At 40.4% G+C, this 144,179-nt stretch overlaps 4 protein-coding genes across 8 annotated transcripts in view; 2 read left to right on the top strand and 2 right to left on the bottom strand.

Annotated features, from left to right (window-relative positions):
* The window catches only part of frem3 (Fras1 related extracellular matrix 3), a 36,297-nt gene extending 18,405 nt beyond the window's left edge, over positions 1 to 17,892 (bottom strand). The window contains exons 1-6 of the mRNA XM_086033551.1: positions 12,897 to 17,892; positions 10,992 to 11,081; positions 3,769 to 3,915; positions 3,255 to 3,485; positions 2,397 to 2,522; positions 829 to 1,080 (exon numbers count right to left, since the gene is read on the bottom strand). Coding sequence (XP_085889677.1) covers positions 829 to 1,080; positions 2,397 to 2,522; positions 3,255 to 3,485; positions 3,769 to 3,915; positions 10,992 to 11,081; positions 12,897 to 17,892 — 5,842 coding nt within the window. The remainder of the gene's footprint in view (positions 1 to 828; positions 1,081 to 2,396; positions 2,523 to 3,254; positions 3,486 to 3,768; positions 3,916 to 10,991; positions 11,082 to 12,896) is intronic.
* A 5,194-nt stretch (positions 17,893 to 23,086) lies between these two features.
* Positions 23,087 to 39,139, bottom strand: LOC147146042 (uncharacterized). The gene is made up of 10 exons (XM_086034724.1): positions 38,952 to 39,139; positions 38,199 to 38,375; positions 36,963 to 37,052; positions 35,808 to 35,855; positions 35,628 to 35,707; positions 34,572 to 34,668; positions 33,174 to 33,263; positions 29,195 to 29,368; positions 27,559 to 27,658; positions 23,087 to 23,479 (listed from the first exon to the last, which is right to left on the bottom strand). The coding sequence occupies exons 1-9, from the start codon at positions 38,992 to 38,994 to the stop codon at positions 27,606 to 27,608; spliced, it is 852 nt and encodes a 283-aa protein (XP_085890850.1). The 5' UTR covers positions 38,995 to 39,139; the 3' UTR covers positions 23,087 to 23,479; positions 27,559 to 27,605.
* A 50,025-nt stretch (positions 39,140 to 89,164) lies between these two features.
* Positions 89,165 to 137,188, top strand: hhip (hedgehog interacting protein). 5 transcript variants are annotated; one of them, XR_015087259.1, is made up of 14 exons: positions 89,165 to 89,907; positions 96,824 to 97,016; positions 102,870 to 103,014; positions 104,303 to 104,504; positions 112,703 to 112,854; positions 114,806 to 114,979; positions 115,049 to 115,192; positions 115,278 to 115,396; positions 117,771 to 117,894; positions 119,729 to 119,874; positions 121,394 to 121,475; positions 131,902 to 132,050; positions 134,402 to 134,670; positions 134,744 to 137,188. XR_015087259.1 is itself a non-coding variant. In XM_086034319.1 (13 exons), exons 1-13 carry the CDS (start codon positions 89,587 to 89,589, stop codon positions 134,596 to 134,598), a joined length of 2,148 nt encoding a protein of 715 aa, XP_085890445.1. In that variant the 5' UTR covers positions 89,165 to 89,586; the 3' UTR covers positions 134,599 to 137,188. The 5 variants fall into 5 exon arrangements, 4 of the variants coding, with proteins under 4 accessions (XP_085890445.1, XP_085890447.1, XP_085890448.1 ...); XM_086034319.1 differs by having other exon boundaries at positions 134,402 to 137,188; XM_086034321.1 differs by lacking the exon at positions 89,165 to 89,907 and adding an exon at positions 90,086 to 90,178 and having other exon boundaries at positions 134,402 to 137,188.
* A 6,294-nt stretch (positions 137,189 to 143,482) lies between these two features.
* The window catches only part of LOC147146040 (nephronectin-like), a 1,576-nt gene continuing 879 nt past the window's right edge, over positions 143,483 to 144,179 (top strand). Inside the window, exon 1 of the mRNA XM_086032812.1 lies at positions 143,483 to 143,598. Within this exon, the coding sequence (XP_085888938.1) occupies positions 143,574 to 143,598 (25 nt within the window). The 5' untranslated portion in view covers positions 143,483 to 143,573. The remainder of the gene's footprint in view (positions 143,599 to 144,179) is intronic.

The raw sequence follows: 144,179 nt of genomic DNA, 5'->3' as shown, positions 1-144,179 counted from the left end.
ACAGATGGGAAACTTTAAAAAAAAAAAAAAAGACGGACTAAGCACCGACGAAAGTGGATTTTCATCCATCAGGGTAATCATCACTAACCTGGTCAAGTCTGAACTACCTCACAGTCCAATCTTTGACCGACGCCCGTTTTGCTGACAAGAGACGGAAATGCGACACGCCTGTCTCGCGTGTGTTATGAAGGCATGCAGTAGACTGCATTGACTGTATACGTACATCAGGTGGCGGTATGCTCCAAAGAGAGAATCATGAGTTAGTCAGGCTGAGAGCAACAACTAATTAATAAGCTACGAGGTAATAAAGTAGCTTTGAATACACAGGGAGTTTTACAGAGAAGTTCTTCGTGAGATAAATTTTACATTTTTCATTTTTGGAAATAGCAGGGTTAGGAGGTTGATAAACCGTATTTTGAAGCCCCGCATTCCATTTCAGGAGATAGCAATAGTGCACTCCATTTACCATTTTAATGAAATCGGTATATTTAACCAAGATGGATGGATTGATGGAAGGATTTTTCATCTGTTGGACCTTTTTTTCCCCCGCATTGACGATTGACAGACTGGCGGACCTTTGACGTTTACTGACGGAAACCCGGTTAAAAACATGACGGACTGAACGATAGACGATTACAGTTTGGTTCGGCTTGAAAAAATGACGGATTGACGGATGACGGACGGGTACCCAGGCTGCTGACGGCTGACGCACGACGAATGACGGACCGGCAAACATTAGTAAAATGCCCACCGCTGGTCACCATACCGAACAGAGGCGAACTGTACCGCTTGGCGGAATATGCAAAAATGCCCTATTTGAAAGCTCACCGTCGTTGCTGTCGGCCAAGATGATGACCTTGGCGGTGAGGAAGGAGGCGCCCACCCGGCCCCCCATGGGCATGCTGAGGGTGACGTTGAAGCTCTCCTCGTCCTCATACAGCGAGTCATCGATGATGATGATGCGGCAGAGCTTCTCTCGCTCGTCCTTGTCGAAACGTAGCACACTAGTGTGGTCATCGGTACGTGTGATGTAGTCAGAGTAGGACAGCACGGAGCTGGGGATGGTTCCCGTGGCGGTACCTGGTGGGGAAAATGAATGATCAAATATTACAAACGTATTGTGCATGAGGACACAGACTTGCATGCATACACACTCATATGATCACACAAACGTAAAGCACAACTCTATCCATCAACGCTTTTGTTGGTTTCCCACCAAACCCTCTTTCTTTCTCTATTATGGTGCACCTGCAGATGGGATGTGGTGGCGCCCTGATGGCTTGCGAAGCCTATCCTCTGCAGGAGGGCTGTATTGTTGTAAAAAGTTGTAATTTTAAATCATAACATTACAAAAATTAAATAATGGAATTCCAAGAAAAAAACTCATAATTCAAGTTTATGAATTGGGTGGGGAAAGCCGTAATATTATAAGACTAAAGTCGCATTACAAAAAGTACAGACAAAATTTTAAGAATTAAGTGGCAATATTAATAAGAATGAAATGACCAAATAATGGGAACAATGTCATAGAATTCTATGATTCAAGTTGTAATTTCATGGAAAACAAGTCAGCATTTTGAGTGAATGAAGTCATAATGTTCGAAATTTAAAGTTGTAGAATTTCATAATAGAATTTAAATGGTAATTTTGAGGAATAAAAGTTATCATTAACAGAGAATTAGCATAGCATAAACAGAATCGAGTCGTAATACTATTGGAAAATAGTCAGTGTCATATAATTTAAGTCATATTTTTCCAACCAAAAATGTTGTTACATTCAGAGAATCAAGTCATAACATGAGAATTCAGTCAAAATCAAAAACATAGTTGTAATGAAAATATGAAAATTAGACCATTATGTTAGAATCAAGTCATTTAACTGCGATAAAATGTCGTACATAAGTCATATTTTCTCAAAAAGATGTTCCAAATAAGTCGTAATACTACGAGAAATTGTTGTAGTATTACTAGAAAAAAATAATGACAAAATGTCATAAAATGACATGATAGTAGAAGACATACAATGCGAGAAAGCGCTATAGAATTTAGATCGTAATTTTGTGGGGAAAAGTCGTAACATATTTGAGTTGAGTCACAACACTAGTCTCATCATTTACATTGTAATTTTATGAAAAAAGTTATTCCTCTCATGGAATCAAGTCGTAATACTACAAGGAAAAAGTCGTACAGTTACTAGAATCAAGTTATTGCATAATGAGAAAAATGTCCTAGAATTACCCGATGTGCCATTTCATGAGAATAAAGTCATAATGTTCGAAGAATTATGTCAATACATAAACTATAATTGAGTCATAATATTACAAAAATACAGTAATTGCAAAAAAAATAAATAAATATAAGTTGTACGATTGCAATTCGAATTTTACAAGAATTACCTTGTTGAGTGGAGCAGACGACCATGAGTTCCTGACTGGGGTCTCCGGACCGTCGGACCGGCACCAGCAGCTCTCCGATGTCCTCCTCGATTCTGAACTCAGCTTGAGGGATGAACACGGTCGACTCTGTTTTTATAGAAGAACAATATATAACCAATCTCATCTCTCTCAAAGGACACGTACAGTGCTTACCCCACTGTATCGAAATAAAGTGTTGCATATCTATTTTTATCCTACCATGTTCAATCATTGTTGATAATTATTGTGAGAAATCTTGAACATCTGTGTCTTCACATTCTGTATATATCCTTAAACACATAAGTCAAGGTAATTTTTTGCCAGTTGGATATTTCACAAGTGCGTATGAAACTGGTAGCCCTTTGCATTAATCAGTCCCCAAGAAGTAACTCTCACTTCCAAAAAGTTGTTTAAGTTACAGTTGTTTAAAGATTTGTAATTATCATAACATCTACACTGATTTATGTTAGATCCTCGATGGCCTTCCGCATTAAATGTTAGCATTAATCTAGCAGACTTGGATGAAATTATATGGTTTTGTTGAACATTTAAGTGTTTAAATATACAATGTTTGAGTCTATTTTGCTACATGGGTTGTGTCAGTTTAACATTAAACTTCAACTGTGACAAACTTGAAGCAAGCATGCTTCGCACCATATTTAGAGAACAGTGCAAGTCGTCTTTTCGTTTCTTCAGTGATGTTATATGAAGTCTCTTGTTTCTTAACAGCAAGAGTAAATTAAGGACTACTTCCAAAATACTCTACATCACGGATTTTCGCACGTGAGTCTGGACGTATCCCCACTGATAAACAGATTCAATGTATTTCTGCTATATTACCGTCTCCCGGGTCCACAATCTCCACGGTGGCGACGTCTGGGAACTCCAGCACAGCCATGACAGGGTCTGAAAGCTGGATCTGGAAGGTTTCCGATGTTTCGAACTCTTGGTCGGTGAAGATCTTCACCTTCCAGGACGCCGTGGTCTGGCCTGGGTTGAACTGGACCTGCTTCTGAGATTTCCCCCTGAAGTCTTTGTCTTTCTCGGCCGTGCCGTCCTTGGTGGCAATGCCTATAGGGGAAGGGATTTGGGTGTTCAGAGTGAGTCAATAATAATTTGTTTACTCAATTCATACTAATCAAACTTCAACGGTTTATCACACTTTTTCTTGTAATGTTTCATCGTTATTACGGTGATTGTATGGCTTTATTTCACCCTACATTTAAATGTTATCGTCAAAATGTTGTCTGAAATGTCTAAAATGATGCATTTGTTTGTGAAATTCTAACAATATTTTCTCATACCATTTCAACTTGACTCATTATGGCAGTGGGTCAGGATTAGTGAAACTCACTGACAAACGAAGTCTCTCCCAGGTATCCTCGACGTTTGAGCGTCACCTCCAGGAACTTGGCATCCTCGTCCACCAGGTAGTATTCCCTCTCCAGGGAGATCCAGGCCCAGTTGAGGCGGAACGGTTGAGGCTTCAATTTGTTTCCGCCTGTAGAAAGAAAAGCATGGGAAAGCGTCTATTAGCCGTTATGCGAGGCTACTTTGGCGTCAAATTATAAAAGTGCATTTTGTGACGGTAACATGATCGCTAATCCATTTCCTTATATGGTAAGAAACGTTTCTTGTTTCAATCTTAAAGGCTATATTTTTCTCAATATTTACACTTGAGTCTTGTAATTCTGACTTGTTTTTTGGTTTGCAATGGTTGTCTTTCGTGTTAGTGCATGTTTTTCATTTACCCCTTCCTACTCCCACACCTATGTTAGACCCCTCCTCCTTGCCATCTTGAGGAGGTTGTAACTTAATGGGCCACGGACATTGTGAGGGTTGGTGGGGGTTGTTTTGTTTTATTTTTTGTATGCTGTGGTTTAGTGTGTTTTGTGCGTTTTTTTTTTTTTTTGCAGTTTAGTGTAGATGGTGTCCAGCTTGACTGCTTTTGGCGGCCATTCTGTTGGGCACCAGTTTTTTATTTTAGTTTGTTATTTTTGGGGGCAAATCACGGACGGAGTGGATTCTCTGGTGGGGGCTGCACGCCTCGACCCCGGTAAGCCCCTGAAGACTAGGTTTTGTTTTTGTTCTGTTGATTGTTTTGTTTGGTGTGTGGGACATGTTTTTTGTACAAACCATTATTTTTTTCTTTTGGTTTATATCTTAGATGGGGGGGGGGTTTACGGCCCACGTTGAGTTGGCCGTTTAAGTTGTGTGTGTGTGTGTGGGTGTTCTCCCCAGCTCTTCCCTGATTGGTGGCCTTTGTCACCAGTTCAGCCATCCAATCAGAGCAGGGGAGGGTAACCAATTGTGTCAATTACTTTCAGGTGTGTTCACTAGCAAGTAATTAAGAGGGACTTGGTTGCTGGTGGACTGGGCTGGCTGCGAGTGACGTGGCCATTTCTTGTATATTTTGTCTGTTTTGGGCTGGCTACTGGTGATGTGGCAATTCCTTGTTTTTTTTGTTGTTGTTTTTTTTTCAATGGTTGTCTTTTGTGTTAGTGCATGTTTTTCATTTATCCCTTCCAACTCTCACACCTATGTTGGACCCCTCCTCGCCATCTTGAGGAGGGGTTCGTAACAATAATATACAAATTTATTATTGTAATCTTACAGCACAAGTTTTGTATTATTCTTTTATTTATTCAGCTTGATCTGTGTCACATTTTGATTTTTAAAAAAATTTTACAACTTAATTATTGTACATTTAAAGCTTTCTTCTCATAATAGTTTGACCAAATCCTGGCAATTTCATGATTTTCTTTCTGACTTTCTTCTAGTTTAAGCTACAGCTGCAAGGCTTAGCTTTTTAAGAGAAACCACCTGAAAATATGTCATGAAACAGGGCGGTAATCCCTTACAACCACTGACCGAGAGAGGCTTGGAGATGTTTAAGATTATCCGCCCTTGGTGAGATAACTAGCCGGGTGACCCGCTACTTTTGATGTGCAATGGGTCATGGTCAGCGGCGTCTTTGGCTCAGCGAGGTTAGGTGGGGGTCGACTCGCTTTAGTTGCACATGGCTGCTCACGCTGAAAACGGACCTGTTGAACCAGCGAAAGACTGAGGTCCAACACTGAGGCTCCCTCATGAGCTTCACGGCAAGACGGAACACTTTGTAGTGTTTATGCAAAATAAAAAATAAAAATGAAAAAAATAAATCCAACAACATTGTCAAAAACTGATTTTGGAAGCTTTTTTTCAGACTATTAATCAATTTTTTAAAAGAACTGTTACAAGAAAACACAGGAAGGTGTTTAAAATTTGAAAAAATGTGTAGTTTTCAAGAAAAAAAGCCTTAATATTTACACTGAAGGAACGTATACATTTTGCAAGAAAAAATGTGTCATTTTAGAATATAACTTTATTAATAGAAAAAATACTTAATTTAACCAGAAAAGGGATGTAATTTTACAAGAAAAAAGGCTTACATTAACAAAAAGACGTCATTTTTACAATAATAAAGCCTAAGACTTTTCCATTAAAAATAGCAATGAACCTGGCCTTGTGCCACGTGGAGACGATGAACAAAGAGCAAGTTATCTCAAGCGTGTACCCGCATGGGCACTGAAGAAGGCCGCAGCCGTTCTGCTATGTGAACTGAGATGAACGAAGACACCGGAGGGGCGAAGCAGGGGCGTTTGGAAGGGGGACCACTTCCTCAAAAGCCACTTTTCTCGGCTGTCATTTAAACATCACCCTATGGGGCACTTTTGATTTAGCCCCACCAACTTTGCCTAGCAACAGGTGGCCGTCACTCAGTAAAATCACCAAAACTCTGGTCCGGTTCCAGCTCAACTACAATGTGGAGTGACAGCTGTACCCAAAAAGCCCCCGTGCATTGTGGGTGGGCTGTGTTTTTTTGTCCTTTTTTTTTTTTAGGGGGAGCGACCCTGGAGGAGGTCCCCCCTTTTTCCCGTGACTTGTTTTGTGGTATTTTGCTGATGATGCTGCACCATCAGAAGGTGAATGTGAACGTGAATGTGAAGTGTGAAGCACTTTGTGTTCCTTAATAGGTGGAAAAGCGCTATACAAGTGAAGGAACATTGAAATGATAAGGATTTTTGTGTGTTTCCATCTCTCCTCATTGAAAGCCAACATAGTTGCATTGACATGATTTTGAGGTTATTATGTTATGGTCAGAGTTCTACTCAGGGTTCTTTAATTTCAAGTGTCTCACATTTCCGTATACGTGACGGTTTTCCCCGCAGCCGCATTCTTAGAGCCCTCCCTCCCACCACTATATACAGTATTGCCACCACAGTGAAGCCTGCGGGGGGCATTGAGGTCAGTGCGGAGCTCTGACATTCTCAGCAGCGATGAAAGGACAGACAACGTCCAAGTAAACTGTCGCCATGTTGTGTTTCCTCCATTAATCACATACTATGCTTTAATAGCTTGAACTGTTTAACAATAGTGTACATTATACATACATATATGGCCATGTGTAATCAACGTGGAAGTGTCTGTCCTGTAGTCCCTGTAATGCTGTTTTTGGACTGCTTTCTGTCAAATGTTTCACCCTTTTCCTGTTCCTGCTATTCGTAGCAACAGGCAACAGCAGGGATAGTAACAGGAATCGAGGTTCTCTAATATGCTAACTCACTGGGTTGCAAGAGCAAAATGAATGCAGCTACATTTGTCTCATATAGTCTTACAGCGCAGCTTTTGGAGTCATTTCTTTATGGACGTCTTCCTGTTCCTGTTGCTGCTCATGTCATGAGCCTGTAGTGGTTGTAGCTTCCCGTCGCAATTTTTTAATTGGTGTCTGAGGAAGTCATGATTGGGCAAGTGTACAATGTTTTTGTTTGTAATGTTTGTTTTCATGAAAGCGCCCTACGAAGTCTGCCTAGCAACAAGCGATTGAACGCTTGGATGGAACAAGAACAGCAACCGTCACGTCTACTAGACCAGAGGTTGTATATGATAAATGAATGGCGATAAAATGGCGTCTCAGTCCATGTTGTGCTGCTTTTGGAAAAATGTCCTTATCTTGACACCGTCAGCCCTTGGTAAGTGTGATTTCATCGACTTCTTTTTTCAATGGCTTATAAAATGCTCATAATTGTGCCCTACAAACTCTGCATAGCAACAAGTGACACTTTCAGCCTAGGAAATTTTTTTTTTTGCTGACTCTCGTATACAGTTCCTATAAATTTAAATACAGTAACAGAGGATGATTATCAAAGAAATGCGACTTATGCGATTCAAGCGGGAGCGTCTCAGTGACAAGTTGGCCGGGCCATGCGCCACATGAGAGTGGATAAGAATAACCCGCAGGGCATTCATCACGACGCCGCACCCCCAATAAATCAGGCCCGCAGAAAGGAAGGATGAAAGTTGAGTGTGGGGAGAGGGAAGAAAAGGTGAAGAAATTATGATGAATTAGAAGAAGAAGAATGATGGCCCTGAGGTGGTCTTAGGAGAGATTAGCTTTTGGGGAAGGGGGCAATTTAATGGGAATGGGAGCAATAAGGTGTGTGGTGGGGGTCTTTGAAAGGGGATCCCCATGGATAGCACTCAATTTCCAGGCCTTGCTCTGTCTGTGGCCCTGGAGTCTGGGTCCTCATAGGAAGTGCATTCCTATACTGGTTTTGGTGATCACATGACAAGGACCCCTCTGAACCCCCCTGAACTCTGCAGAACCAGACGAGACCGAGATCATAACAGTAGCAAGAACTACACAAGGAAATTACATCCAATGTCCAAAGAGCTGCATCGATTGGCCTACATTTGTTTAAAAAAAACAAAACGTGAAAAGAAACATTAGCATTTATTGGAGATACCTTATGTCATGTTATGTTTTGCACGTTCTAGAACATACTTTTGGAGCATTTGAGATACTTAAAGTCGAAAAAAAGTAATAATAATAATAATAATTATTATTATTATTAGTATTATTATTATTATGAAACAAAATGAAGACATAAATGAAATTTGAAAAATATATGACAAATTAATAGTGGTCAATACCGTACTAAAATCACACATGCATAAAGTGATACATGCCATTAAATTAATACTGAAATAAATTTCAATCATCCAAGACAGTAATAAAAAAAAATGAATAAAAAGATGCCTGTTACTGTTAAATTTAATCTAAATACAAATATACCAAAAATTAAATGTATTAAGATTAAAAAATGTTGGGATCATATCTTATGATTATAGACTGGGTCATAAAACTGTGGCTGGCTTTGTTGCTCAAGTGAACGCACATCCAATTGTGCATATAATTCAGGGATCAAAATTAATACTAAAATGTAAAAAAGATGCCTGATAATGTCACATTTACATCCAAATAAAAATGAAACAACAGCTAAATGAATTAAAATTAAAAATAAATCATCTGGCAATCATATGATATGTGTCATAAATCTGTGGCTGGGTTTGTTGCTCAAGTGAACAAGCACAGATCCAATTAGGCATGTAGGTCAGGGACCTGAATTAAGATTACATGTAAAACAAACAAAAAAGGATATCTGATAATGTTACATTTACATCTAACTAAAAATAAAACAAAAGCCCAATGAATTAAAATCAAACAAATTGTGTCTCTCTTATGATTATGGTGCAGGTCATAAATCTGTGACTGGCTTTGTTGCTCTAGTGAACAAGCACAGATCCAATTGTACATGTAGGTCAGGGACCTGAAGACATGACACACTTCCCAACTTGAAGGGTTAAAGTGAAAAGGGCATGGAAGTGTCTCAACCTGTCAGAAAGTAAGGAAAACGTCTGGCCTGTGGCGCCTTCCTCGCCTCATGTCGGATGGAGGGAGCTACAGTATGTATTTGCAACTATTTACAGCTTTCGTGGTATACTTGGCTGGAAGGGATTGCACACAGCACCTCCGCCCTAATGAAAATGCCACACTTAATAGTCAGAAGGTATCTGATGGACATGATTTATGAGAGAGTGTGTATATCAATCAGTGTATGAGTGTGTGCGTTTGTGTGGCCTGCAGGCACAGCTGATCAGCAGCGGATACAACAAATGAACGCTTGTGAGGTTAAATTTATGTTCGATACTGATTATAATCATGAGTTTTGTAAAAACAAAACAAAACAAAAATGCTTATCCAATAGTGGCACTGATGAGATGTTTTTGTTGTTTATTTTAAAAATTCCCCACCAGTGATAACTGCGGGATTATCATTATTATTAATAATGATATTAATCATTATTTATATATATATATATATATATATATATATATATATATATATATATATATATATATATATATATAAAACTAGATTTACAATATATAACTCAAAAAAGGAAAAGAAAGGATGCTCAAGATTTATAATAAAAGTGGTAAAAATGATTAAATTATAAAAACTTGTGAGGGGCGTGCACAAGTTCCAAATATTAATTGTAAAAGTAATACAATTCTTAAAACTCTCTAATTCTAACTCTAAAAAACAAAAACAAAAACTTTGAACATAAAACAACCCCCCAATAATGAATTAAAAAAAAGAATTACGGCGATGGTGTGGGTGCACAAGATTAAATATGTCATTGTGGGTGGGTATGCAGGCTGTACACCTACTTTACGTTCTGTAGTCTTAAAGTTATTGTTACACCTAATAAACTTTACCATGAAAATTCTGACTTGCGCAATTTTCTCAAGTCTTGCACGATGTTGCTTTGAACTCATTGTTTGAGACTTTGGAGCTTGTTGGTGAGACAAGCTGACCATTGACGTGTCCGTTCATGTCCCAAATGCCTTCAACCTCTCCACTCTCTGCCTTTTTATCTTGTATCTTCCTGACGTATGTGTTTATTTGTGTCAAGGTGCCCAATTATCCAGGTCTTCTTTCTACACTGTTTTGGTGTATGTTTTGTGTCCCTCAAATGTGCGATGCCACACTTGGTTCATCTTACTCTCTCTTTCCTTCTTTGGCTGCATGGAAGAAACTAACCAACCAATCCACGGCTTCCTCCGCAAAAACAACAAAATTGTTGCAATGTGTATTTTGCTGAAAATAAAAGAGCACTTGTATTTTAAAGAAACATACAGTAATAACAAAATGAAAGTAATTTAAAAAGAATTAAATACAAAGAAGAAATAACGCAATTTCAAGAATCAAAGGAATGGCCAATGTGCAGTCTTGGCAACGTGTGGGCAGTATAACAAACAGTTTATTGGTATATCTCATTTCCTCTTAACTAATCAGTACTGCACTTATATATGTTGTTCTTCACAAAGGATAAAGAATGTGTGTTCTACAGAGGGGATGCGCCAACTTTTTTGTGATGCCAAGGCGGATGTGTGGCTTTAAAAGTAAGATCAGAATCCTCTCTAAGCCATCAGACCCTTCAACTGTCCGTCGCATTTTCTGAGACGCGGCACCTTTTTGGCTCAAGTGGCCCCTTGACCCAACCCCCAACCCGACGTCCTTTAAACCCCAGTGAGCCTGAAAGTAAGACGGCGGTTCTATATCGGGTGTCAGTCACGGCCAACTGCCTTAAGTCTTTGTGATGCAAACACTTTAGTGAGACTGACATTTTTACGTAAAAAAAAAAAGGGGGGAAAAGGCCATTTAGAGGTAATGATTGAAATGTTTCTTACCGTTGTCCTCAATGGTGAAGTAGAAGATGTCGCTGGTGGCGTTGATTCCGTCCAACAGGACGTAGCTGATCTTCATGTCGTTGATATCGGCTGTTGGCGGCACGCGGAGGTTAGCGTGTAAAGAGAAATACAAAATGTAGGAGAAGAAGAGTATGTAGGCCACATTCACAGGTTTTAAGTTACAGACCCCCGAGCGGCAATTAATATTATGATGACGTGCGCCTCAGAGCAAAAATCCTTCCCAGCTTATTTGACCAAATACCGGTACATCTAATTTGGAGTTGGTTCGTTGAGTGTAATGTACAGTACAGTATGCGCTTTTGTATATAGCAAAGACTATTTGGTCATCATTGAAGCTAAACTAAGTGTTTTCGTGTTTTTTAAGATGATTTTGAGTCTTCAATGAACCTAATCTGTTTTCGGAAACTACAATCACGAGGCTTCAAAGAACCTACCTCTCATAGGTTTTTCAGAAACACTAAAGGTGATTTTAATGAAGTTAACTTTTTTGTAAACATTAAAGGCAATTCAAAGTCTTCAAACTTAACCTACATATTTGCAAACATCAGACAATTTTGAGTCTTCAACGAACCTAATGTACGTTTTTTTCATAAACTTTGAACGTGATTGAGTCCTTAACTAACTTCTAAGGAGCCCGACGTACATTTTGAACTACTAAAGATTTGTATTCTTCAATGGACCTAAATACAGTACATCAAAGACAAAGTTAAGTCTTCAGTTATCTTAATTTATATATTTTTAATGAGCGATAAAGATCATTTTGTCTCCAATGAACCTAACACACATTTTTTTTCGTAAACTTGTTTTTGTAAATATTGAAAACAAATGTGGCAAATGTACATTTTCATTGAACCCAAATTTCTGGAAAAAACTCAAATGGACTGTAACCTTTACAGGTGAACTTAATTTGACCCCGTCTAAATTTACAGCATTTTTGTAGGTGTTTGATCTGTGAATATTTTTCCTGGTTCAATTAGAATTGGTATTTATTCAAGCAGTCCTCTTCATCATGCTCTTCACGTTTTGATATCATAAGACCAAGAGACACCTCACAATTCAGGACAGGAAGTTCCCAGAGAGAAGTGGCCACTGAGTTTAGCGTGTCACAGAGTGTCATCAGCAGGTTGCAACAAAGATAAAGCGATAAAGGGAGACTTGAAAAGTCCATACCTGTCAACTTGTACGTTTTCCCCGTATTTTATACGTTTTTTGATCATTTCAAATTGTGTATGCCGAATAACAATTTTTGTACGGGGAAAAAAAACCCTAAAAACTCGTTTTTTGTTATACCGATCTCGTCTTGCCCATTTCGGCTCTAATCCGGACCATCCGTTAGCGATTCCGACTGCAAACTTCGGCCGACTTTCACAAGCAAAGTCCCCCCCGCCCCGTTGAGCGATAAACACTGTGTAAGATTCCATACAAAAATATCCGTTCCGTTTCCCCCGCCTCTCCCGCTGAGCGATAAATACTTTGTAAGATCATATATACTGTAGATACTGTGTAAGATTATATACAGAAATGTACGGGCAAATTACAACTTTTGTAAAATTCAGCACAGTCCGGGGTTGACAGGTATGAAAGTCACAGCAAGGAATAGAAGTGGACATCTTTGGAAATAAATGAAAAAGCAGAAATAAACAACTTGTGAATTTGTTAGAGAACAGCAAGTTGTGCAAAATGTACTAAAACCATGAACAGTTGGTGTATTCAAAAATTTAGAGAAGCTTAAATAAAGTTCACCTGTCAGGATTTTTATGGTTCATCCTGATATTTCACAGAAATGGCAAATATCCCTTACATTTTGTGAGTGGTGTATGTAGAATACTATTAGCGACTAACAATAAGTCTACCAAGTGGATGGACGGTGGGTTATGCTCATACCTTGCGTGAAGGTCTTGATGCTGTCATTCCCCTTGGCGGAGTTCATGATGAAGCCATGCTGTGGTGCCTCGGAGACGGTGTACTTCAGAACATCCTGCTGACTGTCACGGTCCTCTGATCGCAGCGCCTTACTGGTGATCAGGAAGCCCACGTGGCCCGAGGGCAGTAGCCTGAGTGAGCCTGCCGCCTTGTTGACCACGATCTGCGGCACGCCGTTGTCCACCGTGTTGATGTGAATGGTCATCATCTGCGGCTTGCGCGTCTCGTAAATGGTGTCGGGGAAGACGTAGAAGTCGGTGTGGGTGCCGTCGGTGACCGTGAAGGAGAAACTGTCCTCGCTGGTCTCGGTGCCGTCGTGCTTGTAGCTGACCAAGTTCTCGTTCAAGTCCTGCTTGGTGAATGCTGTGATGGGCCGGGAGTTATTGAAAAGCAGTTGCCCATGCACTGGCACTTGTGTCACGACGAAGCGCAGCAGCTGGTCCGGCGTGTCGCGATCCTCCACCGTCAGCTCGAACGGCGTGATTAGTTTGGCTTCACCCTCCTCCACAACTAGCTTGCTAATGGTCAAGACGGGCTTCTTGTTGTCCACGTCAGTGATGGACACCCGGAAGGTCCGAAAGACGGGGTTGTAGCCGTCCGTCACCTCAAACTCAAAGCTGTCCATCTTCATCTCGTCGTCGGATGTGTGGATGTAGTAGATCTTGTTACCGGCGAGCTGCATTTGGGTGAAGGTGGAAATGGGCACACCGGGGTAGTCAGTGCATTCCAGGTGACCTCTGCTTGGTGCCCGCGTAATGCTAAAGCTGAGAAACTCATCGGGGCTGTTGATATCGCTGGTGCTGAGGAGGTCGGTGGTCAGCGTGACTTTGCCGCCTTCCTTGAGGGTCACGCCTTTGTTGATGACTTCTGGAAAAACCATGTCAATGCTTCCGATGTTGATGTAGAAGTAGCGATCAATGAGGGCATTGATGCCGTCTGTGACATCAAACTTGAGTAGGTCTCTGATACCTTCCTGGCCAGTGTGCACGTACTGGATGAGCTGCTTGTCAACCTCATCCTGCGTAAAGTTCATGCCGAAGGTGATGTTACCGAGGACGTTGCCAAACTTGCTGATGCGCTGAAGGTAGCCTTGGCCCGGACCGTAACGCACGATGTACACCAGCGCGCTGTCGTCGGAGTCCAGATCGGTAGCCTTCAGAATCCGGTTACTGATGACTTTGGTCTCGCCGATCTCAACCTCAAGTCCGTCATTAATCGCCATCCTGGGTGTCTCATCATCGACTGGAATGACCATGATGAGCACTTTCTTCTCCACCGTGTGTTTCCCATCCGAGAGCCGTATCACAAAGCTGTCCTCTTTGGTCTCAGAGTCATCGTGCTCGTAGACGATATTTGAGGCCTCCTTTATCTGTTCCAAGTCAAATCTGTCCACTGGGATACTGCCAGTGCTCAGCTGTTGGACTATGGTGCCGTGTTTGGGGTTTTTGACGATCTCAAAGTGCAAGTCATCATCGGGGATGTCGGCGTCGGCTGCATTTAGGATGGGCGTGTCAATGACCAGACTCATGCCCTCCATCACTATAAACTCACGAATGAAGATTTCTGGCTTCTCGTCATTGGCTGGAATGATGATGACCGGGAAGAAGTGTCGTTCAGAAAGGTTGATGCCATCCGAGCAGCGGAAGGTGAAGCGATCCTCCACGGGTTCGACGCCTTTATGGATGCTTTGAACATAGTAGATATGCCCAGCGGCAATGTCTTTAATGCTAAAGGCAGTGATGGCCGTCCCCGCCCGGGATTTCTCGGAGCCGGGAGCTGGAGAGATATTCTCCACATAGCCAGATGAGGGCTGGACGATGATGGTGCACAGGATGTCTTCGCTGTTTGTGTCGATGTCCTCCGCTTGGATTTGGTCCAGAGTGACTACGTTCTTTTCACCTTCCAGCACGACAAACTGCCCCCCGACGCTAACAATCGGCGGAATGCTGTCAACAGGCAGGATGGTGACATGCACTGTTACTCCTTGGACCTTGTTGCCACCGACCACCCACTGGTCAGACAAGTCGGACAGCGTGAGGTTAAACGAGTCGTGTAGTTTCACCGGTCCGATTTCCCCGGAGGTGTGCACGTACACCACCGCTCCATTGATGAGGTCGGCTTGCGTGAACCTTTCAGCGGGGGCGCCATTGACCAGGATTTCACCCAGTCTGGGGGGCTCCTCTACAATGAACATCAACATGAGGTCATCCGTGTCTTCGTCACGGCCCTGAATCACGTTGCTGGTGATTTCCGTGGCGCCGTTCTCCAGCACGTCGATGGACGCGGCCACCACGCCGGTGGGAAGCATGATGGTAGGGGTCTCATCGTCAACTGGGTCCACGGTGATTTTGACGTTGATGGGCACCTCATGGAAACCGTCACTTACTTCCAGCTTGATGACGTCATTGAGCGATTCCTCGCCGTTGTGGATGTAAGATATGCGGGCGTTTGCAATGTCTTGGAGCACAAACGTTTCGCCGTTTGACATGTCAATGCCCAAATACTGCAGCCGCCCATGTTTGGGAACCTGGCTCACTGTGAAAATTATATTTTCATCATCTGTGTCAGTGTCCGTCGCATGCAACTCTTTCCTGGTGATGACGTACGAGCCTCTTTCCATGATACTGAACCCTGGGTTTGTAATAAGCGGGGGTTTGTTGTCAACCGGCTGCAAAAAAATGGTAAACAGTCCATCTGCTGTGTTTCCAGAAGTGTCCTCCACGATGAATGTAAACTGAGCCACTTTAGGAGTGATGCCAAGCTCCTGGTCAGGGGGTTTGTACGCCACCTTGTGGTGGTTGACCTGAGCCTGTGTGAACTCTGTGATTAGAACATCTGGGTTGTCTGTCAATACAATGTCACCCAGCGGCACCGGGTTGTTCTCATCCGTGTCAGTCGGAGGCTTAGTGATGGTGTATTTTAGGTCTCGGTCGTCCGAGTCTAGATCACTGTAGCATAAAAATAACTTCTTGAAGTACGTCAGTTCATACTCCTTGACCGTCATATGAAGGGTGGTGCCGGGGCAAAGCTCTGGGGCCAGGTCATCGATGGGGTGGATTTTGACAGTGAACAACTGGTCGCTGGATTGATTGGGCGGGTCATTATCGTCCTGGACCCGGAACACATACTGGTCGATGACAGTGGTGGTGCTGTGACTTCCAACATGGCGGTAGAATAGTTTCCCATCCATAATGTCCTGCTGGAACCATTCAGTCACCACCTGCTCAAACATCTCATCCGTCGCGCTGAACTTCCACAAGGAGGGATCGGAGGGAGGCTCCACTTGCCGGAGCAGAAACTCTCCCACAACAGAGTAAGGCGCCTCCAGGATGAACTTAATGGTGGAATCTTCCGAGTCAATATCTGTGGCGCTCAGGATGAATGGGGAAATCTGCATGACTTCGTTCTTGAACAGCACCAGCCCAGTGTTTGCATTGATGATGGGCGGCTCATCGTCAGTTGGGACAATTGTGATGGGAAACAAAAATTCAACTTGATGCCGGCCATCCGTCATGCGGAAAATGATGTTGTCGCTGTAGGTGTCACTCCCATCATGCTGGTACACTACAATTCCGGTGTCCAAATCGGCCGGCGTGAAGAATTTACTGCGACCCCCAAGCACAGTCAGCTCCCCATGCTTCAGGCCATCAATTACGGTGATCCTCACATCTTCCAGGTTATCTTCGTCACTGATCTCTAAATTCTGTGAGCTGGAAAGCGCTCTTGATTGACCCTCAAACAAGAGCTGCCCCGTGTTTTTGGTGGCCACAGGGGCCATGGTGTTCATGGGTTTCACCACAATCATAAATGCAAAGGTGTCAGACACGGCGCCATCCGTGTCAACGATTTCAAACTCGAGCTGGAAGATTCTCTCCACTTCGGAGTCGTCCGAAGGCGGCTTGTAAGCTATTTTGAGATCTTTTATGTCCCGTTGGTAGAAGGAGGTGATGGGCATGTTCTGGTCGTCTGTGCTAATGATGTAGCCCTGCTCAGGGCCCAGAGGCGACGTGACATTAAAGATCAAATCATCTGGGTCTGACTCCACGTCCTCAGCGGCCAGCATATCACCAGTGATGGCGGTCATCACAAACTGATCCACCTCCATCATCATCATGGACACAAAGCTGGGTTTTGGTCCCGTGTTTTCTGCGCCCTCCCTGATCCGAACCATCATTTGGAAATGCTCTTGCATTATCGTGTTACCATCGTTGTCCTGCAGCTCTACCACCATGGGAATGTAGTCTCTGTTTGGCGAATTGGTCTTAGCTGTGTGCTGGTAACGAATGCCCAGCTTCACAAATTCATCGCAGTCAACCATTTGCCCATTATTGGGCTTATTAATAAGAGCACCGTACCTGGGGAGACCTCCGGCGCCGACCAATGTGGCGATCTTGCACTGTGTGACACCATCTTCATAGGAAAACTCCAGTGCCTTCTTGTCGATAGGGCCGCTGTCGCCGTTGAGCTTGTCCACGTTGATGGGCATATTCCTGGTGAGGATCTCCAGCTGCTGGAAAACAACCTCCACCTCCAGCATGAACGGGATCACCACCGTGTCCGTCTGGGAGTCATAGCGTAGCTGTAGCTTCACCCGGTCCGTGCTGGGGCTCCGTGACCCAAAATGGGTGTATTTCACTTCGTCGGGCGCAAAGGAACAAGGGAACTTCTTGGGGGTCAGTGTACCCGGTCTTTGAGCCAGCGGGTCATTGTCCAAAACTGTTATGTGGCAGCGATCCCCGGGCTGGACATCTGTCACCAAGTCATTCACTGGATCCAAAAAGACGGATTTCCCCAACGGAACCCTGATCCCGTTGTTGGCGATGATGATGTCGTCTTCGTTAGGTCCGGCTCTGTACTGGTAGAGGTGCGGTTGGTTAAAAGGCTCAGCCGAGGTGAGACACACGCCGAGCACAAATAGGAGGCACCTCCAGTGTGAACTTTGCAGACTAGCTGCCATGTCCACTGCTTTGCTGCCTTAAATGTCACTTAGTGGAGGGAAAAAAATAATCAGCTCACAATTTGAAACATGAAAACCATAAAAAAAAAAAATTCTGGATCTCTCTCGTCTGCTGCCGCGTCCTCACACAGACGCACAAGTGTGGTGGGTGCTGCAAGGGCTGCACAGGTAATAATGAAACTGTAGACAGGGACCCTCGTTGGACCCTCCCCCCTGTCAGCGCAGGGGAAGGGAGAGGAGGGGGATTGGGGGTGAGCCTCCGGCCCCCACAGCTAAATTAAGAAAAACCATTGGAGGAGGTTGTGAAAGTGCTCCTCCAACCAAGAGAGGCAACCTTCTGTCCTACAAAAAAAAAAAACTTGAGAGGTGGGGGAGGTGTGACCTCCATTGCAGGAGGCAATTTAGTGGAATGGATTGCTATGCGTGCTAGCTAATTGTTTGTCTGCTGCCAACAATAGCTAAAAGTTGCCTACATGCACACGGGTGATTTTATGCACCTCGATTGAAGGGGTCTTGGGACAGCCTGGGGGGTATGCACCTGGGTGTGGTTCAAAAACGAACACTACGCACTAGTGAAAAACAGGTGTGATATATCACAATTTCTGTCAAACATACTTTCGTCGATATCACAACAGAAATACAGTAGCAAGTAAACAAAACTTGTTCACAGCTAATAAAGTCATTTTAAATCACGCGACTGTATTGAAAATGTGACATAATGATTGAGAAATACTATTACAGTCTAGCATGGAAATCCAATTTAACATCCAGAGGCGTGTGCACCAGTTTGGGAAGCGATTGCAACGTTTGGGTTACAAACACATCATCAAACAGCAATTAGACCAAAAATCAGATGTGCTACATGTCTATGAAACGTAATCCTGCCAACATCCCTCATACACACTTTCGAAAATGTGTTTGGCAATAAAACCCGTATATACTGTAGACTATAAAGTCCTAGTGTTTAATCATGCAAATATGATAAAAAACGACTACATGATATGAATAAACTAAAACACTCACATGCCTAACTGAATGCCTAGTTCCTTTGAAATTGGTTAATACCACCCGCAAATAGAGTTTTGCTAACCCTTGGTAGAAGGGTATAGTGGGGTCATGCCATTGGGACGTTCTGGCACCAGAGTGTCTGCTGGTTGGGCCTTACAAAGGGGGTAATAATCGGGCATCAGCTGGAACAGGTGGGCCGGCACCCTGAGAAAACCAAACAACTGGTCCTAATGTTACAAAAACTTGTTAAATTCTCATAGTAAGTTGTCAGCAAGTAAAACATACAATTTAGCCTTAGCTTCTGCATCCCTATTGAGTTTATAGGTGTGAACTCAATATGGTGCACAAGGTCATGTTCAGATAAAAATACCGGGCCACCTTGTACGGATAATCTTTTGGTGTTGTGATGAGCATGACTGTTTCACACTGTTATTTTACTTTCAGAAGTGTTTATTATGGGGCACATAAAATTTTACAGTGAAAATTGAGCTAAATGTTATGAACGTGTAATAAACCTGTAAAAACTGCATAATAACTGTGTAATAAGCACACTATCGTGGGCAATGGCATGGGAAACTCGGCCTAAAACACGGGCCAAATAGCCGAAATGCCATACGCATTCTGTAGCACGCTTTTCTAAAATAAATCTTTCGGCCTCCTCACTTGACCGGACGGAAATAAAAGCTTGGTAGGGTGGGGGTGTAACTATAGAAACAAACACACCAAGAGTTTTATTTATACTCACTCACTCCTGGATTTCGCTCACATTCCCATCATGGCGGAAGTTTATTTGGCACCATTCTAAAGATCGTGGTATCTTGTAGCGTATTTTGAAACATTCTGACCAACTTTAATGGTTTAAATTTTAGTAAAAAATTGGGAGATTTAAAAAAAAAAGTTTTTTTGCTTATTACATCTTTTTAAAATTATATTTTGAATTAATAATTCAAATTGGGTTTTTAAATTTCTCTATAATTTGTAAAATTATATTTAAATAGTTAACTGAGTTTTTCATGATTTTGGTTTAATTTTTTTTTTTTTTATATTGTTCTGAAAATATCTCAAGTGTTATGCCACTTTTTTTAAATAATTGCAGCTATATATTTAATACTTCAATCCATTTAAAAATTCTATAGAAAAAACATTAGAATAATTTTTTTATTTATTTTGTGTCATTTCCAGCCACTTAAAAAAAACGAAAGCATTTTCCAATTGTATTTTTTTAATTTATAAAAATATAGGGTGCTTTTGCCTCTTTTTGTTTTTTAAGTACATTATTTTATATTACTAATTTTAAATAATCATTTAAAAAAAACATCCCAAGACTTCTGCCGCTTTTTTGTGACATGCCCAGTTAATCAACATAAAAATTCACTTTAATTAAAAAAAAAAAATAATACATTGGACACTAGTGGGCCTGGATAGAACATATTCTTAATGTTTGGGCTGACTTCACCTTTTATTATATAACTATGTTACATAAAATGATAAGACAAAAATTGTACAGTCAATATCATAAAAGAAAAAAGAGGGGAAAATCAAACTATGTTTTGTTCCATATATTTGCTGATTATGCAAAAGTTACCCCCTAAAACACGGGTGTCCAAACGGTCCAAACTCAAATGGTCAGGATCGTTATCATGCTTCTTCAGAGCTTGCTGATGAGCTCATCATTTGAATCAGGTGTGGTGCAACTGGGAGAGATGGAAAACGGGCAAGACAGCAGCCCTTGAGGACCGGAGCTGGACATTCCTGCCCTAGATTGTGCTTTATTTTTGGGTGAATTTTTCACAAAAAAAGTCTTTATTGAGTCAAAATACATTTTCGCTGACTAATTACAACGACGCTTCTGGCGTGATTATCGGAAAAAGAGTTAACAGCAGCAACGCCAGTTATAAACTTAGCATTAAAGTGACCGTTACTTGGTTACTTTGGGGTTATTTGAAAATAATCAACGCTGTTATTTTAGTGACATTCTTTGTTTTTAGCGTTAGCAAACATGATCATATTTTAGTTAGCATTATGCTCAAAGCTAGCTTGCTGCATAATTAATTTACAAACACACTAAGGTTGCTGAGGTATCAATAGCTTGTTTTAATTTGCCCAGTGGCAAATTGGTGCAGTGTCCTTAAATGAATGAGCTGCATTCCACAGGGTGAGCTCACTGACAGAGGCTTAAATTGATGTTTTCACTTTATGAGCGCAACATTTCGGCCATCAATCTCTACATTCTGAGCGCGACCACTTGACTTATCTCCCACGAGCATCGCGGACAAGACGCATTGGTCCAGCTGTACAGCTGTGTGTCCCAGTGGTAAAAGGTGTGTGGTGAATACGTCGTTAGCGGCGGGAATAAATCACAGCCGTCCTACCCAGGTCATTCGGTCAGTGGACTTGTTAGCGATTGCACCCCCGTCAACATCTTGACAGAATTGGCAATTCTAAACCTGTATTTAGCCAATTACATCATCATGCTTAACAATAAATAAAAAAAAAACACAACAAAATGATTGAAAATATTCTGAAGATCAACGATAATATGACAATACAGAGATGAATTCAAAAACCTGAAGAAAACCTCTAGAAACGCAACTCTGTTAACATTCCAACAGTGTTGGCACACCGCTTCTCCCCCCACATAGTCAAACCTAATCCCGTACATCACCAATTAAGTCTTTAATAATGCAAACATAGCATGTCAAATAAATTGAATTCCCAAGGGTGCACGCACAAACTTGGGATATTACAGTGATATTTGGTCCATAAAAATATCATGCAAATAAAGCAAATAGCGGATACACGAAAATCGAACACAGTCGATCACAGTGGCGATGAAACACACACCAGGCGCACCCCTTTTTCCCCCGTATTCACAGATCCAAACCCATATGTACCCAATTAAGTCTCCACTTGACGCATGACGATTGTACCATGTCACCATTACACTTTTTTTTTTAATCTCACTCACCTCTGAAAAGTGCTGCTGAGTGACTCAAGGCTTAAGCCCACCCTTGCTAAAACTGCACCTGCCCCACAAACGTCATCATACCAAACCGCCATAACACTTCCGCACCCCCAAGGTTGCATGCATCCCATTTCCCCTGCACACAGTTATTTTACCAGTCTGCCATTACACTTTTCATCTCACGCACCACCTCCGCCCCCCACATATTACTATTATACCAGATGGCCTTTATTTCCGTGCACCCTCAGGATTTCACGCACTCCCCTCTCTTCCCAAATTATCATTATAACAGTCCATTATATTTTTGACCTAACATACTTCTTCTCCTATGCACTCTTATATAAGGTGATCGTTACCCCAAGCGGGCTATTGGTCACACTTAGGGTGTGCGCACCCCCGAACACACCCTACAAAAATGATAAAAAATTGTAATAATGAGCTGTTGCTTGTAAATGAACAAGACCTTTCTTTATGAACTCCTGAAAAGATAGCTTCAACTGTGCGGTCGCATGCTAAATATCCGTCCTGTAAATATACATGGCATATAAATAGCGATGGCTACTGAGACCGGAGATGCTTGGTTGGGGAGGAGGAAGAGGTTTGGGTTCCGCTTCGATGCGGGCCGACCATGACTGCGGTCGGCTGCTTCCGTCACGAGCGCACCTCCGAATTTTCACCTGCTCAACAGCCGATTCAAGCATCCCGCGGGCGGATTGATATAGATCCTGGCCCATGGAAACAGGCTGCTTTTAACCATTGGATTGCAACCAAACGCTAGGAAATGTAACGCTGTGAAGGGGAAAGATGATACATAATCCTGGAGGAAGGTGTGCTGAGCACCCTCTGGGATTTTTTGCCAGCGGATTCAATTCATGACACAACAACACATTCAAATTGAAATGTTGACCTTTTTCCAGCAACAACAAAGAAAACTGCTCGCTACTAATAGCGGAACTTATACATTGGTTAAACAAATGTTAGCCACATAGCTAACATGCTAACCCAAAGAAAACATCATACTGCAAATGTTATGACACAACACATTAATATGCTGACTTCTTTACTCACCAAACAAAAAATCTTGAGGTACATGCTTTCCATTGGACAGCAGTTTTCCAAAATCATATATCTCCATATCATGAGATTTTTTTTTTTGTTAAGTATTTTTATAGTTTATAGTTAACATTTATAGTTGTGTTTTGGACAGAAGACACACAAAAAAAGGGAGTAACATATTTTTTATTGGACAGTGACAAAACACTACAGCATTATGACAAGACGCATATGAGCATATACAAATATATATAGCCTCCCTCTCATTGCAACATCTGACAAAAATGATCTCCAAAATAGTATTATACAAATACAAAAAAAACACAACATAATGTAAATCTGATTTTCAATCTTTTTTCTTTTTTTACATGTTAGAATGTCACGTGTAAGTATCCTTACGCTCTTTCACTTATAACACATGAATGGAATAGCGTAAAGCACAAGATTGATGTTAAGAGAGTCGTTTATAAAACGTTTTCAAATATTTAACCCTTTAATCTACCTAAGATGAATTATTATCACAAATAAATTGCTTCATTCTGCCGTTGTTAGTCTCTTAACCTGGAAAAAGAAAGAAAGAGATCATGAGTCACATGATCACAGCCATCACCTGCTTTTTGCCCACTCTGAACTTCTGCTTCGGCCAAGTTTATGTGGCCTCTGCTGTGAACTTTGATCCCCACTCAGAAACAGCTGTTTGAGCAAGAGGCTAGCTGACATAATCCTACCACGCTGCCGTTGATGTGATTTACGCGTTTTAGCGAGAATAGTCCGCAAATTGCAACATTCCCTCAGGGGCGTCGGTTCATGATTTGTCCTGTTGTTTCAATGTTTCATTGTTTCAAAAAAATGTGTGTCCATAAACATTTGCAAACATTTCAATGGACACATTATATTAAGGTTTAGTCCAAAGATGTATTTTCGTCAGTGCTGTGACAATGTCAATGATGAAAGCTCTGTTGGAGCTCACATTTATTAGTTTGCTATTAGGGCTGTAACGAAAACCAATCCGAAAATTATTTTTTTCACACAAAATCAAATCTGTCATATAGAGATGCACACCCCTAGCTGCTATAAGGCCAAAAATACACTAATAAATTACCGTAGTCCAACTCTAAACTCACTTGGCTAGTCTTTGATAAGTCTCTCATTTACAGTGCTGACAAGTTAATTCATATTGTAAAATTATTTTCTACTTTTAACAACAACAACAACAAAAAACCGAATTGTATTATACCCTCTCAAATTGAGCCGTACCATATTGAATCAAATCGTAATCCTACTGAATTGGACTGAATCAAATCATTCCACTTATAATTGTACCGTCATTGAATCGTACTGCACCCCATGTATCAAGATACATATCAAATTGTTTTTTATTGAAGAGCTTGACACCCCTACTTGCTTTTCAGCCAAAATCCACTAATAAATTAGATGGAGGAAGTTGAGCCACAGGCTCAACTTGCCCCTGCCCATACTTCTCAATTTATCCCATGCATGGCGACCATAAATAATTTATTAATCGTTGTATTAAGTTCATTTTGTCTTCCTTGTTATCTATATTTTTGTCTTTTGTCAAAGACGCATCACAACCACACCAGTGACACTCTGATGAAGGCGGAAGTACACGCCGAAACAGGTAATAAACAACCTAAAATCTCGATTGTCTGTTATATATGAACCAACCAAAATATAATTTATTAATCACCACAGCTAATATGGTGCACTTTTATGCTAGCTTTAGCACCCCCTTGTGTAGCTCATAGATATCCTGACTTACAGTTTGTATAAAACGAATTTAAAACTTACTTTAGTTTTTGCACAATCATCATGAACATTATGATAGAGCACATTTACTTCCATGAGTGAAAAACGTTTTTTTTTACTTCTGTCCTGTCGATCTTACTTTCACAGGTTCCACAACATTCAGGCACATACTGAATTTTTGTTTTATATAGTTTCTTAGGAACAAGGGATGTCTTAACTTGCCCCTATGCTCAATTTACCCCAGTCTCCCCGACAGTACCTTTCCTTACTGATGCACCGTGGATGTCGCCATCTTGTGTAGCTTATGTTGCTTAACGTGAGGTACTAAGGCCACATGCAAACACATTACTAGACAGTAATAATTAGGACTGTCCCATCCAGCTGGCAAGCCCACCACCATCATATCTGCAGGGACTTGCTGACTGGGAAACGAGGAATGTGAGCTGATTGACTCCATCAGTGTGGCCAAATTATTCTCCCTGTGTAACCTGTCATTAGCTTGTCGTGACCCTCCATCTTGGCAACACACTTCAACCTGACCGTCACCGGGAGAGAACTGGTGGGACCAGATTTTTTTTTTCCCTTATAGAACAAGGGTGTCAACAGCACAACAGTGCACATTACACAATGTGCCATATGATCCTGCTGACCTTGTTCGCCGCTTTCAAAACAAACAATTAGTCTCCATTATGTTCAGAATATTGTCGCTGTGAAAAACACTTATCTGCAATTTTGGAAACTTTTTTATTTTTCAATTTAATGCGATGTCTGAAACGCGGAAACATGATTCATGTAAAAATAAGAAAATGAAAAAAAATTGATATGTGTTTTTCACATGACAGCGACAATATGTCTAATAAACAGGGCTGGGCATTCCGTCTATGTGACGGAGCGGTCCGTCTTTCCGCCTAAGACGGACGACCGTTTTGATGATGTTTGACGAATGACAGAAAAAAAATTTAAATAGAAGGACTAGGCATAGCCCATGTATTTAATCCGTCTTTCATCTGTATTCCGGCCAACAACATCCTGGACTAGTGGACTGAATGCCAGTCAGTTTCTTGAAATAAGAGACAGACAACCATTCAATCTCACATTCACACCATCAGTGAGTGGGAAATGGACCCACGCTTCCTGCTTCAAAGTCAGACAAATGTGCCACCATCACTGACTTAGAAATCAGACCTTGTGTAGCTAATTTTACTAAAGTGACTTTCAAACACAGCATTAGACTTCCGCCTCCATCCATCTACACCAAAATTTCTTCAAAAAGTTTCTTTTCACAAATTTACAATTTTAGCGAATGCAAAGTGAACAGTCTTGGGATTTGTCAAAGGAGAAATGACAAAACTAATTCCAAAATATGACTGAAGTCATCGTTACGAGCCCGTGAGAGAACATGTTGAATCATTTGTGGAATAAAGTCACATCTTCACTTAATTCCACCGGGTTTTGGGAGCCGGAAACACAAAAAAAGAGGTAGCGTTTTAAGGCCGTTCGTCAGTGGGGTGCTGTCGAGTAATGCTTGTTCGCTGACAAGTCATAAACTACAGCCACATAATTAGGGAAGCAGGGAAGCGCAGCATGTTATTTTCCCGCTTTCATGTTTGACAGCTCGTCAAAGTCGAGGGAAAACTATTGCTGGACTTCCACGGACAAAATAGTCTCTTAAGTGTATAGGAGTTACTTATAGAGGGTGATTCCTATTGTTGGGTCGCAGACAGGTCAAGGATCTTACTGCTCACTTTACGGCAAACAAATGTTATTGTAGCCTATAAAACAGTAACAGACTAGCAACGCAAGTGCAGGATACGTAGTTGAGGCTAGGTAATAACGCAGCACAGCTGGCGAAGGATGGTCGGGAAGTGCCCTCCCCTCGTGAGTGAACAGCTGTTCATTGTCTACCCTTTCCGAGCACAAACCATTAAATTGTAGGAAGAAAAAAAACATTAAACAAAAGTGGGCAAACGTTAAAAATGAAGGTAGCTATCTAATCACATCACACCTGTTATTTTGTTTTCTTATGCTGCAAAAGCAGTTTATATGCACAGTCATTTTATTTTTCAACAGTCGTGTTCAAAGTTAGTGATATTTGCTCTAGGGAAAGCTATGTATATGCCTTTCGCATTAGCTAATTTAGCCACACAGTTGGTCATGTGGCAATGGTGTGTTAGTACACTTTAGCATTACCTATTGGAGTAGTTAGGCTAAGGTGTGTTAAGTACTTAGGCCTACATTAGGTATAGTACAGTAAGTACTTCTGTAAGCAAATAATGGTTGCTACAGTAAAAACATAAGTAGTAAGGTCAAAAGGCATGTTAGCAAGTCGCATTAGCAATCCTAGCTACACAGATCGTGAAGATTAACAGTAGTGTTAACAAGACACAGCGGTGCTTAAGTCAACTACAAAATTTAACGGTGAAGTTATGTCTATGCGAGTAATTTTAGCTGCATTAGCATTACCAGTAGAATTATGGTATGTCAGCAAATAAGTAGTCATATTAGCTATCCAGAAAATGGTGCGGTAGGGTAGAATTAGGATCAAGGTTAAAATGTTGGGGTTAACGTAGAGTTCAGGTAGCCGAAATCTAATTGAGTTAAACATACAGTTACAATTTATCGCACCACCTGTTGTTTTGACAGCATGTAAATGCATTTTTAAAGCTAGCCTCACTTTGAGTATAGCTACTCAAATAAAGGTATTGCTGAAAGATTGATAGGTGTAGTCTATATTTGCATCTAGTAATACGTCACTTGTAGGCATAGAGGGACACACTCTGTCCAACGGTTTTAAGTAGATTCTGGATTTATGCAGACCCATCTCCTGTTACTACTAGCTGAGCTGGTCAGATGTAAGCCATGGCGTGACTTACCGTGTTTTATGAAGATCAGCACAAAGACCAAGTGGGGGCATCATTTCTCATACCTGGCTGTTGAGGGAAATCTCCCAAAAGAGGGTAGCCAATTTGAAATCTGTTTCAATGACAAACAAATGTGAGATTAACCAGTGTAACAACTCGGGTGGCAATGTACATCCTACATCCTACATGTAGGCAACAACGTGGGATTTACATACTACATCCCAATGTAGGATATATATTGTACATCCTACAGACAATTCAATTAGCGAACTAGCTAGCTAGCTCACTAACTAACAAACTGGCCAACCGACCAATGAAGGAAGAAACAAATGAACTAACAAGCATACTGATGAACGTTTCTTTGCTCCCTAAATGTCTTCCTCATCAAACTCACCAACTAACTTTAAAATGCCGTATGTCTGAACTATTACGATATACAATGTAATTCTGATACAATGTGAGGTAAAGCTAACCAGACAAACGACTGGCATGGTTCGCATAACTTCATTTTAAGACTGCTTTTCGTTCTGGACAATTGTGAAGTTTGGGTCAGAATGGACAAGGTTGCAAAAGACATACAGAAAAATAAAATATTAAAAACGATTCATGAATTTGAAAAAAGTACTCAATTTAGGAATGAAAAATTGCGAGAAAATATTGGAATTTTACAACCTTATTCCTATAAACATACATTTATTCTCGTAATTTATTTAAAATTGTTTCGGTAGGAGATTTAATTTGGATGTGATCTAAATATTCTCAAAAGATGATGACTTTTTTGTCCCCAAAAACCTAACTTCATTGTCATGAATTACATTTTGCTTCTCTTACTATTCTGGCATTTCTCGATTACAACTTTTTCTTATAACATTACAACAACTTGTGGCAAAAAAGTTTGTGTGAAAAATAAAACACCTCAAAATACCTTTATTCACATTATTTTATTTTTTGTATGATTCTGAGTTGTTTTTTTTTTTGTAGTTCTTTTTTTGAGTCTTTCAAGATATATAAAAAAAAAACCAATCTCGTAATTCAACGTTTTTTTTGTGTGTGTGGCTCAAATAGTCCTTCAGAAAATTGATTCAGATTTTGAAAATGACTTCCCTACATTTCTCAGAAACTGACTTCATTGTCATAATGTTTTAACATAATTCTCCACATTGTTTGGAGCGTAATATTATGTAATACTACAATACGCAATACAGTGTTCCGTCTGTATAACGACAATTCGGAATTGATTACCCCCCATCATGGTTTAAAATTGCCAATACCACAAGATGGTGACTTTGACAGACTTTCCTAGCACCAAGATAGGGCAATAAAGCAATACTCTTCCACAAGGCAATAGCAAATAATTGAGTGAATATGTGGGGGGAAACACAGTACATAATTTCAAAATAACGCTTATTGTATTTCATGAACCGTATCAAAATGGTTTCAAGTTTACTCAACAACATTGTACGATGTGGAACATATTGCAACACTGTTGTTTTTTTTTTGTCTAAAAAGAGTGTTGAAACATGATACGTTGCTTAAGAGGAACTAAGGTGATTAAATACTGTAGCATTACAACGTTATGTTGCCGCACTGTACTTTTACCACCTCAGGTCAAATGATTTGACAGCTGCGTTTGTATCGGACATGCGACCTTTCCTCTGCGTCACGTCAGAGTTGTTGCTGTTATTCTCATTCTTCGGAGTCTCATCAACGGTCCCATCGGAGATTTGTTGGTCTGATTCGTCGGGTTTCACCGGCTCTGCATTTTGGGCTTTGTTCTGTGAATCGTCTGCTGGTGGAGATGCAGACTCATCTTCATCTTCAGCTGTAAAGGGACAATAAACACACAGTAAACGCTCTCTTAATGCTTCCTGTGCACTTGGAGAATAGAGCATTGTCCAGGACAGCAAATCAAAGTTCTGCATTTTGACACAGAGATTTCTATCCAATAGTCTTGTATAAGAGTACCTCAAAGCGATACTTGGGTAACAGTACAAATATCTTAACAGACCCCTTCCCCTACAGAAGTCTGTATGCGGCCAACGAGAAGTCTAATTAGTGAACAGCTCAGACTGCAGCTGCATGCTGCAGCTGTTGGATGCTGTGGGAAATTAAGGCGGACATGTAATTTTGAGAACGGGAGGTTGGGGAGGTATTGGCGGTGGGTTACAGTATGTGGAGGGAAAGCAGAGACGAAGACCAATGTCATTACAAGGTATCACAGCATTACAAAAAACTGATCAGAATGAACTGATAAGAATGGAGTTTTGAAAATTTTTGAGACAAAGTTAATGTTTGTCAAATGTATGTCAAAATATGGGATTCACGGTTATGCTATAATATGACAAAATATATTGTCAAAATTTAGTTTATTTGTCAATGTTTCATTTTGTAAAAAAGTTAAGTTTTGTCAAACCTTTGCTTAATTTTGTTAAAGTTTTGTCAATTGTGTTTCGTCAAAATGTTTGGGTTTTTAATCAATTTTCATTTGTCGAAGTTTTGTTTGTCATTTTTATTCGTAAGGTTTGTTTCATTGTTGTTTTGTCAGTTTGAATTTGTCAAAATGTATCAAAAAGTCTGTTTCATTTAGTCAAATTTTCTTTGTGCCCATGTTTTATTTCAAGATTTGTTTTTAATAAAAGGTTTTATTTTGTCAAAAATGTTCTTAAGTTTGTTAGGTGTTAAAGTTTTGTTTTATCAAACATCTGTAGTTTTAATCAAATTTTCATATGTTCAACTTTTGTTTGTCAAAGAAGAATTTTGTAAAATATTTGTTTTGTCAAAGTTTTGTTTGGCCCAAGTTTTGAATATTTGACAGTGTTTGGTTTATCCAGTTTTGTTGATCATAACTTTGTTTCATCAAAGGTTTGGTCAAATGTTTTTTTAATTTTTTTTTATCAATTTTGTTTTGTGAAGGTTTTGATTCAATAACGTTTGGAATTTGTCAAGATGTATTTAGTCTGTTTCATTTTGTAGAATTTTCTTTGTGTCCAAGTTTTGTTTTGAGATTTGGTGTTTTTAATAAAAGGTTTTGTTGACAAAGCAGAATCTTGTAAATGTTTTGTTTTGTCGATATATTTTGTCAGATGTTTTTTTCATCAGTTTTCTTTTGCCAAAGTTTTATTTCATTAGCATTTTTTCAATTTGAATGTGTTAAAGTTTTGTTTGTCAAAGTTTCGTTTTTGTTTCATCACTTTCATTTTGTCAAAGCTTTGTTCCATCAAAGTGTCGTTTTTGAAATCACGATGAAGACAAAGAAATTGATTAAAGTGAAGCATTACAGTTTGAGAGACCATCTAATTTGTAAATTGGATTACTGTATTAAAGGTCTGGTTCCCCAACTTAACGTCTGAATCCAAATTTTATTGCACTCCAATCAATTTTTTTGTTCACTCACAATGCTCACTTGGTCCCGTTCATGCTTTAATGACTTGTTTCCCGTAAGAGGAGGACAGTTCCTTCTCCTTCCAAAGTGGCCATCAACACTGTCCACTGAGATAAAAAGTTGCCTTAAGGCCGTGAGGCAAGCTCAAACACGATCCCCGGTGAATGTTAACTCACCCTAGGAAGAAGGAAGAAAGAAAGAAAGAATGAAAGAAAGAAAGAAACTTAATAGATAGATAGATAGATAGATAGAAAGATAGATATTAGTATTAATATATTATATTGTATAATATTTGGAAATCAGATATTAGTATTAATATATTATACTGTATAATATTTGGAAATCAAATATAGTGTGTAAGATAGCATATAAGGACAAAGCCTTTCCTGTGTTATGACTGTGACTGTGTTATGAAGTGGTAACTGCAAGATGATAGAAATGTAAGAAAAAAAAGAAAGAAAGTAAGCAGCAGTTGTTCACACAGTAGCCCCCTTTTGTCAAATGGGTCCCTCATGTGGTAAACGGCATTACGGCATAGCACGGCCACAGTTAGACCTCACCAGAACAAAGTTATAATATTAAGAGAATCAAGTGGGGATCATGAAAAAAAAAAGGAAGTTTTATGAAAACACTATTGTCGAGAACGGAATTAAACTGTACCATGTCACATCCAGGTGTCGCACACCTGACACGTGGCCAAGTAAGGAACCATGCAGACGCAATGACACGTGCCCCATATTGTTTTTATTTCACCACCAGAACGGTGCGCGTGTGTGTGTGTGTCAGTTGTTTTTGTTTGATATTTTTTCTTTGTTTCACGGTCTGTCTGCTTGTACGGCGCCTGCGTGTGACATGAAGATTACGTTCTCGACGCCAATTGGCTGTCGCCGACGAGAGATGGACTGGGACCACGGGGGTCGTTTAAATATGCAGATGGGAACTCAGTGGCGGTTAGGCGATGCCCAGCTCTGTTAATAAACTTGCGTTTCTGGGGTAAAAAGTCCAAATATTAGGGAAGAGGGAATAAAGTTGCAATATTATGTGGAAAAAGTAATCATTATGAAAATAAAGTGACGTTTTTTATGTGAAAAGAAAATCGTAGTTTTATTCAAATAAAATGTTAAAATTTAAAAAATCTGTGTTAGTCTTGTGATTGTTATCGGAATAAAGTCGTACTTAAGGGGAAAAAGTTGAAATATTAGGAGAATAAAGCTAAAACATTCTGAGAATAAAATTTGTTATAAAAAGAAAGTCAGTATTTTATGAAAATTAAAAAAAAATATTTTGACATTATTCTTGTTATGAATATAATAGTTAAGTCGAATTTATGAGAATTACATTAAGATGTTAGAAGAAAAAGTGGAAATTTTGCGTAAAAAGGTGTTAATTTTATGAATCTTTTAGAATAAATATTATCCATCTTCATTTATATAATAATTATTTTAGTAGTCATAATTATTATAATGAAATCTAAATATTTTGACTTTATTCTTGTCGTAAATGTATAAAGTTATATTTTGGGGAATAAAGTTGAAATATCAGGAGAATAAAAACAATGAGAATTTTCAAAATATTTCAACCTTATTTAGGTAAAAAATATTGAAATGTTTTTTTTTAATTATGGGAATGAAGTGGAAATATCACAAGAATAAATTTGAAACAGTGCATGAAAAAAATTATTTAAAAAATAGATTTTGATTTTCTTCTTGTAATTGGACTCACCCCCAAATTCTTAGAATGAAAAATAGTCAACATTAATCCTTGAAATTAAGCTGTAACTATAACACTTAAAATAATAGTCTTTTGTTTTTTATTTTTACAATTTTACTCTAAATACTCTAAATATGTCTTTATTTTTTTTATCTATAAAACTACACCAAAAATGCATATTACATGTTTACACGCTTTATCATTGGTTTCACTTTTTGCGGCTCTTTTATAGCAAAACCTCAAAATCTATAGAATTGTTTAACTGTTGTTGTTGTTTTTTTTTTTTTTTTTACACTTACAAAACAAACATTTTCTGTAATTAAATGTCTTATACGGGTGACACAATGCTTTGATGGTTTCAACAACTTTAGAATCTTCCCCATGAGTTAAAAATGAAAACAAATCCGTGAACAGAATTTTCAAGTTGATATGTAACAATGTGGGGAAAACTGTTGTACAGTAAAGTGCACTTCCCTTTTTTATTGAGGTCAATCTTAAGAAAGAGGAAGTTAATTCATCACACAGTCACGCTCACCTTTTGGCTCGCCTTCCTCGTGTTTTGGTGCTTCTCTTTCGTTTTCCTCTTTTGACCTCCTCCTTTCTCCACTTTCAAATGTTTGCAAACCTGGAAGGTCAATGTATACATACAGTTTTTATATATATATATATATATATATATATATATATATATATATATATATATATATATATATATATATATATATAAAAGGGGTGTAACGGTACGCTAAATCACAAATCATAAATTTTTTTTCTTAAAGGGACGGTGGGGCCACGTTTTCACTAACAAGTTCATTTTATATATTTTTTGATCAGGAAAATGAAAAAAGTTGTCATTTTCTATTTTCTCAATACATTTGGGAGAAATTAGGAAATAAGTGACTCTATGAATCACGGCCCTTGTTAATAAGCAGAATGGCCGCGGCCCCTACCGTTCTAACCTTGTTTGGCCTGAGTCACGCGAGGGACCGATTCCAAACTCTCCTATTGGAAATCATTGTACTTTCATTGCTTATAACGTCCAAAAACGGTGATCAATTGGCACCAAAATGTATGTGGACATCTCTACTAATGCCCACTTCAACATATCAAAAGGATTAACCTCTGCGTGGCTGATTTATATGGAACCAGTGCACACTGCTTCTTTGCTTAAAAAAACAAAACAAAACACTGCTTCTTTGCTGATCACGGTTTGGACGGGCGAGGCATTAAACACCAGTCAGGATATTTACAGAGACTGAAGTGGAAATGAGATGTGCACAATTATTTGGATGAGGAGTGCCCCAGATTTTCGGTTTAGAACGTGCCGTCCAATTTGGAAGGTAACCGAAATGGCACGTTCCAATGCAGCCACACTCTTGGCTGTGCAGTCAGTCTCGCTGGAATTTTTCGTTCGCTGTTCGATGAGGGCTTTTGTCATTCTCACGCTGCTTCACTCGGGCAGAAGGGGGCTGCAAGCAAAAAGCAGAGACACCGCGCGCGACTGCTTGGGAGGCGACATGAAGACACAGGCTCATCTTCACTCTTTAGTGCCGCCGCCCTCCTCTCCCGCGTGCAACAGTCAATAGCGCCCGTGCGTAAGCTCGCGCTAATATGTGGGCCGAACCAAACGCAGGTGGACCGAACGGAACATGCCATACCGAAACGTATTAATACACCCCCATGTATCAGTACACCCCTATATATATATATATATATATAAATATATATATATATATATATATATATATATATATATATATATATATATATATATATATATATATATATATATATGTGAACACACGCATACACCCTTTCGAATACCAAGTTTTGTGATATAAAAGAAAACGATATCAAGATAAATCATTTCAAAGGTGTGTTCAGGGGTGTGTTGACTTTCTATCCACAGTATGTAGTCAGTGTGTAGACTCACCATTGTGTGGCGCACTGTCATTGGCTAACATGGGCTCCGCGGGGCTCAAAGGAACGCCGGCTTCATCTGTTCTCGAGGAGAAGTCGACAGTATAGCGCTGAAAGACAAAACAAAGTATTGTAACATGACGTAAAATTTGATTAAAAATTTGATTTGATCTCAAAGACGAAGTCAACACAAAAATGTTCTTTACAAGAATATGTTCTATGCGGCCCCACTTGTCAAAAAATAGCAATTTGATTAATATTGCATTTGTGGAATATGAGTTAAGCAGTAAAATCCGCCTGTTTTTGTCCATCAGGGGGCGGCCATTTTGCAGCTAGCCGCCAACAGAAAATGACACCACAGTTGATCAGGGCTCAGATAACGACCAATCATGGCTCTGCCTCAGAAAACAGGTGAGCCGTGATTGGTCATTAGCAACTGTGATGTCATTTTCAGTCAACAGAAGTGGTAATATGGCCAACTTTTTTTTGAGAAAGAGTACAGTTATACTTGTAATATTAGGATATTTTTTCCTATTAATAAATCTTTACAATAAAACTTTTCTTTCTCCAAAAATATGACTTTGTTCTCACGAGATAGAGAGAGATAGAGATAGAGAACTTTTTTTTTTTTCTTTGAAAAAAAGGCTTCATTTTTGTAATATTACCTTTAAAAAAATCATTTGAAAAAAACTAAACTTTTCTTCACTTATTTTTTGGGGTATGATTTATCTTGGTCGCACTTTTTTTAGCGCTGGGTGTCGGGCCAAAACCTTGTACCTCCAAATTAGTCACTTTTCAGGAGACCCCAAAAATGGCAAGTTTGCTCAACCATTTGCATTGCATCGTGAAAGAGATCAAGCCATTTTTAACACTTTAGATTTGTCAGTAATGCGTAAAAATAACACTCACGCGTGTGAACTGACCAATAGTATAGATTTTTGAAAAAAATATGAATTCCACCAAAATGTGACTTATGATGTTTTGCCCGACACCAACGATATCATAAAAACCTGGCATTTAAACACGGGTGTTTCGACTTTTTATAACGACTGTCGCCTCATGTACTAACCCGTCCTCGCCTCTTGGAGATGTAGCAAGCGATCCCAAATCCGATGGCTACCACGATAATCAAAATGAGTATGAGGATGCCTTGGAGAGACAGATTTGGTTTTAAAATAGTAACATTTATGACAACACTCATAATTGACATAACATTTCATTCAAAAATACACTGGAGAAGATCACTCACCAGTGGTGTCGTAGCCTTTGGAAATGTAAGGCTTTGCTGTGGTTGTACCTGTTTGAAAAGGATACATGGCTGAATATAATGATTATCCAGGTGTGTGTGTGTGTGTGTGTGTGTGTGTATCTACATATATATATAAAGTATATATAAATATATATCAAAGTTAAATCATTTACTATGGAGATTGATTTAAATTTTACTAAAAAAAATGAACTCAGTTAACTCAGTTTTATGTACTTCCTGTAGCAGCTGACCTCTGCTCACTGTGCAGCCAAACTTCGAGGAGAGTCACTGTTGCAAGGACGGACTTTTACGTAGTTTAACTTTAAAAAGTTGCTCAACGACTCATTGGAAAAATCCAAAATAATTTACACACTTCGCAAATCCAAATTCAAATACCACATTAGTTGTACGTCGGTGGTGTATCGTTCAACTGTTGTATTTTACAGGAAACGAATCGTCTTCCAAGATCAAAGAAAGCTATTAGAACAGTCTTTGAATCAAAATATCCTTTTATTTTTTTTTTCCATATTAATTCCAAGATTTTTCTCAGATAAATATTTTTTCCAAGCCTTGAAAAAAATGTATTTGAAAAATACAATTACTCGCGATCAATTATGGAAAATGTTGCGATTAATTACTTAAAAAATCAAAAAATTGCAATCGCTTGACAGCACTAAAAAATAAATATATATATATATATATATATATATATATATATATATATATATATATATATATATATATAGAGAGAGAGAGAGAGAGAGAGAGAGAGAGAGAGAAAGAGAGAAAGAGAGAGAGAGAAAGAGAGAGAGAGAGAGAGAGAGAGAGACTTTGTAAGATTTTGCTTTTGCCAAAATTTTTTTAGATGGCCTAAATTAAGTTTAGTTGCAATTTCAACATATGGCTGGCGCTGAAGTATATTATTCACTCAGCTATTATAGGTGGGTTAGAATCAGGGTCAGCGTCTTCAAGTGAATGCAATTTATCATCTTACATTAAATATTGATACATATGACCGCTGTTTCAACTTAGACCACTATTACACTAGACTTTTAGTGCCAGCCATCAAATTTGGAATCACTTTCCAGCAAAAACGACAAAATGGAATTTAGTTTTTTAGTCCTGAGTGGCTCATCTACAAGGAAAGTGACTTACGCTGCTTTTCCGCCATTTCTGTGGAATAGATGAAGGACGTGGGCATGGGTGCAGGCGTGGTCTCTGTGGATGTGCCTTCAGTTTGGTTACCTGGGTCAAGAAAATCCCATTAGCTGCATCAATACTGTCCAGTCCGAAGTAGAAAGTTTGTACAATTCGGAGTGAAGAACACATTTTTTTAAACAAAAGTAAGCATCTAAAGTCCAACAAAAACATTCAGTTTGAACGGCCTTCATGCTTGATACCTCAGTCTATTGTAATGCTATCGCTTACAATACACTCAAAACACTTAGCTCTTAACACTTATCAAAACAGCATTAACTATCTTTATTGATGCCAAACAACCAGCGAAAATGTGCTTTATCATGTTGTTGTCATAATTTTTGTTTTCAATCTACTACACATTTTCGGTTAAAAAATATAGGTAAGTCTCTAAAAAAAGTTTGAATTAGTATCGTACACAATGTTAGGAGTGGGAAAAAAATATTGCAATTCACCTCGTTTTTATCTCACATAATACATATCAATACGCTGGCATCGAACACCGATATTGTCACTGCCAGCTTGAAACCGCGAAAATTAAAGTACCATGTGGAATTTCGCGCAAAGTTAAAAAGAAAATGCACAATATAGCAATATATCACAGCATTACTTCTTACATTATAATATTGATACGCTAGTATCAAATGTGATACTGTCCCCAAACAACCAGCATAAACGTATTTTATTCCATGATTTCAATTTGATGCAAATTTACTGTGAAAATATTGTATTCACGTTATATAAAAAAAGAATCGCTATTGGAATGTGTCGAATCATCTCTTCAGCTCTTACAATACAGCCTTGCTCCGCTAACATAAAATATTGTAATCGATTTTTACTTTAAAAGTATATCAATAAATAATATGACAAAAATACTTTTTTTTTTAATTGAAACTTTGTATTTGACTCCAAATAACCAACAAAAAAAGGTTTCATGTTTTCTTCTTATTCTTTAAAAATGTTTGTGGGACTATTGTTTTACAGTATTTTACAGTAATTAACAGTCATTTGTAATTTTTTAAATGTGGACGATTATGGTCCAAAAACACATGACTTAATAAACATAATATTACAATGTTTCTTAAAGAATATCAGAATGTGACTTTATTATTGTATTGACATTGTATACACATTATCAAAGTGATAGCTGACCCATCCCGAAGACAAAGTGATTACTTTCAAAGTTTAGCATACCGCTCTGGTCCATCCAAGGCGTGACACTGCCCTTAGTATAGCTCATGGTGTTACTCATGATGGTGTTGTTGCTGTTATTGGTAGTTTCAGTGCCAGCCATCGTGAAGTTTAGCCATTCGGATTCCGTCGTCAAACTGGGAGGCGGTTGAGACGTCGCGAGAGAGACCAAAGTCACACCTGCGAGAAGATATTAAGGGTTAGGGTTTGGGTGGGTAAATAAATAAATAAATAAATACTACTACTACTAAAATGAAAATTATACTAAAAATGTCCATTTACACTTATAAAAAAATATAAATTGCATTTACATCACCACATGTCAATCGATGATTGAAAACGTCACTATAAAACAAACTATGATAATTAATTTTTTTACTTAAAATATATCTTTAAAATTTTAAGGAGGAATAAAAAAGCATTTCCAAGAGTAACTTAAAGGATTTAGGCTATGGGTGATGATTTAATTTAGAAAAATATCAAAGAAATGTACCTTTAACAACAACAACAAAAAGAATTCAAGAAATAAGCATCAAAATATCAATAAGTTACATTCCATATACATTAATAACTAATTAATATAAACTTCGGGTTCTCTTAACAGTCTAATAGACTATTGTTTATTAAGCTCGCTCTGTTCTATTCAAACAAATGAAATTAATTAAAATGGGGAAAAGTATTTCCATCACTAGACATTATTATTAACTAAGTCCAGTCAAATAGTCCTAACCTAGCATGATTAAGTCGGTTTCTTACCCAGCGTAACCAAGGACGGTGCAAACGCTAGCATGGTGCCCATGAAAACAATGGAAGAATTAAAAAAAAAAAAAAATCGATCAAGTGTATCGTTTCGCCTCGAGCTGCAAGTGTGGAGCAGCCGGAAGTCAAAAAGAGGATGAAGGCCGCAGGTCGCGGCAGGATGCACCCTGTCTTGCTTCAAAGTTCTGCAAGCCACAGGAAGCCTTCAGTTATTACACGACTCGGCATTTATTTCCTCACTTTCTAATTGTGCGTGAGGAACATTTTCTTTCAGTGTGACTCGTTAAAATGTTAAAATGTCAATGCAGGACTCATGTTGCATAATTTTAGTTTTATTACATGGAGAGATTCAAAGAATAATTAATAGACATAATTTTAGCTTCTGTTAACCTATTCTCATTTTTTTAAATTGTACTTTTCCATCTGTCAGTGCTGTTTTTTACTCACTAGGTGTCGCTGTAGTTTAGGGGAAGGAAAACAGTCAAGTTTGATCAACAGGGTCTTAAAAAAGGGTGCTTATCTTTTATGAGCAAGTTTTGATTGCCATTGTATTCAAATTGATATTTCTGAATTTTTTTGTTAATTTATTATTCATTGTTAAAAAAATAACCATTATTTACCAGGCCTTTTCTTTAAAAAACACATAATTAAAAAAATAATATTTATCAGTATGTTTAAAAATAATGATATTCACTTCGTTTTTTTGTTAATTTGCGTAATCTATTTAATCTTTATCTAATGAAATAAATTCAAGTTATTTTAGAAATTTCATAAGATATTTTACAATTTAAAATATAATAAATTATATATCAAATATTTTTTTTTAATTTGATTACAATCTCTTAATTTACTCTTGATTATTTATCTAGATCAAGTTCTTTCTACACACATACATTTTCAACATTTCTCAAGTTTTTAAAATTTTATTTTATTGTTATTCTAAACCAAAATATTGTCAGTAGATTTTTTTGGGGGGGGGGGGGTAAATTACAATAACACTTAAAAATATCATTTGGACTTATTTTAATGTAGTTTTCATCTTACTATTTGGATTATAATAACACTTTCATAAACACATTTACCTTTAAAGAATCAGGTAGTGTTTAAAAATCATTAAAACAGTTTTCTCATTATAGATGTTAGTCATATTTATATATTTTTAAATGTACAATATTCGTTTAAATACATTAAATTATTACCATTAAGGTTAGTTGCAATTTTAATTTCATATAAAAATTATTCAACCTTTATTAGTGAAATGTTCAAATTCAGTTGAGAGCAACTAGCAATGATTGACCAACAATTTTACAAAATAATTATATTCATATATATATATATGTATATATATGTGTGTGTGTGTGTGTGTGTGCGTGCGTGCGTGGATACTGTATGTGAAATCTGGTGTCCATGTTTACATTCAAGTTACCAAATAATCCGCTCCTTGGAGAAAGACCCTCATCCATGGCCAGCCTCAGGCACCAGCAGCTCGCAGGCTGAGCTGGAGCCCAATGGATGAGCTAATCGTGGAGAGAAGAGAGGGAGGAGGAGGAGGAGAGCGTTTCTATGTGTGTGAGCGAGCTAGCCGGACCACCCACCCAGCGGATTCAGAGGCACAGGATTCACAGCCCATTCTGTTGACCCGACTCCGGGCGAGACCCTCCCCAATTGTTTCTGAGCAGGAGGAGGAGGAACGCTAAACAGTGGACCGCGTTTCTCCTCGTCGGGCGCACAAAAGGCGTCTGAATTGTGTCAGTAGTGGAGAGCACTTGTGGAGTGGCCCTCCTGCCCTTCTGCCGGACTGCCGGACTGACTGCCTGAAGCAGATGTGGAGCGAAGACCCGGTTTCAGCTGTACCAACAACCTGTTTTCTCCTTTGAAACTAAACTGTCAAGTTTTGCATAACAAAACATGTTGGTCAAATTCAAAACTGGACAACTTTAAGATAGTTTGGACTGATATCATGTGATCAGTATCTCTGAATGGAGATACAGATACAGACACTTCACCAAACGTAGCTCAGAGATGCATCGCAAGAACCACCAACTGGGAAGTGTATGATTAGCGCCCAACCGATTAACCCTAAACCTAACACTAACCCTAACCCTCAACCTTTTTAAAATTGACAAAAATCAGCAGATTTTTTTTTTGCCCAATACATTAAAGACAAAGTCAACCCCCCAAAATTCTTTGCAATAATATGTTCTATTCGCCTTTAGTAGTGTAAACATGCCATTCTGAATATGAGTTAAGCAGCAAAATCCACCTGTTTTTAGCCATCTCAGGGGGCGGCCATTTTGTTACTTCTGTCGACTGAAAATGACATCACAACTGCTTACAACGACCAATCACGGCTGACCTGTTTTCTGAATCTGAGCCGTGATTGGTCGTTACCTGAGCCCCGAGCAACTGTGACGTCATTTTCACTTGACAGCCACTGACAAAATTGAATAGCTGCCCCCTGAGATGGACAAAAAGAGGTGGATTTTACTTAACTCCATCCATCCATTATCCATACCGCCTATCCTCACAAGGGTCGCTGGGAATGCTGGAGCCTATCCCAGCAGTCTTCGGGCAGTAGGCGGGGGACACCCGGAATCGGTTGCCAGCCAATCGCAGGGCACACAGAGACAAGCAAACATCCACACTCACGCTCACACCTAGGGGCAATTTTAGAGTGTCCAATCAACTTACCATGCATGTTTATTTTGGAATGTGGGAGGAAACCGGAGTACCCGGAGACAACCCACACAGGCACGGGGAGAACATGCAAACCCCACACATAATACAACGATAATGAAGTTCAAACATTTGCCGCCTCACAAAAAAATAATCGTTTTTGCCATTTTTGTTTTCTGTTGTAAAGTCAAACAGTTACTAAAAGGCTAAATGTTGTTGAATATCAAATATTAAGGCTGTAACTCAGCTCTTTATTGTTGTAAGGGACCAAAAGAAATGATTGTATTCCTTTGATATTTCAGTTTCCTAGATTTTAATCAGCCAAATATCGGAATTGGTATCGGATCGGATATGATCATTCTCATGCTGTTTTACCCTTTGATCATTTTGAAATACTCCAGGAGTTTTCACAGAAAAAATGGCGCATGTCTCTGCGGGAACCTGCGCAAATGTGGTGGGAATGCAGACAGCTCCTGTGCCGTGTCAAGCTCCCTATTGAACACTGTTATCACTGTCCCATACAAAGAAAGAGGATTCCCACCATTCCTACCTTGAGTGGTAAATCTGAAATCCATTTGTATAGACACTTTTCAAAGTTGACACAGAGCAGAGCACCATTTGTAGCACCTTTACAAAAAAATGCCATTTTTGAATATTTTGGGTGTATTGTGGATCACTTTCGGAAAAGTCATTAAATTTCAGCATGAAAGAATACCATTTGGTATGTTTTTTGGGTGCTGTCAAATGTCTAAATAGGTCAAGTTTAAATTTGACTGGAACATTATGTAATGCTTATGATTTATTATTATTATTATTATTGATTTATTTATTCATTTATTTTTAACAAACTGCGCATTCGGCAATGACATCACATAGCCTAAGCTAAGACGGATGCTTTCCTCCCTGCAAGCCACTATGGCGAGTACATCCATCAAACCACACACACACACACCCACACGCACACACACCGTATGCAGTGATATCACTGAGACATTTCATTTTAATTGAAGGCGAAACAAAGAACTTTGACATACTCCCTGGTCACTCATTCCCTTTAATCAATTTCCTCCCTTTTGGCCTTATATCATCTCTAATGACTTTTCCTCACCCGCCCCCTTGTGAGGTCCACTCACACACACACGCAAGCACACGCACTCCCCCATTCCCACACACACACACGCGTACACACACACATGCACTCAAATGTGTATTGCTTACCCCCTACTATATGTGAAGGCGATACCTTGGGCATCAATACTCTCAGGCCCCCTTGGGTTCCCTCCATTCCTGGACAATGGTGAAGGCCCACTGGCTCCAGAACCCCACCAGGCCATCCCTGACCTCTTGCCCACATACCCAACTGACAACCCCCCCCCCCCCCCCCGCCCTCCGCCTGCCAACACATCCACACCCACGCATACATGCAGTTTTACATTCATCACATACCTTGGTATTCTCCAATACTCACTTGTTTTTGTATTGGAACAATAAAGTGGAAAACAACAAGTGGCAAGTAGGAGGAGACATTAAATAAAGGAGATGCGGAATGCAGGAAATAGAGGATTATAGGGTTTCAAACCAGGGTTAGGGTTTCAAGTTGGGGTTGGGGTTTCAAAGTACGGTTATGGTTTCAAATTGGGGTTTCAAATTAGATTTAGGTTTTCAAATGAGGGTTAGGGTTTCAAACCAGGGGTAGGTCTTAAAATTACGATTTCAAAATAGGAGTAGAGCTTCAATTTAGCGTTTCAAACTAAGGTTAGGTTTTTAAATTAAGGTTAGGGTTTTAAATTAAGGTTTCAAACTATGGGTAGGAGGTCAAATTAAGGTTTTAAATGAGGGTTAGGTTTCCAAAGTAGGCTATTAAACTGATGGTAGGGCTTCAGATAAGGGTTTCAAACTAGGGTTAGTGTTTCAAATTAGGGTTTCAAACTCAGAGTAGGGATTCAAACTAGGGTTTCAAATTAGGATTAGCATTTCAAATCAGGGTTTCAACCAAGGGACAGGGCTTCAAATCAGGGTTTTGGTTCTAAATTACATGATCAAACTATGGGTGGGGTTTCAAAATCGAGTTTTAAATTACAATTAGCGTTATAAATTACAATTTCAAACCTGAAGTAAGGTTTCAGATTAGAGTTAGTGTGTCAAATTACTGTACGGTTTCAAACTAGGGTTTTCAACTACGTTTATGGTTCAATGTATGGTTTCAAATTAGTGTTTTGCAGTGGGGTTTCAAACTAGGTTTAGGTTTTCAAATTAGAATTTCAAACATGGTGTAGGATTTCAAATCAGGGTTTCAAACTAGGGTTAAGGTTTCAAATTAGGGATTCAAATGTGTGTTTCACAGTGGGATTTTGAATTGGGATTTCAAACTAGGACTAGGGTTTCAAGATAGGGTTTCAAACATGGAGTAGTGTTTCAAATTAGTGCTTCAGAGTATCAAAGTAGGGTTTCAAGTTTACGTTTATACTTTCAAAGTAGGGTCACAATTTACAGTTAGCTTGTGTGACCTCAAGTTTCAAAGTAGGGTTTCCAGGTTGGGTTTCAAAATAGGCTGAGGTCTTCAAATTAGGGATTTAAACGAGGGTTAGGGTTTCAAAATAGGGTTTCAAGGCAACGGTTATGCTTTCAAAGTCGAGTCAGAATTGATAACATTGGCAGAGTTAAAGTTATGCCGTCAGAATGTGTGACCTCAGGTTTCAAAGTAGGGTTTCGATTTTGGGTTTTAAAGTAATAGTCTTGGCGCACACATGGCGTTGGCGTGAGCCTGTGAGGAAAAAAGGTCATGGCTTTTTGGGGGCCACTTGAAACAGCAACTCGGCTTGTAATGGGGCCGTTTGAACTGTGGAACACTCGCGACGGCAGCGGGTCAAGAGTCACGTCAGTCGCCGGCGCCTCTCTTTTGCCCGCTTGTCACTCAAGTTTGCCCCCAGCGCACGTTTTCAGCAACAGCCGTCTGCTACTGGCCCACAGTACCAAATATTCTGCCAGCGTCACCGTTGGTTGATCTTTTTTTCATGCTAGTATTACTTTTTTCTTGTACTACTTTAACTTATTGCAGTATTTTTTATTTTTCCTTGCAAATCACAATCAATTAACATTGCATCTTTATTCATATAACATTTTTCTCATAGGCCAATTGGTTTGTGACTATTTTTTTGTAATTGTTGGATGTTTTTTCTTGTGAAATATATATATTTTTTTCAAATTAAAACTATTCTCTAACGATAATGGTGAATGCTGGCTTATCTAATAACCTTGCGATCACATTTTGTAGAAAAAATGACTTGTTTTTCTAAATGTGTTTTTCTGGTAACATTCTGACATTATTCCTGAAATATTGGGACGTGCAACTCACATAACACTGCCAATTTCTTAAACAACTTACATTATGAATACATTGTCTAAACAATATTACAATTGTACAACTTTATTCTATACCAGTATGACTTCTTTTTTTTTCAACTGCAACTTATCCGAGTAACATGACCCTGCCCTGTTCTCCTCGTGATCCAACAATCCAAGCTCCACAATGCCAAATGAAAATGTTCTTTACTACCATATAATTTCCAACTTTTTGGCTCACCTGCCAGGTGGTTGCAGTGTAAAATACGGTAATATAATATCTGGCACTTTTCTCTCCACTTGTAAATTTTATAGGCTGGATGGAAATGCCCTTTTAATGTACATGTCTTTGGTCCCTCTCCAAAATTGACCACCCAAGGAAATAGCAGGATCCGTACCACCCACGCATGCACTATTGGCCGGATTTATCACTTGACGGATGAAGCAGTCGCTGGTATTGAGTGTGTGTTTGATGGGCAAGTGAGACATTGCCAAACGTAGTCATGGGAATAGGGAAAAAGAGCGTGCACAAGTGAGGGATTCATTTGAGGAAAGGTACTCGACAGCAATGTGAAAATTGTAAAAAAAATAAAATTAAAATAAATACTTCATGACTATGGGGCAAAAAGCCCCTATTTTATACAAATAAAGATAGAATTTAACAAACAAAAAGTCATTCATAAGAGTAAAATTGTTTAAGAAAATAAAATTGTAACTTAATTTTTTTGAACAATTTACCTTCACAACACTGAGAATTAAGATGGAATATGAAAAGAAATGACAAATTTATGAGAATAATCTTATATTATGAGAAAAAAGCATCAATTTACAAAAATAAAGTCATAATATCATGAGAATAAAGTGGTAGTTGTAAAACAAAAAGGCTGTAGTTTTATAAACAAAAAGTCATCATTTATGAGAATACTGGAATTGGTTAAAATGGGTTAGGGTTTTCATTTTACAACGCAAAATAATATAAAATGGTGTGACAAAAAAACGGATTTAGAAGAAAAACTACCAGTGTAGCAAGTAAATAAAGTTATATATTTGTTGAAGAAAAAAATCAGTTATGAGACTAAAGTTGTAATGGTACAAGAATGAACTCATCTTGTGAAAAAAAGTAATACTATGAAAAAAATTATTTCTGGTATTTTAGTCCACCTTATTTTTTAGCTGCACGATAAGGTAAAAATATTAGAAACAGCTCTCAGTATGATACCATGCTAACATGACTCTTGTCTTTGTGTTTAATATTAAGCAACTGTGCTTTGTTTCTCCGCCATTGCATTACATGGATGCAAATTCCACTTGGACAAAACAACATGTCAGTGCTCATTAGTACGACCTGGTTATCATACTAAACAGCAGATGAGATAAAAGACAAGCACACAAAACAACACATGATATCATATTGAAAGAAAACATGAGTACTGACACTGTAACATTTCCCTCTCACGCCTTTAAAGTGTGACGATCTCCAAAGAAGCGGAAGGATCCTCTGGAGTGATGAAAGTATCCACCAAAGCAAAGCAAAGCAAATTTTGGGCAAAGCAAAATTTAAAGCTAGTTAACAACTATGTAGTGGTAGTCACTATGGTGGAAAGTTACCTGTTTTCTGAAGCTGAGCCATGATTGGTCGTTATCTGAGCCCTGAGCAACTTCAATGTCATCTTCAGTCGACAGAAATGACAAAATGGCCGCCCCCTGAGCTAGCTAAAAACGGGTGGATTTCTCATATTCCACAAACGCAATATGAATCCAAATGCCGTGCCTAGAAAATATTTTGGAAAAAAACATGTTTGGGTTGACTTAGGGCGGCACGGTGGTCGACTGGTTAGCACGTCCGCCTCACAGTTCAGAGGTCGTGGGTTCCATCCCGGCCCTGGCCTCCCTGTGTGGAATTTGCATGTTCTCCCCGTGCCTGCGTGGGTTGTCTCCGGGTACTCCGGCTTCCTCCCACATTCCAAAAACATTCTTGGTAGGTTAATTGGACACTCTAAATTGCCCCTAGGTGTGATTGTGAGTGCGGATGTTTGTCTTTGTGTGCCCTGCGATTGGCTGGCAACCAGTTCAGAGTGTCACCCGCCTACTGCCCGAAGACAGCTGGGATCGGCTCCAGCACTCCCCACAACCCTTGTGAGGATAAACGGTATAGATAATGGATGGGTTGACTTCCCCTTTGGAAAAAAAAAAAACAACAAAACTAAATATGAATATATGCTGTTGTATTTAGTTTTTTTGTTGTTGTTTCGTTTAATTATTTTTGGGTGTTTTTTCATTTGCTTTTTTATTTAGCTTTTTGTTGTATTGTTTAATTCTTTGTTGTTTAGTTTTGCACTGTACCCAAATGTATTAAAGATCCTGTCATAACAACAAGACAAGACCATCCAGCGTCACTAAATGCTTTAATGCGGACTCTTTCCATTTCAGGGAGCTCTCGACCTGAAGTGTCGTGTGAGTGTTTGTCGCTTTACGGGGCAAGGTACCTTATTTGGTAAGTCAAAACGGACACCACACATACACACATTTACACACTTTTGATGTCGGTCTTCTCACGTGCAGTTGAAATGGGGGCTGTCTGTCTGTCTGGGCGGGGTGGGGGAGGGGGGTTGCTCGAAGGTGAAGTGAAGGTCGAGACTTCATTTTTTTGTTCTTGATCGTATCTGGACTCCTTTCAAGAGTGTAATGTGCAAACGATAGAGAGACGTCAAAAGTGTGTGTGTGTGGTCGCCAATGCAGCTGCTAGCACACACACATGCGTGTATACACACACATTCGCACACACGCACAAATCTACTCAGTGATTGGAGTCTTTGGTCCTCATCAGGTCAATCAGTGGACTTAAAAAAAGACCTCTAGGGCTGTTTCTGTAACTGTTGAGCAAATACAGGCCTTTGCAAAACTGCATGCATGTGTGTAAGGGTGTGTGTGTGGGTGTGTGTGTGTGTGTGGATGTGTGTGCGTGTATGTGGATATTTGTGCGCTTGTCTTTCAGGCTTCTTGGGAACAACACTCAATATCTTGCCTTGATTGCAGGGACATGTCTATATATATATATATATATATATATATATATATATATATATGTGTATTTCTGATTGTATTAGCATCATTCAATTATTTCTTTTTATATTTTATATAGATTATTTTAAATTTGGGGGCCCCAAAGTGATAACCCCCGCTATCATGGATTGGTGAAACAAATGCAAATAAGCAGTGATGAATATCTGGGATAGGTCCCCCCCCCCAAAAAAAATCAGCAAGTTGATGAATTTGGAACTGCCAAACCGTGAATATGCAGGTTTTACTGTATACTGCATGCACAAAAATGTGGTGCCCCGGGGCAACCGCCTTCGCCCCTGCCACATTTCGGCATTAACTGTATAACACACATTACATGGTATTATCTTGTTCACGTATACAGGAAATGTGCTCCGGTTCAATATGGTCCGGCGCATTATTTGTAATGTCGGGGACCCACCTGTGTGGAACATCTACGTGCAAGTATGTGTGTCATGTACATCCACTCACACACGTAGAAAAGGCACAGAAGGTGCACAGATGTGCAACACGCAAAGTTATAGCTCTCACATGGCATAAAGCACCACCAGCGGAATTTGATATTATCCCGAGGGAAAGACAGATTGTATATCGGAATATTCATGATGATATGGCTATTGATAATCATTAGAGTCGAGGGTGACAGCGCGTGATTAATTTTGTTTGTGTTGTGTGACAAAATTGGGAAGTGGATCAATGGGAAGACCACCTTTCCATACATATTTTGAGACCTCCCTCTGCGTGCATAGTTTAGTCAGTGAATACCAAGCACTGTAAACTGATAGCATTTTCCTCTTTCAACAACAGAGGTCATACTGTAGGTTTAGGTGGTTGTTTTAAGTTGAGTTGAGTGTGTATGTTTGTTTTAATGGACAGCAACAGTATTAGCATAATCAAAATTGACCCACTGAGAACTACAGTGGTCTAACATTTTTCGGAGGTTATAACTTGGTGTTTTATATGGCAATGATTCTTATGGATACTAGTTTTTACGGGGTAAGGGTTAGGTAAGTTTAGAATTTAGGTTTGGTTAAGTTTTCCTCCGATTTTGTCATTTTACAAAATATAATGATTTTGAAGAGATTGAATGACAGATTTATCAACAGCTGGATACCTTCAGTAATATCTCAAATAGTTCGGTGGAATAGTGACCTAATTCATCCATCAAATCTATCAATGTTTCATGAAAGACAATAGATAACATTCAAATGTGCTGGGACCCAAGCTAATGCACCACTTGTACTCTAATACCACTTCAGAACCTCACTTTCTCAGATACTGACCCAGTGTTGCATTTAACAATCTTATGTCATTCATCATTCTCCATGAACCGGAAAGTAGTCTGTGTGCTAAAACAATTTAATAAATGCAGATATAGCTACAAAGTACATTTTTACCATTTGGTTTTACCCTGGTTCAGAAATGGGACAGTCCAGTTTGTCTTTTCCTAATGTCCAGCTTCATTCTCCACGAAACTGGACATTGCCTACCCAGTGGGAGTCTGATGTCAATTCAACATCAATATGACATCAAAATCAATCAATTGATGTCATTTTGATATTGAATTAACATCACATACCTACTCGGCAGAGTAGCTATTGTATGAACAATACACAAAATACACCGTTTGAATCATGATGGAAACATCCCAATCCAGACTCAAAATGTCAGATATCCGTACTTCATTTTACGTTATTCTCTATGAACCAGAAAGTAGTCTGCTAACTAACAATTGACAAAATATCCAATATGGTGCTCACAAACCAATCATTTTTGCTATCGGTTCAACCTTGGCAGATAGGTGCACTCTGCTCTAGTTTTTGTTCCCAAACTCTGTCAGCGGCTTCTTCTGATTCAACTCGAGCCCGCCGTCACCCTAATATAATACAGGAGGTTTTACCCATTCTCAGAAAACCCGTGAGATCAAAAAACCAAACGAGTAGGCGACAAAATTAAAAGCGCCAGGCGCTCTAAGAGACAAGTCGCGGAGCATAAATATTGCCAGAACAATGAAGTGAGGACCGTAAACGTCAACTGAAGCTGGAGGCTCAGTAAAAGTCAACCATGAATGTCTGCCCTAAATTGAATGGCCAACGGCCGATATGTGTGAACTGTCTTTCAGGAAGCAGATGCTTGAACACTCTTAAAATAATGTGTCTTGTCTTGCCACACCATAAAATGTTCTTCTCTTGTACCATTGACACTTGACTTTTACACTCTGGTAACTTTTGGTAACTGGTAAAGAGAGAAAAGTTTACTTCGGAGTCCAGTAATTTTCAGTAGTAGTGCACTGCTGGCAATTGTTAAAGGCGCGAATTCAACCCAAACATATTTTTTTCCAGAATCCTGTATTTTCTAGCAGGCCCACTAGTTGAAATGCGGCATTCTGATTAATATTGCATTTGTGGAATATAAATTAAGCAGCAAAATGCACCCACGTTTAGCCATCTCAGGGGGTGGCCATTTTGTCACTTAAGTCGACTGAAGAGGATATTGAAGTTGCTCAGGGCTCAGATAACGACCAATCAGGGCTCACCTGTTTTCAGTCGACAGAAGTGACAAAATGGCCGCCCCCTGAGCTAGCTAAAAGGTGGATTTCTCATATTCCACAAACGCATTTGACGTTTGACAAATATCGGAATCGGCACAAAATATAAATGCAAATTAATCAGAATGCCGTGTTTAGACTAGTGCGCCTGCATAGAACATATTCTGGAAAGAAAATGTTTCGGTTGACTTCCTCATTTAACTATTTGCAATGGGACTGTGTCTTTTTCTGATAAGATTTCAAATTCATCCTGACCTCAACATTTTTCACATCTCCTGATTGATTGGTTAGTGCAAATCTAACCCGGACAACCCGGCCCACCCCCTCCAGGGCACTCTGCCAGCACTCCACAGCTCCTTCAGCGACAGACTGTTACACCCTCGCTGTGCAAAGGAGAGATTCCGCCGCTCCTTCTTGCCTGCTGCTGTCAGACTGTTTAACAAGAACATTGGCTAGTCCCTACAAACTGGCGGACATTAGTGCAATTGTGCAGTCCTGCACCTGAGCTTATATTGTGCAATACTCAACATTCCCCACTACTGTATTTTTATTTTTATCCAATGATGTTCCTTATATTTCACTGCAGCACTGTCACTTACAGTATTTTTTCCTCTATACTATGTACAGGCTAAAATGAGTGTTTCTTCATACTTAATATGTAGATGTATGTTGGTGTGTGTATATACACATGTGTATATATATATACACATGGTTACTGCGTATATTTACATAGGTTTGATTCTGAATGTTAGCTGTTATTCATTAACGGCTAAATTATGCCGCCGTCTCTGTGTGAGCTATATCTTTGCTGCTGTAACGCTGAACATTTCCACACTGTGGGATCAATAAAGGCATTCTTATCTTATCTTATCTTATCTTATCTTATCTTATCTTATCTTATCTTGTCACAGTCAACCAGCTACCATAATACATAATCATTTCCGGTAAGTATGATGTTGTGGGGATGTGATTGATGAGACAGGAGTCGAATATAAGTTGAGTCAACAGTCTGCTCTATACTTCACACAGTTAACTATTGCGGGTAACCACACAACGGATAGTTGTAGCACAGAAGTACGCTAAATGCCCTCCATCGTATCACTGATTGAGGGTCAGCAGAGCTTGAAAAAGCCCCCTGATGCGGGTGAAAGTGGCGCCGTGACCCGCCGGTCTTCGGTGGCGGCGGCTAATCCGGCATGGGAACAGCCTGTCAGCGATGATGAGGCCTAATGGCGGAGGCCAATGAGAACTGTGCAATGTTTTTTGTCATCTGTGTGCCAAATTAGCATGAGGAAGGGGAGGGAGGTGCGGCGACGGTGGTGGGGTTGGTGGGGGGGGGAGCACAGATGGACCACACCAACTGCCTCACTTTGGACTAATGTGGACATTTTCTCTCTCCGGGGTCAGATATTTACTCCTAATTAGCCGGAGGAATGCGACGCATGAGAGCAGAACAGATACGTTACCGTTTTGGCCGGAATTTCCTCTCCCCTTTCCACGGCATGCGCTGCTTTAACCTGATTAGGTATGGCACTTATCGGAGGGAGATGAAAGTACTCCGGGATCAGTGACGCATTGCTGGACCCCCACTTTTTCTCTTGTTTCTGCCGCTGATTCACTCTCCCTCTCTCCAGTGGCGTCGCTCTGTAAATTGTTGGCGGTGATATAGTGTAACGTCTGACACTTTGCCCTCGGCGTGGCACTTGTTGCGCGGAAAGGGGATCAAAAGGGTTGAGATTCTTTCCATAAAAAATGATTATTACTGTGTGTGGAGGGGGGTGGGGGGTTGGTATATGAGATAAACAAGTTTTATGAGGTGAGAAAAGGGGCATGCTGTTGTCAGGAAGTGAGACCATTTACAACGTGTGTTTGTTTCTTTGTGAGCATCCAAACTGCTGGCAACAATTCGGGGCAGATTTTATTTGTTGCTCTTTTTCACCCCAAAAAAAATCATGAGATGAAAATACTTTGGATGATTCCGAATCTGATTGATTCTCTATCTCTGGCCTTAAATCGGGAAAGGTTTGATTACGAGGATCGGATGATCCCGTGATGAATGACAATTGCAGATCATCCCATCAATCCTTCCATCCATTTTCTATTATGTTTATCATCATTCTGGTCACAGGTAAACTGGAGCCTATCCCGTCTGATTTGGGGCGAGACAAGCAGAGTTCTATCCTGGAATGGCCGCCAGCCAATCCCAAAGCACAGACTTCATGATTGTCATGTGGAAAAGAAACATTGTGAAATGGAACACCAACTGCTTCGCCACTGCAACAGTGCTAAAAGAGAAGCTATAACAGGTAGCCGAGCTTCACCTTCTCCATATTTCAGGAATATAAATGGAAAACCAATCTTGTTGGATGAACTAATAAACGCTGCTTTGATGAGAGGCAAAATGTCTTCTAAGACAACCAGAAGAGTCCAGTTGCGATTGAATCAATGCCCTGAGAAAAAAAAAAATGACCTCGTTGAATGAGAATTTTCACAATCACAAATATCAAGGTCCACAAATAATCATGATGCAAATTCTATTGGGGAACATTAGTGTAGACTTTACCCTGTCCCCCAGTTTCTGATAATGCAGATGTTGGAGTTAGAGCATTATGCTCTAGGCTTGTTTTTCTTCCGCTGGAACTGAGTTTTTGTGTTCTTTTGGTCGAAAACCTTCAGACATCTGCTAGAAAGTTGAAAATGAAGAGGAATTTCAAATCATGGTTTTTAGAGTGGCAGAGCCAGAACTTAGACATGAAAACACTTAAAAGTATGTGGCGTCATCTAAAGAGGACTGTATATCAGAGCAATCCTCCAGAATTGGAAGTTTTCAAATTTGGTAAGCATTGCCAAGATGTCATTGTGATAGGCTCCAAGTGTTTGTACCAAAAAGTAACAGGTATATTCCCCATAGTCAAGTTTCGGGGGTACTGCAAGTGCAGAACCTTTAAGGGAACCACCTCAAGTGACCAAGTACCAAAAGATACAGGCCAAGCTAACTGTTTCAAATCTGTAGCCAGTACAAATAGTTAGAGATGTCACTGCATTAAATATTGATATTTATCTGTCTGCTAGTCTGCCTGGAGCAAGATTCTCAACAGGTGTAGTGGGACCCCAAAGTGGGTCGCAGTCCCATAATAGGTGGGCCACGACTAGAGGATACGGAATATCAGGGGTCCTCAAGTTTTCCAACATAAAATGCTTCAAGGTTATGAATGGTACACAGGATACTAGTTCGTACAGTGGCATAGGAATACGTGGTCAATGACTATCTATCTATTGACAGCAATCCATTGACGTCCATTTTGTGCCGACACGCTTTGTCTTTTTCATGTCAACTTGAGCCGCCTTTGCCCATCTGGCTCCCACGTTAAGAAGACACAAGTGTTAAGTGGATTTTTCATGTCGTCGTCAGCTGTATCTCGTGTTGTCACCGATGCTGTCTAAGATTTTCCACCCGGCTGACAAATGAAAACAGTCTGCCTGCGATCATGCTCTGTTTGTTTGACACACTTGATCTAAGATGTCAGATCAGCTGACTCACTCATAACACACACGCAGCACAGCATGCCACACACACGTCGAGCACTTTGCGATAAACCGCAGCTTGTTTACGCAACATGACGCAGCGCGTTGGATTAGTGGTAAGCACATGCCTATAAAACTTCAGCTCAGTGGGCAGCTAAATGAACTGAAGTGTAAAGGATTTTTTTTCTCTATTCTTAAAAATATTTTTTAGGGTTCGTTCCCCATTTCCCCCCGTAAATGTATTTATTTATTTTTATTTATTTATTTTTTTTTTTAATACATTCAAATGTCATATATATATATATATATATATATATATATATATATATATATATATATATATATATATATATATATATATATATATATTAGGGCTGTCAAAGTTAAAGCTTTCACTATGGAGATTAAATTTTATAACGCACAAAAAAATAATTAACGCAGTTTTATTTACTTCCTGTACCAGATGCCCCCACCCACCCCAAAAAAGAAAAAGAAAAAGAAAGAAAAAAAAGCATCCCTGCATGGCACGCTGCGGGAGAGATGCTAACGGCAGAGGTTTATTTAAAGTTCATTAGTTGGCTAATTTACTACGGCCACTTGATTGCGATGTCAAAACCTTTTTTTTTAGTTTTGCCAGTCGTCGTCTTCCAAGCAAAAGCTCTCCCTCTCCGATGTGCGTGGATTAAGTGGCTGCGGCATTCAGGTTTCAAATTTCCCGCGGTCAAACGCCAGCGCTTCTTCTTCGTCTCATTCTGTTTCATTTCCCTTCCGCGCAGACTGAACGTGCGCAATGCAGTGTTCCCACTGGAATGTAATGCTTGCAATAAAAAAGGGATTTCTGTATACCAAAATATATTTTTTTGCAGAATCATGCACACAAACAAACCAAGAAGCTAGCCAGAATCAAACACGTAAATAAACCTTTTTTTGCCAGACCATTGGGGTTAGCTGCTGTGTTGGAAATCATTGATTGTTGTGTGGTCCCAGTCCCATGTTCCACCAGGACCGCCCGGTACCGGCCCCTGGTCAGCACGACTGGGGTGGGCGTCCCTCGCAAGCAACCTCAAGCTATTTGAAGATGAGGTTTGTGGCTACTTTCCACCCACAATGCCAGGCTGTCTTTGATTAGATCTCATTTAAGTGGGCCCTGAAGAAAGGGGGAGTAGAGGTTTTGAGGGTGGGCTTCCACATGAGGGTCCACCACCCTCTCCCGCCGAGTCCTCAGCTCATGCGTTTTGACTGTCATCATCTCCTGCAAACGCCAAGTGATGCATTTGGGTGCGGTGGGCTCTGGCTCATGCATGGTGGGGAATGTTGATGAAAAATGACAAGCCATTATTTCACACGGGGACTACCGAGCCAGCCAACTCACCCGGCCCCCACTTGTACCAAATTCTTGGTACTATTTGCTAAAAATATTGCTGTAGTTTATTACAAAAGTACATAACTGAGATGTCCAAAGTCCAACTTGGTTAGTAGTGATTTTGCATCAGGGGCAAATGAGATACTGCCCCACCAGTAAGGTTAAATGGGAAAAAAAGCTTGTTAGATCCATATAGTGCAAAAAACTGTACGAAAATCAAAATTGTACCCTAGCAAAAAAAAAAATCACAAAAACAGCTTAAAGATTCAACGCAAAAAAACTTTTAAAAAGTGAAATACAACTTAGTCAGAGATTCCTCCGCATACCACTAGAGGGAGTCAGTGATCATTGACTATCTTTAAATGACAATGGTCTGAATGACGAAGAACACAAACATCAAACGAGCTCATGTTCCTGAGGGTGCACAGCTGCAGGTGCAAGGTTTAGAAGCTTTAGGTTACCTGCTCGAGACCACCTGGCTTTCCACATACCCTCCGCTGACCCGTGTCGACAAGTGGAAGACAGGAGGTGTGACGGCAATGTGTCTCCAATGTCTCGCGTTACATACAACTGGCCAGGCCTCTTCACACTTCACCACAACAATGGACACTGTTTGACACACACAGACAAAAAAAAAAAAGTCAACTTTGATGTGTTTTGCACTTTTTGCAAGGAAGGAAGGATGTACACGCTGGCCAGGTCACAACATTAGGAACATCTGGAACAGGTGGACGGTTTGTTAATGATTTCATATTTGGTTTATAAACCCTAATTTGGTAATTCAATCAAATTTAATTCATACAACAATATTATTTCTGATTCTGCAATTTAATGTACAGTATTTCATTTTATTTTACTCATAAATGATAAAGGATAATTAGTTGCACTCAGAATTAAACATTTAATTATAGGTGATATGAAAAAGTCTACACACCCCTGTTCAAATGTCTGTTTTTTTGTGATACACAAAATGAAACCAAGAAAAATCATTTCAAAATGTTTTCCACCATGTATGTGACTTATCAGTGGTACTTTGAATGGTGGCAGGTGTGTGCTAAATTCCATTTAACATGAGTTTGAATGTGATTGCTAAATTCTGAACACAGCCACATCTCCAGTTTTAAAGTGGGTGTGCACACTTTAGCTCAGTTAATTTTTACTTCCCCTCTTGAAAAGATTTTTTTCACTTGAGTTGTACAGATTACAGGTCACATCGGTGATGAAAAAGTTAAAAGTAAAAGTTATAGATAATTTGTCCTGGGTTCATTTTTTTATATCACAAAAAAAACTAGCATTTGATCAGAGGTGGACGTCATTTTTTTTTATTTAGTTATTTATTATTTTTTTATACTGTTCCTTGAGCATATTGCTGCTAATATGGAAGTAGGATCATAATTAATCATTAAAATAGTTTTATTTCATTTTATTTGATCCAAATACAACTACAGTTTGTTCATCTTCAATTTGTAGTACCGGTATTAGATTATGAAAATTTTAGTATTTTATACATTACCCTCATGAGGAGAAGTGGTTTGGATAATGGATGGATGAATATATTATTGTTGTTGTTTTGTAATTTTACTCTAAAATGGTTTACTATATGTTGCCAATTCCAGATAAATCAAGTCAAGTAAAATTTATTTGTATAGCCCTTAATCACAGGAAAGTCTCAAAGGGCTTCACATGTCCATAGCTGACAACATATAAATGACATCCCCTGATCTTAACCCCCAAATAAGAATCATTAGGATTATTAGTATTGGAATATGATTTATAGTTTAAAATTTAAAAGATTTGATGTTTCGTGCTGATTTAGAACTGTGATTACAATTAATAATTTGAAGTATTTTTTAAATTGAATTAAATGAATTTCACTACTGATGCTATAAAACATGTGAAATGTGGTATTAATCCAAATTAGGATCATTAGGATTAGAATTAGTAATATACTGTAATTCACTCTAATTTATTTCATCTGTAAAATGTCAAATTTGGTGCTGACCCGGATTTAGGATTTGTTAAAAAAATTGTTTCATTTTACTGTATTTCATTCTATTAATCGCAAAAATGTGTATCTTTTGGTTATCATTATTATTATTATTTTTAAATTTGATATTATTTTTTCAAGTTTGATTTTATTTAATTTGATCATTTTAAACAAATGCGCACTCTCTGCCACAGTTGAAAAGAAATTGTATGTGTGTTTACATAAGAGTCCCCAAAACAACTGTACAGCCTATTTATAGCACAATTATGTACACGCTGTATGTCTTTATGCCAGCCTGCCATAATTTGTACTCATTTTTTCTTTTTTCAAACGCACTCTGAAAATATCTGGAAGCGTTTAGCATTTTGCTTTGACTCTGCAAACACTTCATGTGCGGTTGACCACGTATAGGAATAAATACAGTTTGATGATCAGTTTGCTAATTACTTTCTTTCTTGCTTTATTTTGGGGGGGAGAGTAAAAATATTGTGAGCCACCCTGGGGTAAATACTAGCTGCTACACGCATTGTGGGATCTTTTTGGGTGTGTTGTCATAGTCAATGTGGTGTACAGGAGCTCCTTTGTGGGCACATTCGGCACAGCGGTGGCAGTCGATGGAGATACTTGTTATAAAAATGTGGCGTTATAAAATCGTTATAAAATAAAACATTTAAAAAATCTTCCTTCACACCCAAAAAAACAAAAAAATTTAGCTGATTTTTATTTATTTATTTATTTATTTTTTGCTGATTTTGCTCTTCGTAAAGTTAAACAATTCGTCACTGTCATGTGAAAAACACTTATCTCAATTTTTTTCATTTTTTTCATTTTACATGAATGGTGTTTCCGCGATACAGAGATTGCATTAAAGTGAAAATTTAAAAAGTTTCCAAAATTGGACATAAGTGTTTTCACAGGACAGTGACGAAATGCTGAAGGACAGAGTATTGTCAAATGTTCTGCCTGGAATTAATATCTTTATTGATGTACCGGTAAGCGTTCAGGGATCAAAAAATACATAATTTTATTTCGGCATTTTTAAAAAATTAATCGGATAATTAATCAGTTATTGGAATACTATTCAGTCAAATAACGCAATCGGCACAAAAATCCATATTAGTCGGGCTTTATTTTTTACCATGTGTTTAGTTCCGAGTTAATGTCTGCTCCATGCTCCTTGTAAGTGTTGTCATCTTGTATTTGTACGTTTGACCATTTTTCCCATTCCATAAACATCTGAAAGTGTATCAGGGATTGTTGTTCTCCTTTTTTTCCCCACTTCACTCGGGTAGCTCGCTTATATTCCAATTTCTGGCTCACAACACAAAGCAAAATAAACAGCCTTGAAGCAACAGCTCGCAACTTGGCGCACTCTCAAGTCAAGGTACCACTGTAAATGGATACTAGTTGCATTTAAACATTAGGCCTCTCTCCACCAAGAAAGGAAGCATTCATTTTGCCAAACCCACAAAAAAAGTCATCTCTTGTAATTATAGTTTGAATGAAAATGTCTGGGCCTCATGCAGCTTCGCCACCTACACGGCTAATTCCACAGCCGATGACTGTGTGTTTAAATCAAGGGTGAAATTGGGGACGTACAAGCCGGTCATTATGTCGTGGCGTGTAAAGTGGGATTAGAGTTGAGTTATTTTTCCCTTCCTCTTGTGTGAATAAATAGACATTTGTTAACTCTGCCAAGGAGATTATGTGCTCTTTGTTTAATGGTTTGTGTTCAACTTCCAGTCCACCATTTTTGACATGATGGGTCGGATTTTATTGTAAAAATATTCCTGATTTTTTAAATGATTTTATTTAGTTGTATTTGTGTAATAATAGTATTATAAATATTACAATATTCCCATCATTAAAAATATACCTAAAATAATTTGTTTAATTCAAAGATTTCTAATCAATAGAAAACCAATACAATCCCCATTTGTATTTATTCTCGTTCCATTTCAACCCTTTATTCCCATTATTTTTAGTTATTTGTTGAACTAAAAATAAAATTACAATAAAAAAAATCACCAATGATGTTTTCATTATTTTGATTTCTTTTTTTTCCGTGCCTGTGTCTAGAAAACGAAAGAAATGCAATAAATGTTTTACCTCTGCGTAGAGTAAAAATTCGTTATTCATGTAAAACCAAGTATAGGAAATTGTGTAGGTGTATGTAGGTGTGTATGCATGTGGATATTTGCATGAATGTGGGGGGGAATTTGGGGTATAAAAATTATATATCAATTGATTTAATTCATAATTAATAGAGATTAAGTGGTAGGATTAAATAAGTATTTTACTTCTTCCTACTCCTTTTTGAGATGTTGGACGCATTATTTTCTTATTTACCTACATTTTTTATTAACTGCTATTATTATTATTATCATCATTATTATTATTATTATCATTATTATTTTACTCTTTCTTTGCTTTATCTTTACTCTCTTGTTTGTAATGTTCTAAATAAAGATTTCAATCAATCAATCAATATACAAAATGGTGATTGTCTGTTAGTGAGCAAATGCAGATCAGTGCAAGCAATAGAAGTAGACTATAAACACCAACAGCAAATAAACTGGCATTAGTAAATCAAGTTCACTTAGGTTTACTTAGAATTGATCCTGCTTGTGTTATGGGTGTATTGAGCAAGCTTCTGCATATTGTGTGTAATTTATTTCATGAAACCCTGATGATGGATGGTATGAGAAACAATGACTTCTCAGTTACAGAGGTGCTTGAAATCGTGCATTGCGAGCACACCTGTATAAGCGCATGTACACGTGCATACTCAAGTGTCCGCGCACATGTGTGTGCGTAAACATTATATTTTTGAACTTCTCAAGCTATATTCAACACTTAAGACTGGTTAATAATTATTTAAGAAAGAAATAATAAATTAAATATAAATAAAATTCAGTAACGGACTAATGCATGGACTGAACATTAGTATCAATTTGTGAAAAAAAAGGAAATTGGTGGTTTCCGCCCAAGAGCGACAATATATGATTGGTAGGTATTTTTTCAAGGATATTTTATATTTGATTTGATTTGTATCATTCACACATTACTAAATGAATGTAATGTTAATGTTCTCACAAATTGTATATATTTATTGAATTATATACATTTGTAAAATGTTCACTCTACCACCTTGGCCGTGAAACGATTTCACATGGGACAAGTGTTTAAGCCCCGGTGCAGGTGATCCAGTGAGTCTATCCCTTACTCTTGGCGAGAAAAGCGGGTGCAAAGCCTGGACTAGTCGCCATTTAATTGCAGGGCACACCTATGGACAATTTGAAGTCTAAATAGCTGCCAGTTTTCTTTAGACACAAGTGACCTGACAAAAGAAATCAGGTCGCCACGCTTTCAATCAAGCGGCGAAACATCACGGTAACCGCGGTGATTGGACTTTAACTGACTGTGCTCATGTTACCCTCTAAATCATTTCTCCATTCCAGGCCAATTCGGCCGTGTACAAAGTGGAATCATTACCGAAGTCCTTCTCATTACAGCTGTTCAAACACCGGACGGTCAAACCATCCGTGCGCTAGGAAAACACCCGATCTACTTTGGCAGCGTGCGCTAAAACAACGCCAAAGAGAGCGTAGTAACGTTTGTCGGAACTCGCCAGGCGGACCTGCGGAGAGACCCTTAAATAATGCGAGCATTCACAGAGGTAAAGAAAAAGCGCCCGTTTCATCTCGAGAGGAGGTCCGTGGATCAGATGGCGATCATAAAATATCCGAGAACGCCCCTGTGTCTCTCTGCGGCGGTGGCGGTGACTCACGGGTAATTAGCGAGAGACGCTTTCGCCACCATGGCGGCTGGAAGTCGACGCAAATCAAAAACGGGCCAGGATAGGTCACACTTGGACCTCACGGGAATGACCCAATCCCATGACGTACGTTCGGGAGGGTGGCGGGTCTGGGGGGGGAACACACATCAGAACTTGAAGAGCTGTCGCTCACAATTTTCCAATAATTCCTGGAAACAAAATCGGATTGTCCTGGTTTTCTTTGCTTTCACAACCTTCACTTGTGACCCACGTCATCTGGGCAGAGGCCAAAGCAGGAGCTCGTCTGCAGCCGTGGTAGACCCTCTCGCACCGCCACCCCCTACTCCTTACCCCAGAGCGTCGATTAAGCCACATGTGTTTTCTTTGCATTCTGATTTATATATATGCGGGATGCTACCGGGAAGACGTGGTGGGTAAGGCTGACGTAAAACACATGTATGTTTTAGCAGGGGTGAGCGGTGGTGGGTATGGTTGGAGGGGGGCGGTGGGATTGTCTGGGATCAAAAAGAAGATATGAGTTTGAGTCAGCCGTACGAAGGGGCGGGAGTTTTCATACCAGACAGACGTCTTCCCTTAAGCCTCTGGGTTGGAGATTCTACCAGGTGGCTCCATGGAAGTGGTCCCTTGTTCCAACAGCCCAGATGTACAGTTTGGTTTGAATCCAATTTTGCTGAAGCACACTTGATTACATTCAGTTGATCTGGGTTCAAATCTCCGTTGGAACATCTGTGTTTTTTTAAGGGCACAAGATTTCCTGCTACAAATGTTATAGCTAATCTGTGTTTTTCTTGACTCTGTTTTGATTCGATTTAGTTTTGTTTCATGTTTTATCATGCTTTTCCCGTGGCCCTTTTTTCATGTCTTGCCTTGCTCGTTAGGTTTTTGTTTCCACCTGTTCTTGTCAGCCTAGTCCCTCGCGTCAACCAAGGGACACTCGTGTCTTGTCCAAGTGTGTGAGTTTCATTTTGCTTGTACAGGAGGTCCCTGAGTTACAAACATCTGATTTATGGGCATTCGTAGATACAAAGAAACATGATCACTTTCCTCTCATCAATGAATATCAATAATTATTAAGAATAACATAAAATTATCAAAGGTAATTTGAGCAAATGTATTATTTCAGAAGTGCGTATCAAACTGGTAGCCCTTTACATTAAACTGTACCCAAGAAGTAGCTCTCAGTTTCAACAAGGTTGGTGAATCCTGGTGTATACGTTCCTGCTGACCTTTCCAGATTACCCCCCCCCTCCCGAACTTTGAGAGCCATCTAGTGGGATAGGCTCCACTTAACCGTGACTATAATGAGTGCTACAGAACATTTATAGACAATTTTTTTAATCCCTATGGCATTTAGGGATACAGAGTATTTAAGTTTAATTGCCATCCTTGGAACGCTTTTGAGAACCACTCATTTAAAATCTTAATTTGGGCAATTAGAATGAGGGGATAACAATTACTCACAGATTTTTCACTTCTCGCATGAGGGCTTGGTGCGTAATGTCAATTCACTGTACCGAAAGGTCCAAGCAGCGTGCTAAAAATCACTACGCGAGTCGTAACGAGGGAGTGCGGTGGTGGAGGTACGGGGGGTGCACAACGTGATTAGGCCCACGCTGAGATCTTGACTCCTCGTCAAGAATGCTCGCAAATCCCAGTGAATGACATCACCGTAGGCCGATCCAAGCCCTCAGCGGCAGTTGCTCTTCTTGAGCCAGAAAAACTGGACACAAGCGGGAGACAAATATGCCAAATCCCCCGCCCCACCTCACCCCTACTATTTCACACCCCCTGCACACCCGCCCTCCTCTATTATTCCTAACCCCTCTGCATGTTCCTAAAAGCTTGGTTACATCATCCTCTGTGTTTCAATAATGCCTCTGAAATCTCCCAGCGGCTGCGGGGACGGAGAAAGACAGGGTGGACGCAAGAATGCGTGACAAAGAACGCAAAATTTCAGGGGGGAACAAGAAAAATGCTTCCAAGTAGGGGTGTGCCCCCTCCCCTTCACCAGCATTGGTGGGGGTTGGATATGAGGCAGTACGCAGCCATAGCAGACATTTTTGTGGTGAAATCATTAAACCCACGTGCTGCTCTCCCTCTGTGGTCACTGGGGGTCGTGCTCCTCTTCCTTTAGCTGAATAAATCATAAAGTTTGCCGAGCGGACCACACAAGAAGAAGAAGACGACGGCGGACCGCTCACACGCACGGTCGGCCCCCGCCCTGGACCCTTGTTATAAGTTGCCCGACAGCTCCCCCCCCCCAAAAAAGCAGCGAGAGGCAGAAGAGGGTAGAATATACGGGAGGTTGTGTCATGAGGACTGACGGTGAGCTACGGAGACAGCAGATGATGCTACCAGAAAATATAGTGTGAAATGGTTCAACTCATCAGTGATATGTCGTTCAGATAGAAACTGCCCTCCATAAGTATTGGAACAGTTAGGCAAATTCCTTTATATTTGCCATCGATTTATCAAAATCAATAGTTAGACTTAAACCCAATAGAGCATACCTTATTTCCTGCAAATGACGAGGCTGAAGGGAAGGGATCCCGTTGTTATAGGTTAAACGAATGCTTCCACAAAAAAACTGCGGGAATCAGAGGGGAGAAACAGGAATATACAGGAGATCATGTTATGGTTATGAAATGTTTATGAAATATAGTGACAGTTTGATAGGATTAGGGGCAGTGACCCACCAGATCCAGCAGATGGCACAGAAAAACTATATTCAAAATGAAGGTAAACTCATCATTGACTTTTGTCTAGGAAATACACTCCGCTCCAAAAGTATTGGAACAGTAAGGCCAGTACATTTACTTTTTCTGTAGACCGAGTCCAAGTCAATCGGCAATTAGCTATTTTTACACGCTAAAGAGACTCAAGGGAAGGGAATCTTTGTTCTATGTTACACAACAGCTCCTCAAAATGCAGCGAGAAGCAGAAGGAGGGAGAATATATGGGACATTTTGAGGGGATGAGGGGCAGCGAAACAACATATAAAAAAAATACCTGGCAAAAAAAAGCCAATGAAAGAGTAAAATGTTAAAACACTTGCTGTTTTGTACAGTTCTCTGAAATATTTCGTGCAGGATTCCGAATTGACCAACCATGTCCTTACCGCCTCTCCTTGTCCTGTCTCATCCTGCCCCAAGTATTTCAACTCCTCCGACAGTATTGAGACATTCCAGCAATGAAAATCTATCCCTATCCACAGACTGAATGCAAGTCATTCCACAGACTTAAACCCGAGTGAGCATACATTTGATCTGCTAAAGTGGAGACTGAAGCCAAGCGAAGCCTGATTTTATGTTACTCAGCAACTCCGAAAAAGCAGTGAGAAGCAGAAGCAATACATGGTCAATGAACAATTTAGAGTCTTCGATGTCTGGCGAGAGTAGTAGGATACACCCTGGACTGGTTGCTGGCCAGGCACTTACAGAGCAACAGCCATTCACACTCACACTGCCTACATTTAAATGGACACATTTATTCGGATTAAAAGCCTGATCGGAATAAAAATGCTTAATGGACACATCCCATTCTGAATATTCTGATCCAACCAAGTCCATTCCGATCACAATTTTAGTCCGAACGAGAGGGGTGGTTTATGTCGATTGAAAATCAGATTGAAAACACTTGTTCCAAAATTTCGGAACAAACCTTCTTTACCGTCTGTGACGTCAGTATACGTGTTTCTGTTATTCCCAGGAGCTACATTTGCAGTTCTATTAGGGAGTGTAACTCGACGTAACAGGGAAAAATACACAAAATAACGTTATCTTTGAAAGTAGAAATGGAGAGAGCAATGTTTTGTTGACACAAAAGTCGCTATGGCTTCTTTTTCTTCTACTACTATTTCCGGTATATTTGGTCAAGCTGGGAATGTCAAAATAATTTGTTCCAATCGAATGTGTGATGCATGAAGAGGCAAGTCCTAATCAGATCACTAGTTTTGGTGCCCATGAGAACAGTGCATCCGATCACAATTTTAATCTGAACTCTGATTGAATTAAAGATTTTCTCCATGTAAACGTAGCCACTGATGGCGAATTTAGAGTCTTCAAATTACACCGTGGACTGGTTGCCATCCAGTCCCGGGGCGAATATAGATAAATAACCAATCCCACTTGAGGTTACATCTATGGACAGTTTAAAGTCTTCAGTGAACCTAACATGCATGGTTTTGGAATTTTTGAGGAAGCCGGAGTATTTTTCATCCTTTGGACGTTTTCAGCCCAAGTGTTTGGTACTCCACCACCTTTGAAATACTGACATACTTGAAAGTGCTGTACAGGTGGAGACGGTCAGGAGGCAATGTTTGCGGGGAGGTAAGAAAAAAAAACATCCAAGCAGCTGATGTAAAATAAAGCAAACATTTGCTAGTAACATCAGTTTCCTGAGCATCGTCGGGGGCGCTTCCCGCTCCGTCTGGACCGAGCTCGCCAGACTGATCCCTCAGACGAGCTGTGACTTACGCCAGGGAGGAAGCACGCTGCCGTCTGAGGATTGCGCACTGTCTGGGGAACACTTAACCAGGACCGGCTGAGAATGTGTGTATACTGTATATGTGTGTGTGCGTGTGTGTATTTGGATACACTAATTAATGTAATAAATGATTCGAGCAGACCGACAGTAAAAACGTCAGTCATGTTTTTAAAGTAGTTTGTGGGCGTTGGAGAGCAATAACGGGATAAATGTTTCGACACACGTCGGACATAACATCAGGAACACCTGCTGGAGTACTGCCTGCACTTTACTGCAGCGTGATGTTTGTCATGCAGTCATGGGGTCACGGAGTGTTAGTCATTGCTATCTTTCTGTGTCAACATGTCAACAAAGGAGTATGCTAATTGTTAGCCTGTGTGTCATTGATGTTTCCCATTGTATGTTAGCATGAATCTAGCTGCTAGCGTTAAAATACACAATGTGTGATTTTCGTGGTTTTATGCTTAGTTTGACAATAACCTTCAGCTGAGAGTGGCAATAAACACCTCTTTTTTGAGGAATATTTCCTAATGCTATCTGTTAAACTGCAGTTACATTTTGATGTGAGTTGAGTCACATGCCACCATACGGCGCTCGTACAGAAGTCGAATACTGTATACTATAAGTTAGGTCACTTGTACCTCAAGGTAACAGGTATTGTAGAAAAAAAGTGACGTTTACAAGTGACCATTTCTAGTATCTGGTTGGCCTGGGTTCCAAGCATGCCGAGCAGTGACTATAAGGGTGCCGTGAACTACTGTCAGTTTCTCAATGGCCGGCCAGGTGAGTCACGGTAACGTTAGCTTGCCTTAGCATATTTACTCCATAGTCTCACCTTGCAATCAACCCCCCCAGAAAATGTCCACATCTTGAGCCCCCGGCCCTCAGTTTAGAAACACTTATGTGCAATAATAAGGCTCAGTTTACATTTGTGCTGTACTGCGCCTGGATTCCAAATTAACCACACTGTCAGCTGCATTTGTGTCCCCGAAGCTCCATTATCTACACCCATAGGGCTCATGACAAGATTCCTGGAGCTAACTGTACATTCTTCAGCCCCCCAAAAAGGTACAGCATGTTCTTGAGTCCAAAGTGTAGAGTATACATAATCAAGCACTGAAGATACCCTGCACTCCCCCGAAAGGTAAAATAATGAAAATTTTTTGTGTTGTGGTATTGAATACCTTAAAATCAATACTTCTTGATAATTAAGTTGGATGCATCAAATTGCAACAAAGTGTTAGAGTTTTTGCGAGAGCTTTGATTTTATTTTTTTTTCAATATTGGTAGCGTTGTTATGATATTTGTTTTGATCTGCCAGCAATAAAACCTGCAAATATTCCAGTAGAGTGAAATGTTTTAAACAATATTTTCCATCCATCCATTTTCAACACGGCTTATCCTGTACAGAGTCACCTATCCCAGCTAACATCGGGCGAAGGGCAGCCTACACCCTGAACTGGTCGCCAGTCAGTCGCATGACACATATAGAGACGGACAACCATTCACACCCACAGCCACACCGTCACTGAGTGGGAACCGATTCCACGTTGCCCGCACACAAGTGAAGAGTGTGCCACTATACCAGGAGTAGGGAACTCCAGTACCTCGAGAGACATATCGTGCCTGTTTTGGATTTCTCCCTACTACAACACACCTGAATCAAATGATCAGCCCATCAGAATGCTCGGTAGAAGTCTGAAACGATCCTGATCATTTGAGTCAGGTGTGTTGTAGTAGGGAGGGATCCAGAACAGGCAGGATATGTCTCTTGATGAACCTGAGTTCTCTACCCGTGCACCAGACCGTCAGTGACTTACCATTTTAAATACAGGTACAGGTAATTGAAATATATTCTATGTTGCCATGTAAGAAAACAAAGGTGAACAGATGGCTGTTAGTAATATCTCTCAAAAACAGTACAATACCATGAGACAATTCCTAGCCAACTTTAGCTTTGATCAGTACCACCTTTGGTGACAATACTGACCTTGAAAATGAGGAATAAGTAACAGAGCAGTGTTGAAATACACATCAGGAATTGGTTAATACATGAATGAATGAATGAAGGCAACTTGATAGAAACACAGAAGTTTACCCGTGCCGAGTACCATTTTTGGCAATAAGTAACTTTATACGTACGATTCCATCTATTGTCATTATTACTATGATATTATAATGGCAGTGGTGCCCAGCCGTTCAACCATCCATTTCATGGGCTTGAAACATTCGAGTACATCGCTCAGGCCATTTGTAGGCCCATTGCAATAAAGCACTGCATTAAGTTATCTCTGGTCGTACTCAGCAATCCTTCCAGCTTGCGTCAAGTATATGGCCAAAAATTTAATATTCACTTTCTCAACAACTGACTTGATTGTGAGAAAATCGTTCCCCAGGTATCGCTGTGCTAGCATATGAACTGATGTCTCGCATAACTTCCCTCTCAGATCTTAGCAAGGGCCAGATGCCTCCATTGGTCACTCAGGAATGCCAAGCGTCCCCGGAGGGACAGTTTTACAATGTGCAATGATGGTGTAGATAAAGCCAAATGCTCAACAAAGGCAAGGGCCTTTCTTAGATAAGCGCTAAACGCCATTCCTTGGCCAATTTGCTGTCATCAAAGTTTAACCGGCACCACTAATGAACGCTGCTTTTAATACATTCTGGAACATAAATGGCGTTTTTTTTCAAGAGGCGATCCAATCAGATTGAACATTTCACAGAGCGCCCAGGGGCCTCAGAATGTCCCCCAACCCAACGACTGATACAATCTCCAGGTAATGGCAGTTCTAGCGCCACCGGTGTGGTCACGGGGGCAGGGGGACGGGGCTGGCCAAAGTTCACACGCAAATGTAAGAGGGTCCATAGACACCACCGCCTCCGTTAACGGTCAGACTATCGTGTTTCGCCGAGCCCCTCACCCCCGGCATTTGGTTAGGTGACAGAGGAAGTCCAGACAACACACTATAAAAGCTAATATTGGCCTCTTTGCCATGAAATGATCAAGTGAAAACGTGCCTGTCCATTATACACAAAGATCTTGCAAAACTGCAGATTTGCATTTTATCCAGAGAGCTTGTAAAATTGACACGACCACATCGAGCAATAATTCGCCTGTGCCTTTCACAGCAAGAGCCTTAGGCAAAGTCAACAATTTATCAAAAAATAGGGTATAAGCAATTTTATGCCACTCCCAGTTAAAGTTAACAGTCAAATAAACATAAAAACAAATTGCACGTTGTGTATATTTAACAACTACAGTACATAGCTCTGTCTTACGAAAATCCATTTAGCTTAATGCGAACATATATATACAAAATTCCATTTGCAGGCTAGTGTTTAGCATCCATAAATGCGGTTTTGGAAACCTTTTATTTGAACACAAACTGTGGAGAAACGCATTTAGACAGATTATATAGCAATACTCATAAGCGTATATTCTTTGTCCCCTAAGAAAAATTATTAATATTACAGAATTTTACTGAGTCAGTAGAAGAAAGTTCTTCTCCATTTCCATCTGCATTACTGTTTTCTACTGTACTGACTTCCAGTGTCCAAGGCTGGCACAGCACAATGAACTGGATTGCAGCATTAAATCATGATGCACAAACTGTTTAATACTTTACATTTAACTATTTTATTCCATGTTTGTACACAGCAAATAAAATATATAGAGTGCTGTTTTTTTTATTTTTTGCCTTTCATTTTACTTACATTACTCATAAGTTGGGCCACTTGTAAGGCAAGGTAGCACTGCAGTCTTTCTAAGTACACACTACCATGTATTTTCATGGTAAGGGATTGGGTAGCTTCAGTAAAACTATATCAGGGGTCAGCAACCTAGTGTCCGCAGGCAATTATTGTGATGAACCATAATATGATCAGTGTCTTCACATCAGGAATATCATCGAATATTAATAATGACATAATAATAACACTGAGTTAATTTGAGCAAATTTTATTTCAGAAATTTGTATCCATCGCCTGGCTTCGAAAAGGTTGGTAAACCCTGCCATACAGTGTATGTTTTCCTTCCAATACAGTAAAAAAAACAAGAATCCCACTGTACACCCTAAAATATCTCTGACTGATTGTTTTGAATCAGATGTTCAGGCATCTTTCCTGCAGGTGCATGAAGAACACAACTCAGTCATTGTGTTGTTATCGGGAAATCGCTCTGTTAAACAAGTGGAGACCTTCGCATCGGAGCTCAGCGTCTCCACCCAGAGACCAGGAGATATTAGGACCGTTGGCGGTGGCAGTGGGGTCAACCAACGCCACCCCTTTCGAATAAAAACAGATCCCCCTTTATGCTGCTGTTTATTATGATCTCCCCTCCTCCCCTAGTTAGCCTTGCCTGGTGCTGCACACATGTCCACATCGTACTGGTGGTTTCGTTGGGCTCCAAACAACTGATAGGGTGCACTGAACCTTCCGTATAAACTTTAGAAAACACACATGGAGCGGAACTATAATTATTTACTGTAGCGGAGCGCAGGAGTGTTTTTTTATAGGGGGAGAAGGCGCAACTGGAAATGTGAAATGCACGGCATGACGCTACGTTTGTGTACGTCAACATGTTGGGTGTTTTAGAGGCGGAACCATTCTGCAAAACTGGAGTCCACCTTTCCTGGCAGCGTGAGGATGAGGGAGCTTGTTACAAAGTGTGTGGTGGTGTTGGGGGGGGGGGGGAGTTGTGAGCACCCCTACAATGCTCCACCTGTGCCTCAGCCATACCCCGCAGGACCACCCACTTAGGGAGAGAGAGCGCAAGAGAGGGAGAGAGAGAGAGAATCCCTATAACCTCGTTGGGTGGGCAATAAGGCCTCACATTGAAGCGTTTGAGACAAGTGAAAGACTCAGGAGGAATGATTCTCAGCAAACACTATCACACCACCACCAGCGAAGAATTGGCAAGTGTTGGGAGGAATTAAAAAGCCTGCTGCCACTGTGTGTGTGCATGTGTGTGCAGTGATACTGTCAGTAAAGGGTATTTTTCACCATAAAAACAAGAAGCGTGCCATGATATACACGCTAAGCTATGAGGTAATATGATCCAACTTATTCCGCAACATAATAATAATGCTCTATATTTGATTGACACTCTCAGAGAGGCAGTATTTCAGTTCCAGGAACTGGATAAAGATCAAGAATCAGGATTCATATCATTTTGTTAACATAGATTTGGGTGACATTTGGTATTTTGGACATATTGATTATTAGTCACAGTCTGGATTTAGATCAGAAAACTGAAATGATTAAATTTGGTGTTGTTTCTTCAGTATGACTCAAAGAACAACTGAGATAGATCCAGATCAGGAATCTGGATCCGGACCATGGGAGTAATAAAGATTTTACTCAAGAAATTTGGTGTTTTGGTAGCTTCCATTTGACTCATGCATGAACTGACTAATTTTTCATCTGGATCTGGATCAGACATCAGGAGTTAATTTCACTTTGGTAACCCAGATATAATTTATAAAATTGTATGTGTGTCATAGTGGAGGATGTGTATGTGTGTGTGTGTGTGTGTGTGTGGGGGTGTGTGTGTGTGTGTGTGTGTGTGGTGTTACTACCCGATTAATGTCTCAATGCAAATCAACTCAACTTTCAATCCAAAATTCTGCCTTGACAAATATTGATTGGCACTGTTACTTGCAACAGTTTTTTTCTTTCCAGGATCTGGATGCTGATCAGGAATCATAAAATAATTGTAGTATCACTGATGTAAATTCATTCATTTGGTTGATATTTGGTGTTTGGGTAGTTTCCAACGGTCACAACGACCATTATGTTCTAGTGAGGTTCTTAATCTGGATCAGAAAGCTTCATTAACTACTTGAACTAGATCTACACATGAATCTGTATCAGGATAATTTTTAGCAACATGTAAAACTCAAGAAATTAGATTTGGTATACTTAGAATAATCCAATTTTGAACTAATAACTTGTAGTCATTAGTCAAGAAGAAGAAGAAGAGGAGTTTTCTGGTCCACAGAGTTTCTTGGGCCCTTGAATTTAGGTAGCTTTAGAGACTTACACCTTTGACCTCATTTCGGTTCAGCTAACAATTAAATGTTAATGTTGCAAGATTATTGGATGCATACATTGCAAACCACTCGTGTTCCAGTATGGATCAAAGAAATCAAGACTAAAAAAAACCTTCTAGATGCTTTATATGAGGCAATCCTAGCAAGCGTAGCGTAGCTACAGTAATGTTAAGTTGGAAGGATGAGGCTGTGTTTACTTGTATCCGTCTTTGCTTATGTGTATGTGAGTGATTGATGGGCCGGTGTGGGAGTGTGGTGGGGTAAGGGACTCCTTCCCGGTGGTCCGGCTGGGCTCTTGGCCACTATTCAATGACCCGAACCGCATTGCAAGGCCGCTAAATGACGCTAAACCTGCCACCAATCTTCCGCCAGGCCCGTCGCTTCTTTGGGCAACGCCTGTTGGGATTGTGGCCATGATGGAACTCAAACATACCGTTTGTTTACGTGCCATTATTGCGTGTGTCTCACCCAGTGTGCCAATCTTGTGGTACACGCGTTAAGTGGCAAAATTGAGAAAGAGTTGGTGTTAGGGGGGGATAAAACAGCTCAGGAACACTAGCCCGTGTTCAAATAAACAGAGGTGTGTGGGGTCCCGAGCGCAAACACACATTCATTAGGTGTCTCCGCTAGGACGTGATGAACACACACGCACACAAACACACTCACGCACATGTCTGCTTTTCTTGCTATCTCCCCAATTAGACAATCAAACAGCTCCACTGACCCCTAGCTTCTCCGGGATGGCGAGTTTACGCCCCGACATGGGCCGCCCATTCCTGTTTACCCGAGAAAGCCCACTGATGGATTGTATTGTTTGGCCTTTGGCGGCTATAATTGCCTGGCTTGTATAGGTTAAAGCTGGGGATATATTCCGCAGACCCCAAACATGCCACACATGGCCTCTGGGTCAATAACACTGGTATCAGGCCAGGGCCCCCTAAATGGTAAAAGGGTCATGAGTGAGCATCACAGGACGGTGGCAATGACTTCACCACCTTACCCACCCCCTCATTGGTCCTGAACCAGAGACATGAGCATGCCTCCTAACACCACTACCCCCAATAAATATTTACCAGCCAGTCCAAACAACCTGCTAAACATTAGCATAATCTGTATACATTATTTAGTCGCTGCGTGTCATGGTAGAATGTTGGCCTCGAAAACACAAAGGCAAAGCAGGTCCTGAATTTGCTATTCAACAAACTTGAATGTGTTTGCCATTAATCATTGTATTTGTGGTTTGTAAAATAATCCCTTGTTCTCTGTTCCATATAGACAGATATTTATTTCACACAGCCACATGGGTTTCTTTTATGATAATCCTGTAGGTACGGTGCACACATAAAGACAATCAGGCTGTTTTTGTCCCGATTTTGCCCCTTCCCGACCAATGTTGTCAAATGTCTGAAATATCTTATAAGATTATCCTGATTATCTTTCGGTCTGAGGTTAGTAGTTGAGTTGTCCCGATAATAGGGTCCAAAACTTTATACATCTTAAATATTGAACGTGTAATTCTGGTTAGTTTTAGTTAGATTTGTAAACTTAAATGTAGTTTTACTTATCATTTTTTAAGCACTCGTTTTTTTTATTTTATTTCAACAATTAAAAAGTGGCCTCAATTTTAGTTTGTTATTTAATTAGTTTTACTATAATATTAATATCCTTCATGGGGAATGCCTGGTATTCTTGTTTCAGTGACTCAGTGAACTGTGACAGGGAACGTCAATCAAGAAGCATCCTGACTGACGAACAAGGAAGGGGCCATAAAAACAAGCAGCTTACCCAATGTCATTTTTAAATATAAATAAAAGTATAAAAGTTCGTTCCCAAGACGGCTAAAAGCATTGTCCAAAGAAAGTCTTTTCTGACGACATATCCATTTTACAACATTCCTCAGTAACATTGCCACAACATATAAGGAAGTGTTTGTTCTTCTTTGTTTTTTCTGATATTGCGAGATCTCTGCCTCGCAGGATTTATTTCTTAATCGCTGGTGAAACGCAATCTTCATATGTCTGTCTTCTGTGTGGAGATTAACGGCACACACAACATACAATATGATCAAAACTGTTAACTACCTGATATTTTATCTCCATGTAAAAACTCTGTAACAGTTTTGAAAAATCCCCATGTGTGTGTCAGGCTCAAGTCGTATCTTCCCCCCTACCCTAATTCCAAATATCTTTCTTGAACAGAATCAGAACCATGGACAACGATATGACTTGATTCTTGTAAAAAGTACAATGAAATCCCAAGACTATCAAGGTATCCTGAAGAAAAATGTCCTGTAGCCTGTGAAATGTGGAAGAATATCTGTTGTGTCCCCGTGATGTTTTTGCTGCATCCAGCACAGGGTATCTTAAATCTGTGCCGAGTACAATAAAACCCCAAAATTATCAAGGCATCCAGGTGCAAAATATGTTGCCCCGTGTCCGAAAGCTTGGTCTCAGCTCGATTTTGAGCTGTAAACTCTGTCAAGTGATTTGATTTTTTTCATGCTGTAACTGTTGCTGTAGAAATATCAGCTGCAACCTTACGCAAGCCAACAGGTGCAGCTTATTCCTCGCGTTCCGTGTCGTTATTAATGTCCCACGACAGGAACACGGGGAGTGCTGGCACAATCAAAGTCGCGCCATGACCGACCACAAAACCGCAGCTGGTTTGGCGTTAAAAAGCCCGACAGATCCAACGTCAACGCCGCTCGCTCGCCACACGACCGAGCAACTATTTGGAGAGAAATACTTCTTTACGGCATTCATCCCGCTTGAAAAAACTAGGCAAGGTTGTGAAAAACTAAAAATCCCAGTAGACTTTCACGTGAAAAGGAACATTTTTAAGTGTCATATAAGTATAAAAGAAAGTTAGTAACCGTATAATAAAAGTAGATGCTTTCTAGACTCGTACTCAAGTGGGTTTGTTGGTCAGTATCTGCTGCATAAGTTCTCTTTTCTGTTGTATAGTTACCATCATACTTTTCCTCTGGCATTAATGATACCCATGTGACCAAACCTGAAAAGCAGATTAGCCCACTTTTTCTGTGCGCTGCGATAACTACCAGAACTACGAGTTGATAACATGATAGTTTGTACAAGATTTTAGCAATATGTATGGGGGTGTTGCTAGTGGAAGTTTAGTCAGACTCGACGACGGACACCCGTTTAACATACACTATTTTATTTTACTCCTGGAAAAAAAGGTGAATGACGGACAACGGAAGGGTACCCACACTGCAGACGGATAACAAATAACGGACGCTCAATAAGGCACGTAAAGCCAACAAAAAAGCAAAATCCACCTGCAGAGGTGGTCTAACGTGACCTGCCAATCATTCCCTGCCTATCCCAATCAAGTTAACCCTGCTGGTGGTCAGGACTTTATTGCGTTTTACTCTAATAACACACAAGCCGCCTCGGCCTCTAAACTGACAAGCCGTGTTAATCAAAGACACAGCATCCGAGGAACACTGATTGATTCCACTCCGCTTCCTTCTTTTGCACTTGGGCTGCCAAAAGTCTGAGTCAAGCATGCACGTTTTACAACGCATTAGCTGACCGCACGTCCAACTTGCGTCACGCCTGTTCACTGAAGACCACCACAGAAGCTCACAAGCACATTCAGAAATGCCGACTTGCTATTGACTCTCCAATTCTTATCATCGTAAATAAGCACACATATCCTCAAGAGGGGTGGGCAAACGTTTGTGCTCACATTTGGATTTAAAAATGGACGGATGGGCCAGGCCCTTTGAAGATGATGTATGAAAAAAAAGGCTAACATTGTTTATTTTACTAAATATATTTTATTATTATGTATTATGGTATTCTATTCAAGAAAGACGGACAGCTAGAATCATTTTTACCTAGCATTAACTGTATCTTGCTCATCAAAAAATAGATATCGGAGGCATCGGGCGGAATCGTTGTACAGCGAAAATGAACACTTTTCAAGAGGCCAAAAAACAGCAAGTTTTTTTAACCATTAGCATTGATTCATCAAAGAGGTCAAGTCATTTTTAGCACTTTTGTTCGGTCAATGATTTGTAGAAATAACAGAAATGTGGAGACTGACCAATAACCACGCTAACTCGCACCATCTATTGACTAGCCGCCACTGTTTGTAATTGTTTGTAATTACACTAGTCAACAGCAAATTTTATCTGAGATGGATTTATCTGTCCCCAAATGTATTTTTGATGCTGATTACAAGCATGTATTTTTTACTAGCACGTCAGGTTTTTGAGATATTTTCATTTTTTTTGTTTTTAAGTTTGTCCTATAAAAGCTTGCGCAATACGAATTTTACTTTACGTTGTAATTTATAGCAATGACGTTTCAGGAAAAAAAAATCCCCTCATTGCTGAACCTAACCTCTAAGTTAATTCATAAATAATACAAAATATATTATTATTATTAGTAGTAGTAGTAGTAGTAGTAGTATTAAAAACTGATGTGGTAGAGTAGTGTTTCTCAACCTTTATTGAGCCAAGGCACATATTTCACATATTTCAAATTTCACGGCACACCACTTAGCAAAACGATTCACAAAAAGTGGCTAGACAGGGTCATTGTGTACCTTCTGTCATCTAGTGGAAGAAGATTTTATTGTTTTGTCTGTTACTATACATGATTGGCATAAATAAATTAACAAAACAGTTTTGGTATTAGAAATATTTTTTGGGGGGGGAGTCAAAATAATTGACATTGCATAATTTACCGCGGTACACCTCTCACGGCACACTAATGTGCCACGGCACGCTGGTTGAGAATCACTGCACTAGAGAAACAATGATAATCTGGAAAAGTTTACTTACATCACTGATTAAAAAATGTAGTGAAAAAATGTTGTTGTTGATTTGTTATTTGAGGCATGTCTTGTGAAAGTGTGCATAGTTGCAGCAATATCTCTTCCTGGCTGGGTTCTGTGTGAAAGGCAAAGGCAGATAACTGACATCAAGGCCTTGATGACATAGTACGGAATATCCTTAGTGGAAAACATTTTATCGGAGTCTTTGTACATCCAGCACAGACCTCTCCTTCCAGTCCTTGGTGGTCCTGCACTGCTATCAGCATGTGGAATGTAGCGCAGCGCGTCCACAGGAAGGTCCTGTTTCACGAGCTTGACAATTAGCCACAGATAAATGAGACTTTTGCACCCTTGTCCCAATATAGCCTTTTCATTCGACGACATGATCTTTTCCCACGAGAGGCCGTGCTTATGGTCACTGACTTCGCAGCTTGCGTGACTGTTTTGTGTTATTGTGGCGAGGACGACGACACTTCCTGCCTACGGTGTCACATCGTGCAGTGACCCCATTTGAAGCGACTGTTTTGTCCCCCAGACCTCAGTTGATGAAGTGAAAAGCTATTCATATCAGCAAGAGAAAGAAACATTAGATCGTTTCACATCGTTTCACATGGCTCTAAAATTAACCTTTGTTAATGAATTAGCATTTGTGTTTTTAAAAATAATGTACGCAAAATAGGTGTTCGACAGGTTAGCACATCCGCCTCACAGTGCAGAGCTCGTGGGTTCATATCCGGGCGTGGCTTTCCTGTGTGGAGTTTGTAAGTTCTCCCCGTACCTGCGTGGGTTTTCTCCGGGTACCCCAGTTTCCTCCCACATTCCAAAAAAAGCATGGTAGGTTAATTGGACACTCTAAATTGCCCCTAGGTGTGACTGTGAGGGTGAATGGTTGTTTGCTTCTGTGTGCCCTTCAATTGGCTGGCAATCAGTTCAGGGTGTACTCTGCCCACTGCCCGAAGACTGCTGGGATAGGCTCCAGCGCACCCTAGTGAGGATGAGGGGTTAGGATAATGGATGGATAGATGGATGTACGCAAAATAGCAAAAAAGTCATTCATAAAATCCTGTCAGACACTTAACTGTGTAATTCACCATAAAACCAACTTTTACATGGATGAACAATGTGGCCTCACTGATTGAATTGAATTTCACCTAATACGTTTTTGTCACAAATTTTTAATACAGTTCATATCATTCATTCATTCATTCATTATCCATACCGCTTATCCTCACAAGGGTCGCGGGAGTTCATATCATATTTAGTGTTTTTTCATTATTGTACATTTATATATTCTTTCAATAATACACTGAAATCAGTCATTTTAAAGTGTATTTAATCACATGATTTAAAAAATATTTTTACAACTCCGTGCTAAAATTTTAACTACTGTTTTATTAATTTTCTTTAAAAAAAAATTTAAATAATTAAACAATTATACAAATGTGTCATTTACAAATAATATTTAAACATAAAAAATAAAAAATGATCACACCATTCACATTCACACCAATCACACCACCAAAATCAAACAAAAAATATTTATTGATTTTATATTTATAAAATCAATAGATATATATATTTTTTTAAATCTTGGCTTTTTTTTTAACTTAATTTTTGGCCCATTTAAAAAAAATATCAAAATGATTAACACAATACAAATTTCTAATTTATAAATGTCAAACTTTTATTTATAATTCCTTGTTTAATGTACAGTTAATTACTTTATTTGTAATTGTTTAGTTGTAGCTCTTTATAATATTAAACACAAAACGACTCATTCAAAAATCCTTTCAAGTGGGTCATATATGAGACATTTGACTATAAAATTTGCCAGGGAGAAAAAAAGTAGACATAACTCCCTAAATAGTAAATGTATTCATAATTTATTTCTTACTTTTATTTGCTATTTAATAATTTCTGTGTTGTTTTATGAATACCGGTAATCTTTTCCCGTTTCATTTTTTTTTTTAAATTAAAGACATCAGGTAAAAGATCTACAACTAGTTTTCCTGTTTATTAAAATGACATTTTTTCAAAGATTTTCAAACATATATATATATTTTTTTTTTTAATTTAACACAATTTCCTAACGATACAATACAACCCATAATAAAACCTTTAACATCAGCCACTTGACCAGCGAATTTTCCAGAGAGATGATGTAGAATCCCCCCTGAAAACCAAAAACAAAAGTAAAAGCAGAAAAGTAACAAGCGTATTTCCTTACTTTTGGCTGCAACATGTGTGGTTTAAAGGGAGGAACGATTGTGACTGTGGTAGGTTGCTGCGTAATTGAACTCGAGTTTGAACTGATAACCTCCCGGTAACCTGCACACATGCTCAAAAACTGACTCTGACCTCAGCGAGGAGACCACCTTCAGAATCCGCCCCCCCCCCTGCCCTTCGGCCCTAATGAGAACCTTACCTCCTGGAGGAGGCATTAAGGCGCATTATGCATAAGCCTGTCGAGCGTCAGTGGATACACGGTGAATAATAATCGTAACAATAACGGTGAAGGCTGACCATAAATCATGAAAAGTGTTGATGTCAGACTAAAAAGGAAGCGAGAATTGGTGGTGGGGGGAAGCCCAGCGGTAGCAAATCTGGCAGGTTGTTCGGACGTTGAGTCAAAACTTCCATCAAATCCTTTTCCGCGGTGACCCCAAAGCCGCGGTGTAAAAAAAAGTTCTGGGTGTAAGACGATCTCGGCGCGGGGGTGGCTTCACCTGGGCTTTGACGTGCGACCACAAAGTCAGAAAAATCTGAGAATGTCCGAGGAGGAAAAGGAATTGAGCGGAGACGAGCCTTCAGACCAATCATCCCGACAAACGCCATCCCGGGACCACCTTGGAGTCGGGAAGGAAAATCGCTTTCCGTTGGCCTCAAAGGAATATGGGGGGCTTGATTCATCTGAGAGCATCCTTTTCTTGAAGTTTTTAAGACATGTACTCCCGTTGTACACCAAAGTTTGGAAATACTTGAGTATCACTGCTGTACACCAAAGTTTGGAAATACTTGAGTATCACTGCTGGCCTCACTGCATGGCACGCCAACAGCGAAAATCCGCATACACTGCAATTGATGCTCGATAAAATGCATTGGGAAAAAAAATAGTTGGCATTGAAAGAGTTAAAGTCCACTTATCTTAATGCTGTTAAAAAATGGACAATCCAAGAGACGGGCTAACAATTAGCATCTATGTTATAGGGCAATGCTATAACGCAGTAAAGTTAGATATTGGAACCTAAATTATGCATCGACACATGGACACATACTGTTTAACGGGGGTCTGTGTGTTGTGTCAGGTTCTTTTAAAAAGCAAGGGCCGACGGAATGCAAATGTGGAAGTCAGCAGAAACCAGCAGCTGGAACCAGCGCACACTGTTTCTTTGCTTAAAAAAACAAAACAAAACAAACAAAAAAAAAAACACAAAAAAACACTGCTGCTTTGCTGATCACGGTTAGGACGGGCGAGGAATTAAACACCAGTCAGGATATTTACAGAGACTGAAGTGGAAATGAGACGTGCACATTTATTTGGATGAGGAGTGCCCCGGATTTTCGGCTTACAACGCGCCGTCCAATTTGGATGGTAATGGCACGTTCCAATGCAGCCACACTCTCGGCTGTGCAGTCAGCCTCGCTGGAACTTTTCGGTTCGCTGTTCGATGAGGGCTTTTGTCACTCTTAAGCCGCTTCACTCGGGCAGAAGGGGGCTGCAAGCAAAAAGCAGAGACACCGCGCGACTGCTTGCGAGGCGACATGAAGACACAGGCTCACCTTCACCTCCACACGCTGGGCGGACAGTAAGGAGCTAATTTTGTTGTGCTAACGCCTTTTGTTTTAACGGCCTGAAGCTAGTTATTGCTAAACCTCCGCTGTCCCAATCCTACCTTTAACCGGGGAGGGAAGCGGGCGGATCCAATCTGCCTGCTGCTGCTGCAAGCCGCGTCTCTCTCCCTCCTGAGACACGAATTTAGCGTCGCTAAATGTCCGAAATATAGGCAGTCGGGGTTCGTGTGCGCATTCATCCTCTTGTCCGCTTCAGCTTGTGAAAGTAGAGGAGCAATCGCCACGGTATTTTTGATTTTGTGGTGGTGATCATGATGAGATCACGTTTTATGTCAATAAATCCAAACTATTGTGCAGAACACTTTTATAGTGAGAGTAGTAATGTGCATATGCATTTTGGTGGCGATCGGTCACCGTTTTAGACAACAGAACTGACAAAGTGAGCAATATTACCAAGCATGCTTTCCTCGCGTGATGTACACCGCTGAGACCGAAAACGTAACATAAGCCACGCCCCTTTTTGGGATGGGGAAATTTGTCTTAAACCTAATCACAAAAAAAGACCTTAAATCACTACAGAGTCTTTTGAGGTGGGCATTTTAGTACTAATGTCGTTTTTACATGCAAACCTATTATATAAGTGCCAATGTTAAGGTCATCCAAGTGTCTCTTTAATCAGGCCCTAGTTATTATTACGACATGATTTTGTGGAGTGGTTTGTTTTCTTTTTTTATTTTTATTAAAAACACATGACAAACATGTTTGTTCAGGTTTTAAGAGGAGGCTAGAATGGGCTTCCATTTATTTCAGTGGGGAAAGAAGATTTGGGATACAAGTGTTGTGATTTACTATACAAGTGTGGTCACGGACAATGTATTAAAAACTGTCATTGGACCAGATCTCTTTTGTCGCATATCCCCCTTGACGCCTCTTAACCACCGTAAGTTTGGGAATCCCTGAGCTAAAGAAACACCGCTGTCCTCTCTCTCATAGGAGGAGCATCAACTCTTATCAGTTTAATGTTCTTGAATTTTCCAAACAACACAAACCCAACTGAATTTGAATTGCACAGCTGGCTCACTTCGGCGGAAACAGCATAACTCATCCGAGATGTCCCGGCATTCGATCTGGCCTCCTCCTCCTCCGCCCTGAGAACACCTGATGGCATAAAGGTGGAACAGATGGGAGATAGTGGAGTGGTGGGGAGGAGGCTTAACTTGGACAATCGGGGACCACCGTCGCCGCTACCCACACTGGTTCACAATTCCAACCACCGATGTGGACCACTCCCATAAAAAAATAATTTTCACTAAGGCCGTACTACTTTGGGACCAGCGTAACCTGATGGAAGCGTTTAGCAGTTAACGGCCACAAAGAGTCATCGCTGAGCTGAGTATTAACTTCTCACGGGCCAGTGGGGGAATGGGCCCAGATTTTATATTATAAGGCTTTGGCTGGGGAGGAAGTGCTCCTCAACCCCCCTTTTCAAGACCACTACAAAGGCTGTTAGCCACAAGCAACAGGGCCCGACTGGTCAACGGTGGTGCTTAATGTCTTCTTGCTTCGGGCTGAGAAAAGACATGCGTGATGGGAGAAAAAAACAGCAATCGGAAACAGAGGAAAGAAAAGATCGAGCACACCAGAATGATTTGTAGAATTGAATAGGATAGACTACAATCATACAAGCAAAATAAGCATACAAACAAATGAACAAACACGCATAATAACTAGCTAATGAACTCAGCGGTCCTCGAGGGCCGAAATTGCCCACCTCTGTGATAAACGGACCGCAAATGTTTAGTAAAATGCGCAGCTCTGCTAACTAATAATCACTTATATCAATAAAATAACCAACCAGCATTTTAGCTAGATAGCTAACTAACTAACCAACTAACTAATTAATAATCACACTGACTCACTCACTTACTCACTCAATAAATAAATAAATGAATAAATAAATAAATAAATGGGGAGATGCTAATAATCATTCTTACAAAAACAAGCTATAAATAATCTATAAATCATAAATGATTTATATGTGTGTTAATGTGTTGACATTATACATATAGTTCACTTGCAAAATGTACAGTATTCGTGCGGTTAGTACCGAACGAAACAAAAAAAAATTATATCCACTTTTGGTCTGAACCAAACATGGGACTTTTCTGGTGTGAATACACGCTAGCTAACTAACTAACTAACTCACTCACTATAAAGGCATTGAAGGAGCAAGCTAATCAGCATGTTAACTAATTGAAATAATAAGCTATCTAGCCAACCCAAAAACTATTTAGCGAACTAAAGAACTAACCGGGAAAGTATAGGTAGTGAACCCTTACACCAGGAAAAGTGTGAGTGTTTAACTCTTTTGCCTGGATATGTTGAAACACCCACATACAGATGGCTGTGACAAAAAGTGTGGCTGTTGAACCCTTCCACCGGGAAAACTGCCACAGCAGCAATCACCATCCCGCCGTAGAATCGCGAGCCAAGCTTGGTGGAAACTTGGCTCGGTCGGCATTTCCCAGGGGTCTTCAACAGGGCACCGTCCCCCACCCCCGAAGCTCCATTTTCTGCGTTTGCGCTGTACTGAGGCCCAAACATCTCGTGCCAGTGCGCCAGGCAGTCCTTGGGTGGCTGAGCTTAGTCACGCCGTGTGTACGCTTCAGTCAAACACGGCCTGAGGACACTCCGGGGTGGTAAAGAGGAAGGATCGAAAGGTGAAGCTGGTGTGGTCCAGCGCGTCGAGTGGCTGATTTAGTGACTGTTGACATCGGGCAGGTCGCCCGGGCTGACTCAGCGCGCATGACGCTGCGTTTAAATGTCCTGCTGTATTCCGGACTGTTCACACACTGGGGGAAAAGAGCTACTGGATCTCATTTTGCGTCACCGCACCCCCCCTGAAGCGTTCATAAACAGATGGCCCAGGCTCATTAAAGGCTATTAATGGCGCTGGATGCCTCCAGGCGGACACAATTGCCAAACATTAAAATGAAGGTGCGAGTGCAACACAATGCTGCTGCTGTGTGCTGAGAGCCGAGCTGTGGGCCGACCGGTCACTGATGTCATGCTGATGGGCTTGCGGAAAGGCTGGAATGCAATTAGTATGAAACTCAGAATGACACAATTGAAGCTGGAACACCGTAAAAGTTGTACGGTGTGGAAATATTGATGGCGTAGCTGGGCCTGGCAAAATTTTATCCTGATTTTGATTTTGGCTTATCTTGATCATAAAAACATGATAATTGAAGAAAAAATATTAATATGCCGAATTTCGTTGAGTGGGTACCAAATTCCTGCATTGAGAACCATTCTGAATGTGATGTACCGTGATGCTTGCAGCAAGCATGTGACGAACATTCTTCTTCCCTCCCTGAACGTGCATTAAGGTTTATGACACCTCTTGACGTTCAAACTTGTTTAACACACCACAAAAAGAATGATACATATTGTATAATTAAATACAACACATGTATTTCGTTTTAAAAACATCACCAGGGCTAACGCTAGCAGTGAATGGGAAATCCAATAGACTAGCTAATAGAAAATTAGAAGGTATTTATTTTTATTTATAGTTTTTTATTGCTATTATTTTAACGTATTATTACTTTACTTGATACTAATTTTTTAACTAACAACAAGAGGACAAGCTGACTCTAGGGTTTGACGGTTTCCACTTGCGGTTTTTCAGAAAGCACAAATTGTTGCTCTGTCATCAGTCTGAGTTATGAAGCAAACAATGAAAGAAGACAAGGATCACAACACTGATATTTGCTCAGTCTGGAAGAGCTCAGACTTTGTGGTGTTGATCCTCGTGTGGCTACGAGCTAAGCATCCTCCGGGATGTCAGGTCACACAGGAGAATTTCCCCACTGACCCAGCAGAAATAAGACAGGGAATTAAACACGGCTTGAAACAGTTTCAAAAGTTTTACAATTTATCCAAAGGCCCTTTGCTGGTGCTTGTGAAGATGCTGCATGCCTGTGGCGATATTAAGCTAATGTCCATGCTTTCCATTTACCTTTGATGGGACAGTCGCCCCTGGAATTATGGCAGCCGCGTTGATGATGAGAATGAATGAATGAGAATGACGTTGCGCCAATGCCACAAGCCATTGCTTGCGAGACGTACACAGGTCTACTTTATGTTTGTTGCTGATTCCTAGAATTTGTCACTTAACTCGGCTTGAAACATGGTGCTAGGTAAAGAGTTCTCTCCTTTTTTGGTAAGCAAAAATAGTACAAGATACAACTGGGTGTCATTTTCAGTCAAATAAACCATAAGCAAGATCTATCTATCTATCTATCTATCTATCTATCTATCTATCTATCTATCTATCTATCTATCTATCTATCTATCTATCTATCTATCTATCTATCTATCTATCTATCTATCTATCTATCTATCTATCTATCTATCTATCTATCTATCTATCTATCTGTCTATCTATCTGGTTGTCTGGCCATACGTCCATCATCATCCATCTATCCAATTTGACTATGCCTAACAGATTTTTTAAAAAGCAAGTAACTTTCTAACTTTTGTGCTATGTGTGGGGAATTCAAGTCACAAATCCACTTAAGAAGTTGCCAACTTGGTAAACAAGGGATGATAAGGGAAACCATCCCAACTTTAACGTTAGGGTTGTGATGCATCTCACTTAAGAAGAACCTTGCACCGCACTTATTGTATTTCAAAGTCTGTGGACTGTTATACAGTACCTGTATTTGACTTGTGGATGGTTGTTCTTAAAAAAACATTTTTTAGTTAATGTTTTACTACAAAATACTCAGGGTGAGATATTTTTTAATGTTGCACACAAAACATATAATCCCAAAACTAGATTGAATAAAAATTCAATTTAAAATGAAGTATTTTTTTGGGTGAAAAACTAAAACTAATAAAAACTAACAAACATGCCCTGAAAACGGATTTAAACTAACTAAATTTAAAAACAAAAAATAAAAATAATAATAAATATATCGATATATGGAACCCTTTCACCAGGAAAAAGTTTGGATGGTGAACCCTTCCACCAGGAAAATTGTGGATGTCCACACATCCACATCCCCACGGGTATTGAAACTCTTCACAAATGTGTCATTTGAAGCCTTTCACCAGCAAAAGTGTAGGTGCTTTAGAACAATCTTTGGCTGAAAACTGTGGGTGTTGAACCCTGTCACTGGAAAAAGTGAGTTGGAATTGAAACCTTTCACCTGGAAAGGCCACTGCAGGTGTGACAAAGAGTAGAGTGCCTTATCGTTGTTGTATTTTAATACAGATTACCAGTTGATTTAATGGCTTTTTAGTTTCATAAACACAGAATGTTTGTCATTTTTGTGTAATGCTGCTGATTAGCATACCAACAACATCAAAACACATATCCCCCATCCTTCACTCTTTGGTACTTGGCGGAAGTAACCGCGTTTGCTATTGGTTGGAGAGGGAATGCGGAAAAGAAGCTTTGGAATTCTTTCACGTGTTGCCGATGTAGCAATTGCAATAAAACTGCAAGACAACAACCAGGAATGAGACGGCTTTGGAAATTGAGAGTTTTGCAAGACAAGGGACATGCTCGGTGTATGTGTGTGTGTGTGCGGGCGTGTGCGTGTGTGTGTGAGTGCAATGATCTATCTCTCAGCAGATGTGCTCCCCTCTGCACCACATCTGCATCCCACATGTTTTTTCATCGCGCACTCCCAAACTGAAACTACAGACATTCTGCGAGGTCTACAACAGGATTTACCCAAACAGTGGTATGATGACATAAAAAGTGCACCGGCCTTATCTGGTTTACGTATTTATGTACATTAATTTTTCCTGTAGTTTCTGTGTCCTGAAGGGTGGTAACGTGTATGCATACAGTAAAGGAGAGGTTGTACGCGTGCTTTGTTGGGATGTTGAATATGGTGCCAGGTTTGAAAAAAAAAAAAAAGTGTGGGAAGAGATGCATTATGCTGAAATGAACTAGCTACTGTACACTCTAAAACTACTGGGTCAAAGTAACCCAAATTTGGTGAAATAGCTAACCCAGAGCTGGGTTCAAAAGTGATCAAGCCAATGCTGGGTTATTTATACCCAGCGCAATGCGTTGAGGACTACCAATACTGATTTAATGTACAGTAAATTATGCAGAGGGTGGGAATGTTGTTTCCCCATGTTTTGTTGGTATTTGTATTTTTTTTGATGGTGCGTACCATGTAGGGAGGTTTGTGGCTTTAAAAAAAGTAATAAAGGAAAAGCCACGCTGCACTGAAATGTAAATAATGCAGTAGGTTGTCGTACCATGGGGGTGCATCTTACTCTTAACCGTCATTTCCATAATTGCCCACAATCAAACCGGACCCCCCTCCTAGAAGGGGGGACCCCCAAGTAAGAACAGGTGCCAGTTCTCTAAGAACAAAAAAATGGAGGCCGTTGTTTCCCTTAATCGCACGGTCATCACCTCTTGGATGGCTGTGGGGTGACTCTTAACGGGTAGACTGAAAGGGGATTTGTCCCACATTGACGGTGGTATCAAGATTAACAAAGGCACCTAACACGAGGACATCCAAATGCCAAAAAGTGGAGTCACTTGGTGATGACTGAACTGGTTTGATAAAAAAAAATAAAAAAAAACATATATATACTCAAAAAAAACATATATATACTCAACAAAAATATAAACGCAGCATTAACTCAAATGTCTAAGACTTTTTCCACATACACAATAACACCATTTCTCTAAATCTGTGATAGTGAGCACTTCTCCTTTGCTGAGATAATCCATCCCACTTCACAGGTGTGCCATATCAAGATGATGATTAGACACCATAATTAGTGCACAGGTGTTCCTTAGACTGCCCACAATAAAAGGCCACTCTGAAAGGTGCGGTTTTATCACACAGCACAATGCTACAGATGTTGAAAGATTTTAGGGAGCGTACGATTTGGCATGCTGACAGCAGGAATGTCAACCACAGCTATTGCTCGTGTATTGAATTGTATTCATTTCTCTACCATAAGTCGTCTCCAAAGGCGTATCAGAGAATTTGGCAGTACATTTAACCAGCCTCACAACCGCAGACCACACGTAACCACACCGGCCCAGGACCTCCACATCCAGCATGTTCACCTCCAAGATCGTCTGAGACCAGCCACTCGAACAGCCGCTTAAGCAATCGGTTTGCATAACGAAAGAATTCCTGCATAATCTGTCAGAAACCGTCTCAAGCAAGCTCATCTGCATGCTCGTCATCCTCATTGGGGTCTCGAGCTGACTTCAGTTCGTCGTCGTAACCGACTTGACTGGGCAAATGCTCACATTCAATGGCGTCTGGCACGTTGGAGAGGTGTTCTCTTCGCAGATGATTTCTGGTTTACACTGTTCAGGGCAGATGGCAGACAGCAGACATAGTAGAGTGTGGTTTCTGAGTCCACAGACCCCCCCCAATGAAACAAAACTGCACCTTTGAGAGTGCCTTTTATTGTGGGCAGTCTAAGGCACACCTGTGCACTAATCATGGTGTCAAAACAGCATCTTGGTATGGCATACGGAATGAATTATGTCTGCAAAGTGCTCACTATCACAGGGTTAGACTGGTTTGTGAACGATATTTGAGAGAAATGGTGATATGGTGTGTGGAAAAAGTTTTAGACCTTTGAGTTCATGTCCGCTGATAGTGTAGTGGTACACACGCCTGAGTTGTGTGCGGGCAGCGTGGGATCGATTCCCGCTCAGTGACAGTGTCTATGTGTGCCCTGCGACTGGCTGGCGACCAGTTCGGGGTGTAGTCTGCCTTCGCCCATTGACGGCTGGGATAGGCTCCAGCAACTCCCCGCGACCCTATATAGGATAAGCGGTTTGGAAGATGACATGACATGACCTTTGAGTTCATCTCATAAAAAAACAACAAGCAAAAACAAAAGTGTTGCATTCAGATTTTTGTTGAGTGTATGTATATATATATATATATATATATATATATATATATATATATATATATAGCTATAAAATACACTTTTTTAAAGCCCCTTTGGAAAAGTGGTGGATGTGTGCGCTTGGGAGTGGGATATAATTTTTACAAACTTTATGGCTATCAATCCCAGCCGGATGGCCCTTTGTCATGCCTCTTAACAGTGAACTTATTTTTACACTTGCGTGACCATTGACAATGTGGCAAAATCTATGACATTTTTCATCCCCGATTTACACCACTCAAAGTCTCTTTAGTTAGGACTTGCGTGGTAGTTGACTTATTCTTCAACTTGTAAGACCGTGTAGAACACATGTAGAGTTAAAATAAAGCTTGTTCGAAGTCCACAATTTGACCCTGGAAAGGATCATTTCCAGGTCCATTATTTCCTGGTGGAAGAATGATACATATATTCTGCATTTAAAGCATTGTAATAGCATATACTGAATTACAGTCAATATCCTCGCATATTTTTGATAAATGGATTATACATCCATTATGGATGTTATAATTTCGTTTTAGGTCTGTATTGTCGTATACCAGACAAATTACAGACAGATTTCATTTGCTTTCATATAAATGCCAATAACATCGTAAATGTGGACTATTACGGTGCGTGGTGTGTGTGTGCGTGTCCTAATGCGCGCACTCAATCTTCCCTGCAGCCAGGTGACCGTCGACCTCGTGTGTGCATGCATGTGCGCGCGCGGACGTGTCTGTGCGCGTGTGTGTGTGTGTGTGTGTGTGCGCTGCGCGCGCCCCCGCCGCACATACGTCACGGCGCTCTTCTCGCGCGCTGGTTAAAAAGAAGGAGGAAAGCGCACGGGCAAAACATGTGAGCGCTCCTGAGGACTTGCAGAAAAAAAGAAGGAACTTTTACAGTCTTTTTTTCCTTGGTTTTATTTTTTTTCCTCAATGCATTCACACACCGAGGGATTATTATTATTATTACCATCCGCAAGGGACGCCCGGGCTCTGCTTTTGTGGATAAATTAACACATTCCTTTTGCTATTTTCTGGCAAACGGCTCGTATTTATTATCATTATTAGGACACAGACACCTGCAGCATGCTTGTACTTGTAAATGTAATAAACTCCCACATATATAGCGTTCTAATATAACAAACAGCTTTATTTTTTATTTTTTTGTGCATCCGCCTATTTTGGGAAATATTGTGGATTTATTTGCTTGGATCTTTCTCATTTGTTTTTCTCCAAAGTTGTTTGCAAAACAAACAACAACAATGAAGCACTTGCAATTCGTGCTGGTGCTGGCGATCGCTGTCAATGTTTGGGAATGCGGCGATGCAAAATTCGGACCCGAGCGCGGCGGCGAACTGAGCGCCAGGCGGCGACGCTGCTATGACGGCAGCCTGCCCAAGCGCCTCAAGAAGCGGGAGAGGAAGGTGCTCCTGGACGGCGGTGGTGGCCCTGGCTCAGCGACCACCTCCACGACCTCCGCCACCGGCAGCGGAGGCGAAGTTTGCCACCGGCTCTACCCACGAGTGTCCTGCTGTCCCACCAGAAGAGCCGCGTACCAGATCGCGCACCGCAGGGATGCCCGGGTAAGGGTTACAATAGCGACATTGAAGGCTTTTTAAGACCATTCGTCATCCTGCTTTATTGTGCTTTTCGAGGGTGGTGGTTCGCCTCCCGGCTGTAATCTCTGGTTGTACCGTAAAGAGATTTTTGTTTGCGGGGAAATGTTCTAATATGTTTGGTTTACGTCAATTTGGCACCGTTTACGTTACCTGCCGACTGGCTCGTCGGCTCGGCTGTTGCCATAGGTGACAGCTCCCACGGTTTGGCTTTACCCCAGGGGCTTACCGGCGAAAGGTAAGCGATACGGGCTTCGAGGTAAACAACGTCCGTTGAACAATTTAACAACACCTTGTTGTTGTTTTTTGTGACTTTTTCGAAGTTCTGGAATGCCCCCGACCACAATTTTTCATGTAAAATGTAAGGAACCGAGCTGGGAACTAAACATAATTTGCTTAGCTAACTTCATCAATAATACATATTTCTGACTGTTTGGCAATTTTGCACGCATCGTATCTGTTATGTTACATGCTTAGTGAGGTTTTACTGACCAGATGAAGCGGAATCACCTGAGTGAGTCAAAAACATGACGTTACGACATGCGGTTCTTAAATGCCCCCGTCTTAATGTTGCGAATTTTACGTAACGTCACCTCTACCGACTTTGTGCGTGTCTTGTCTGTTCTTTTCTACAGTTTAGTGAAGTTTTACAGACTTTTCTGTAACGTGAAACATCTTTGGCGAGCCAAAAACACAAGCTGTAACAAATGTGTCGTTCTTGAACACCGCCCACTTCTCTATAATTTTCAAGTTAACGGTAAGCTTCTGTTTCTGTAACAACTTTGGCAGCATCGTAGTCAACAAAATAAGAAACAAATGACGTTTTTTAATGCTTCAAACCCCGTCATACATTTTTTACGTAAAAGGCAGGAACCTGACCTGGCCTCGACTAAACAATTTATGTCTGTTCAACACCACATACTGCATCTCCATTTTTAGTGAAACATTTCCAGACTCTTCAGTAAAGTTAAGTAACTTACTGTAGGTAAGTCAAAAACCTCAACAAACTTTAACATATAACATATTCGTGAAATGTGTCATTCTTGAATGCCCCCTCATCCTCCTTGCCTGAGTACTATTTTCATGTAAAACCACTCCTGGAATCATTCAGGGGCCACTGGGTGGTAGTGGGGGTAAAAAGTAGTAGGGAAAAAAGCCATATTATTGCATCATTTAATTTCCTCAAGTCATGCAAATAAGCGAGGAGAGAGAGGAGGTAGTTGGGCGGGAGGGTAGTTGAAAGAATCGACTTTTCCTCCCAGCTACACTGCCCACACACGGAGCCCATTCTGATTATGGCCAAAGAATAACAAGGCCATTGTGTTTGTTGGTTTCGCTAATGGGAGAAGCTGGAGAACATCGACCCCCCCCCCCCCCCCTGCTCTTACCCCTCTCCTTCCAGTCATCAACCCGTCCAAGTGTTAATGCCTTTGGGAGTGTCCCCCTCCTCTTTTGCCAGCCAACTTACACCTATTCCCCTGACGACAAGGTTTTTGTTGGAGCTTAGTGTTGCCTACATCAGTGCTGCCACTGAATGACAAGTGTTCTTTTCAGACCTCTGGCGAGTGGTTGCATATCCGAAAAGTGCTGCAAAGGGGATCATGTTTGGTTACAAATTTTCAAATGTTAAATTACGGTCCATAAAACCTTTATTAACTGAACAGGCAATGCTGAGGTCAACCGCTTTGTTAAAACACTCTTGGGGAGGATAAATGTCATAAAAGAATAGAATGACATCAGTCGCGGTAGAGGCTAACATGGCAGTCCGTATGTACTGAAGTTCCCCAACATATGGACTCAAATGACATCACAGAAATCAAAGTCCTAATCACCGGCTCCAGTTGAAAGTCCTACATTAAGCTAGCCAATTGGTGACTATCTAGGTAGAGTTAGGCAAGAGAAGCTAACCTAGCAGCCTACAGTATGTCTTTTCTCTGTCCTAAAGCAGTTGGAATTAAATGTGCCTCACCACCATATAGATGGACTCAAATTTGTGACGGAAGTCACAGAAGATCCCAAATTCAAGTCCTCACTACCATCTATTTCTTAGAAGCTTGTAAGTTAAACGAGAGAAGCTATTGTAGCAGTCTACATACGTGATACTCAAATATTCAAAGTCCTCATCACCACCTCAGAATAAATGTGTCAGTTAACATTTTTACTCAGTGCTCAAGCAGAAGGACTCAGTTGAGAGACAATGGTCACAGGAAATCGAAAGGTTCTCTCTACCAGGTCCGGCTTAGAGTCTTTCCAGCTAAGCAGTGGTAAGTTTGCCTGTTAAGAGGCAAGTACATTGAGCTCTCCTCTCAGTCTTTGTCTTTACTTGGTGCTCCCACTGAAAAACTCAAATGTGTGACAGTGGGCACTTCTGCATCCACTTGAACTCTGTAATGCTGGTTGAAATGAGGTCTAGGTAGGTGCACATGATATGCTGCCATCGCACCTTATAACTGTTTGGTTTTCAAAATGTTTATATTTAAGGCATAATTTTAGCCAAAATATTGGTCCCACTGCCGCATTTTTTACTGACTTTAAGGCATTTGACCTACATCTCCATCAGTGATTTTTTTTTTTACATTGCTGCTTGACCACCACAGTAAAATAAACCCAAACAAACACAAAGCCTTGCCTGTTCCGCAAAAATTTGGAGCCAGTCCCGGCAACATATGGGCACGGGGCACGGCTGAGAGCACACGAATGCCACTCACCGTGGAACCTTTGCCAGCTCACGCCACTCGGAGTCACTAGGCAATTTAGATCAGGAGGGCAGGCATGCCCACAACTCTGCAGGGCATACGGAGGAACACGTGCGGGGCTAGAGCTTTCCTTTTTAGGCAACAGAGACAAAAACATTCATTCTGTTCATTAACCGTGCATTCAATATTTTAGTTCTTTTTTAAAATTTTTTTTTTTACTAATGACCATACAAGTGTAAAAAAAAGCACTGTGAAAAACACATTGAAGTGACGACATGTAAATCGTTCTAAGAATACACAAAACCGTCTTTATCAAAGCTGGGTATCGCCTAACCGCCACCGCGTACAGGAGTGCGGCACCTACGTATGAAGTTAAGTCCATTCTCAACGTCGTTTGGCTGACTCCGACCAACTGGGACCACGTGGTTCGATTAAATATGCAGAAGCCAAATAGGTGATGCCCAGCTCTGGTCTTTATATTTATAACAACGGAGGACGTCAATAACTCTGCAGCTAGCCGCTTAGCTAATAGCACTATCAGCAAAAGTAGTGACTCAATTGCCTTGACTTCCACTACGATGCTCTTGTAATAAAAGGTTAACCTGAATAACAACCGATGCCACTTAAAATGTATAAACAATTCACAAAACAGGCTAACCTTTGGTAGCAACTGATGACGTGTCGGCCTTTTAGCTGCCTGTCACTCGGTGGCTAAAGTAGTCAACTCAACTGTCCGAACTTTACCATTATACAGAGCTGGGGATTTTACTACAAATTGAGCTTCCGTCATTCGTCATCCGTCAACAGCGAGGGAACCTTTCCGTCGTCCGACATTCGGCTTTTTTTCCGATGGAAAAAATAGTACCAGTCTATAGGCCGGTCCGCCTCTAATTCTAAACGGGCTTCCATCGGCGATTCCGACTAAACTTTAACTGTTTTAAAATTGTACTCGTCATTCATCAACCTCAACAAAACTGGCGTCCGTCAGTGACGGATAGACGGACCAGTCCGTTCACATAAACAGAACGCCTGCCATTATGATGCACTCATAAACACTGTTAACTTAGATTACAAGTTACAACGTGTACAGTGATGTTGAATGGCGCATATTCTTCATCTTTTCCTAGGCTGGTCCTTTTGCGGAATGAGTAGTGCAAAAAAGCAAACAGTTCAACTTTGATGCCAGCAGAATTGAGCTCTTGCAAGGTGCGCTGATGTCTAGCAAAATTTGCTGACGTCTTGTGCGTTTTACGCTTGCGTTTTTTTTTTGCACACAATTCTTGTGCGACATACAGTATTTTTTTTTTATGGTAGTGTGATAAGATTTCCCCAAAAAATGACAGTCTGTCAAAATACCAAGTCTGGTTGAAATGGCCTCTTCAACCTGAGTACAACACACCTAGAACTTTAAAAATTGGTTGATGGGTTCCGTAGAAATTTTGGTTGGGGGATGGGGGGTGTTTGTGGCGGGAAAAAACGCTGCAGAGAATGTTTTAGTTTGATATTGTATATCATATATGTGAAATTGTCTGCGTATGGACATAAGCATCCTCAACAAGTCAACCCGAGGTTCTGCTGCCTTTCGGCTTTATGCTTTCTGGCATTAGAACTTTAAGGTTCCACTGTGTCATGTTGGACTCTCTGAAATTTTCCGTATACGTTTGTTTAATTAGCTTGGCGCTAGTGGTTCTTGCTACCCTTTTCCGGTAAACACGGCCTCCAAACAGAGCGTCTTTCCTCCTCAGTGGAGTTTGTTCCACAATCAGTGAAATGTGTAAGGCGTCCTTATGCTGGCCTTGGGTCCTCGCAGCTAATTGACTTGGACAGACTGCTAATTTGTTGATACCAGGGAGAGGGAACGATGTGCCTGTCTATCTCTACGTTTGTGTTTACACATGGACCTCACACAGAGCAAAGCACTGCCAGCCAGCCTGCCTGTGCCTCTGTTTGCCCAAGCGGCAACCGCTCTTGACCCAGACTGGATTACATTGTGTTTTATTGCAGCTAATTTGCTACATAAATAATCCTGCTCATTTCTTTTCGGATTAACTCTCAGACCACTAACGGTCCCCTGAAGTCAATCTTGTATTTTTTTGCTTTCCTCGTTTCACATGTTGCGCGGCTGGGAATTGTAAAAAACAAAACAAAACAAAAAACACTTTTGCTAACCAAAAGGGATAATTAGCACAACCCGACAATGTAATCATTGGACCTAGGGAGAAAAATAATAATGCAGTTGCTGCTTGGTGCTATGTTGTACCTTGACTGTCTTTCTGGTTTGGCTGATTTGTGTCAACTTAAAGTAGCCAGTTCAGTTTTTGTTAATGGTGCGATCAAAATTCAAATTCAACCAGCCATTTTATGCAATAATTTCATCTTTTATTGGTGGTGTGGTCTCAAAATTTACACCGAATCACTAATCTTACATGTACCAGGTGTGTATTTTTAGAGTTTTATCTTTCTTTTTTAAGTAGATGACACACCTGGCAAGCAATTTAGCATCAATTTGAGTGGTGGCCACTATTGCAATTGGTTGGAAGTCATGTCTGAATGTGTTTTACCATGACTGTCTTGCTTCAGTGGATTATTGCTGGTCATTTGAAATGGTCTGTCCAGTTTTTATTGGTTGTGTGATCTCCAAATTTAAACTTAACCACCCGCTTTACTCATGATCCATACCATATTCTGCAGAGAGTACTGTGCATGTATTTGGGGTGAAGTGTTTAGTTTTAAGATTAAAGTATATGTCCGAGGATTAATTGTGAGGCTTTGTCAGTTTGAGCAGAGACCACGATTGAGCTAGCGGCTGTCTTATTCTTATTTTTTATTACAGGGCCTGAGTCTGGGTAATATGTTGTTTCTTGTCTGTCTGGGTGATTTTTGTCAATTCATGTGGATGCCTCAACATCTCTCAAAATCTGTACTCATTTGAGGGAACAAGAATTGCCTCGCAGAGTTATCCACCATCACAGAACTTCCACAAGTTATATCTTAAAAGTGCATCTTTTTCAGAAGGTGGAAGACACAGTTCTTTTTATACTATGGCAGGAGGATGGACTGTCAGAAGCTCATTTTGACACCTTCTCAGGCATTCTAAAGGGACCTATTATCTCACTCCCTATTTTTGCAGCCCACAACATAACGCCACAGCCTCCTTACTGACATTGCAGCCTTATTGGGACATGCTGGCCATCCGCCAACTATCCAGAACTCCATCCATCTGAACCATCCAATAGCACGGCATTCATCCGTGAATAAGGCTTTCCAAAAACACACCTTTAAAGTACAGTGATTTTGTTGAGATATCCAGTGTTTTAATTCCTTTGGCAAGACATTGGAATATTCTTTGCTTATCATCAACAGAAAGAGTCATTTTTCTTACCATGCTTAAAAACGGTGACTTTCTCAATAATGCGGAACGAGCTCCTCAAGTAATCTCCCTTTAATGAATTTTGACTCTTTTAAAAGTAATACTTCTGTTCGGCTTTTGTTTTAATTGTTTTTATATGAACTAATTGTCCCCGTCTACTGCCGAAGACAGCTGGGATAGGCTCCAGCACGCCCGCGACCCTTCTGAGGATAAGCGGTGTGGATAATGGATGGATGGATGGATGGTTGAACTAATTGTACATATTCATTTTTTGAACTGCTACTGTCTTTATATGATGCAGTAGCGTCACAGACACTTCCCTACACATAATTATTCTTAATAATAGACATTGCATTTTTTTACCATGCATTTGCCTGACTTATTCCTTAAAGCACTTTTATCGGAACAAAGTCACTAGCATACCAGTATACCGGTCATGTTTTTCTTGAAATGTTGATTGTTTTCATGGACAACCATCTTTCTTTGCCCCACATTATGCATACCAACTGTAACTAGCTCAATTATGTGGAACGGCCTCCTCAACCAATTTCTCTTTAATCAGGCTCATCTGGGAAACAAATTATCAAACCTGTCAGAGATCGATGTAATAGAAACAGACAAGAGAAACAACATATGCAAAAAGTTTCCCAGATAGACGAAAGCTCAAATGTTTATTTAGCTTAAATCCTATATGCATAATCATTTGGAATAGAGTTTGGACAGCAAACAGGCGAAGTTGTGCACTCCATTTTTCCAACCTAACACGATTAATCAACACTAAACATTAATCAGGCACTGGTGTGTGTGTGGTCTCCAGATCTTCTCCACCAACAACACGGAATGCGGCCGTCTGCTGGAGGAGATCAAGTGTGCACGCTGCTCCCCCAACGCGCAAGTGTTGTTCCACCCGTCGGAACCCGGCAGGATGCCACACAGGGAGCCCGACCTGCCCCAGCTCTGCCAGGACTTCTGCCGCGAGTTCTACTACACCTGCCGAGGGCACGTACCGGGTAAATAATCCCGACAGACTGTCTGTGAATCACAAGACTTTGTTTGGTTACCTTGTAATATTCAATCACAGTCGGTCAGATGTTCCGTGTGGATTTATTTATCCAGCACTTTACCTCATCTGACCTCACCTTCATTTGTTGCCGACCACCCCTCGTTTGTTTGGTAGCTTCTCCTCCTCTTTTTTTTTTTTTTTTTTTGCTTTTCAACGCATCCTCACGCTCCGTTGTATCTTTATTGTTGCAGATTCTTTAATTAGCATCACAAACACGGACATGTTTTCCTGACCTTGATTGTCCCAACTATACACGCGCACAGATTTGTATTACCGTCTGACATCAGTGTGGAAAATAAGATGGTCAGGTGGGTGTGAAAACAAACGATTATGACGAGCGCTAACAAAAATCAACACAAGCCCAAGCAAGCAAGCAGTCATAGTCCCAAAAACCGCTGTGAGATTTTTGTGGAAGAAATTCTTAAAATAAAGATGTAGAAAATGATCTTTCCTTAGTGTTTTCTGACAGGGATAATAACCGGTAAATTTATATCATTTTTTAAACATTTTTTAGCATATAGTAGTAGTTACATTTTTGTAAATTTTAGATTGCAAGTATTCCGGTTTGGTTTGGTCTTCCATATTTTGCTTACCGCTGTTACGGGGAAATAAAAAATGTTCAGACGAGGACGTAAGGACATGCATGGTAGATTAACTTGGAGCATGCAAGTGAATCTGTCAGTCCCACGGCTTGTGATCGGCTGACACAAAAGATTTGGACTCTACCAAACAACCACTCGGGATAACATTTATTGACATCATCCCGTCTTCCCCACAAAACCAGCTTCGCAGCTGCACGTCTGTGGCTCTTTAGCAGTGTGGCTAAAGAGCAGCTACTCCTCTAAAAGTTACAAATCATCGCCTCGATGGCAGCGAATAAGCGACACTTTTGACAAGTATCGTTAACACAAAAGGAGGATGAATAGTATTTAACAGGAGAAAAAATTGTAAGGCTAAGCCATGCTAAACCGGCACTTAGCTATCATTAAATGTAGTGACAAAACACAGAAATAAATGCTACTGTAGAGTATATAATATACACAGCCACACACAGTACAGTCCAAAAAACAGAAATGAATTAATATGTTATCATATAAATCAGCCTAGAGGAGAGGCCTCTAAGATTGAAAGTTAAATATACAGTTTATTAGATCTTTATATCCGCAATGTTATGTGTTTGTTTGCACAATAGAGTGCTAAGTTTTCAATTAGACTTTTGAGATCTTCACGATAAAGATGATCAAAATTACATTGTTTTTTTGCTTTTTTTTTTACATCAATTCAGCTTTGATGAACGACAATACAACTTGATACTGTATTTGTTGTAGTGTGTGTACATAAAACTGTCACTACATTGTTGTGGATTTAGCAAGACATCGCGTGTTGAATAAATCAAAACTGAAATAGTAAAAAATAAGCTGTCAATATTTTATCACTTTAAACTATTCTAAGAAAGCAAATATAATAGAAATTTAAAGAAAATAAAGTTTTTGTTTGAGACGCAACTGCCCCTGAAAGCATATCCAGAATGTTCCTGCAAGGCATTGATAAGGGTTGGCATCCCTGAAATGTTCACAATTTTTCAATTTTTTTTCATAAATGTCTGATTTATTGTAGTTATTAGATTTTGTTTTTGTAATTTTTAGTTATTTTCCCCCCTTAGTCAAATGCAGCACAAATCAAGTCAAGGGTCAAACATGACCCATCCACCCTAAAACTCACTCTGTAGCACTCCCAGGGAAAAAAACGGCCCTCTGACAACAGTTTCACCAATCAACATGTCAATCATAACGGAACGTGCGAAAAAATCTCAAAGACCCATGCCTGAAATTGATCAGAATACAATATCTGCTATTTTGTTCTGAAGAAGGCATTTCCAACGCATGGCAGAATCCATTCAACTCTAATACTTAAAGGCAGGGTCATTCGTTGCATGGCAGCAGAATTCCCTTTGAAGAGATGCAAGATCAGAGGTATTGCATTCCAAAACATGATCAAATAACCTGCCCGCATATACTACGATACAGAATATCAAACATTGCAACATAACCCGCCCTTGTCTGCGCTGGCGGGCACATGCTGCGACATTAGCTCATGGTGCGTAGAGGAGGCGCGGTTGGGTGGAAGTTACTGCCCGGGAGCTGACACACATGTGGGCTCAGGGAGTCAAAGCAAAAAAAAAAAAAAAAAAAAAAGCTGAAAAGACGAGTTCACCCCCACCCCTCTTTTACCGGTACTTGCCACCCCCCTTTTCTCTCACCCCGTGTTGTGCTCTTCTACGCGGGCCCCCGCCGCCACAGATCAGCATATGTGGTGACGAATGACACATTTATTTTTCTACAAAGCCAGTGTGTATGTAAAACTGCTGAAGTGCATCAAGATGTCAAGTACTTGGGCCGGGCCACCCAGGTTGCCTTTGGAAGATAACCAGATGGAAGCTTCAGCACCGGGGAGCCACGATTATGGACAAGGCTGTGTCTCTCTCTCTCTCTCTCTCTCTCTCTCTCTCTCTCTCTCTCTCTTGCCTCTCCCTCTCTCTCTCGCTCTCTGCCTCTCTCTCTCTCTCTCTCTCTCTCTCTCTGCCTCACTCGCTCTCTCTCCCTCTCTAGCTGCCTCTCTCCAACATGCTCACTCTCTTACTCGCTATTTTGCTCTGTTCATCTTTTTACTTTTGACATTAAAAATGCACAAGGTGATTTTTTTTAAATTACACGCTTATGGAATAGCACACACTAACTTGAGCACACTAGCAATGGATGGTCTATAGGCCATCGGGTGAAGAAAAATCGGGTGTCCTCCGATTCTTTTTGTCACTGTATTTCATTCTGGTCTGATAAGAAGCATCTCTCAAGTTTGAAAGTTTTCAATTTTTAGACAAAAACAACGTGTTTCAGCATCCTGTTGTTTGAGTGGTTAGCACATCTGCCTCACAGCTCTGAGGTTCAAAGAGGGCTTGAGTCTTGGTTCGAGTCTTGGTTCCGGCCTTTCAATGTGGAGTTTGCATTTTGTACCTCCATTTGTGTGGGTACTTCTTCTGTCTTTATCCATCCATCCATTATCCAATCCGCTTCTCCTCACAAGGGTCGCCGGGCGTGCTGGAGCCTATCCCAGTTGTCTTCGGGCAGTAGGCGGGGGACACCCTGAACTGATTGCCAGCCAATCGAGGGCACACAGAGACAAACGTTGGCACTCACAATCACACCTAGAAACAATTTAGAGTGTCCAATCAACCTACCAAGCATGTTTTTGGAATGTGGGAGGAAACCGCAGTACCTGGAGAAAACCCACACAGGCATGGGGAGAACATGCCAACTCCATACAGAAAGGCTGGGGCCGCATTCAAACCCCCGACCTCTTCGCTGTGAGGCGGACGTGCTAACCAGTCGACTACCGTGCCTCCTCTGTTTTGGTCTCGCCCCCACTTTACCTCTGTGAGATCCTCCACTTCAACATACCTGCCCAGTGCCTTAGTTCAGTGGACCATACGCTACTGGAGGTACCAATGACTTAGTGGAAGCTCAGACGGGGTCAAGCTTTTTCTATTGCCGGGTCCTCCCTTTGGAATGAACTTCCGTTGAACGTTAGACAAGCCCCCTCTCTGTCTATCTTTGAAACTCATTTTTGTTCTTTGACTTTCGACCCAGCATGAGTTTACTGTTTTTATATTAACCTATTGTTATAATTGTCTTTGCTTTTATATGGTCGATTTTTTCTCACGACATTTTATGCATCTGTGGTTGTTTTAAAGTGCTTTATAATAAAGTTGAGTTGAGAGTAAATATTGGCGACCAACAGAATAGCTGAAGCTAGCGACATGAGCATAACCAAATTGCCTATCCACAACGAGCATATTTCCATTCTCTCCAGCCCACGAAAATGTACGAAGACTGTGTTGCTTTGTCGGCAGGACATTTCGCTGCTCCAGCAGATGGTCGAGTCGAAAATCCACTGTAAATTGTCCGATTGAAAGACAAGAAAACAAAAACACTTAATTATGGATTTAGTCAACAATGTCTATATGAAGTTGGAGAGTCGACTAGTCGACTGTTCGGTTCAACTCCTCGTATTTGGTAGCATTTATGTTGTACCTGCACTTGTCCAAACCCTCAGTTAGGTCACACTCCCACCTTCCCACCACCACAATTCCCGCTTACCCTTGCACTCCCTTTCCCCGACGCTCCCACACCAGCGTGCTTAAGATAACTGCGGACACAAGCGAGTGGGTGGTATAGCCGGCCTGCTTGTGTTTCTGTGCTACTTTGATCTCCGTGTTTTGTTTAGATGTTCAAGGGGGATATCCTATCACCTCCACTTTTTGCTGCAGTCAGCCCTTGCAGTGGCTTGGCTGTGTGGCAGATGAAAGGAGGGGGTCGGGGTGGGACCCTGTTTGTGTTTTTATCATGGGTGGATTTGCTTTCCCCCCTTCCGTCTGTCTGTCCTCTGGCTTTGACCAAAGGAAACAGTATTGGCAAGATTGTTTTTAGCTTGCGAGGGGGGCTCCGGAGGTAGTGCACACCAGTTATAATGTTGTGCCAGAGCTGTTTTTGTATGTGTGGCTGAGATATTAGTTTTACTCTTAGGGCGGTCAAAGAGAAATAAGGATGCATGCTATACATGCATAAATACTAAGGGTGTGCCACAACTCATGATTTGCTTTATATGTTGGTTTTCAGAATTTCGTGTAACCAGCAACACATTTAATGACATTTCAGCCAACTTTTAAGGCAATGGGTAGCAGGAAATTCTTCGATAAATGCAAGCTTCTCAGACTAAATGTACACAAAACTGGACTAAGATACTTAGTTTGACAAATTAATTCCAGAAATTAATTAATTAAAAAAATGTTATATTACATATTCATTGTTTTTTTTTTTTACATATTACATAAATTACATAATTACATAAATATATAACAGCCATTAAAATATACAATGAGAATACCAAAAATACTGGAAATGAAAACTAATGAAATAATTCGGTTTCATTTCAATATTTTAAATGTAAATTACGGTAATTATATCTGTCCTGTCCTCTGCAATAGTGATATTTACAATTTGCACATAACAGTAAATCCATTTTGCACTTCTCACATTCATCATCATACTTCACTCAATACAATTTTGTAATTTTCCTCACACTATGTATCTTAGTTTTGTTCCCCAGTGGATATGTTCTCCTTATCAAGCAACATCATGGCATGGCCAGTGTTTCACATCCTCTGTATTTGGTTGATCTTAAAGCCAAGTGCAGTTCTCAAATCGACCTCCCAGACTGATACATGATAGTTTTGTTTTAAAGAGAATATTAATATCCTAAACACGCTCCGTCCTGTTTATTATATACTGAAGGCCAAACATTTCCCAGAGTTCCTGAGGTTTTCCAATCTCCAAAAGGGTCTTCTTTCTCGCTCACCCACCAGGAGACGCCACATTGCAATCATATCAGACTGACAGCTGGTGTATATTGTCAATAAATGTTTTTCACAGTTGAGTATTTATTATTTGATATGCACAAACACCAGTAAGCCAAAATCATGTCAGAGTAAATTATAGTCTCTCTCCCCCTTGCAGTTTTAGCCATAAAATCTTGTCCGCATTTGGTTTGGCCTGCTGTCTCTTCTGCTCGCTGTGGTTTGGTTTGACCCAACACATACATATTGTATCTTTTTTACGTTCCTGTCCAACACGTCTCATCTTTCTTCTCCCATGAACACCAAACTCATATGCTGTTTCATTTTTGCTCTGCTTCATTTATAAAATTTACCCACCCGTATTTCTTTTTTTTAAAAATTTTTACGCAGAATTGTTCCAGGCTGACGTGGACGAGTTCTGCCAATACTACGGCAGACGAGATGCTGGCCTGTGCTTTCCAGATTTTCAACGAAAGCAAGCACAGGGCCAAGATTCCAACTACTTGGGAGATGAGAGAATGGAAGATATCAGCAGGTTTGTGGCCACAATTTTGTTTTCTTTTTGGGGTACAAATCAGGCATTAAACCTTGATTACGTTGAAGCAACAAGCCGAGTCACGTGCTGAAGTTTGTCCAGGGGAGGGCCTTTGCTCACAAAATGCAAATGCATCAGTGTGGTCGCGTTCCTTCTCCAAGGCGAGGCTTTTCATCTTCACTTCACTTGGGCCAAAAGACCAGGCAACATTTGCTCCATTTTTCAAATCCAAGGACAGTTCAAGTGACTAACAGAGTACAGAAACATGCACACATGGAGTCAATGTGATGAATTGATTGTCAGCCTTGACCTGAATGTATGTGTGAGGTGTTGGTTGTGATGTTTAGATATTTTAAATTCAAATCTGGCTCTATGGCCCTGCAAAATGCGTATAATATGTAATCTGTGGAGGGTCCCTGTTTTTGTTTGGTATTCACTTCCCTAGCAAGAGTTTGTCAAAGTACAAGCCCAAAATGGCTGCTTCACTCAAAACTCGCCAACTTCCTGTTTAATTTCAGACATGGGTCCTTCAGACATTTTTGTGCAGCCTGTTATTATAGACATGCCCACCCAATGTGAATGGGTGAAACTGCTGTTTGGGGATGACCCTATCACTCTAAAAACAGTTGGGTTAAAAATAATTTTGGGTTAGAAAAGGACCGATCCACTTGGGTCAAGTTGACCCAACTTCACTGGGTTGTTTTCTGCAAAACAACCCCAAAAACTGGGCTGTTTTGTACAAACCAGTGTCCGTAACTTCTATGCTAACTTCCATTAGCCAGTTTTTGCTGTTTCACATTATGTTGCCATCAAGCTAGCAGACATTCATTTAAAGAAATTACATGGTTTGGGTGTTTGAATATTGTAAAATGGTATTTTTTTATGTGCCACTTTTACAGTAGACCTCAGTTGGGAGTAAAAAAATAAACAGCCTGAAGCAAGCACACTCTGCCCCTTGTTCTTTTCGTTTCCTCACTGTGATACTATAAGATAGTCTTGACAGTAAATCAGTGAGAACAGACACTAAGAAATACTTTTTAAAGTGTGTTGTAATAATTTTGAGTGTGTTTTTATAAGTTTAAAGGTATGAGGGAGTTGTAACACTGTTAAAACAAAAAAACTTTGGGTCATGAACACATCTCCCATGATTAACAGGGGTTCACCGTATAATGCAATTTAAGATCAAACATCCCCTTACAATCACTGCTTTACATTCTCTCATGGCCCTTTTTTTTCTTTCTTTACCTTCTCCTATGTCTGACCTTCTTGTATCTCCGCCATTGCCCAGGAAACACAAACACAACTGCTACTGTGCCCAGGAGGTGTTGAGTGGTCTGCGGCAGCCTGTGGCCGTGGTGCACTGCGGCGACGGATCCCAGCGCCTCTTTGTCCTGGAGCGGGAGGGATTTGTCCGAATACTCACCCACGACCTGCAGCTGCTCAAGGAGCCCTTCCTGGACATCCACAAGCTGGTGCAGAGCGGCTTGAAGGTAAGGAGGGATCGTGAGGAACATCTCAGGGGTGCCTGCTCACTATTAGCGTTCCAATTATATTGTTATGCCAAACAAGAGACCATTCATCAAATGTGACGGCAGCCAATCATTGCGTTATTTTCTGCTAATTAACTGTACATACAGCTCACATTGTGCTCCACCGCTCGCTCTCACAAGATGGCTTAATGGCCCGCCTAATCTATCCCACATTGTTCCTCTAAGGAGTCACGCTGAATTACAGTTGAACGCCCCCCAAAAGTGGTACGATTTGGGAGTTCGGGCAACATGTTCTGGAAAAATAGGCCTCAATAGTCAAACAAGAAGTCATTTTTCTTTGGGTTTTTTTTTTTTTTTTTTTTCTGTGATGCATGGGGGTAAATATAGTTTTTGATAGCACTGTATTGTCTACAAACATGACAAAAAAATCATAGAAGCAATATATAGCGATAAACTGGTTTTATAAAGTGTAATTACTGTACTTACTGTAGTATTAGTGTGTTGGATGTGCGCCTTCATGGTGCGTGGCCGAGTGAGTGACTTCAGGAGCTGGAGTCTGGTGGCTTAAGTTCTGGCCAACAGAAGCTGCTTACATATGTTCTCATTTTGTATTTGTTTGTTTGACTCTTTGTCCCTTTGAACCAGTCGAACGTGACATATGGTTAAGAAATATGTTTGCAGACAATGACGATATCGACATCTTTGGTAATTACCACACCATTTAAAAAAAAATTAAAAATAGTGCTTCTGTTGCACTGATAAAAAAACATGAAGTTATTTTTACATCTTCGATTGAAACAATAAAGATTAATAAACTCGTTTGAAAGCCATATCTCTAAGATTTCAAATTCTTTTGGAATGATGTTTCTATCTGCTAAAGGGGCTGAGATATCAATTATTTTGTAGGTGTTGAATTTCCTGGAAAGGTTTTCGAGGGTGGTTCCAAAGACGTCCTTAGGTTTTAGAGAGATGTTTATTTAGCCAGTTGCTTGAGGCCTTGATGGGTTAACGGCTTAGAGTACATGGGTGACTGTGGCTTTCCTTGCCCACATGCGAGGACATTACAGCACTTTTTTTTTTAACTTTAATCAAGCGACGGGATATCTGAAGCTCAGTTGTAACTCAAATTTCGGCTCGCAAAACAAACCAGAAAAACTAACCATTCAATGGCTTGTAACTCGAAAAGCTTGAAACGGAATGGCAACCTAGATAGAGAACAGCATTTTACTTCAGATTGTTAGCCGAATAGCATAATTGGTTATACAGGTATCATTCTTGTTGGTTTGTGAAATTTTTTTTTTTAAAAAACAAATTCAACAAACAAAGACTGATTAGTCTCGATTCAGTCAATGCAGATTTTAAGCATGCAGACTTTAAGCATGCACACTATGATTTTTTTGAATTGATATTGTGACATTTTAAAAGTAGTTCTGCAACTATACGTTTAGGCTAGAGAGGTATGTAAGGGACTTCTGTAAAGTGTCCAAAACAACAGCCTTTTGCTCTGACTGAATTTTGCAGGAATCCTGTGTTGAAGAGGCTAGTAGCAAGCTAACACAAACTTTGCTCACCTATCTGTACTAGCGGCACATAGTGGCAGGCAGAACAATACACTTGATAGCAGAAGATACATCATTAACTTTAAGTTGAGTTGAGATCATTATTTCAGAGTGTGCAGTACTTTTGTGACATACTGTATTTGTTTGGTGCTGTGCTGTGACATTTTTAAAATGTAAAATATATGCCATGCTAGCGTTTGCTGTTAGCACTTGCCTCTTGCTAGCTTGTCACCAGCTTCTTCAACTTTCAACTTAATAATACAGTGATTGAATTACTTACTTAAATGGTGATAGTTTCCTCCTGGAACAAATTATTTTGGAAGAATTGTTTTAAAATCCAGTTAAAGTGGAAGCTTTTTGACAGCGTCCTGGAGATTAGTTTGAACGTAAAGTTTCAGCTGTACAGGCACAAGAGTGATGGGAAGTGTCTGGAATTCCTCAGATTGCATGAGGAGATGGCATTGACGGGATATTTTGGGGATGAGGAGGAAGGGGTGCACACACTCCCGGACAGGAAGTTTGTTCCCGCACGCATGCCAGTCACAGTTTGTTTACAGGGAGTCAAAGCAAGCAAAGCATTTGAATATGTAAGTGGCCCCTTGCGGGACGCTCGGCATGCTCCCTCTTCTCTTATCATTGGCATTATCGCTGGATGTGGATGAAGCCATCGTCATGATGTTTCGATCCCGCGAGACTTGTTTTGAGAATTCTCCTCCCCGAGGCCCCCTCCAGCCACACAGCGTGGAGAAGGTGTTTACCGGCAGCATCAACAGGATGGAGCTGCCTTCAATACAGAGGCCCCCCCTAGAGAGGGGCCAGATAACTGGTTTATCATTACCAGTCCCATGCACATGCTTTGATTGTAATGCCCTGTGTTGTTTCCCTCAGCCCCCCCCCTCCAAAAAAAAAAAAAAAGAAAAATCCTTCTATGGACGCCCACCCTCCTCGTCCCCTCCATGTGCCAATTAAGCTGCAGCGAAACAATGGCGTGCTGCTTTGGTGTGGGCTGCATGCTGCGCTGTGGGTGTTCTGCCTGTAATTCGATCTCTGTATGCTTGTCCCTGCCGCAAATGCGCACCATCCTCAGTCATCCTCACCGCGGTCTCTCCGCAACTGCTTGATATTTTCCTCCCTCACCTCTAATGTGATTGGACAAGACTCATCTTGAATGTATTTACTTACAGCTGCAACTCTTTTTTTCAGGGGGACAGAAATGTCGCTGCCAATTTCTAGGATCATTACTTATGGAAATTAGTCAACTTTTTCCCTTGGTATGACAAGTACACTCTTTAATGATGAATTAGCAGGCAGAATAAACCTCAAACCAGCAGCGATGGAGACATCGCCGAACCCCACTTTTCTCCTAGAAATGATCATCAAACTTTGACAACATGCTTCGCCCGCATTAGGTATCGAAGGGAAAAATCCTCGTCAACTCAGCAAGCCCTGAATTGGCCCAAAATGGCTGCTTCAAACCAAATTGACTGACTTTCTGTTAACAAAAAATACAAAGGCTTCACACAGCTTAGTGCTCTAATAACCCACGAATATAACTCTCTTTTTTATCAAAAGTGACAAGCATATGGCACCTAGCCAAGAGGCTAAATTTAGCAACTTCCAGATCTACATCTTTACTCTGTGCTCCTTTTTGTCAAACAGCGCAAACAGATGGACTTGAATACATGACACTGGTCATGGGAACTCCAAATCAAAGTCTTTTTGTCCACCAAACTTAGTGACTAGTCTATTGAGTAACTGGAATGTAACCAAAAAGAAACAACAGAGTATGGACAACTTTCCAAAACCACATAAATTTGGTATTCCTTGACCTAAATATGCTTTGATGATAGCTGAAATGAGGTCTGGTGACGTGCCCTGATGTCGCGTTAAAATCTTTTTGTCATTTATCGTATATTCTCATGGTACCACCGTAGCTTTTTCCATGAACACTCTGTGCGACATTAGAAAACACGAGCTACATAACTATTCTAAAGCATTCCCAATGGAGACATCTGTTAGCCACAACAGAAAGCTGACAGACCACTGACACATATCAGCCGTTCGAATTGGGGGCAGTGAAATATCACTTCACAGTTTGAACAAACGAGTCGCAGTACTGTAGTCTCTCGGCTTTGATGACAGATGCTGACAGACTTGAATAAGTGAAAGCGATATGTTGAATGGAGCCTGGCCAAAAATATTGTTTTTCTATTAGTTTTATGGAGCAGATGAAAACAATCCACATGCTTTAATTCCTTAAGGCTGGATTTCTACTGCAGGTCAAAGACTACAATTTAGATTTAGTTTTATTTATTCCAATTTAGAGCCTATTATCAGATGTGTTTTCAAGTGATTTGTTCCAATATTGTTGTGTTTACTTTTACTAAAGACCTGAAACAACCTGCAAGTAACTTTTTTTCATGTGTGTATATGTTATGGACCCACGTTACCCGATAATGATAGGATGGATTCGATCTGTCCGTTTATGCCACAGTCATGTTGGCAGATATTAGATTTTAAAGACAAAATGTTCATGATTTTACAGGGCTTCTGTCATGTCGTGTAAAACCAGCCAAAGGTACAGTTTAAACTGTTTTGGACTGAATATGGATATAAAATGGACTAGTGTCCTTTTAGTTATTGCATATAACGTGTCTGAATGTGTCCAGTTCATACAATATGTATGCTAAGGAAAACCAAATAATTTTTGTATTCTTATCAAAAAGTAAACAAAACCTTCACAAACAATTTTCTTCGAGGGCGTTTTTATAGAACAATAGTGTCACTATTCCCACCCATCAAAAATGAAGGCATGAGTTTCTTGACTATGCATGTGTAATTTACTATACCACTATCCAATTTATGTCAAATTCTAAACTTGCATCTGCTGTACAGCAATGCCGGATGTGAAAAGATGTTTTTTTTTTTTTTTTACAGTAGGGAAAGTAATTGATGTGCATGTAATTAGTTCTTTGTTTCAAAGTAACATCACCGACTACTAGCCTGGCATGCACATTACATAATTTTTAGAGGTCCAAGGGCATCAGCCTGGTTAGTCTTAGCCGAAACAACGACCGGGTTAGCATTATTTGTAACTCACTGTTAGATGTTACTATACAACCCCTCCTCATCCCTTCTTCAAGCTTTTCTCCCAACATTTCTTTTTTTTTTTTTTTTGTGATGCCAAAACCGGAGCCCCTGGAGAACACAAGTGGAGGGAAGGGAGGAATGCGGCAGCAGGTGTTTGTGACAAATGAAAAGATAATACTTTGAAAGATTCATTCGGAGCCGCCCTGCCTGACTGCAAGTGTGCTGACAGATGCTGTATTTAGGGCTCCCAACAAGGGACGATTATTATACAATGAAGCAATCCAAGGATTTATTAGCAAGGGAGCAAATAGTTCATTCGGTTGCAACACTGTTTATTCAGGGTGTCGCCCCCTTGGCCTCGGATCACGGCCTCTTTGGAATTGCGGTTACCTTTGGTTTATTTTAGGGATGTGGGTCACCGCATCTCCAAATTCAATATACGGACACCTCCATAAAACATCCTGACATTTTTGGTGCGGTACAAGTCACCTTTTTCCCTCCCCGCCCTTTTTATTTTACTTCAGCGAGCTGCTATCTTGTCTGACTCTCATGCATCTCAACAGCTTTCACAACATGAATGAAACCCACGAGGTTCCTGCTGTGGGTCTCAGTTCTTGCTCATCGGTACTCCTAGTGCATTCCAAGTGGCGCGTCATCCATTTTGATTCCACATGTGGCCTGTGTAACTGTCTTCATACATGTTACGACATCCAAACAAGACTCAAGAGTGGTGCAGTAAACGCCTATAAGATGTGCAAGCTTTGGTCCATTACATCCATCTCCATTATTTAGATGTAATGTATGACTTTTGGGCCAAAATAGTCAAGGTCGCATGTGAGCTGGGGGGTCGACTTAATGCATGGCCCATTTTTAACAACTCTAGCTGTCGTACAGGTGTAAAAATAATGTTAACCACACAGGATTATAGTAAAACTCAAGCCAAAACAACTCATCCTTTGGTGACGTTGAGTATAGGGAACTGGAGAGACGAGTCGGCTTCGTGCATCTCACTTTTTAACATTTTTAATCATCATGCAAATGTGAAAGTCTTTAAGTGTGTGGTTATCATGACACATTTCCATCTTTCCCAATCACTGGTTACCTTTAATCAACTCACCCGAAAAAGCCAAAGAAAAAGCAAAACGCTTGAGCTGAAGTCAAACAAGATGATATGTCGTTTTACATGATTGGTTGCCAAGAAATAGCGCTCAGTTTCAAAAAGGTTGGTGACCTGTGGTATAGAACATAGATGTCAAAATCAAGGTGCACTACACCGGTTTTTGTGGTCCGCAAATAAACTGTGTACTATATATTACTTGCTCAATGCATTTGTTCTTTTCAGTTTGGCAGAAAATCTGTGTAAAAATTGGAAATGTTTCTTCACATTTTACTGATAGAGGTGTCACACGTGTTTTTTTAAACCGAATCTCTTCCTAATATAAATTAAATGGTTGTATACTGTATTTGAAACTTTAGTTTTTACAAATTTTCATGACTTCTGATTTCAAATTCAATTTGTTGTTAAAAATAAATGTAAAAACAATTAAATGCAGGGGTCATAATGACCCTCTTAGGGAACCATAACTACTATATGGCCCAAAATGAAAATAAGTTTTAACATTTGCCACGGAGTCTATTTTTGTCTAACGTAAAGCATGGTCTAATTGTGTGCATGAGTGAAGTTTTCTTTCTTTGGGTATTTTCGCAGACGAGCACAGTTAGAAATGGGTGGCTTGGTGCATCGTTATGGGTGTGAATACAACCGACAAGCTTCCCCCCGCCCAAGCGGCTTGAAGCGGCTCCTATCATCCCCTTTAAAATGAGCATGTGAGAGGCACACAGCCTTTGACATTGCGAAAGCAGAAATAGACCCGCTGGAGTCCTTGCAGAAGATCCAAGTGTGCAAAGTGTGTTTATAAGGAACTGCAAGCAGACTTCCACGGGTGGATGATGCAAAGTTGATCAGGGTGATCACAGATCATCACTGCGAAGTGGGCACATACATATTGACCGCCTTCCAACCTGATCGTTCGTGTCCATGTGTGACCCACCCCGCCACCACCCCCATATCTGGGCTGCGGCCAAGGAGGGTCATTTTAAAAATATGATAAAGATGATAGTAATAATGCGTTTAATTAATTGATTTGTACAATGATTCAGAGGGTTTGATGCATGCTGTTTGTCATATTTACTCGTGAAATATGATGACATCCGCGACACATGTGCCCGGAGCGCAGAATCTGTCTGCCTCCACCTTGATCAAATTCAGCAAAATTACATTACACCATCTGTGACACAACTTAGATTTGCTTTCAGCTGGTTCAAAATGTTGTCTACTTTAAGCCACCAAATTGTCCGGTGCGCTGCTGTCATGTCAATGAAAATGGCCTTGGTTCCGCCGGAACACCCAGCATGGCTCAGTGCGGTCTGCCAAATTCCCAATCACACTAAACTAGGCTTGCACCGGCACAAAATTAAGATGTGGCAGTTTTTATGCCCGAGCGCACATGCGCTGTCTATAAAAATAGAGCTCCTAGTCATTATGCATCGTCAATGACAATGAAAGCACACGGAAACCTTTCCAGAAGCACTTTCATAAAAATTCTTTACACCTAAAAAGCTTGGGCTTGTTCTTTTGTGGAGAATAAGAGCGCCACATAAATGGCCAAGCTGCCTGGCCCGACCGGCCCGGCCTGGCAAGGCCTAGCTTGGCGCTCTTGCTGATTCTTACAGCGAGTGAGCGAGCTATGACGGCAGGACCACCAGGGTAGTGACAAGCGGCAGAGCTGCCTCTGGTGCTGACACAAAAGTTTACATATTACACAAGCAATTTAGATGTTTTCTAAACATGTTGCCAAGACAGTGGGAGTTGGCAGTCTGTTCGTTGTTTAGTTTGTTTTTTTGGGGTTTTTTTTGCCCCCCACCCCCTCCTTCTTTCTTTAAGCCGTGAATTTTGTATGCATTTTGTGTAAACCGCGAAGGAGCGCGAACGAGCGGGGTGGCGGTGTGGATGGGGTGGTTACGGCGTTGAAGCACTGCACTTTTGTGCTCTCTATGAACTGTGAGCGAGCTAATAAATTCTTTGAGCCACTCAGCGCCGCATTCACGGATATCCCCCAAAGATTACACACACAAATCACCGCACAATGGGGGGCCACCTCGGAGGGCCCCGGGGCGTCATGGGAGGGGTGTGGTGGGCGGCTGCGGGGACCCTGATCCCTGAGGACAAGCGCGCATAACCAAGAGGAGTGGGCGGGGTTGGAAGCTGAGGCGCAAACGGCTGCACTCAGAGTCAAATGGTTTATAATGGCGGGTAATGGTATATTCAAGGAGGTTGGTGGAGGTGTGAAGTGAAACAGGCGATGGTTTGAAAGGGAAGAATGAGAGAATGCGAGGGGTGTCAAAGGGAATGTGATGGATAAATAAAAAGGGGGATTAGAGGGTTGGGGGTGGGGGGGGGGTGCGATTCCGAACCCACACGACCAAGGAGAGGCCGAGGCGGGACATAATTAACTCCTGGATCTTTTGTGCTTTGCCATCTGACTGCAGGGCGGAGATGAAAGGGGCCTGCTAAGCCTGGCATTCCATCCCAATTATAAGAAGAATGGCAAGCTCTACATTTCCTACACCACCAACCAGGAGCGCTGGGCCATCGGGCCGCACGACCACATTCTCCGCGTAGTGGAGTACACCGTGTCCAGGTAACGGGAGACGGGTCAAGAACAAGTTGATGTTGATCACAAACTCACAAAGAAAGCTCTTTGCACATAATCTCCTGCATTGGCGAAATACAGCTCGGTCCAGTTTTGAAAAATTCTTCTTACTATTAAATTCATTCTTCTGTCCGTATGTCTTTATTTGACATAAATAATACATGGTTGGATTGTCCTTGTCTAATTTGGCAAATCATCATGGCTAGCCTGCTTCATATCGTCAGAGCCACAACATTCTATACATACAAGTATATGTCAAAAGGGTACGTGTATGCCATTAATCCAAGCAACAGAAAAGTCAAATCATCAGCCAGTCCCTCAATGATCATGCTGACTGTCTGATTTCCCACCACATCTATTTCTGAATCAATGTACTGCATTCCTCCTCCCTTCCAAGCAATTTGCCTCACGTAGCCTCAGCGTTCTGCTGTTTTTTTACTACTTTTTATGTCTTTCATTTGCCTCTCCTATGATAAAGGGTTGTCGGAGAAAACAATCTTCTCTCACCAAACTCATTTCAATTACGCCAGTCCATTTGCCTTAATGATCTAATCTTAATTTCAGTTTTGGCACGCCGTCTCAGTGACTGACTGTGGCGCATGGGGCCGTAACTCAATTATAGGATTCAATTTTCACTTTTACAGCGTTATTTTCTTAGAAAAAACTGTTTTTTTTTTCTTTTAAGTATAAGTATTTATTTATGTATTTATTTTGCAAATTATGGGACCTTTAGACACTCAAATCAAGCCAGGATGAAATGTTACTCATACTAGCGAAGCCAGATCTTCACTTTGCAAGAGACTGTGTGATGTCATCGACCGTCTGCTGCCTCATGTCTCGACTTGACATTTCTAGAAAGATCGTTAATGTCACTGATGAGTTTTGTTTGGCCTCACATCAGTGTTTTTGTCCTTCAGTGGCGGAAAATAATGACACCTTGAGATAGGAGTTTAATTTGTTATGTGACCACGCTTGGAACTCAAAACAATAGCATCTCAAATTGTCTTTCACTACTGAAATGAATGGAAATGCCATTAATCTGTTCCAGAACCCCGCACCCCCCCAACTACAACCAATATATTTCTATAGTTTTTGGAACAAGGAAAACAGCACTCTATAATTTTGTATTTTATAAAAACATATAGTGGTGACATAAAGTTGACGCAAAGAATTAAACAGTTTATATTTGCCTATAGACGCCACAGTATGGCAGCAAAGCACTATTTTTTGCCTAAATGAAACTCCTCAACCAAGTTCAATATAGTTCCTTAATACTAAGATGCCACCAGATCGCAGCAAATGACTTTTTTTTTTGTCTAAATGAAACTCCTCAAGGCGGCACGGTGGTCGACTGGTTAGCACGTCCGCCTCACAGTTCAGAGGTCGTGGGTTCGATCCCGGCTCCGGCCTCCTTGTGTGGAGTTTGCATGTTCTCCCCGTGCCTGCATGGGTTTCCTCCGGGTACTCCGGTTTCCTCCCACATTCCAAAAACATGCATGGTAAGTTGATTGGACTGTCTAAATTGCCCCTAGGTGTGATTGTGAGTGCGAATGTCTGTCTCTGTGTGCCCTGCGATTGGCTGGCAACCAATTCAGGGTGTCCCCCGCCTACTGCCCAAAGACAGCTGGGATAGGCTCCAGCACGCCCCGCGACCCTTGTGAGGAGAAGCGGTATGGATAATGAATGAATGAAACTCCTCAACTCACTTGAACATAGTTTCTTGACACTGATATGCCACCAGATGTCGGTAAAGCACTATTTTTGTCAACACTTTTTTTTTTTTTTTTGTACTTGCTCTGTGTCACTTTACTTAAAGAACACAGTCGTGGCATCCTGCTTCACTGGGTTCTGAAAAAAGACATAGGAACCCCCATGCCAAGTCTTCTGTGACGCAGGATCTCTTTGTGAAAGAGTCCGTTTCTTTCTCTTTTCCCCTCAGAAAGAACCCAAACCAGGTGGACACCCGTACCCTCCGGGTACTGATGGAAGTGGCCGAGCTGCACCGGAAACATCTGGGCGGGCAGCTGCTCTTCAGCCCCCAGGGTCTGCTCTACATCGTCTTGGGGGACGGGATGATCACCCTGGATGACATGGAGGAGATGGATGGACTCAGGTGAGGAAAGGTCCAAGGGTATCAAGGCATGGAGGTGATCCAAAGCCTTAAAGGTGCTTCTGTGTGCAGCGATTTCACAGGGTCCATGCTCAGGGTAGACGTGGACACGGATGGCTGCGCGTCCCCCTATTCCATACCGCGGGACAACCCATACTTCAACAGCACCAACCAGCCACCAGAAATCTTTGCGCAAGGCTTACACGACCCAGGCAGGTTGGTCAAACGGAAAAAAAAAACCACACAGAGTGCACCCACTGTGTCGTTCTGTGCTCATTCGTTGGTGTTCTGTGTGGGGTAGGTGCAGCGTGGATCGGCTCCAAACTGAGAATGGGAGCCTCCTCATGCTCTGCACAGACGCCAGCAGCAAAAACTCCACCACGGGAAGAATATTGGAGATTCACAAAGGGAAAGATTACGGTCAGTACAAGTTCTCTACTGTATTCTAGCAAATGACTCGCCCATTGGTCTCTATTTCAGAGAGCACGGTGCACATTGTAAGACTCCACCCTTAAACCGGGAGAGATTTGAGACTGTTTTGAGAGTGCTGCTGTTTTGGTTAACAACAGAGTTCAACTGGGCTAAGCAGTCAACTCTTGTCATGTCCATTTAGGAATCATATCCTCAACATTTTCTTCCCATTGGAGATAGAACACACAGAAAGACTCCACACTTCATCTGAAAGAAATCTGAGCGTGTTGCTGTTTTGGTTAGCAACAGAGTTCAACTGGGCTCAGCAAATTTAATTCTTTCATGGGAATCACATCGTCGGCATTTCCTTTACTGAGGGTGAAAAAGGAGAAACTCCTCTCCACACATGGTTCCCTCAAAGTAACTGTTTTTTTCTTGGTAGGTGCTGCTGTTTTAATTAGTAACAGAGTTCAAATGTGCTCGATTTAACATCTGTGCAAAGTGATATCATTTCTATTTCTACCCAATTTTGCCTGATGGCAAAAGGGAGGAGTGTATACCAGGAAACAATTTGTTTGATTACCCAGCAACTAATTGAGTTATTGCATCAAAGCACTATTTTAAGAAATATGGTATGTAGAATTCCTTTATTCCTTAGTATGGATAATGATGTAAAGATTGTTTGAAGCAGAGTGCATCCTGTGGTTGAGATTTTGGCTTTAAATTGGAGAACAGACATTTTAGAAACTATACTCCCAACCTCTTCTTTTACAAATGTCATTTTGTGAGAACACAGCACTTTGGCAACACGTTGAGAAACAATCTGGGAAAACTGCCAAGGTACAGACGTTTAAATGTAAAAATGTTGTGAGTGCCAGAGAAATACCACCCATCCCAACACACACACATTCACAAACACACTTGGAACCCCCCCTGCCCCAAAAGATATGCCAAGAGAGAGTAAAATTGCATCCACACTTTAGATTTAGAGCTGTCAACAGGAATAACCACAGGGGTGACGGCTTAGCATTGTTGAAAACGCAAATCTCTGCGGGGTTCCGCTCATAATTAAAGAGGGAAAAAAGGCAAATAGCAGTTCTAACCATTTTTAACCCGCCTTTCTTCCACAAATAATCAGTGCGCCAGCCGCCATTCACATTTCCCATTGCCAAGACCGCAGCACTTCAAAAATAAGTCTTATTACATCAGCATCAAACTTATGAACCTGACAGGGGGACAATGCAGACGTCCGCCAAAGTCCATGTGGTACGGACAAAATGCAGACCTGCCGGTAGTATGTTATGGTTTGTTCCAAGAAAACATCCAGAAACAGCTCCACTGTCATATGTAATGGCCATTGTTGTTGCTTGGCTTAATCCTTCTTAAAAACTACAGTATACCATACTGTAATTATAACACTAGTTGCTCACCGCCTTTTTCCACATGCTCAGTGATGCCTTACTTAGAATAAAAAAAGTTTGTCAATTATAAATGCTACTTTTTTCGAAAAAATCTGTCTTTGAAATGTCTGAAAATGTTTGTACATTTTTCAGAAAAAAAGTGTTTTGATAATATTCTGACTTTTTTCTAAGAACAAAAAACAAAAAGCCTTTTTCTAAATACAATTTTAAAGAAAAGAAGCTTCTTTCTTGGAAAAAAAAAAGATCTCAACAAATGATTTTCTTGTAATATTATGATATTATGTTTAACTTTTTTCCTTGAACATAATAATTTCCCTCAATTATACATACTTTTTCTCAAAGAAAATAGCATCTCTCAAAAATTATGACTTCATATTTGTCATATCACATTTTCCTTGAAAAACCAAAGCAACAGCTTTTTTCCCACCAAAAAAATACGACTTTATGCTTGCAACATTGTGTTTTACAGAGATACAATTTGGTGCACTTGCACAATCTATTCAGCGTGTGTGCAATATGTCGCATCATTAACTGTCGTGATGCACTATCGTCAACACAACAACAAATATCAATAACGTCGCGGTCTGACAAGCTAAGTATACATTTTCAGTACAGTAACTACACGAAAATACTGTACGAACATTTTCCCCATAATTACCATATTGTATACCATAATGTTATCATTATGGCTGTGAAAATATTGTGATAAAACAGCATCATAGCTACTCTATCCCATTTGGCTCTACGCATTATTGACGCAATTTTGGGGCAAAACCAACAGTCCCATTCTGACCTGTACATTCAGTGCTGCATGGTTTCCTCAGCTTCAAGCAGGAATATTTTTACGCAGCGGTTTGATCCAGATTTTTTGGGTACCGGTACACAGAGAACACAGTAACACTGACAACTGACTAAAACAATTGTAATCAATTATAAATGTTGCTCTCCTTCGTACTGTGCAGAGAACGAACCTTCCGTCTACGACCTGCAGTCCATTGGAGGAGCACCACCAGTGGGGGGTTTCATCTACAGGGGTTGCCAGTCCAGACGATTGTATGGCAGTTATGTGTTTGGAGATAAGCTTGGGTAAGGATGCTCAAACCATATTTCAACAAAAACTGTGGCGTTTACATGTAGCGATATATTACAATTAATTTAAAGTAAAATGTGTATAAAACATAACCCTTTTGTGATGTTTACTATTTTCTATGAAAAAATACATGTAAAATGCAAACTGGGTGATTCTAACAAACATAAACATGGGCACACACAATAATGTGTCGTGACCACCTGGCAGTCGACTGGGATGCCATCTCCACGTAATATCCGGGCATCCTTACTACTGCTCATACTGCGATGAGTCAAACAATATATGAGAGACTGCTCACATGATTCAGGTGCTGATGTTTTGGTTAGCAACAGAGTTCAAATGGGCATCTGTTTTTATGTTCCTGCAGGATTCGGGGTGGTTTGGAGGTGTTTATTTTGTCTAAAATGGATGACACCGGTGGATGCACCTGATGACTAATGACTAATAAATCTAAAATATTTAAGGAAATAAGCTGTGTATGTAGTGTTTTATCCGTCAAACATACTCCAGAACGCCACAATAACCTGTGAAAACTTGTATTTCTTAGCCTTTTATATCTCTGAGACTTTTTCAGTTCTCAGATTTACGAGTTCGGAGCATCATTCTTGCTTTTACTTTTAGATCATGGCTCTCCCCTCTCGTTCTCACCCTATTCAGTCTGTCCCGTGCACCAGGCGATGCCAGGGTAAATACAAAGTTCCAACTGTGTGGGGGTGGGGAGATGGGGGGGATGCAGGTATTGTGTTACTCTTGCCACAGTGGCCCGGCCAGTTCAGTGTAAATGGAGATGAGACATCCTGCCTTGCGCTGTTCACACTTTTCTTTGGTTTGTAATTCATCCTCGTTTGCTGATGTCAAACACTGACGCTTGAAGAAGCAAAAGGAAGTAAGTAACGGCGAGAAAATTCCCTTCCTCTCCGGATCTTTGGGATTGGGTGCGAAACTATGTGCGTTGGCTTAAATTCCCTTCCAATTCGCGGGTGTGTTGTTGTGGCTGAACGAAGGCTTCGTTGTGATGCAACAACGTTTCAAGTGGCACCATGTGGGTCTTGGGAAAGGAAAGCGGTCAGAGTACTTGAGTAGTAGCCAGTGGAGTGTTTATTTACTATACTGTAGAAAGTACAGAGCATGTGCAAGGGCTAAGGCATTTACCTCAACATTATATGCCGTATTTGCACGAATAAACATCCCCCTCTAATTAAATGGACTTCCTTTTCCCAACAGGGAGTAAGTGTAATGATCTCCGTTCAAAGATGCTAATGCGTTCACTCAAACATTTAAACTGTTTGAACTCAGTCGCTAATCAAAACAGCAGCACCGACTGAAGACCGTAACGTAGCATTCCAGTGGATAGACAGGTGATGACTAGGGCTGCTCGATTATGAAAGAAGTATGAATCACGATAATTTTGGTAATAATTGAAATCACGATAAAACGTAAGAAATGTAAAGACATAACAGAAACATAACAAACAATGTTCTCTTCGAACAATACAATCAGCTTTAAAAATGCCATGTTCGTCAGGCGGTGTGTTCGAAGGTAAAGACCCATGTTAGTAGTCGTCAGACAGAGTCTGTAATGTTCCGTGTAGCATACAGCAGCACCTTCTCTTTGAGCTCGACCCTCATCTTTACAGATGCCACGTCCATGCTTCTATTTTAGGTTCAGCATTGATTCATTTAACTGGATGACACACCCAGTAAATAATTGAGGCGCCAATTTGAGTGGAGGCCACTATTTGAGATCATGTGCTCAATGACATTGTCTATCCAACCAATGGCTGGCTAGAATTGACTTGTGTTATCTTTATTGTATGTGTTATAATCTCAGCAACCTGCGGATTCTCCAGAAGTCATCGATAACGCCGTCGGCAGCAAGTGACCAGTGGCAGGAGAAACCGCTTTGTCTGGGCTCAGCCGGCTCCTGCGGTTCCATGCTGGTCGGACATATCCTGGGATTTGGAGAAGACGAACTGGGTCAGTGTGGCATTGACAAGATGTGCAGTACTACAACAATTTTCACTAGTTAATTGCCCTAGGGTTGACCAGTCACCACTCCAGATTGCACCGAGCCTCAGAAAAAAGAAATACCGGTAAAGAATTGAGGAATATTCAAGCAAAATGATCTGCCAATAGAACAGGATTTTTTTTTTACTCTGCAATATTTCTTAAAACAAGTAAGCATAACCCCCCACGTATTTGAGCATTATTGAAGAATTATAATATTTCTTATACTAAGATAATTATACCATGTAATAAAATATCAAAGCAAGTTATAATGCCCAACGATTTTTAAAGGGAAAAAATGCAATTGGAATGTTATTACACAAAACACCACTGCCTGGTAAGAAGAAAGGTCTTGGCAGACAAAGAACAAATAGTCTTTCCCCTAATTTGAGATATTTCATTTTGGTTAGATTCTAGTTTTGCAGTGTGGTGACAAACTTTATAGAAAATGGATAGATGTTAAACTGTTGCTGTCAAATGTTTTTTTATTTTTAAATTACCAAGATTCTGGCAAAAAGATTGGAAGTGAAATAAAGATTTTTCAAGGTGACTTTAATCTTGCTGTATTTCCACAAATACTGGTGGTTGGCAATATTCATTGAGAGGTTATTTTTATTTTGCGAAAACTATAAACCAATGTTACCATTTATAATTTATATGAAATGAAACAGGAGTTTAAAAAATAAAGCGGGCAGAGGCAGACTGTAGCTGGTGACTACGTCTACCAGAGCACTAATCATTATTTTACCATGCTTTGGTAGATGCTGCTGTTTTGGTAAGCAACAAGGTGCTGTTAACTCTTTTGAATTTCAGTGTGCGAGCGATTCGAGATAAGCAAAGTTACTATTTGAGGGAGGCGTTTATTTTGTCAGTGGATTACCCAGCCGGCGACTCGTTGGCTTTCTATTCGAGGAACGGCCACCATTTGAGGAAATACGGTTTTGACTTTCAGTCAGCAGGATATTAAATGCATACTTCCTGGTGGATTAAATGTCTTTTCCATAAAACATAACACGTATAATCCAAAGACCTCACATTTTGCATACTGGGCCACCTACGGCGCAATGTTTTGCACGGGTGTAGTGTGTTGCCATCAATTTGGGAGCGCTCGGGTGAAGTGAGGTGACTGGCCTAATGTAATACAGAACATTATACCAGCTGCAGCCCACCAGTCACTGGCGGGATTATGAACTGTCAGCTGCAGTGTTTCTGATTAAGTCAAACACTCACTCAACAACGGCCATCATAAATGTTTGATCACCGCTCTCGCGCCAGCTGTCACACTCGCTGTTTTTAAGGAGGTATTTAGATTCCTGCCCGCGGGCGAGCATCCCAAAAGGCGCGGGACCCCGCAGACACATGTTTACACTTTGTCCCCTTATGGAATTTTGCTGGTCTTCATTAAATGATCTCCACATGCTTCCCTGTCATGAGTGTTCAATGCACCCGTAAAGCGTCTTTCATGTGGGCATTTTCCATTTCGTTTCAGGTGAAGGCTACATACTAGCGAGCAGTAAAAGCATGGCGCAGTCACACAGTGGGAAACTCTACAAGTTGGTGGACCCCAAAAGGTACACTTCAAAACTTCTTCTGAACTTCCCACACTCGTTCATAAGTGGCGCAACAAAGGGCTATTGTTGCGAGTGTGCTGCTCAAGATAATGACGTTGATAACGCTTCTCCTGAAATTACTCAATTCACAAACCAAAATGTTGGTAAACACACAAAGGAAAATCAGACACAAAAACAAAACTTTCACCCTTTCATCAGAGATGGTGCACCCGGTTTACCCTGCTCAACACCTAAAAAAAAAAAGTTTTTTAAATGAACTGATGTGCCAATGATGTGAGTAAGCAATTTTGAAATTCCTTTTGCTTTTTAAAAAAGTTGAGGTCTTCGCATGAAAATTTTCAGTGCACCCACACCCCTCCGCACCCCTTGAAAAAATTCAGAACATTTTGAAAAACAACGGCTCTAAAAGTTGGACTTTATTTTAAAATGCTAGTGTAAACACAGAATGATCTTTAGTTAAAAGGCGGTGCGCATGCGCAAGTACCATATTTTTCAGACTAAAAGTCACACTTTTTTCATAGTTTGGCTGATCCTGCAACTTATATTTAGGTGCGACGAGCTCGGACTGCCACCCCAAATCCCCGTTCCCTAATCATGTTTATGGCAGCAAACGAGTTCCGGTTTGAATAGAAACTTCTTGAGCATGCGGTAGTCGCATGTTAAGGAAGATAGAGATAATACACCAAAAGTATTTGCCAGGCGCCAAAAGAAAGCGAAGAAGAAAAAGAAGTAGCAGCAGTGTGCAGCATCCTCCACAACAAGGACTCAAAAGCCTCAATAACCGACCATGTTTCTACCTTTGGCTACAATGCGATGCAGCATTCTAATTAAGGTAAGACATTTTAATCTAAAAAGGAAAACCCTTCCGTAGTCATAAGCAGAAGTTTCCGGTCCAACTCGTTCGCTGCCGTCAACATGATTAGGGAACGGGGATTTTGGGTTCCTGTCCCAGCTCTACTGTTCTTGGGCTCAGTTTTTGTATATTTCCTCAAAAATGCAACTGTATACTGACTGTAGGCATCTTTTTTTTCCTTCTTGATGATGCATTTTTTGAATGGTGCGACTTATACTCCGTAGCAGCTTATAGTCAGAAAAATACTGTATGCCAGAAGTGAATGCTGATCTTTTCAAATACGTAAACAAACCAAAACTTTATACTACATTAAACTTTCTCTTTCCCCGCTTTTTTAAGCAACAGATCCGTTTTAACATTTCAAATTTGATAGTGCATCGGCGGCTGAAGTGCTCCTTTTTTTCATAAACCATAATTATAATTTTGGCTACTAACATAAAGCACTGACAACCACAATGGAAATAAGCCCTTGGGCTTTATTGTGTTTTTATCCTCGGAAAGCTTTATTGTGCTGTCTTCTGTGCTACCACAAAATAAATTCAATCAATCAGCAAAAACTCAACAAAGCGATGGCTCGTAATGTGAAAAATCGCCACTTGTAAATCAAGGTAACAATATATATCCCAAACAGAGATGGCCCGCCTCTGCCTTAACAATAATTGAAGTAAAAACATTCAAAGGCATTGTGTTCAATCATGCACACGTGGGAAAAGCGTAATGTTAATGTGTAATTTTAACACCGAATCACCATTCCACTTTTAAACTTCGCACAGCCGCCACGGTGCACATACCACAGATTGGGTATTTGATTGCTCTGGTGCAAACGTATGGTGTTGGCTATCACATGTTTTTTAATGTAACCTGCCGGTATGTGCAGTAGGTTGTCGCCTTAAATATCTTCTTAGAGGCAGAATTAGACGCAGAGGAGCCATAGTGGAAGTGTACCCAATAAAATGGCCAGTGTCACACGATCCTGCGCTGATGCAACCCACGAGGCCGTCGTTAATCATCCGTCTTTCAAATCCTCGCCAATGCCAATGGGTCGTCACATGATGGCCCATCCTGCCCCGGCCCAAGCCATCGCAGAACGGTAACCGGAGAGCGAGCGTTGCATTTCACTATGTTAGTGTCAGGTATTGCTAACGGCGGTGCTGGACGGACGCAACTGGCAACAGCGTAACTGGCAACGTAACCGCACGCCGGTTATTTTCAGAGCAGTTGGACAGCAGGTTTTATTTTGCTGAGAGTGGGGGAAAATCACCAGGGCACCTGTTTCGTCCCGCCCGGCAACTTTGACACGTCATTTAATTCAGCGCATGCGTTAAACACAGTGTTTGTCTAACCTTTTAGGTGTTCATCCAAAATGTTCATAATTTCTATCACTATCAGAAGACTCTTGCGTGCCGTTTGTGAAAACTGGCATTTTCCCCTTACATACTGCTGTCATCACTGGCATTTTCTCACCGGTTTTCCCCACTGTTTGCAGGAGGTTTGTAATTGCGAATAGATGCCAAAAGATGGTGGAAAAGCACTTAAAACGGAAAGGATCATAAAGCACCGACACCATGCATCTAGGATGTCCATAATCATGAGCCCATGTTACATAAAAGGCCGCATTCAATAATTCAGTTAGTCAACACAGACAAATCACCTTCACTTGAGGTTCATCCATCAGCTAAGCTTGCATACTAGCCTAAAAAACACACTAGCAGAAACTGATGTGACACACATGGGCAAACAAATTAAATCACTGTGCTCACTCAATGACTCAAATGACACTCAATAATACATTGTAGACAACGTGCTATTAGTTGCTGCATTGGGAGAGAAGCAGAATCATACTTTTAGTTTCACTTTTGACAGCACAGGGTGCTTTCATTGACCGCTAACAATTCTGAAATGCAGATTAAACACGATCAATTACCTAAACCTAACGACAACACCAAAGTGATACTTTTATGGCTTTGGCCTGAGCACAAACAAAACAGCAAATAGACAAGATTTTCCGTGAATGACGCATGACCGGTTCCAAAAAGAAATGCAAATTTGCTGGTACGCAAACATGCAGGGGTTCACTGTACTCTATAATTGGCACTGACATGGAATTGGGGGTATGAAGTCGACCACGTCAATTTTCCGTCTTCTGATATAGCATCAGAAGCCCATTTTACACTGCCCGTAAAAGACGGTATTACATTACAGGTATTTCTTAGAGTATCGGATCATGTTTGACTTAGGAGGCTCCAAATGTATGCAACGCGTGCATACGTATTTTTTTCCGTGTCAGTAAATGGGTGGCGTTTAACAAGGAACAGCCAAAAGAATGGCTCGGCAATGAAATATCTCCTGTTAAATGAAGAGAGACAGATTAAGTAGAAAAAGCCGACTGGGAATCGCACTTGAAATATTTTATGCAGCTGATCAGTCGCGGGTGACGACAGTGCCACCCAGGCATCGCCGCAATTAATTACACCGCAGATGTTTCAAAAAGGGGCCCCAATGACTTGCTCCGTATTTATGTTTTCTGGCCCGAGCACTGGATGCATTTCTCCCCTCGTCAGAACATTTCTTTCCACCGTGGACTGGACTTGTTTAGTCTGCAGAACCTGTGTTGCAGCAGTCTCGCTACTTTGTTACTGGGGGAAAAAAAATTACTATAAAAATAGGAATATTATAAATTTGTTGGCATAAAATGATTTGACTTTTCTCAGCATTATGACGCATAATTTGATCATTTTAAATAATTTTCTCCTTGTAATATAACCACCTCATTCTCATTTTTTCTTGTAAATTTACAACTTTGTCACAAAATGTCAAGTATTTTTTGGGCTGATTTAGACTTTTCTTATAACCATACAATTCCATTATTCTAGGGCTACAACGAACAATTATTTTAATAATCGATTAAGCTGTTGATTATTTAGTCAATTAATGACGAATCAGATACAAAACGTATTAATTTCCATCTCTTCATTCAGAAACAGGACTATATACTACTATACTATACTTTTTTTCTGGTAGTATGACTTTATTCGGATAAAATTGTGACTTTTTTAAAAAACTGTCATAAAAACAATGTTGCTTCCTTGTGACCCAATGACTTTATTCTTACAAAATTGACTTTTCTTTTTGTTGCAATTAAACTTCTCTCATAAAATTGTCACTTTTTTCAGGTAATGGTACAAACTTACTTATGTAATAAAAAGACTCATCCATCCTTCCATTATTCGAAGACTCAATTATGTAATTCTTCTGTGGTAATATATTCCAACTTTATTGTGATGAAAGTTGTGGTGTCATTGCGACTTAATTCTCCTCGTAGTGAAGCTATGTGTTTGGGAACACAGAGGAGCTGTTAGGTAGAGTGCTGAAGGCCCTACAGGGAAACATTAGCCATAAAATCCCTCAGCAGTGTTTGTGTAAACATGTCTTGGCCAGATGACTTCATTTGGAGGTATTTGTTTGTCAGTGGAAGTGCGCCTCTGATAATAAATAGGCCACCATGCATTGAAAACTGCTGAGTGTGGGTGTGGGGGTTGTAAAACGAAGAGAGACAAAGAGCAATGCTTTGTGGTGCTTGGTGGTTTTGCAGTGTGATTGAAGTCATCCTAGCCTGCTAATTTAGCAAATTCTGACTAATGCGCAGATGTCAAAAACAGATTGCTAAATCCGCCGTTTGAACGGCGAAACGTGCCAATTATTTTTATTCTTTATATTGCTTTATTCTCATAATGACTTTATTGTTGTACAATTACTTTATGTCTTCTTTTGGTATTGGTTTTCTCTTGTAACATGATGACTTCATTCTGGTAATATATTGTCCTAAGTTGTGGGTTTTTTTCTAACAATATTCTGATTTTAATTCTCGTAAAAGTAATTTATTTTGTCATTATGACTTTATTCTCATAAAATGAGCTTTTTTTCTTGGTGATATTACAATTTTGTTGTCATCAAAGTACAGTAGTTTTTTTCTCAAAACATTATGACTTAGTTTTCACAAAACAGCAGCTTTTTTTATATTATGACTTTATTCTCCTACTATTATAAATTTATTGTGGTAAAATGATGTTTTTCTTCTCATAATGGTACAATTTTGTAGTTAAAACAGTACATCTTTTTTTCTCAAACATTACAACTTCTCATGGAAATATATCCCTACAACATGACTTCATTCCTGTAGAATTCCAAAATGTTTTCTCTCAATTTTAAGGTCAAAATTGAACTTTAATGCAAAATTTGGACTTCCTGCACTTTTACAACTGAATTCTCATCAACCTATTGTTTGTATTCATTTTTTAAAATCCCAACAACTTTTCAACCTTTTTCTCAAAACATTGTTTTGCTTTGCTGTCTATCGTTGAAAGCCTCGATTTTTACCATCTTAATGTGCTAAGAAGACTGTCCGGGAAGTCCCAAGTTCCAGTGTGGTCTCTTTTGCCGACCATTGTGAGAGGGTGGCCGTCTTTTGTATCTTCATTCCTTATTTTAATTGTGCAAGAATATTTACTGTGTATTGTAGCAGCCTCTATTCAGACAGCTTTGTCGAAGCGAGGACCACAGCGGAGATGGTGGAAGATTTAAGAGGGACAGGAAAATAAAGGGATTTTTTTTGTTTTGTTTGTTTTTTGGAGACACCATGCTGGGAGTTAGCATATCGCACACTCACACAGGCCCGCAGATGTGCCTGTTCGCATGTACGCGCCACCCACACAGTTTATATCTGTACACAGCAAACACACATACACATGCACCCTCAGATAAATACATACGTATAAACAAGAAGCCGGAGACATTTGCCGATATGTGACTTGTGTGATGTTGACTGTCAAACAGGAAAATTCCTTCTATATACTTTACTTGCTCCCTTCTTCAACACCAACTCTTATTACAAGAATATACATATACAGTGAACCTCGTGGATATGTTCCAGACCGACCTGCAATATGTAAAAAATACAGAGCTATATAAAAAACTTCTTTTTTAAAACATAATTTTACCCCACACACATGCTTGTGTCATCTTTGGCTGTCTTTCACCCAGTTTCGTAGCACTTTAGAGCCGTAACTGTAGGTCTGTTTTGTTTGCTGTTCCATTGAAAGAAACGGAGAACCACGCTCTCTTTGAGAGGCTAAATAATGGTCGTCACAATATTTTTTTCCGAGTTCATCAGTAAGATGCAAACTGTTTCATTTCTATTCTCAGTAGCCTTCATAGTGAATTCAGAATTCTTGTCATCTTTTTTTCCTCTTTTTTTCCTATGTGACTATTTTGGTAAAATTCAGAATTTTGTTTAGTATTATGAGTTACTTTCTCGTTTGTAAGTGCGAAATATATATTGGTTGTGGGACCGACCAAATTATTTTCACCAAAAATCTGTTGGAAGCTGCCAAATACTGTACATGACATGGCTAAGAAAACCCTACCAGACTTTGTATTGTCCCATTACAAAAAGTGACTCAACTCTGAATCATTATATAATTATATAGCGCACTTCATACACAAGTTAACTCAATGTGCTTCACCTTATTAGAAGTACAACATTTAAAAGCATTTACAAACAAAACAAAACAGTCAAAAACATTTAAAAGCAAGGTAAAGAAATACATGTAAAAGTAAAAACAATGTACAGTGCCACAGTATGATTTTGGAGAGCATGATTTTTTTTTTAATGTTTTGAAAGACCTTAATTATAGGTAAGGGGGGGGGGCATAGTTTTTAACCTGGATTCAAAAGCATTACACTTGGGGCTGACTTGACTTCTCTTGGTAGCCTATTCCATTTGCATGCAGCACAAGAGCTAAATGCTGCTTCACCATGTTTGTTTTGCACTCTGGGCTCGAATAATTGACCCGAGTCTGCAGACCTCAGAACCTTACTGGGCTATATATTCCTTTAGCATTTCTTTTATGTAATCATGACCGAAAAACGTCTGTGATTTTTAGAGTTTTTGACCAGTAGCTGAATTTTAGAATCTATTCTATACCTGACTGGAAGCCATTGTGAAGCCTTTAGGACTGGAGTAATATGTTCGGATCTCTTTATTCTGGTCAGAACCCCAGCTGCAGCGTTGTGATGGCGCTGCAACTGCAATGCGTTATAAAACTCCACCGTTGTAGTCGGCTGGTTCGCACAGCCTTTTGCTTTGGTCATTGCGGTTAAGCACTGTTGATTGCACATGCGTGAGATTTGCATGATACTAACAAGTCCAACTCCTCGATCTCTACTCTGGTCATTCTGGAATTCGAATTCTGACAATACACAGTCAATTTCTCACACAATTAAAACGAGGTGCTACAAAAGGCACCACCCTAACAATGGTTGGCAAAAGAGACCACACGGGGACATTTGATGAAACCATTGTTGGACCACGCCTCGTGTCAATCATACACGTCCAACAAGCTAAAAACAACCACACTCACACTGACAAATCAGCAACATCGCCACTTATGCCGATCATATTTCTACGAGCATTTGAAGTATCTGATTCCATGCTTAGTGTTGGTGTAACTATCTCATGTGCGAGCACTCTGTGGCTCCCACCCCTCCCAAAGTTGCTAAATTCCCACAGTGGCTGTTGACCCAGCTGCCTTTGTCAAGTGGCGCTACCAGCAGGTGCTGTTTTCACAGCCACCCTGGCAGTCGTACGCACTGTTTAGTTGCGCCGCTGACCCCTTGCCTGCTATTAACAGTGTTCGCCACGGAAAACGACCCCCCCCCCCCCCACACACACACACCCTCCTCACACACACACCCTTCCCTCCTGCAATCCTCTAGGGACTCTTTCTCTATGTTTCCCCCCTTGTTCACTCCCTTTAAAAAAAAAAAAAAAAAAAAAATCCTGCCACAACTAAAAGCAACTAAAGGCTGACAGGGACGGAATCTAGAGTTGGATGATGATGGGGGCATGGGAACTCTCACCTCCTCCGCCACCATTACCATTTTTTTGTTACCAATCACAGCTCACCTGTTTTCCGAAGCGAAGATGTGATTGGTTGTTACCTGAGCCTCGAGCAGCTGCGATGTCAATTTCAGTCGACAGAAAGTGGCAAAATGGCCGCCCCCCGAGACGGAGAAAAACGACTGGATTTTACTACTTAACTCTTATTCCATAAACGTAACTTGAATCGGGTTTAGACTAGTGTGGCTACATAGAACGTAATATTGTAAAGAACATTTTGGGGTTGACTTCCGCTTTTAAGACGTCCGTGCAATCAACTCATTTCTTTGCAGCACAGACAGATTTCACGTTAAGACACAAATATATATCAGTCGATAACGATATTCGGTAAATAAAGGAGCATTCCGGAAGTTGTTACCATGCTACTATTTTTCATTTGATTGTATTATATTTCTTAACCGTAATTGTGACTTTAAAACATGAATTACGTTAGTAAGTGGCACTCTATCTTGTGTACAAATCTACATTATGTGGCCACCGTAGGAATGGAACTCGTCATGAGTGAAGGACCCCCTATAGTAATTAATTTTACCAGATTTTTTTCAACTATAGTTTTTTTAATGGGTTTTCACAGTCTACTTACTGTGATGTCATCGCATGCACTTTCCATCCATTTATTTCAGCGCCCACAGACTGCCATCTATTGTGGGGCGTTCTGGAATGCATCCACATCAATAAAGGGGGGGCTAAATTTACTATATCTCACGTCCGTCGATAATTTATCTGTCAGTACCTCCAAACCCACCGTAGCCACATGAACATTAGCGCACAACATTCACATCCTAAAAGCAACTGACTGAATTCCTCTACTGATTTTAACTCATTGACAAATTTACTTGTCTTTTCACAGTACAGCCATTCAACCCCAGGAACTTTTTGTTATTTTTTTCCTCAAATTTTTTCAAACGTTAGGCTAAAAGAGGGTCTGAAAATGTTTGAATTCAACTAAATGCTGGTGCCTGATCTGCAACGGGATCAGTCCAGTAGTCGGCCTTAAATCCTATCTCCGGGGTTCCTTCCGACTGCCGAGTGACCATTTGCTCCTCGGCCGTGATTGATGACGCCTGTTCTTGTGGACATTACTCAAGCACACTGACGTCAGCGCCCAGGCCTCCAGGTTCTTGATAGCGGCACCGGGAGTTCAGTTACCATTCCTGGTCACTCGCATTGTGTTGGGCTTTTTGTTAGTGTTTCTTCTGTCGCGGCGTGTGTGTGTGCCGGGCACATTTGAACTTGATTATGCACTTGGCGTATTACTTCCAGATTTGTAGCGCGTGATATGGAATAATTATTTTACAGCCCATTCGCCGATGTGCGTGTCTGGGTGTTTGTCTTAATGCGCAATGATCACAGCATGTCCCCCACTCCACACGCCCAAGTGATTGCTGTGATGTTGAGTGTGTGGTGGGTCTGTTTTTTATCTGAAGCTTTACTTTTATTCCTCAATTAGGATTTCATAATGCAAGATACAAGTGATCATTTTCAGAAAGTGCGCCAATACCTTAGCAAAACATAACCAGGAGACTATTCCAAGACCGTCACTGTTCCGTTTTGTTTCGCAATCGATAACCGTTACAGTACATGCTCGACTAAGGACTTTTTGGTTCACAACGCCCCATTTTTCCTACTGCACCGCTCCAAGCAAATGTGTTGAATTACAACGTAAGCCAGGGCCAACAAACAAGTTTTGTTTTTGCCCAGTTCCTTGCTTATTGTATGTTGTCTGGCAAAGGGGGGACGTATTTTCTTTCTCCTAAAAATTCAAGGATGCATTTGCACGAAAGCTTTTCGAGACAAACAGAACCTGGTTCGGGGTCAGGAGGAGACCATCCATTACTCCGCCGGTCAAACATCATCAGGTTCGAGTTCCCTACTTTTGGCACAGTCATCTGGTGGGAAAATATCATTTTTGCCTTTTTTGCTGTTGCGGAATCAAACAAACATTTAAACTGAACACGCCTTTCACCAACGACTTTGACCAAATTGCCCATCTCTGTAGGACGGTGATTCCCGACCATTGTGCTGTGGCGGGAAATTATTTGAAAATTATCATAATCATAATTAAAATGATTATCGTTGTTCGTCTATCTGTGCCAGTGACCTATAGTGACAGGCAGAACGATTAAATGCTCTTCCAATACGTATATAGCAGAAAGTAAAATTAATCTGCCTCCTATCAACCTGATGCTCTTCATCCAACAAAAAAAAATCACACAAAGTAAATATATTTGTGCATAAATTGAGATGCTTTTGCTCAAGGCTGGGAAACCCTGGTCTAGGATACATGCTTTTGATGAGGGCTCATTGTATGTATTCCCGAGTAGGAGTTAATCAAAGCATTGGAATTCACCTAAAGTGGCTGCTTCAAACCAAAGTGGCTGCCTTCCTGTTCAGTTTTGAATTTTGGTTCAATTCGCAAATGGAGTCTCTGAACCAATTAAGTTTGTGAACTAGGGCTCCACTCTACGAGCCCTATTTAATTTCAGACATAGGTCCTTGAGACTTTCTGGTGTGTCCCGTTATGACAGACATGTCTCCCCAAGTTCATGTCCCCCTCTCCCAAACGTACACACTGACTTTCACCCCCCCCCCCCCCTTTCTTCCAACTGTTCCAGACCCCTCATCCCCAAGGAGTGCCAGCGTCAGGTGGAGCCTCCCGAGCTGCTGATGACAGCTTGTTCCAGACACTGCAAGAACGGTCACTGCACTCCCATTGGCAAATGCTGCTGCAGCCCTGGCTGGGAGGGGCCCTTGTGCCGCATCGGTGAGGCTTGTTTTGGTCAAATGTCTTCAAATGTGCCCTGACTTTAGTGGTGGTTATTTCAAAAATCTCAAAGGTCTTTAGTAGTCCTAGCAAGAAAGTTGTCTGACTAAATGTTGTCGGCTAGCCAGATGCTGAGCTGCACCGTGTGCGTCAGTTACACTTCCTGTCCCTGACCTGTTATATTCAGTGCGGGAACTCGATCCGCCTCTGTACCATTCCGAAAGCATGCTTCACTTCTACCCCGCACCCCCACCTCTACACATTTAAGAGTGCCTGTTTGGCATGACAGGAGACAGTGACAATGTTATCAAGGTCCAAAATGCTGAATCATTTCTTTGAGATTTGACTAGGCCTTGCTTCGGCCTACTTTCTCCCGAACTGCCCGACACGAGCAAAAAGTACGCTGCCCGTAAGGAGTCAAAAAGTATTGGACTGTGGGGCGATCACCGTACAGGAATTAAGTATTAGTGGCTATAATTTGGGAGAAAAAAAAAAAAAGTCTTTCGCCCACTGACCTTCACATTGTGTGTAGCGTGTGTATGTGAATGCACCAACAGTTGCACCCTGTGACAAACAATCATGATGTGGTTTGTTAAACACACCAAATAAGGACTTGTTTTGGCTCACTTTTGTATTGCCTAACGTGAACGTCAAGTACTGCGGCCCTTGAAAAAAAAAGTAGTTAGTAATAGAAGTAGTATCAGTTAGCAGGTCCGCGGGTTATGTTTCACCTGTTTGGATGTGATAAAGCCATTTCTGATTAGTTTTGGAACACTTCCACATGAATTACAGTGGTCCTAAATGCATAGAAAAAAACGCAAATCAACCAAACCACTTGCCTTAACAGCATTGACTTCCTCATTTGGTCCAGGCTGCTGAAAATGTTTTCCTGACTGATGAGTTTTGCCAAACTTTAGCACAAGTACAGTAGCCCTAAAGGGTGAAAAGGGCTCAAACTGAATTGCTGGACCCTTGAAGCTAAAGATTCCTGGGTTACGAGTTGATCCGTAAATGTTTTTGTTTTTTGTAATATGACTTGTTAAAAACAGTGGCTCTCCGTACTGTAAGATCCATTCATATTGTGCCATCAACACAATTCTCATGTTTTCGGGTTGCAGTGACCACAATGTATTTGAAATGAAACAAACAACCTGTGCTTTAATTGCAGACATACATTTTAATTTGCGGGGAGTGTGTATCCAAATCAGGTAAACGGTATAGGAAATACAACAGTTTGCTTCTGTGCCAGCTGCTCTAAGGCCAGGTGGGCATGTATGGCTGCCAGTGGAACTGGTTCACTTGTACTTTATGTATTAATGATGTGACTGCTGACAAAAGCAGCAGTTTGAATTCTGAAGGCAAAGAAGTGGAATGTCAGTCAATCACTTGACCTGAATCCAATTGAGCATGCATTTCACTTGCTGAAGACAAGTGCTAAGGGAAAATGCCCCTAGAAGACGCAGGAACTGAAGACAACTGCAAGAGAAGCCTGGCAGCATCATCATGGACCAACTCCAGCATCTGTTGATGTGTTTGTGTTCCAGACTTCAGGCTCTAATTAACTGCAAAGGATTTGAAACCAAGCATTAAAAAGTGAACGTTTGAGTTGCGATTGTGAATTGGTCCCATTACTTTTTAGTCCTTTTAAAAGTAGGAGGCATACAGTATATACAAACTGTTTGAATTCCTACATTGTTCACATTTTAAATCCATTGTGGTGGCGTTTAAAGCAGAAGTCAACCCAAACATATTTTTTTCAAGAATTTGTTCCCAGCAGGCCCAATAGTCCAAACACGGCATTCTGATTAATTTTGCGTTTGTGGAATATAAATTAAGCAGCAAAATGCACTCGGGGCAGCCATTTTGTCTTCTGCCGACTGAAAATGACATCACAACTGCTCACAACGACCAATCACGGCTGACCTGTTTTCCGAATCTGAGCCGTGATTGGTCGTTGTGAGCAGTTGTGATGTCATTTTTAGTCGACCGAAGACAAAATTGCCGCCCCCAGAGATGGCTAAAAACGAGTGGATTAACACTTATTCCACAGACGCAATATTTATCAGAATGCCCCGTTTCAACTAGTGGCCTTGCATCGATCATATTCTTGTAAAAAAATGTTTGCGTTGACTTCCACTTTAAAGCCCAAAACATGACAATTGCATCCATGCCCCTATATTTATGGACCTGACTGTAAGTATGGTAGCTATAAATGGCCAAAAGGGCTTGATACTCTAGTGGAGCTGTTTGGCATTTCCCCCCTGATCTTCTTCAAACTTTCCCTTTCCAAAGCGTCATTATGACTTAATCCGACCCAGAGTAACCACTCCCTGTCTTCCTTCCCCATTCAGCCAAGTGCGAGCCAGCCTGCCGCAATGGAGGCGTGTGCATGGAGCCCAACAAGTGCCTGTGCAAGAGCGGCTACTCGGGCGACCAGTGCGAGCAGAGCGAGCGGGGCATGCCCAACGACCAGGAGAAGGACGGCCTGCTGGACCACATCATCGATATGACCTCGTATCTCCTGGACCTGACTAGCTACATTGTATAGAGAGACTGCGAGGAGCCCGTGCACCTTCATCCCCGCCCTACACGAATCTACCTAGCGCCACCGGCCAACGAGGTATCTTTTCTTTTCTTTTTTGCCCACGCTGACACATGAGAAAAAAAAAAAAAAAAATGGATCTCCATCACAGCTGCCTTTCATCGACATCACCGGACATTACGGTTCCTCACTGGACAATAAGCTACATGCCCCCGAGCCCCCGAGCACCAGGCCTGGCATCCGAGTCACGGAAAACGCCCCGCCAAGACATTTCTGCTCCTCTCCGGGACGAATATTCAAAAAACAGCACAAAGGAGCGACTCTTTATTTTGGCGTGATGTCGTCATGACTTTAGTACACAAGACTGCATCCACAACTGTTGGACATTTTCATCGCAGGATGAAGAAAGACGCTGGATTGCTACCCCCTGCTCCGCATTCATTACAAGTCTTTTCAAAAACAGACACATGTGCACAGATGCTGTCTAGCAAACCTCCGAACGCTAGCCTCTTTCACACAGAGAGCCCGCAAAAGGGGCAGCGTCAGAGCCGTAACGGTGCGGGATACTGCGACAGTGACAGATAACACTGATCAACACATTTTTACAATTTTTTTTGTAATCAGAGATGTTTTTGTGCTGATTCCAGATCTTCCCTTGTTTTTGTCATCACACATCAGGTCTCCATAATGATAATAATAACAATAATATAATATGTAATACAGTCATATATTTAGCAATATTTATGAATTAAGGGTTAGGTTCCGCAACAGGTTGATTTTATTACTGAACCGTCATTGGTATAAATAACACATGATGCACAAGCTTTTATAGGTCAAACTTAAAAACAACAAAATGAAAATATCTAAAAAAAAATTTTTAAAAAACTCATGTGCTAGAAAAAACGAAAAGACATTTTTTAAATCAGCGTCAAAAATATGGTAAGGGATACAAAGCCATTGCTGCTTGTGTCCCTAATTGATTGCTTTCGGCACATCAGGGCGGGAAACAGAGGGCATTCTGCCTCACTTACGGCTCTGATACAACCTCCGAAGCCACAAAGTCGACCAGTTGACTTCATCCAGGCCCCTGCAGGAAAAATCTGGCGTTTTTCCAGCCTTGCTTTTCACACAGAATCCAGCGAAGGCGGAATATTGCCACAACTGTGTCCACAAAAATATCACTTGTCAAAAAGTGACATTTGCTTTCAACACTTCATGGCGAGTGTACTGACTTTTGTACTGACGATTCGCCATTTGTGCATTCATGCTCAAATTGGCACCGTCATGACGGAAGATCAAGCATTTTATCCGTCTTTTACGCAGAGCCCTTGCTTTCACACAGCAACACGATATCCCAAAATCCAACGACGTGATGTCACATGCCTGATGTGAGAATTGCTTTCAACACAACAATGCTGGAGAAGTCCTGGCAATTGCAGAATAACCTTGCACATAAATGGCATCCCGCCTCTGTTACGGTTCAAATACTACACTATAAAAACCAGTTGGGTGAACTCAAAATTTGTCACAAGCTGTGTTTTTTATAGTGTACCTGCAACAGTTCAAAATTAGAAGGTCGACTCTGGACAGCAACAACTGCTTTCAACACAACAAAGGCAGGAGAAATGAGTGTTGGGCTTTAAAATGTACAGTATACTCCGGCGTTGCGGATTACCTTCTGTTACGGCTGATACTACCTCCAAAGGCGGAAAAATGCCGGGTCAATTTTATCCCTCTCCATTCCGTGTTGGTGTCTTCAACACAAAACGCTACGGTTGGGGGGGGGAAATGTGGAAAAATGCCGTCTTTTCGCAGGCGGTGTAAAAGGGGCTCGTGAATGTCCAAACCACAAAGGGAAGGGAAGAAGAGGAGGAGGTAGCGAATGGCGATGTATATTCCCCTATAGAGCTTACCCACTACTACTTAGCATTGAAAAAAAAAAAGTGAATAAAAACAAAAAAAAACATAGCATTATTATTATTGTTATGATAGAGGGGGGGTTTATTTTTCTAAGTGTAATAATATATGGGAGAAATCTGTGTTTATAAAAATACATTTTACACTAAGCTTTGTGTCCATTTGGTGTACTTGCAGCTTGCTTTTTAAATGCCCTTCCCCCAAGAATCTGCTACACAAAGCTCCACTACAGATCCACGATGTTGGCGTTTGTTTTTGTTCAAATGCTATCATGGTGGGGGTTTTTTTCCCTTTTGTATTGGTTCACCTTGTTGGTGTGTTTGCTGACATAATAAGTCTACCTGGTCGAAAATGAGTCCACAATGGAATTTTTATGCTGTACAATGAAAAAAAGTCTATTTGTTTTTGTTGTTGTTTTTTTTTGTTAGCACTTAATGTGAACGTTGTTGCATTGTAGCTGCTGAGACGGCATGGTGTGAATAGAATAACCATTTTCATTATTTAAGTAGTAGTTACACAAAATGAGATGATAATTATTTAAGTATGTCATTGTACTGTATGTGTGCATTTTTTCTTTTTTTTAATTTGTTTTGTACTATTCATGTATTGTAAATACAACTTAGGGATGATAACTTTCTCTTCAGAAATATCAATATGTCTATTAAAATTTATAGCATGTCTCAAGTGTTGCTTTTCAGTGTTTACTTCCAACATGGCAGAAGCAAAAACTATAATCATTTTCAAAATATGCCAAATGGCATCGATAACCGAAAGGTGAGTATTCTGTATTTTCCTCCAAGTTTTTCTTTTTTTTTTTTAACTGAACTACAGAGAGTACCGAGTTTCTGTTGGAGGTTAGGTATTAATTAGAAGAGATGCATTTATTAGATTTTTTTTGTATTGTGTTTTTTTAAATAAAAAAAAGATAGTTTTGTACAAAGGAACTGTTGTAATATTAAATAATTTTAAAACAATGTTTTTATTCTCCCACAAATAAATCATGATACCCAATTAAAGTTACTATGAAATCTTAAATGTTTGTTTAATGTTTTCCACATATAAATCAATCATAGCTAATTAAAACAAATACATTATGTAGTGCAAATACCACATATTTAAAAAAATTAAAGTTTAGTAATTTTGACAAAAATTCTAAATGAGTAGTATTACAAAATACTGATATATATGATTTTAATACTGTTCAAATGCATCTTTAAATTACAAAAAAAATCTGATATATTTTAAAAATTATACAAAAAAATCATAAAATGTTGTGTACACAATGCATATCTATAATTTAATTTTATATATATATATATATTCCACAAATCTTGATATTTAAGATAATGTCTTGATAGCAAATATATCCTTTTTTTCCATTGTTGAACATTTCTATATGATGAAATATTAAATGTATATTTTCCACAAATAAATCAGAAAAGATGAATTGTACAGGTATATCTTGGCAAAGTTAATCAATATCCTTGTTTGAATGCAGTTTTATGATGAAATATGTGTCTGAAACACATCATAGTAAAGTCCCCTTTTGGTTTTTCCCCCTGATGCACAAGAAGGAAGGAGATTATTTGAGGTGCTGCATTTAATTTTTCACATGGACCACTCTATGCCACTGTTTAAGTACATATGGTGGGTCAAACGGTTATGTTCGGTACCTATTTATATATTGTAAAGAAAATTAGTCTGAGAGGCAAGAAAGAAGGTGTTTATTTGAGGCGTGGCACTTAAGATTTCACATGGACTACTATGCCGCCTTTTGAGGTCACTACTTGAGTGAATATGGTGGGTCAAACGGTGATAATGTACCTACTTATAGATAACAATTTTATATATAGCAAAAAGAGCAAGGGTGCTGATAAACACGGGAAAATGTGGGTGATCCTTTTCCAGTACACATTTTTTTAGGAAGTACACACACACACACACACACACACACACACACACACACACACACACACACACGATGTAGATATTAATTTCCTTCTGAAAATACCAATGAGGTTTTGGCTTGTTTAATGATAGCGAGTGCAGACCACCCACCTCACTGCCTCACACACACACACACACACACACACACACGCACACACAATTTGCAATATTGTGAGTGGTAATGCAATCCAAACTCTCCAATCTATGTGAGTTTATACATCACACAGTATATCAGCTGCGTAAATCATAACTTTTCATTATTGGAATCATTCTTACTCCCAGAGGACCCTCCGTGGTCTGGTGGTCTATCACGTCCCAAACAGAACTGGGAATAAACACGGAGGAGGAGGATTGTATACCAAACATTTGAACCGGCACTAATGTTGTATACACCAACATGAACATTCTCCATTGATGTTTTAATGCGCTTATTTGGCGTTTCGACACAGCTAAAACACTACAGGGAACCCACAGCGGATACGTTCCGACCCGCCCGCCAAAGGTGAAAAGCCGCAATATAGGGACCATTTCTTCATTTACAGTATGTTAACAAAATGCATGTTGGCTGGAGTAAACCAGCCTCTTACCTGAAGTCAGAACTAAAAATGCCAAAAATGGACCTTGGACTTGTTTTTGGAGGAAGCACCACATGTAAATCATGTTAAGAGAAATTGACTTTTGTGAATGCTAACATATAAAATCCTCTGCTCCTCCTTCCCTTTGTGTCGTGCATCCATTCCAGTCCGTCACATGTCAGTAGCACTTTGGTTTTAATATGAACACATGCATCTGTCATTCCAATTCAAACCCAAAACAGTGGCGCTGCTTCTGACCACCTGAAACATTTCCTACTTACAAAAAAACATAATTAACAGTGAGCTATGGTTACGCTAATAGTGTGTCGGTATTGAATGGATGTCAAATGATATTTCATATTTGATTTACTATGCTGGCTTTACCTGTGTGTAATCACATGTTAGATTCTGTCCTTGTTTACTTGTTCAGACCTCAATACTGACTCTTGTCCATGAAGTGATGCAATTAAGTGTCCCACTGAGGCTCAATCTGTCATGTGAAGACCCACATCGCCGAGATCAGGGCCACAGGTAAGACCGACAACGGCTAGAAATGAATTCAAATACATCTTAATAAATTCAAAATTTTAACTGAAACAAGAATTTGATAGACAATGACGATATAGTAAGACAGTATTTCGCACTGGAAAGAAGAATCTGCAAATATGTGCAAAATGACCTTTTTGAACACTATAATGTGAAATGTGTTTTTCATGACAATCTAGTCAGATGCAACATACAGGCACATTATGCTATGCTAAAATAATTTGAAAAAGTAACTACAAAATGGTAGGTTTAAGTCAAATTTAAGTGGTTTGGGGTCAGTTAAAGGCTGCAAAAAAAAAAAAAGATAAGATTAAAAGGTAAGTACTTTAAGGTTACTTTGATTTCTTTTCATTTTATACTAATTACAGTGAATTTTTGTTTGTTTTTCATCAAGCTCCAAAAAAATGTCGTTTTGTAGATACATCCGTCCATTATCCAAACCACCTATCCTCATGAGGTGCTGGAGCCTATCCCAGCTGTCTTCGGGCAGCAGGCGGGGTACACCCTGAACTGGTTGGCAGCCAATCGCAGGGCACACATAGACAAATAACTGTTCACACTCACAATCACACATAGGGACAATTTAGAGTGTCCAATTAACCTGCCATTCATGTTTTTGGAATGTGGGAGGAAACCCAAGTACCCAGAGAAAACTCACGCAGGCGCGGGGAGTAAATATTTTTAGTTTTGCCATTCATCTACTACCAAGCAAAGCCCCTCCCCTCTCTGACATGCGCAAATGAAGCGGCTGCGGCATTCAGGTTTCAAATGTCCCGCGGTCAAACGCCAGCGCTCCTTCTTCTTCTCCTTCTTTTTCTTCATCTCATTCTTCTTCTCCTTCCTTTTCTTCTCCCCTCCATGCAGACCGAACGTGGGCATTGCACAGCGTTCCCGCCGGGGCATTCCCAATGCAAGTACACGCACTTGGGTAACTAGTGGCGCATTTGAAGCATTCAGAGGCCATTTTTGTCGTTTGCCCATTTCGCCGAGTAGGTTGAGATGAACTTTGGCCATCTCGCGACCACCTCACACGCATGAGGGACGATTAGTGGGATGGACTAAAATCTACTTCCGCCCTTGCTTAGTCCGTCCCTTTTTTAAAACTCGTCGCCCCCCGTCCTCCGTCCCAAAAATGGGCATCAATCCAGGATGGAGGGACGAACCGTTCCGCCCCGAGGACAGAATGCCCAGCTCGGTTCGCCAACTGGCTCAAAGACAAATTTCCCTCGGGAGAACTCAAAACGTTGCACTGTCATACACCAAGGAGTACATGCTAAAATGAAAAGTTGGCCATGCTCAAAAAACAAAATTTCAAACCCACACACAAAAATTGAAAGGCGTCCAATCGGGCTCCAAAAATGAACACTAAATAAATCCATTCCCAAAATGGAGACAAGTAAACAACATCAACATGGGGAGAAAATTATTGCCTATTCACTCCTTCCTTGGCGCGGCTTTTTTATTCGCGCCGCCTTCGCCACAGCACTAATCCTTGTTTTGGTACACAGGGCCGCCTGCGTCGCATGCTAATCCGTCCAAAGCTCCGTGTCCAAAGGCTGCTGCCGTTGCGAGCTGGCGGTACGGAGAACACGCTGACGCAAACCACCAAAGGAAAGCAAGGAGGCGGCAAATGGAAGCTTGTGCATTTGTATGTACATTGTCACTCTTGTCAATAATCACTACAATACAAATGTTTCAAATACATAGATTATGCCTTTCTGTATGGAAATTTTGCTTAATTGAAGTGCAAAATACAAGGCCCAACGCAACAAATTTAGTAGGATTTTTTTTCATTTTAAGAAAAACATCAAACACTCAAATATTTTGAGTTCAGAGTTTCAAGCAAAATAACGCACTACAAATTTGTAGGATTTCCAACCCCCAAGATTGTAGGAAGTTACTCCAACAAAAACGGTATGCATTAACTCATTCACTGCCAGACATTTTCAGACCCTCTTTTACCCTAATGTTTGGAACAAAATTTGGAAAAAATACAAATAAATTCCTGGGATTGAATGGCTGGACGGTGAAATGACAAATTTGTCAATGGAAGTCAATGAATTAAGAATATGATTTCAAGCAAAAATAAACACGTATTAAACCATTTTCTGAAATGAAAGACAAAAGGTAATTCAAAATTTTGTTTAGGATTTAAAGCAAATTAGATCATTTACAAAATTTTTTAAAGAAAAGAAAAAAGTGCACAAAAAATAATAGAATTTCTGGCAAAAATATGCACTGGAACAAAAAGGTAATACATAAAAAAATCAAGCAAAAATGAAAATGCCCTTAAACATTTTATTGCATTTCACATAAACAAAATAATGTACAAAGAATATATTTAAAACTAAAACAATAAAAATGTATATACAGTACTGTATATATTTAAAGCAAAGTAACAAACTAAGTCATCGAAGTTCAACCTTAAAAAGCACAAAACAATTACTATGATTGAAAGCAAAAATTATGATATAAGAAAAATTGGACAATTCAAAGGAAAAAAGAAGGCTCTAAAATAAAATATATAATATATATATATATAATGTAGGAATTCAAGCAAAACGTAATTCACAAAAATTTACATTTTGCATTTAAAAACATTTAACAGGCTTTCAAGCAAAAAAAGTAAAGCATAGAAAATAGTCTGACTTGTTTTGTTTTGGGGGTTTTTAATGCAGCTTTCCATTTGGATCCATGCGTCTGGTGGACCTCTCGGACCAACACAGTGGTCCCCTGAAGCTTGTGGACCACCAGCCCTCAACCCCTCCTTACCCTAACCCCAATCCTGTATGTAGTTTTGAAGCATCCAGACCACTTTGGTGGGCACTTTGCTCAGCTATTTCCTCCACTTGTCTGTACCAACTCACATTTTTCTTTTCATGTGCACCTGCACGTCTACTACCAGCACACGTGCAAAAACATCATTGCAACTGCAATAATGCCCTCCTAATGTCCGTTTCGTCTGTGTGTGGGTGTGTGTTTGTGAGTGTGTGTGTACATGAGACTGTGTGTGTGTGATTGCATTCATGCGTGTGTGTGTGTGTGGGTGCATGTTTTTGAATGTGTGTGAGATTTACTGGTAAATATCAACACATCAATTCTTCTCTTAACTTATTTCTTTGACAAATTTTGAAGCTAAACTGCACGTTTCAATAAAAATGCTCTTCCAAGGCCGAATATGTTCATTGTGTTAAGTGTATTTTCTTGTCCGTTTTTCAGCTCGTCTTTCATTTCACAGGGTCACACCTTCTCACATCCAGCACCCTGCAATTACACCGTCAGGTAACCTCCCCCAAGGCCACCACCACTCCTTCCCAGTGGACAACGGACGACCTTGCGGAGGGACTTTTGTTGTGTGGTTTTGGGGGCGGAGCACACTGATGGATTGCGGCTGCTAATATATTGATAAAGTTTTGCGTTCAAAGCAACGCTGGAAAAAAAATGAGTGCGTTAGGATGTCAAGAGTTTGTGGTGATGCTTCTCCTCGTGACCATCTGCCTGACGCATCAACAACTCAGGTAAAAAAAAAAAAATCCAGATTATTGTTATATGTTGTTTTTAATTTGGTGATTTGTGTTTTTTGTTGGACTAGGTTGGTTAGAAGTCCAACAGTTTTTGTTGTTGCTTTTGTTTTGTTATTGGACTGTCTAGTAAAAAGAATACTGAGTAGCTCCAAATGTTGTTTTTGAGAGACTTGGTTAACTTACTTCCAAATGTTTTGAAAAAAATTACCCTTCCGGTGAATGTAAATTGTGTCAGGGGACTGAGAGCACTTCCCTGTGGAATGCCATGAAATTTAACATGCTTTACATGCACACTATTGTGTCTGTATTTCATTATTAATGGGGATTCTATTCAGATGGAACATGTTATTTAAGAGTAAATGTGTTGAACATCAGCAGGTCAGACAAGGACGCGGCAACAGCGTCTCCTTTGGGTCGGAACCAGTTGGGGCTGTGCAGCTACGGGTTGGTGACTTTTTGTTGTCCAGGATGGATGAATGTCAATGGCTTTTGTCAACGTAAGTCCATTCGCAGTTCAGAGGTTATCAGATTAGCACGAGCATTAAGATACTGTCTCTCAAGTGCTGAAATGGAATTTACCTGCTAAAACATAAATCAAAGTCTGGGAGGCTGAATTTTGTAGATTATTTTACAGTAGTTAACCCTAGATTCCTTCATTTCTTTTTCAAACTGGGATTTTGAAAACACAAAACAGTGCAATAGTGGTCTAACTTCAAATATCCTTCAAATCTATCAATATTTCTTGAAAGATCCATCCATCTGCAGGGCACACATACTTACTGTAGACGAACTACCATTCACACTCACAATCACACCTATGGACAAGATGAGAAATAACATTCACATATACTAACACACACATACACCCAAACTAAAGCGCCACTTCCTTTTTGAGTCTTCTATTTATCTCGACACCACACACTCTCTATGATGTTGGCCCACCTTTTCTTCTTCTTCTTCAACTTGTAATACTTCTACTACTACTACTTTTACTTCTACTACTCCTTATATGTTTCCCCTTCTTCCATGTGAATGTCAAAACTGGAATTAACCCTTGATTTAGACCAGTATTCATCTG

The sequence above is a fragment of the Filicampus tigris genome, chromosome 6, assembly GCF_054856515.1.
Source record: "Filicampus tigris isolate MCC_2025a chromosome 6, RoL_Ftig_1.0, whole genome shotgun sequence".
Classification (NCBI taxonomy): Eukaryota; Metazoa; Chordata; class Actinopteri; order Syngnathiformes; family Syngnathidae; genus Filicampus; species Filicampus tigris.
The sequence above is the reverse complement of the archived record's forward strand: the minus strand, read 5'-3'. Positions and strand labels throughout refer to the sequence as shown.

Coding starts and splice junctions, on each gene's coding strand:
- LOC147146042 (XM_086034724.1), bottom strand. CDS start 38,994: ATGGGCACCATGCTAGCGTTTGCACCGTCCTTGGTTACGCTGG. Junction 37,053..38,198: donor GCCTTGGATGGACCAGAGCG/GTATGCTAAACT, acceptor TTCTTGACCCAG/GTAACCAAACTGAAGGCACA. Junction 35,708..35,807: donor CAAAGGCTACGACACCACTG/GTGAGTGATCTT, acceptor TGTCTCTCCAAG/GCATCCTCATACTCATTTTG.
- hhip (XM_086034319.1), top strand. CDS start 89,587: ATGAAGCACTTGCAATTCGTGCTGGTGCTGGCGATCGCTGTCAATGTT. Junction 89,908..96,823: donor CGCACCGCAGGGATGCCCGG/GTAAGGGTTACA, acceptor TGTGGTCTCCAG/ATCTTCTCCACCAACAACAC. Junction 112,855..114,805: donor GTGGAGTACACCGTGTCCAG/GTAACGGGAGAC, acceptor TTTTCCCCTCAG/AAAGAACCCAAACCAGGTGG.